Below are 110,780 nucleotides of genomic sequence, written 5' to 3' on the forward strand. Positions count from 1 at the left end.
TTGGCGGACATAATTGAAAGACAAGATGCTCGCCTGCACGGAGATGATTACCATGTGCCTCCAGTCCGCGAAACAGAAGCACCTGCTCAGTGCTCAGCAGCAGCAGCCGCTGCAGAGCGCCACAGTGCACGGGCTGCCCATATTTCATGACGTGAGTGCATATTATTATCTCACTCTAAATATAATCTTTTACAGTCAGTCTCTTCTGAACTGAAGCCTGAAGGGAACTGGTGCTTTCTTTTTATATATAAATATGAATTATGCAGACAATCATCCTAGATATTGTTGTCGTTGTGTCGTACGTGGGACTCGTGTGAGTGTGTGTGTGTGTGTGTGTGTGTGTGTGTGTGTGCGTGTGTGTGTGTGTGTGTGTGTGCGTGCGTGCGTGCGTGCTCGCACATGTACACTAGTATGTGACGAGTGAGTAGTGAAGGAACTTAAGACATCTGCCGCCCCTGCATGATAAAGTAAGTTCTCACAGCTGGACAGAATTTGGAAAGCAGATTTTGTCTGCTGCCCACCTACTTGCAAAAGACACACACGCACAGTCGTGCATGCACATTGCACACACACACACACACACACACACACACACACACACACACACACACACACGCACGCACGCACGCGCGCGCGCGCACACCGCACGCACACGCACACATGTCACCTCCCGTCTGTCCCAATATGAAGGCCTGAAGTAGAACTACAGTATAGTAGAACTAGTACAAACTATATAGTATAGTGTTTGGAGATTGGACCTGTGAGTCTAGTCCCCGAGGAGCAATTTACTTTGAACAGCAGTAAAATACAGTAAAACATACAACATAGACTTGCATACAGATACAGTGCACATATAAATACACATACTTTAAGGGGCACGGTGGCACAGTCGGTAGTGCCGTCGCCTCACAGCTAGAAGGTCCTGGGTTCGATTCCCGCTGGGGACGCTGGCGCTGGGGGGCGTGTTCCCTCCTCCGTGTCATCAGTGCCCATACCCGAGGCGGGGTTGGTGAAAGGGCCTTTCTCTAAACTGCCTCCCCCTGGCCAGCCGGGGCACCTGATGGAGGGGAAAGGAACTGGTCGGAATAACGTGTTCCTTCCACGCGCTACAAAGCAGCTTGGACTCCTCATGCATAGAAAGGAAGCATGAGGTCAGTCTGCTGCCCCCCCAGGTTGGCAGAGGAAGTGTAGCGCCCAGGATTACATTAGATAATTGACACTGGGTGAAAAAATGGGTTGCAAAATCGTGGGATAAAAAAATAAATACACATCCTTGATTAACAAGATTGGGAGTATAATAAAAACAACGGTCACCAGTCCTAGAGAATTACAGACTTTGGCTTTTCTAATGAGGTGGTTGATTTACAAGTAACTAGCTACCAGAAGAACGTACTGGTAGCTATAGTTACCATTCCATTGATGAATGGCACAGATACAACAACAAGTAATTTCATTGTTTGTTTTTTGGATGCAGGGTAGAATAGCGTTCTGCTCTGCAAGCAGCTAGTCTGTCCAATTTAAAACGAACGTCAATTGCTGATGGAATAAAGTACTTCATGTATCTGTTAATGACACTTCTAGGGTGCCAGAGAGAGCCTCCATCCCAAAAGGATAGTTACTCATCCATCAATGATCAGATCCTCATCCTCAGTGGTTCAGCGGCGCCCAAACGTTTGAGCTTGAGACCCAAAAGAGAAATAGCATGTCTCCCCGGCAAGGACGTGCAGAGTGTTGGAGAGGCAGGGGCTGAAATACCATAAGAGGGCACTTTTGGACAAAAATAGCTGATCTACGAGCTTGTAGATCAGCTATTTTCGGGGCGCAACCCAGCACTCTTTATCTACTGGAGATGCGGGTGGACGACTTGGATGGATTTCGAAACAAATTTGTTCAACACAAAATGCTGCATTCCAAGTTCAGGAGACTTCTGGTATGGCATGGAAAGGAAAGGAGTGGCGTTTTGCATTTCTTTCACCATAGTAAATGCTGCGTTCATGGTCTGGAGAGGGCAGTCTCTCAGTTGTTTTACAGAAGGGTAAAAGGGCAGGGGCTGAAGCCCCCTTTGATGTCTATGTGTGCACGTCCCTGCTCCCCGGGAACCTAAACTATACTGAAAATAGGCAAAATCTAAGCTCACGACGACACGTACAACAACCTTTTCTTTTAGATTTTATATTTTGAAAATCTTTTGAAATCATTTGAAAACATTCCTAGGAAATGAAAAAAAGGGATATTTACCTTTTAAAAAAATGGGGTCTGTTGTTAGTGTTGTATGAAATGTATGATAATGTCAGGAAAGACGTTGATATGGTATATATACACTGCTCTAGTTAGGTTAGTTCTGTTTGTATTCTCAAACTGGATTAGTTACTCTTACTCATCCATCAGCATAGCCTCTAGCTGCGTTAACGATGTGTCAGAGCCTCTTTGACTGTCTTCTCTCTGCTCCCTCTCATGCATTGCATAGGGTCCAATTATAAGGACATGTCATGTAGCATATTGTCACTGTACTAATGCACATATTCCACCATATACAGTAGATCCAGTAGCAAATACTGCCTGAGGCAGTCTGTGTGTGTGTGTGTGTGTGTGTGTGTGTGTGTGTGTGTGTGTGTGTGTGTGTGTGTGTGTGTGTGTGTGTGTGTGTGTGCATGGCAGTCTGCCTGACAATTTAGTTGTCAACCTTCTTGTGCTGCTTTTCCAGACACATTCAAAAGCAGTCACCTCCACCATCTACACGCACGCACACACACATGCACGCACGCACGCACGCACGCGCACACACACACACACACACACACACACACACACACACACACACACACACACACACACACACACACACACAGGCAACACCAAGAGAAGACAAATCAGCAGCAGTTATTCTGGAAAAGGTGTTTTTTTTTGGCGGACATAATTGAAAGACAAGATGCTCGCCTGCACGGAGATGATTACCATGTGCCTCCAGTCCGCGAAACAGAAGCACCTGCTCCGCGCTCAGCAGCAGCAGCCGCTGCAGAGCGCCACAGTGCACGGTCAAGTCAGAAAAAGTCCAATTATTTTCAAGCCAAGACACAATATTTTAGTGTATTTCTAGAAACAACAGACTATGTCCTGTCCACTGAAATCTCCTGTACATAAAATACCCTTTCCCAGGTCTTGATTCTGTACATGCATATTCCGTTACAATTTAGGCATTTAGCAGACGCTCAGAGCGATTTACAGTAAAGCAAGAACAAAAAACATGGTAATATCATCAAATAGATATTACATATTACAAATACATGTTTGTTTCTTAAGCCTAGTTCAGACCAAAGATTTGTAATGATACAAAATAATTTTAAGCCCGGTTTATACTATTTTACAAGCTCACAATGCATATTTGGTGTGCCACACCATCAGACATACAACGGAGCATAAATTAAACATTAACATTCTGAAGAAAAATCATAGCTGTTACCCTTTAACACATTCTGGGCGGGAAACCCTTTTGATGTTTTAAGCATTATGTTATTCTTTAGCTATTGAAAAATAGCAGATCTACAAGCATCATAGTGCAGCACCGAGTGCCGCGCTACGAGCTTGTAGGTCTGCTATTTTTGAAAAATCGTGAAAATGTGGCGCAAATATTTGAATATAGACGAATTCAGAAACGGGTCTCATGGTCGCAGCTTACGTATTTCCTGTAGGCGGAGCCGACATAGCTGCGGGGTAAATCCGCACATCTTCTACTACAGTGAACTGTAGAGTCTAGAGTGACTGATGTTAGTCTGCCTCAAACGTTACCTGCTTTTTACTAACACTAACATTACAAAGATGCCCAGAACATCGGGATGAAGCTGTGTAGTTTATGGCTGCTCCAACAGTAGTGGCAACATTCAACATTCTTTCTGTTTTATGAACACAAGGCTGCTGTACTTTATACCTCATACTTTAAATGCTTAGTATGAGGTATAAAGTACAGCAGCCTTGTGTTCATAAAACAGAAAGATTGGGTATTGGGTAAGACTGACGTTATGTATCTTTCAGGACCTTTCACTGTTTCGTCTCAACCATTACTCTATGGCTCTGCTCTCAGCCACCGCGGTGGATATTTTGACATTACAGGATTTAGAAGACATTTGTAGAATCGTCTAAGGTCTAAATGGGTTAAATTGCCTCACTGCTCATAAGCATCAGATATTTTTGTATAATATCTTTTGTTTTGGCGAAGGAAAAATAAGTCTTGCAGTTCCATGTGATATATTATGCGATCAGTAATACATGAGGAAATGCTATAGGAAGCCTTCCTATAGCATCTCCTTGTTTATTTTAGTGCATGCTATATTTATTGGAAAGAGTCCTTTCCAGAAACTGGGTTAGGTTTTTTAAAGATTGGCTTATGGGGAGACTGAAATGGCACCCGCTGGGCCAAAATTATTCTGCAGAGACAGCAAAATGTTGTTTTGTATTGAACTGTCCTGCCATAAGTCACACAGCTGTAAACTAAGATATGGAGTACATCTGCACACACTTTGAAAAATCACACTGAAGTGAGGGCACATGGGCGTCCACTATATTTATATTGGCCAAATGATGTCTCACGTTGTTAAAGGGAAACTTCACCCTTTTTGCAAAAAAATATATGTTAATGACATTTAGAAGATTTAGAACACTTTCCTGGGGGTCTTTATGTGTGTAATATTATGTGGTTTTAGATATTTTAGATTTTAGCAGTAAGCCCAGTGTCTCTGATGTCATGGACGGTCATCGACACTGGGCTCACTTACTTCCTGGACTACATGTTGTCTCAGTAAGACAGCCCTCCCCCTATCCACAAGGAGGAGCAGTGCACCGGAGCATTATGGGAATTGTAGTCCAGGAAGGAAGTGAGCCCAGAGTCGATGACATCAGAGACACTGGGCTCACTAGTAAATTCTAAAATATCTAAAAACCACATATTACACACATACTCTAAAGACCCCCAGGAAATGATATTTGTCAGGTGAAAGAAGCGCTGTTTTTTGTATTTAGTAACGAACGCTCTACTCAACCGGCCGGTCTCAATCATAACTTTACGTTACATAACATTGGGTGTCTCTAAAGATTTCTGTTACCTGTTTCCTGTTACCTGTTTCCTGTTCATGTGACCTGAGTAACCAATACATGACAGCAGCATGTGTGGCAGCCAATCAGGACTAGGTCCTTAGTATGACTCATGTATGTCTAGGTGCTGCCAGACTTACTAAAGAGCCGCGCACGTTCTCGGCTGTGCGCAGCTTCTTTTTCCGGGTTTTTAGACAGCTGGTGGGTGGAAATTAAGCTCCACCCCCGCGGACGACTTGCGCGACGGCCAGATTCCCGGAAACGCTCTCCTTTGCACAAGTCGTCCGCGGAGGTGGAGCTTAATTTCCATCCACCAGCTGTCTAAAAACTCGGAAAATAAGCTGCGGACAGCGTAAGATGTGCGCGGCTGTCGGCCGTTTTGCGCTTAGGTGTGGAAACACTGACTACCTGTCTTCTACATTTCATGAGCTTTCACTCGTCAGGTTTCACCTGACAAAAAGCCCATAGACTTTGCTGCCATATGACGTAATTTTCAAAAGCCATGCATGGAGTCCAAGGAAGGATGCGTTCGACAGATCACTGGTTCTCACCTTGGGGTCCAGCAGGAACCCCCAGAGGTCCTTCAGGGGATTCCATGGGGTCCCTGGCTGAATGACTGATAGTTAGGAACCAAAGAAACCTTTACACAGGTCTGTAACTCGGAGAGTACATGCAATTTGTACACTCTTAGCTTTAAATTATACGGGTTTTTACAGTGTACTGTTGATTGGGGGCCTTGAAGTATATTTACTACAAAGGAGAGAGACTGTATGGTACAGACATAATGTACTGTACCATAAAAACACTCAGGCAAAAATACGGAGAAGTTCTGCAGACAGATAGATGGATGAAGAAGCACAGGCAAGCAGATGAAAGTTCTTCCGGAGTTCCATTTATTTTCAGAGAGTACAAGACATCATTCACAGCCATGGGCCTAGGCCACCCGCCTCACGGCGTGTGAGCCACTGACTAACACATATAGACATTGCCTACTGCATACTAATATACTGGTGGGTATTTGAAATTAAAATGTTTGAGAATCACTGCACTATTATGACACTGCCAGCACTTTAATGAGAGCGGCTGAATACGTTATAGTTGTTGCCTCATGGCTTGATTGACCAGAATGCCCCGCCAAAAAGGGAAATAACAAATAATAAGCTTTGTCAGATGAGCCTTCTCCGCAGCCCACACAATATGTTAAGCTTCTTAGCTTGTATTGTTGAGATCGTAAAATTAATTTGGATCCAATTTTGAGAATCGCTGATCCATGATCCACCACTGTGGGTTGAATGTTATTGTCTCTAAAAGCTTAAGCTTTGCTAGTGAGTGACACATCATCATGAGATATCGATCCAGAGAATTACCGTAGAATGCCTTGCTCAGATAAAAAAATGCTGTAAATGATGCATTATTATCTCCTGACACCAGAGAGCCAAAAGTTACCTGTTACCTGTTTCCTGTGACCTGAGTAACCAATACATGACTGCAGCGTGTGTGGCGCGTGTGTTAAAGGCGTAGTGAAACGCCTATTTCTACCCTATAATGTTTTCAGATACATTTTTAGCGTGATGATTAAGTTGAAACCGAGTAATACACTCTCTGGATGTTATCTTGAATGGGAATAAAAACGGAAGATGTCTGTAATCAGTAGCAGCTGTGCAGCCTGTGCTGGACGGATGCGGAGATATGGGGAATTAAACTGGTGAGCTTCATTTTTATTGGCTTTTATCGATGTTGGCCTCGACACGTCATCACGCAGCACGTTTTCGTTTTCAGGAAGTAATAATTTATGGACTTTTGATATAAAAACACACAAAAATGAGAATTTTCACATTTTTTTTGGCATCCATTGTTAGGTATGCCCATATGATGACCATGGATATGGTCTAAAAGTGTGAAAAACGTATTTTTCATTTCACTACACCTTTAAGCTTCTTAGCTTGTATTGTTGAGATCGTAAAATTCATTTGGATCCAATTTTGAGAATCGCTGATCCATGATCCACCACTGGCGGGTTGAATTTTATTGTCTCTAAAAGCTTAAGCTTTGCTAGTGACACTTCATCATGAGATATCGATCCAGAGATAAATACTGCGCACACTAAAATGGCTCTGCCCACATTTCACTGCGACATGTTGTGACTCTGAGGTTGTACTCTTTTCAGTGCACAAAATAATGCACAACCAAGTATATAATTAGAAGACATAGGGCTCCATCTTGCGCCACCCTTATCCCTAAACTTATTTGCCATTTTTTACTATTTTGAAAATCATTTTAAAATAGTTCAACTAGCCGATCTACATCTACATGTTGTGAGCTTGTAGATCAGCTATTTGAACTATTTTAAAAGGTTTTTTAAAATAGTAAAAAATGGCAAATAAGTTTAGGGATACGGGTTAAGGGGTGGCGCAAGATACTGTATAGCCCATGGTCTAATTTCCGTTTGTTTGTGGATGAGTCCCTTGTTGCAGCATGAGACTGTACAGCCAGGTTGACGTACTCTACAAACATGCATGAGTTTCTTCCATGTGGAAGATAAGATAACAAGCGAAAGCCTTTACAAACCCCCTTTCTTAGTATATTGATCCAAGTAGCTGCAGTGTAGATTAGAAACAGGGAGAGGAATGTACTGTACAAGCTGCAGCAGCCCACGCTAATAGAGGATGAGGCCTTTAGTGTCTCAAAAAGGAGAAAGTTCAGGTCAGGAACAGGAACAATTCAGGTCAGGTCAGGAACAATTTGTGTTTGTGGTGAGGGTGGTCAAATCATTTCTTCCATTGTTCTTGTTCTCTCTCTCTCTCTCTCTCTCTCTAGACGTTGATTAGCATCTACATATACAGTAGAGTAGACCGTCTATATATAGACAGCTAAAAAAAAACGTTCATTTTTAGACCACTTATAACCCATTTTTAGATGGCCATTTAGACGTATTTTAGACGTCTAATAGCCTGCAAAATGCTCAGAAGAGGAGGAAAACAAACATTTCCATATGAAATTAATTATTGATCTGTGCATTAATAAAAAGGAAAATAAAATGACACTGTTGGCAGAGATAGTGGAGTGGATGAATGTTGTTCACAAGCTTCATAATTTACCGTAGAATGCCTTACCCAGATTAAAAAATCCCTGTGAAGATCCATCAGTATCAGTTAAGCCTCCGAGGTGAGTATACAGTATCTCACTGTCGCAACATCTGCCAACGTGACATCAGAATAGCAGCGCTCTGGGAAGCAGGAGGACTGACCTTTTCGGAGCTTGCTGTAAATGATGCATTATTATCTCCTGACACCAGAGAGCCAAAAGACGCAGACAGCTATGCCAGGGAGTGACTTTTAGCTCTACCTGTAATGGATTGTGATGTTTGGTAGGAGTCCAGATGAGCAAAAAAGTGTATACTGTGCCTAGGGAGAGAGAGAGGTATTGATGAAGATGGAATAATGACAAAGGACAGGAGTCAGGGAATCATTTGTGATTTAGTTGTATAAAGAGTTTGCTGCTCACACCGTTTTAAAAGCTTTTAAAACAGAGCGGACAAAAAATGAAATGTTTCGGCCTCACTGGCCTTCGTCAGGTATCTATCTAATTACCTGACGAAGGCCAGTGAGACCGAAACGTTGTATTTTTTGTCTGCTCTGTTTACTGATATACCATTAGCAGTTGGCATGCTAGTTTTACTCTTCTGGTCTCTTGTCTGGAGTGGACTGAATAATCAACTAGAAAGGTGCACTCAGTAGAGCACAAGGCATGCCATAGTAATACCTCTCTCAATCTTTCTCTCTGACTTTTAAGACAGCTCGCACTGTGAAAGAGTAGCATGGCATGTGATTACCAGTTAGTTGTACATCATCTCTACTATCTTTCTTCGTTCTCCTACCCGGCCGGTCTCACCCAAACACGGTGAAATAGCACGGAATTGCAATGCCGTACATAATAATAATAATAATAATATCTCAAACTTATATAGCGCTTTTCTGAGTACCCAAAGACGCTTTACATGGGGTGGCTTTACAGAGGTAACAACAAAATAAAACAACTTTATTAGAAAAAGGAAAAACACTAAAAGCTAAAAAAAACATTAAAAAGAAAGACAGTGAGAGGGGTTAGCTAGGGAAGGCAATGTTGAAGAGGTGGGTCTTGAGGGCGGTTTTGAAATTTTGGAGGGTGGGGGCATCTCTGAGTGCCTTAGGGAGGGCGTTCCACAGGGTTGGGGCAGCAAAGGCAAAAGCTCTGTCACCCCACGTACAGAGTTTGGTTTTGGGGACGTCGAGGAGGTTTGCGTCACCAGACCTGAGGGAGCGGGAGGGGGCATGACGTTTGAGGAGGTCACAGAGGTATGGGGGAGCCAGGTTGTTTAGTGCTTTGTAGGTGGTCAGGAGTGTTTTGAAGTGGATTCTTTGTTTAACCGGTAGCCAGTGAAGGTCACGGAGGACTGGTGTAATATGATCTCTGGAACGGGTATTGGTGAGTAGACGGGCGGCTGAGTTGTGAACATATTGCAGTTTATTGAGGACTTTGGAGGTGGTGCCGTAGAGGATACTGTTGCAGTAATCAAGGCGGGATGTGATGAAGCCGTGGATTAGTGTTTCAGCTGCGGAAAATTACAGAGAGGGTCGGAGACGGGCAATGTTCTTGAGGTGGAAGAAGGCGGTTTTGGTGACTTGGTTAACATGGGGGAGGAATGAAAGGGTGGGGTCAAAAATGATGCCAAGGTTGCGGATGCGGGTGGAGGGTGTAACAGTGGATCCGTCAATGTTTAATGAAAAATCTTGGGTGGAATTGGTGAGGGAGTTGGGACCGATGATAATGATTTCCGATTTATTGCAATTGAGTTTGAGAAAGTTATTTTGCATCCATGTTTTTATGTCTGTGAGGCAGGCAGTGAGAGTGGAGTGGGTGGTTGGGGTGATGGCTTTGGTGGAGAGGTACAGCTGTGTACTGCCTAGAAAACCCACAAATCCGTACATATGACACTGAAATCCTCCCCCTAGACAACGATGGAGGGGCGCCGTCTTCACCGAACTTGAGCCACAGGCCGAGCCGCAAGTTGCCGTGCCAAGCGTTGCAAAGTTTCCGACTCAGCCGTTCGTGTTGTAACCCAACATGGACAGAATGTCAAACCCAAACCCACCCAGCCACGGTGAAATAGCACTTCCGTACTAGTGAAAGCCACGCCTCCGTCCGTCGTGTAATAAGTACGGATTTTTGCGTTTTCTGTACAGAATTGCAATTCCGTGCTATTTCGTCATAATATGGGGTTGCTTTCTCATATGCATTTATTCAGCCTCAGACATGAATCTTGTTAATTGGGATCTTTGGGGTACGGTACATTGTCAAGTAGGCTACACGTTACTACAAATGTGGGCGTAAATATAGATATATATACACATATATACATATTTATTTAAAATCCTGCATTGCAAAACAGGGACTGATGGACACCCAAAAGAATACTTAGGACCAGCCCATCTGAAACTTAACTAATAACAGCAACAACAAGGAAACACAACTTTTCAGTTTGGGTGTTTGGGAGACAATGAGCTGCTGGCCACAGGTCCTCTTATATAGCCTGCAACTAATCAAGAACAGCTGACACAGGGTGTGGCAGCCAGAACTCTCCGGTGATTGACAGGTGAGGCACTTTAGACCAGCAGAGGTCAGCAAAGCCACAGGCACTACAACAGAACAAAGTAAAGACAAAATTTCACAAAACGGCAATTTTCATTGGCTCATAAAACCTTCATTTTTTCACTTAAGTACAAACGTACTATACATTCCCATGTCCGTGCAGGGAGACCCTGTTGTTGTTGTTGATGATGATGATGTGTGTCATGTGTCATGTGTATTTTGTTTATTAGAAAGAATACAAAACTAGAAACAAATCGCTGCAAGCAGCGATAAGACTGCATGCATGCAAAATGCATGCATTTTAATTGATTTTGATGCATTATAATTGATTTTCATATAATTCAAAATGGCGGGTGATCTAAAGGTCAGAGGTCAAAAGTAAGAGCACGTTACTTGTTCGGCACGAGGAGGCGCATATGTGTGTCAAGGTTTCATTGCTGACGGTCAAACGGTTCATGAGCTATGCGTGGTCAAAGTTTGCATTTTCAATATAGCGCCACCCTTTGGCCAATGGTTGTGGGCTTCGCATCCTCACCGTTTGGCATGGCCCTCTATCATATCTCCAAATTTCGCGAAAACCGACTGCACGGTTCAGCCAGAACTGCTATTTTTGGCAGAAGAAAAAAAACTACAAAAACAATAAAGGACCAAGTCCTTTCAGGACTGCTTGGTCCTTTAAAAAGAGCAATGGCTCGCACATATCTTTGTGCCAGCAAAATGAAACAAAAAACACATTTTATCCTGTATGCCAGTCTCCACACTGGGAATGACAATTTTCTTTAGGAGAAAGTGCTTTGGTCTTTCATCTCCTCTCTTAGTTAATTGGTCACTGGCACAGTGGCACTGCAGACCTGATGGTTTGGTTTCAGCCTCCATTTGCAGCAACAACATGACAGGCTGACAGCGTTGGCATATTGAATATAAGACTGTATTTGGAAAACGTTTGAATTATACCGACTTGAGAACAAATCATCCAATTCACCCTTTGTCAAGTCCCGCCCGTGGTTGTGCCCCACTTCGCACCCATTGATTGCCGTTTCGTGGTTGGACAAAAATCCTCTCTCCATCCACTACCATTGAAATAACATGTTTTTCAGTTGCTTCATATTGATATTCTGTGCACTCAATTCTTATTTTAAACTTGGTGTCAGTAAAAAGGAACATCACAGGTGCATCATGTTGTTTGTTTTTAGTTTTTTCCCCAAAAGATGTTTTAGCAAATTCAACATAAACAAGGCGGAAACAGGGCGGAACAAGGCAGAAAGAGCCTGCTGGTTAAGCTGCATTCATACTCCAGTTTGTGGTGATAGCTTATCACCGCGGTGTAGTTTTTTAAGGGTTAGAGAACTACAACATTACGCCATACGTGATAGGTGAAGGTGATAACTTATCACCTAAAACTGGAGTATGCATGAGCCAGTCAGTCAGGGACCAATCAGAAGGCTGACAAAGGGTGAATTCCAACAATTTTTACAATTTACAATTTAGGCATTTAGCAGACACGCTTTATCCAAATCGACTTGCAGTAAACAAGGTAATATAGTGTAGTAGTGCCTCAGTGATCTAGGATCATAGGTAAACCAAGAACCTAGCATCAGTCTAAGTAAAAAAATAGTATTAATCTGTACATTGAAACTATACATAGCATGCCAGGTCAAAAAACAAAAAAACAAGAAATGATCACACAGTGATATTTGTCAGGTGAAAGAAGCGCTGCAGGTTTCTTTATTTAGTAACGAACGCTCCTCTCACCCGGCCGGTCTCAATCATAACATTGCGTTACATAACATTGCGTGTCTCTAAAGATTTCTGTTACCAGCTTCCTGTTACCTGTTTCCTGGTCATGTGACCTGAGTAACCAATACATGATGACAGCAGTGCGTGTTGCAGCCAATCGTGACTAGGTCCTCAGTATGACTCATGTATGACTAGGGCTTCTACATTTCATGAGCTTTCACTGGTCAGGTTTCACCTGACAAAAAACATGCTATCTCTGCTGTCGGGAGGAAACCTCATAACTCCAAAATGTTCATTTTTCAGGAAATGAAAAATATAAAGTTTTCAGGAAATTAAGAAAACCTTGTATTTTTTAAAACAAAGCAATACAGCCTCATCAAAGTTGGTGTTGTAACTTTATATATTGTCAATTACTTCCATGAGAGGGGGAGAGGTGGTGGAGTTAGTTGCTTTAGCAGACATTTTGAGGGTCCAATGTAGTTAAGAGGTTTTGTCCAAAGCACTTTTTACTACGTTCCATTGGTTCAAAAACCTCAAAAATGGAGTTATGAGGTTTCCTCCCGACAGCAACGAGTTTATGCTAGCTCTCACATAAACAAAGGGGGTGAAAACATTGATCTTCTGACAGACATACAAATGCAGCAATGGCCTATAGGATATAAATGACCTGTCCTCCATATCCATAACATAACGAGTGGGGCTGCACACATAGGCAGACACTGCAAGGTACCAACCAGCACATCGGGAGCAATTTGGGGTTCAGTGTCTTGCCCAAGGACACTTCGACATGTAGACAGGAGGAGCCGGGATTCGAACCGCCGACCCATGGATCATTGGACGACCTGCTCTACCTCCTGAGCCACAGTCGCCCTGTGTGTGTGTGTGTGTGTGTGTGTGTGTGTGTGTGTGTGTGTGTGTGTGTGTGTGTGTGTGTGTGTGTGTGTGTGTGTGTGTGTGTGTGTGTGTGTGTGTGTGTGTGTGTGTGTGTGTGTGTGTGTGTGTGTGTGTGTGTGTGTGTGTGTGTGTGTGTGTGTGTGTGTGTGTCAGTGTGTGTGTGTGTGTGTGTTTACATGGCTGTCATGTTGGAAACAGCAGTAAATCAAGCGGGGCGCAGCCGTGCAGCTGCATGGTGCTCAGAGGGTTTGATTAGGCATCGGGTCTGTTATAGAGCGGAGCGGTCATTATCAAGAAATAACTCACCGCTGAATTCAGCGATTGACCAATCAGAATCAAGCATTCAACCAAGCCATGTAATAAAGAATAGATACTGTACATGGCTGAATGCATTATACTGGATGCTTTTGCTGAGAATCATTTAGCTTTGATTTATTGTTACATACCTGCTACAGTCTAGTTCAGGGCTAATTGCTCTGTGAGCATTAACATCATAATTACAGTATATGACTCTGCATGAGGAAAAGTATTCTTGTATTATAATTAAATTGTTTTATAGTTCAAGTTTCTAATGACTTTTTTTTTATATTAATTGCCATGATTTTAATTACCTGGACCTGCTTATTGCCCTGAGATAATCAATGATATCTTGCCTACAACCCCCGAAACCAATCTTCTCTCACTTTTCTTTCCCCTCCAGATTTTTCGCAGAGCAGACAAAAATGGTAAGTACAATGACATGACATGCTTGTTGATGATGAATCTGTCACGCCTGTCACGGTGTGACAGGTGTGTGTGCGCGTGCGTGCGTGGTGTTGTACTGTCTATGATGCCACCATATGAGACTAGTCCTGAGCACCGTTGTGTGAACGAATATGGCTATTAGAGATGCTGCTGAGTGACATTCTTGCTGTATTATGATTCCAAGACATGTATGTCATAGGCTTGTGATTGTAACATAATTGCCCCCATAATGTTTGTGCCCTTGTGCATTTCCCTTTGTGTGGACATAAATACATTCTTAAAATGTGTGTGTGTGTGTGTGTGTGTGTGCGTGCGTGCGTGCGTGCGTGCGTGCGTGCGTGCGTGCGCCTCATACAAATAATAGCTGGGCAGAGCAAGATAACGTGTTTCCATAATAAACAGCTTCCAAATGCTGCTCCTCTTCTCTCTCCATGATCCAACAAGCTCCTCTGCTAATTGTCTCCACATGGGGAGAGAGTATGTTTTGCACTCCGTCCGTCAGTCCGTCCGTCCGTGTGTGTGTGTGTGTGTGTCCGTCCGTCTGTGAAAAGCTAATCTCCGGCACCGTTAACCCGGTCGATGTCAAATTTTCCACACACACTCCCTGGATGCCAACGATGAACCTCTGCTCCAGAATTTCCAGAACGGCCTGTTATAGCGCCACCAGGAGGCCGCTTTGTGCAAAACAACCTACAGATTTTGTCCAAACATCACGCAAATTGTTACACAGTCTCTCTACAGCCATTCAACGAAACCGGTCTTTCAGATTTCTCAGACTCCATCCTGATTGGCTAAGATTGGCTTCCAAAGTTTGCAGGAGTGCTCAGTTTCAAACAAAATGCTGCAAATCATGGACACATCGTGTGATTTCCGTGAAATTGTGCACGCACATTCCCACTAGGCCGAGGAAGAAATGCCACGTGAACATTTTCAACTCAGCCTCATGGTGGCGCTATAACTTGCCGAAAAGTGTTTTTACCTCTAACTGCACGGATCTGTGGATAACTTTGTATGCCAACTCCCTAGAGGCCAAGGAAAAACCTTTGCCTGGAATTTTTCACATCTGCTCTTTATAGTGCCACCAGGAGGCCGACATATGTAAAACACATTTTCTAATATTACTCCTTCAGATTTTATCCAAATTTCACGCAAATCGGTACACATGCACTCCATAGTCATGTGATCAAGACGCGTTTGTTTGATTTCTCATAATCCACCTTCATTGCCTACGATTGGCTTCTAAACCTTTCAGGAGTAGCCCGCTTTGTACCCGTTTTGTACAAATTGCCACAATTACTCAACGCAGCGTCCGATTGTGGTGAAACTGTGCATGCATATTCCCACTAGGCTGAGGAAGAAATGCCACTTGACAGTTTTCAAATCAGCCTCATGGTGGCGCTACAACAGGCCAAGCCGCGTCACACACACACACACACACACACACACACACACACACACACACACACACACACACACACACACACACACACACAACATCCTCCTGGTGGAGACCTGTGCCCAGAAGGGCACTTTTTCTAGTTTAATATGATGCTGTACTGTACTGTACTGTACTGTACTGTACTGTACTGTACTGTACTGTACTGTACTGTACTGGAAAAATACAAAGTTTGTGGCACTCCATCTTTAACTTAAGTTACTTTGGAGATTTTGCTTTGAAGATTTTGCCGGCAGCCACTGAAAGGCAAGAGCTGTCAAGATGTTTGGTGTCAAGGTGGTTATGACGTAGCCTGTGAGGATCCAGCCTGATTTTTCCTTCACTTTGTTACTACTGAGTAGTGAAGTGACAGAAACATAATAATAATCCAATGTATCCAGGCTGGATCCCCTGTAGCTGCTACCATGGCCCACTGATGGCAGTTTGGCACCTGATTATTTAATTTGATATTGCATTGAGATAAGTGGTTCCCCTGTCACAGGGCATTTTCAACCACAGCAGCAGCTGAGGGAATGCATGGTAAGAGTCATTTATGAACTGCGGTGGTGGAAACAATTGTTTTACTTAAGTAAAAGTACCAATACTGCAATGTAGAACTACGTTGTTACAAGTAAAAGTACGGAATTGAAAATGTACTTGAGTAAAAGTACAAAAGTATTGGCATCAAAATGTACTTAAAGTACTAAAAGTAAAAGTACTCATATTGCAGAATGTCCCATTTCACAAGCTCCTCTTTGTCCATAGTTTAGACAAAGAGGAGCTGATTGAGGTGAAAATGAATTGTGTCCGTAACTTACTTTTAATAGGATACTATAATATAAGATAATATAAGATAAGATATGATATGATATGGTTATACAAATTGCACACCTGTACCTTGTGAAGTAATGATGGGATTAGTTTTAGAAAGTTTATATGAGCCAATAAAGCCTCCGACCAAAAACAGGTCCCAAACATTTCCATCACAGAGCTGGTATAGATCAGCTATTTTAGTTATATTGTTGACCATTCTTGGAAACATTTATAATATTTACGAAATAAATTCTAATAAAATTAATTCTAAATAAAATTGTCACATACAAATACTGTACTTTCTTTTTTTTTGAATGATAACTAACTGCTATTATGCGTAATCAGTCTGACAGCCAACTTTGCGTTTTTGAAAACTATGTAGGCTAGGATATATACACCCACCACAGTTCATCAGTGGTGGAAAGTAACTTAGTACTTTTACTAACTAAGTACAGTACTATCAAGCAATTTTGAGGTATTTGTACTTTACTTGAGTATTTCCAATTTCCAGTACTTGTACTTCTACTCCACTACATCTCAGAGCCAAAATGTTTACTTTTACACCACTACAAGTATTTGAAAAAGTTACTAGTTACTTTGGCGATTTTAATTTTACATACATTAACCACTCCAACCCTATACATTAGACTATTTGAAAATAGCCGATCTACAAGCTCACAATGATAGATCGGCTATTTTCAAAAGATTTTGTACACATTTTGAACTTGTGAAATGGGACATTCTGCAATATGAGTACTTTTACTTTTAGTACTTTAAGTACATTTTGATGCCAATACTTTTGTACTTTTACTCAAGTACATTTTCAATTCCGTACTTTTACTTGTAACAACGTAGTTCTACATTGCAGTATTGGTACTTTTACTTACTTACTAAAACAATTGAGTACTTTTTTCCACCACCGCAGTTCATAAATGACTCTTACCATATACATTCCCTCAGCTGCTGCTGTGGTTGAAAATGCCCTGTAACAGGGGAACCACTTATCTCAATGCAATATCAAATTAAATAATCAGGTGCCAAACTGCCATCAGCGGGCCATGGTAGCAGCTACAGGGGATCCAGCCTGGATACATTGGATTATTATTATGTTTCTGTCACTTCACTACTCAGTAGTAACAAAGTGAAGAAAAAATAATAATTCTCGGAACGTAGTGAATCAGGCTGGATCCTCACAGGCTACGTCATAACAGCTCTTGCCTTTCAGTGGCTGCCGGCAAAATCTTCAAAGCAAAATCTTCAAAGTAACTAGTAGTTAAAGATGGAGTGCCAGTTTTTCATGTGTCTATGAGGTGACAGTACTTCATTAGACACTCTGGAGTCGTTTTTATGTGCAATGGTGTATTAACTTTGTATTTAGGGTTTCTTCCTGGAGGCTGAACCCTTGACAGTCAAACGGGCCAATGAAATAAACAGTAGTATAGTGACATCACACTATTAGCCCCTCCCCTAACCCCTCCCCCTTTATCAAACAACTACAGCTGTGGGTGCGGCTTCAGTTCAGGTGGCTCACCACCCATCACCACCCACCAGGCAAACCAGGCATACTTAATGAACTGGTAGGCGTGTCCACATAAAAGCATGATTTTAACAAATACTGTACACTTTTTGGAAGTTCTTCCACCTCATATTATAATAATACCTGATGATCATGTTTTAGGGTGGAAAAAATCGTGGCACTCCATCTTTAAAGTTTCCAAATAATTGTAGTGGTAAAAGTAAAATTATTGAAAATTGGAAATACTCACGTAGAAAAATAATGAAAAAATCTAAATTGTACTTAAGTACAGTACTTGAGTAAATGCACTTACTGTATTACTTACTTTACACCACTGCCACAGAGGGTGTCAAGTGAAGCGAGTGAGAGGTACTGTTAATTATTAGCCTACAGTAATAAACTCCACAGGGATAATCATGCAGCATATATCAAGTAAAGAAAAGAGAGACTATAGTATAAACATATCAGAGTATGTCCTCTCCCGAGGAATATTGTTGTATAATAGTACAGTAGATAGATGAGATGGAGCTCAGCACTAATAAGCTGTTGTGATGTACAGAGAAGGATATATACAGTGTTACAGTATAATATGAACACCAGGGTACACTCTGGGTGAAGAAAACATGAAAAATAGATGTGTCCTATGAAACATAGATAAAAGCTGTGATACCATATTTATTAATTCACTTTCTTTCGCGGATGGAGGTCGTGTACAAAAGATAAATGCAAGTTACCATTTGAACCAGGGGGTTCTCAAAGTGGGGTCCAGGCAGAGCCAGCCCGACGTACAGGTAAAACAGTTTTCTGCTTAGGGAGCCAGCGTGCGTGCGTGCGTGCGTGCGTGCGTGCGTGCGTGCGTGCGTGCGTGCGTGCGTGCGTGCGTGCGTGCGTGCGTGCGTGCGTGTGCTTAGATACAATCCTGTTATGACTCACTATATCTGTCTCTTCGGCTTACAATATTGTATGGTAATACATGTGTATACAAGCCCTTCCTTGGATTGAGATTGTACATTTGGTGAAAATATGAGTTCACAATGTGTCACAATCCAACATGCTGTGAGCTTGTAGATAAGCTATTTGTGTAGAGCTTTTTCGTTGGCGAAAGGGCCTTTCTGTGTGCATGTTCTCCCCGTGTCCCCTAGGGTAGGTACCCTCACAAAAAACATGCAGTAATCCTGGTCTCTAAAGTTTAGAGACCAGGATTACTGCATGTTTTTTGGTTGGGAAACACTGCTCTAAACTGCCTCCCCCTGGTCAGCCAGAGCGCCTGATGGAGGGGAATGGAACTGGTTGGAATAACATGTTCTTTCCGTACGCTATATGTCCTACCGGGGGAAACTTCCCCCTGTCAGGTGATAAGAAGCGGCCTGCTCATTCCTCAGGCATTGAAGGAGGCATGAGTTCAGTCCGGGGCTCTCCCCAGGTTGGCAGAAGGAGAGTAGCGCTCAGGATTACAGCTTAGGCATTGGCACCAGGTGAAAAAAAATGGGTTACAAAATTGTGGGATCAAATTTTAGAGGAAAAAAAGAGAGAGCTTTTAGATTTGACGAAAACATTTGTTAGAGGTAAACACAATAAAAAGAAAGAGGAAGAAAAAAGGAAGGGACAAATATAGACCCCTGCGGGACCCCGGTTAGCAAAGTGCATAGGGTGATTAAAGGACCCTAGACCAGGGGTTCTCAACGTTTTTGGCCGGGGACCCCCGGAAATGCTTTGGCAACGTCTCGGGACCCCCACCCTGCCCCCTCCCAACCCCCAATATAAATTGACTGCTACAATAACCTTAATAATAATACACCATAAATAAATACTGAAACCATATATAATCATTTGGGAAGGTGTATGCATGTACTATGTGTACCATGTAAACTCTTAATTTTCGATTTTCCATCCATTTAGTTGGGAAAAAAATAAAATAAAATAAACTTTTTTTTTTTTTTTTTTTTTTTTTTTGGGGACCCCCCAAAATAATTTGGCGACCCCCCGAGGGGTCGCGACCCACGGGTTGAGAACCCCTGCCCTAGACGATCATGCAAATGGCTTCATTTTTTAGATGTCTGGGACAAGATGGCCAGCATTGTAATACTGTATACTGTACTTTCTGAACGGGAACCCCTTTTGGTGTTTTAAGCATTATGTTCTACTTTAGCTATCTAAAAATAGCAGACCTACAAGCTCATAGCGCGGCACTGAGTGCCGCGCTATGAGCTTGTAGGTCTGCTATTTTTGAATAATCTTTGAATATATATATTCTTTCAGAGCGAACGTTTTAAGTCAAATCTTCTTGCTTCTGGTGAGGAGGTCCCTGGAAGAATATATTTTCAAATGGGGGTTGGCGGCCAATTACATATATTTTTGGGGGTCCTTGACATGAAAATGTTGACATAGAAACATAGGGTTTTTCAGAAAACTGTCAGGATGTAGAATCTTTTCTCAGGTCTAAATGGGTTAAGCAATCTCCAAAATGGTAAAGATAATGACTACCTCCAAAACAAAGGGCGCCGGCCGGACAGCCAATGAGCATGCACCGCCAGAACTATCTGCTGCACGTGAAAAATGTCAGATAAAGCTTAGTCTCTCGAGACAGACTGTTGACTCCGTCAATAAAAAGGGCACTGTTTTTCCCTTCTTTTTGAGTGGTGTAAACCACTCCTACGACTGGCTTTGTTAGTTTACGTGTCTGTCTGTCTGTCTGTCTGTCTGTCTGTCTGTCTGTCTGTTCGTACCAAAAAATTTGCATGGTTGCTACGGTCACTCAGTTCACACAGGTGTGATTTCATTACGTCAGACATTACGTCAGACCACAGCTGATCAGGCTATATAAGACCTTCACACCACTCAGTACACACGGGTGTGATTTCTGAGTGGTGTAAACCACTCCTACAACTGGCTTTGTTAGTTTACGTGTCTGTCTGTCCGTCTGTTCGTACCAAAAAATGAGCATGGTTGATGCTGATTGGTTGATGCTGATTTAATTACGTCAGACCACAGCTGATCAGTCTATATAAGACCTTACACCACTCAGTTCACACAGGTGTGATTTTTTTTTAACGATGGGTTCTCAGATTGGATAAACAAGACGCTGACGGGCCCTGAGTAAACAACAGCTGAGCGAGCATGAAGAGAGGTAGTGAACTAAGTATATATAGGACACAAAGTGGGACACACTCTTCATATCTCTCCCAATAGGTCAGTCCCTTTGCTGCCCGAGAAGAATCTCAGTTCTTCTAAGTGGTTTATAAATTCCCAAGGACTAGCTCACAAAGGCTTCAGAAGGTCTTAGAATTACTGAGAGCATCCAGTCCAATCTCCTCACAGTGGGCTCTCAGGCTCTTCGTGAAAGCCTGGCTGAGCACTATGTCGTCTATGCTTTTAAACTTTACTGATGCTGGTATATTCTTAGTATGTTTCAGCCTCATAGCCTAATAATGGACATTGTTAGTGCGTGCGTGCGTGCGTGCGTGCGTGCGTGCGTGTGGCCTAGTTCTATGTTTGGACTTCAATTTCGGATACCTGGTTGCTTGCTTCTCTCGCTGAATCTGGCAACACGCACGGCTGCACATTAGCTGAGTTTATGTTGTGGTCCATATAGACTCCATACCTCACAGGCAGCTACTAGGAGACACTGGGGATGGTTTATGTTGTGGTCCATAGACTCCATACCTCAGTCCTCACAGGCAGCTAGAGGAGACAGGGGATGGTTTATGTTGTGGTCCATACAGACTCCATACCTCACAGGCAGCTATAGAGGAGACACTGGGGATGGTTTTCAGGGTCCAAACATCCAAGAGAATTTTCCCAACACCATTCCCTGCTCTGACACACGGTGCCTAAACTGCTGTGTTGTGTAAGCTATCTTAATCATTGCAGTCAGCCTCAGCCCGGAGCATCTCTGGGGAAGAACAGATAGTATTATTCTTAATCGACAAAGTGTCGTGTAGTGTGCAATTGTTGTTATATTTTGTTATTGTATTGCTATTCTTGCTGCAATGTTGAGGAGCTGTACACCAAAGAATGTTACTCTCGCAGTATATGGGATGTAACGATAAATAAGACACTTGAAGTTTTCTTCTATGTTTTTGAGACCACGTACTGCTCCTGCAGTTAACCCAAAACAAAGGACGAAGAAAGGCGCAATAGTTTCCCTCATGCTTTAATTTTCAGACTCAGAGAAATGTGCATTTTTGTGACAGTCAAACATCCCCTTCTGGTCAACTGTGTGAAAGGTTAATCTGTACCTACTTCCCCCCAATTGTTGTGCAAATTCATTCAGAACTGCATGCTCCAGACATACTGGAGATGGATTGCACAGGTAGACAGGCAGACAGGCAGGCAGGCAGGCAGGCAGGCAGACAGACAGGCAGACAGGCAGGCAGGCAGACAGGCAGACAGGCATACTGGGAGGGAGGGAGGACAATATAACATCAATGGTGGAGGTAACAAGAGAGCAACCATTTATGAAAAAACACACAGAAATAGACAGGCGTGTCTCCTGAGATGGACGCAGGGAGAAATCTATCAGGCTTCTATAGAACTATACTGGAAGTAGTTGAAGTTACAGTCGTGAACACAATAATGTCTCACAAATAGCAGGCAGCATGATAACAATAACTTTTCACGATGTACATCAATGCAATAGATTGATCAATTAAGCACACTGAGAGGCCCAGACTAACGTGTTCTTTTTTGGTTGTCCGCAGCGCTTTTCATGAATAATAAGGTTAACCCAGATCCGTCAGTCAAAGCAAAGCAAAACTCCCAGAAGTCATCATTAGTCCCCTCCAAGGAGACCAAGGAAGGGCAAAAATTCAACTGGTGGTCAGCTTGACACCTTCAACATGGGACAAGGCTTTCCAAATGCATGCCTCTGAGGGGATAGCCTGGGAGGCATAGCATTTTCGGGTTTCTGAACCGATCGTGAGCGGAAAGAACATACGTCATCTTGTAGTCACTGGTTTATAGTCATCAGACCGGAACCTCCTTCCGCGACCAGAATTACCCAATTATCAATTCAAGGGCATCATCATTTTAGGGCGTACCCGATAAAAGCATTGATGCGGCGTATGAATCCGACAAGTTTCTTCAAGTACAGTGAGGCCATCGATATTGTCCTTTTCTTTTTTCTGAGGTTTGCGTGATCTGCGCAAAAGGACAGTTAACCCATTTTGGGCGGGAACCCCTTTTGGTGTTTTAAACATTATGTTATAATTTAGCTATTGAAAAATGCAGATCTACAAGCTCATAGCGCGCCACCGAGTGGCGCGCTACGAGCTTGTAGGTCTGCTATTTTTGAAAAATCGTGAAAATATTTATTTCAGAAAATTGGAGGATTTAGAAGGATTTTTTAAAATTTTGAGGTCAGGCCTAAATGGGTCAAATGATAAGGGACAATATCGGTGGCACCCAACTGTACCAACTCGTAGCGACTGGCGAGACTACAAACTAACAGGGGGGGACAAAAAACACAGAAACGCTGAAAAACCGGAACCACCTTTAGTTTTTCTTTCTGGTCTAAAACCATGCCTAGATTGGGTCGGATCACGATACGATACAATACGACAGGGGTTCTCAACCCGTGGGTCGCGACCCCTCGGGGGGTCGCCAAATTATTTTAGGGGGTCCCCAAATTATAATCATTTTTTTCCCCACTATTTTTCAAAAATAGCAGACCTACAAGCTCGTGGCGCGCTATGAGCTTGTAGATCTGCTATTTTTCAATAGCCAAAAACGTTGAGAACCCCTGCAATACGATACAACTTTATTGTCAGCTTGCACTGAAATTTGTTTTGCGTCCATGACGTCACCATTCAAGAAACAGACAAGACATAGACAATACATTACAAAATGGTAGACATTACAGGACAAAAATCACAGAAACAATCAGGAACAAGAACATATCCACTATACGGTTTTGGTTTAAAAAAAGAGTTCTTTAGTCTGTTTTTCTTAAATGTAGGGACTCTAAACCGCCTCATGGAAGGCAACAGTTGATATTCATCATTTAAAACATGTAAGGGGTCAGAAGAGATACTCTTCGCCAGTCTAAGCATGCTCTTGGTCTGGGCCTCTTTAAAGGAACGTAACACACGGCCGATTTTGGAACACAGACCAGGCTTTCCTCCGAGGTGGAAAGTCTGGTGACGAGAGGTTACTGAGGGGATGGTTTCTGCTCTGTGGAACAACCAATGCAGGAAGCTACAGGAAGGAACACGAGCCGAGCATCAGCCCAGCACTCAAAATATGCATTCAGTGCTGTGTTGTTTTTGATTTTAGTTTTAGTTATAGTTTCTTAAATAGTTTTAATTTAGTTTCAGTCACATTTTAGTCACCTGGAATGTTTTAGTGTTAGTCTAGTTTTAGTCGACTAAATCTACAGTTGATTTAGTCGACTAAAATGTATTTTGGTGGGCCTTAATTGAGGCCATCGTAATGACGTTTTTACACTTGCTGAAAATAGCCGATCTACAAGCTTGTAGATTTGCTATTTTCAGCACGCAACCAAGTGTAAAATGACTCATATATGGATCTCTTGTCCACTAGTCCCTTCCTAACATTTTAGTCTAGTTTTTATTTGATTGTCAGTATATTTAGTCTTAGTTTTAGTCATCATAGCTTAGTTTTCAGTTAGTTTCCATTTAGTTTTCGTCAGTGAAAAAATGTAGTCGACGAACATTGTTCGTTTTAGTCGACGAAATCAACACACAGATACAGTGCTGCATGAAAATAGCTTTATAGACTATCTCTGTGAACAAGGTTTTTATCTAATTGTAAAAGTCTGGCTGTCGCCAGACTTTTATTTAGGAGGTAAATTCTGCTTTCTGTAGCAAAGAAATTTAAAGATGGAGTGCCACGATTTCTTTCCACCCTAAAACATGATCATCAGGTATTATTACAATATAAGGGGGAAGAACTTTTTCCAAAAAGTGTACAGTATTTGTTAAAATCATGCTTTTATGTGGACACGCCCACCAGTTCATTAAGTATGCCTGGTTTGCCTGGTGGGTGGTGATGGGTGGTGATCCACCTGAACTGAAGGGGGAGGGGTTAGGGGAGGGGATGATAGTGTGGTGTCACTATATTACTGTTTATTTCATTGGCCCGTTTGACTGTCAAGGGTTCAGTTTCCAGGAAGAAACCCTAAATACAAAGTTAATACACCATTGCACATAAAAACAACTCCAGGGTGTCTAATGAAGTACTGTCACCTCATAGACATAGACTCATGAAAAGCTGGAAAAATATAAAAATTGTGGCACTCCATCTTTAAGGAGCCCTTCCGTTTCACTTTTTATCAATGTTCTCTAACCAGTGGCGTGCACAGATAGACACTTTTTTACAGTGAGTGTATAGTGTACACTGTACAATATGTGGACCATGGTGACATTGATCAATTCTTGATAAAAAGCTTCTAATATATTATTTAGGCCGCAAAATCTATAAATCTCACACTATTAAGGCAACAGGCCGGTTCCACGCGCTCCACAAGGTGCCCTTTTTTCACTTGAGCACCTGCCCCTCTAAATGTCTGTGCACGCCACTGTCTCTAACAGGCTCATGTTAATTTTATACTTCTGACGAAAATATCCAAAATACAATAATAAAATAAAATAATAATAATAATAAAACTTTATTTGTATAGCACCTTTCATGACATGAAATGCAGCTCAAAGTGCTTTAAACAAAAAAGAAAAGAAACAATACAGTGAGGACATGAATATTTTTTTTTTTAAAAGACAAATAAATCAATTAAAAGCAAGGGTGTAGAAGTGGGTCTTGAGCTGAGCTTTAAAAATGTCTACAGAGGCTGCCTGTCGAAGGTACAGTGGGAGTTTGTTCCACGCCGTCGGCCCGTAGAAGCAAAAAGCTGCTTCCCCGTATTTTTTAGTTGCCATTTTTTTAGGCAAAGCGAGCAGGCCAGCAGTGGAAGACCTTAGGGGCGGTTTGGGACATATTTCGGCAGGCAGTCATGTAGGTAGGAAGGTGCGAGACCATTGAGAGCTTTATAAACAAGTAAAAGAATTTTAAAATCAATCCTAAAAACAACCGGAAGCCAGTGCAATGAGGCCAAGACTGGAGTAATATGTTCTCTCATCTTAGTTCTAGTTAAGACTCTAGCTGCTGCATTTTGGACAAGTTGTAATCTGTCAGTTGTTTTCTTAGGCAATCCAGAAAAAAGTGCATTGCAGTAATCAAGCCGAGAAAAAACAAAGGCGTGGATTAGCGTTTTTGCATCGTCCAGTGACAAATAGGCTCTGATTCGTGCAATATTTCTAAGATGAAAAAAGGCAATCTTGGTAACATGATTAATGTGTGAATTAAAATTCAATTCAGAATCAATAATGATCCCCAAGTTCTTTACTGTGTCGTATCTGATGGAACCACATTTCATCAATATAAGCCATAATGCTATATTCGCAATAATTAGACTAGATACATTTGGTTATTGTGCTAATGTCATGGTTCATGAGAGTGGAGCCACACTGTCTGGTCAGAATAGTTTAGTCTCTGAGAAGCAAACACACAGAAGTTCTCATGAAGTACCCTGGGGCTAAGCCTTTGTTCTATACTGTTTGAAGCTTGGTCTTAGGTGTGAATCAAAACACACAGTGAGACGGCCATCTGCTAACCAAATGCCATTTGTTGAGATGTATGTAAATCTTGACTCCACCTCTGAATTCAATTCTGTACTATATCTTGTCATGTTGGCAATGTAAAGTCATCAGTATTGGGCTGGCCGCTCCGGTGGTCAGTACTATAGGGGCCCTGGGCTCCATGCTCAGGGTCTAAGGGGAAGCTCTGTTCTCTGTTGTATTTGTACTTCTGCAATAAATACTACTCTGAGGGATTCCAGTTCACCCCTCTGCCTGCCTCTCTTCGATCTGATGACTACAGTTTGCTTTAGTCTAGAGTGTTCATTTATCTCTCTACTTTAGTGAGTTTAGGGTTAGTTGGGAGTGAAAATACACGACATAAGTGGTGCCGAAACCCGGGATCTTTGGCGTTTCCAGCGCCAGGCAGAAGAGAACCGGCGGGGGCTTTTGGACAATTTCAGTCTGATTTCGGCAACCGGTGGTTAGTTTGATTTTTCGGCGAAACGGCGTTCATCTACAGCGGGAAGAAGTGGTCTTCTCTTCGGCGAGAGTGGAGGACAACGGCGCAAACGGTGCACTCCGAATCTCTGGTGTGGACGGCGACCTGGACTCGGCGACGGACAGGAGGGAGAGGCCCTCTACAGCGCGTCGACGGGGACCTGCGTCTCTTCACGTCTCGGCGGGGAGCAGCGGGTCTCCAACCCGGTGGAGGCGATCGATCTGCACGGCCTTCACCGAGCAGCGGACCGAGGGAGTTCGTCGGCGGACCGTGCACCGGGAGAAGGGAGCGATCAGCGCATGGCTCAATTCGTCAGCGGAGGTGGTCGCAGACGGCGATCACTGTTCATTTCATTCTTCAGGAACGGCGGATCTGCAAGCTCGTTTTGCGGCGTATCTTTGTTTCGATGGGGCCTGTAGCTACACGAGCGTTCGTCTTTTTCTTTCCAGTCATTTATGTGATATTTCATATTCATATAATGTCTGGAAGGGGGGAGAATGGTGCTGTGTTGGATGGGACAATGGAAGCAGAGCGACGGCGGTGCGAGAGAAGTTTGCAACTTTCATGCAGCCTGTTTGACCAAGCATGGCTGAAGGGAGGAGGTGGGTAGAATTCATTTCGAAATGGACAAGAGGACAGTGTCAAACAGCGGCCGTGTAGTGTACAGTGTACTGATCACACATTGTGCACGACACAGGCCGAAAAAGGACACACTCCGGCGGCGCGTTGAGGAACTGCAGCCTTGTTGCCCGTGCGTGATGACTGATGGACATTGGGTTATGTATTGTTGTGAAAGTGATTTTTAATTGCATACTAGGCAAATTGGACAGCCGAGAAAAATATATTGCAGTGTAGTATAGGATGTTATTTCGCTTTATAGTGGTGTCTAGTATTTAATGTGTTGATTAGCGTCACGTTTGTACTAATCATTTTCACTGTTTAGGATTCTTTATTTGTCAGGATAGTGATTAAATTACAGGGCAATTGGCAGCCGTTTAGTGCCGACAGTGTTTAAAGAGGGTTTAATTTGACTCTTTGTGGTTCTCTAGGGCTTAAAATGCGATTTTCTTTGTTTGTGCGCATAGTACGAGCTGAGATGTGGTCTTTGTTTTGTCGAAAGTTGACGAAGTGACGGCAGTTTTCATGTGGGTCTCCAAGAAGAGGGGTCCATGTGATGTGTTCATTGTTCTGTAACATTTTTAGCCATAAGAGTTTGAAATAACGCAAAGAGAATTCTCCACTGATACGAAATTGTATTTGTAACTTACTGTAATGGAAATCATTTATGACGAGTTGTGTAATCTTGAATGTGTTGATTAGTAATCAATCAACATTTCAGATTAGATTTTAATAGAACACTAAAAGATTCTACTTATGCTGAACCGAAATTTAGTTATGTGTAAAGTATGTAATGATAATTGCCTGAAGAAGTTATGTAACCTTGATTCCGTTTGTCTCTGTAACCATTTGAATTCTAATGTAATTGTTTGTTTGTCTTAGGCCTATTTGTTGTTTTTTATTTTTATCTTTTCTCAAGTGTCAAGGGAGGAGGTCCAAATGTGGTTCCTTTTCTTTTGTGATAAACGTGTAGTACGTTTATCAAGGGAGGAATGTCGTATCTGATGGAACCACATTTCATCAATATAAGCCATAATGCTATATTCGCAATAATTAGACTAGATACATTTGGTTATTGTGCTAATGTCATGGTTCATGAGAGTGGAGCCACACTGTCTGGTCAGAATAGTTTAGTCTCTGAGAAGCAAACACACAGAAGTTCTCATGAAGTACCCTGGGGCTAAGCCTTTGTTCTATACTGTTTGAAGCTTGGTCTTAGGTGTGAATCAAAACACACAGTGAGACGGCCATCTGCTAACCAAATGCCATTTGTTGAGATGTATGTAAATCTTGACTCCACCTCTGAATTAAATTCTGTACTATATCTTGTCATGTTGGCAATGTAAAGTCATCAGTATTGGGCTGGCCGCTCCGGTGGTCAGTACTATAGGGGCCCTGGGCTCCATGCTCAGGGTCTAAGGGGAAGCTCTGTTTTTTGTTGTATTTGTACTTCTGCAATAAATACTACTCTGAGGGATTCCAGTTCACCCCTCTGCCTGTTTCTCTTCGATCTGATGACTACAGTTTGCTTTAGTCTAGAGTGTTCATTTATCTCTCTACTTTAGTGAGTTTAGGGTTAGTTGGGAGTGAAAATACACAACAACTGTACTGTTACTTTCTACAGTCAGGTTGCCAAGTCTGCTTATTATCGATTATTTCTGCTCACTAGAACCGATTATGAGAACTTCTGTCTTATCCTCATTTAGCTTGAGAAACAGCGGGTCTAAGGCACAAAGATCATCTGGAGCTACAGAAATATATAGTTGGGTAACATCAGCATAGAAATGAAAATTGACTACGTGATTGGTAATGAGTTCTCCCAATGGCAGTATGTACAGGGAGAATAACAGAGGACCAAGAATCGAACCCTGTGGAATACCAGAACCGATGTTGTGTTTGTCTGAGTCAAACTCAGCGAGATTGACAAAATAGCTTCTGTTTGTTAGGTAGGAGGAAAACCAGGACAGGGCCGTGCCAGACAGGCCTATCCAGTGCTCCAGACGCTGTATTAAAATTGAATGGTCAATCGTGTCAAATGCAGCCGTTAGATCTAGAAGTAAAAGAACATGTTTCTTGTCAGCAGACACCCTAAGATCATTAATTACCTTTACAAGTGCTGTTTCTGTGCTGTGGCCTTTCCTAAAGCCCGATTGGAATTTGTTATGCACATTGTTGTTCTGTAGAAACACATCCAATTGATGAAAGATGCATTTTTCTAAAACCTTGCCCAGAAAGGGCAGATTAGAAATGGGTCGATAGTTACCCAGCACAGAGGGATCAAGATTGTGTTTCTTGAGTAAGGGCCTAACTACAGCCGTCTTCAGTGAGTCTGGAAAGACGCCTGATTGTAGAGAGCTGTTTACAATTTTTAGGATATCTCCAATCACACTGTCTAAAACCTCTTTGAGAAAGGTGGTGGGAATTGTGTCCAATGAACAAGAGGATGATGTCATCTGAGATATGTTTTTTCGGAGTTCGTCTTCATCAATTGTGCAGAAAGACAGTAGGCTCCCCCTGGAGAGATCAACCCTGGCACCATTAGCTGCTGTTTGAGGGCTTGAGCTAGCAGCAGCACCATTCATAATATCAGCTCTAATGTTACAAATTTTGTTATCAAAAACAAGCTCACAGCAACGTCACAGATGCAACGTGCCACGACACCGCCGTGTGGCACACAACGCGGCTAAATAAGTCATGGCAGTGGGCACGGAGATGGTGCTAGTTAAAAAGGGAAATTAAATAGTTTTTCTTTGTCAAATAGCATGGAATGTGTTGAACTTGATAGTCAATTTGGTATAGCTCGATACAGCTGCTCATTAGCCTTTCACTGTGAATGTGAGGAGGCAGAAAGAGAGGCGAGCAATAGAGAGATCAGAGAAGAGAGGTGAGAAAGGCTTGCGAATAGAAAGCAGAGAAATTGGTCTGCGGCAGTGGCTTGTCTTGCTGCTGCCCTCCCTCCGCAATCACATCACGTATTCAGCTCAGCTAGGGGCCTGACGGACCGGTCGAGGCTCCAGCTAACAGATGGTCTTCAAAGTTACCTTTGGAGTTTCAAATCAGCCAACAGGAACTCTCCCCCGGCATATTAAATTGCCCTCATTGTGATATCATGTCATCTAGCCAGGAGTTCTATTTGGACTGATATGTGACCAGGTCTAGCAAAATGGTCCTCATCTCGCCTATAATGAAAAGGCAGAAAATCTAAAATAAACTTGATTTTTTTTTTGTGATTTTCGTTTTTTTCATATTAACACAGTTTGAATGTTGAAGAAGGTTTTCATTCCAACAGATTATTGATTTGGGCAAATTAAATGTATACATTTATAAGTCAAAGTAGGCTAGCCAGCTCTAGGTGTTGACATGAAGGGGATTTTCTCAGCTTTGGGTAAAACAGCACAATCATTTTAAAATGGTCATATCTCCTTCAAATATTTTCCAATTTCATTGAATGATACATCATATGAAAGCTTACATTCTGTACTTTAATAATCTGTAAAAAACTGAAAAATTACTCTGGTCGAGATGAGGGCCTATTTGCCAGACCCGGTCACATATGCATGGCAGGGCTATTATATTATCACACAGGCTCTTATGAGATGTTTTTCTAGAGAGAGTTGTGTGGGCTATACTGTATATGCACAGCAGCAGAAGTAATTGGGCCGCTTTCCTTTTATTTCCTTCACAGGTTTTATCAATGTTGCAGTGTTGATTTTGTCGACTAAAACTAGTGGACAAGAGATCCAGTATAATTCATTTTACACTTGGTTGCAGGCTGAAAATAGCTGAGATCTACAAGCTCACAACGCGTCACTTGTAGATCGGCTATTTTCAGCAAGTGTACAAACAGTCATTACGACGGCATCAAGGCCTGCCAAAATACATTTTAGTCGACTAAATCAACTGTAGATTTAGTCGAATAGTTAAAATGACCAGTCTACAAGCTCACAACGTGTCAATGTAGAGGCTAGCTGAACTATTCAAAAATGTTTTTCGAAATAGTCAAAAGAGGCAAAGAAGTTTAGCGATAAGGGGTTTAGCGGTGATGAAAACGGAGCCATATGACTAAAACTAAAAATCTAAATTTGCTGCCAAAAACAACACTGATACCTCTCTCTTTACTCCATTTTCCCCTCTACTCCGAGAATCACAATGACAAACACGTGTGTCATTGTGATTGTACTTGAAGCTATTATAGCTACTCTTATTGTTATTAAGCAACATAATAACATTTCCATTGTAGCCAATAATCCTCATGCAGCACTTGGGTCCAGCAGACTGCAGATGCTGACTAATCTGTAAAATTTCTAGCAGTGGACAGATTGATAGTAGACAGTCTTGGAACAGACACTTCCCCACACATCACCTTAAACAACCAGGCAATTCATTTCCGCTATTGATTTTCCTGTCCACTGCAATTTTGTACTTATTTTGTACTACAGTAACTCATTATGCAGAAGAAAAAATGATTCTGACCAAAACAGTCAAAAGCTGCAACGTTTTGCCTTTTCAATGTACCAATTGTATATTTAGAGCACAGTATAATGCAATACTGTGATTGTGATATAATGCAATACTGTGATCGTGATATAGGGCAGGGTTGGGTGGAATGCAGTACACACACACACACGCACGCACACACTCATATCCTGCTGTCTTTTAAACATGTGATATTTTAATTGAATTTCAGATGATGGCAAGCTGTCATTTGACGAGTTCAATGCGTACTTTGCTGATGGCATCCTGACTACAGACGAGCTACAGGAGCTGTTCTTCTCCATCGACGGACGACAGAACAAGTAGGTGGCAAAGATGGTCTGATTGAACCATGCAAATGGTTCATATTAAAATCATTTGTTTCCCATTGTTTGCAGGCAAAGAGTTTCAATTAAATATGATAATAATGTCAAAACAAAATGCTTTACAAGCTTATACAAATGTATAAAAACAATTGATGTACACAGTAGCAAAGCGTATGCATTTAAATTCACTTGACATTGAATAAATGCATAAAACATACAGTCAACATTTAACACATTTAATACAACTCATCTCATATTGAACAAAAAAAAAACATTTTTTTAAACGTGATTTCTTGCATTAAGTCTGATCTCCTCAGGCAGATACTAAAGCTCTGTCACTCTTGTTATGTTTTCAATCTGATTCTCAGAATGAGCAATAGATTTCTCCACGAGTATCCCAGCCTCCTGGGGCTGTTGGGGTGTGAAACGATCCATAATATTTTTGGGGAGCAGAGACTGCTTCTGGGTTTGAAGGTACGATAATTAAAATATGAAAATCAATCCTGAACTTAATTGGCTGGACTGCTGAAGGGAGTATGTACGTTGGGGATAACACTACGGGTGTAGCAGAAGCTGTTGTACTTTGGACAGTCATTACGACGGCATCATTGCCAGCCAAAATACATTTTAGTCGACTAAATCAACTGTAGATTTAGTCGACTAAAATCTTATGATATTTAGTCGACTAAAACTAGACTAACACTAAAACATTCCAGGTGACTAAAATGTGACTGAAACTACAGTAAATGAAAACTATTCAAGAGACTATAAAACTAAAATCAAAATTTGCTGCCAAAAAAAACACTGTACCGGAGTAGCCGTTTTATTTTTACAGCAATCTGACTTTACTATAACCAGTAACCAGGGGTCACCAACATGTCCGTACAAACGTGTCCGTGGCAAAAGACTTGGTCATACCCGACACAGAGACACAAAAGGACTGACCACGTACCTCTAGCACAATTTAATGAAGTTCTGCAGTTGCAGCACTAGGATTATGTGAACACTTATTCCTCCCCTCTGGACATAGAGGCACGCTTCAAATACTGCAATCTGAAAAATCATCCAGAGGCTGAAGAAGTAATTGGTCTGTCTGGTTTCCTTTTGTCCAAACGTCTGTTGCCTTTTGTCAGCGGGGACTTTATATTCATGGAGCACTTAAAAGCCTAGTTTCATCTGTTGAGACAGTCTGGAACAGCATTGTGCATCTATCTACAAGATGGTTGAATTATATTTTTGTTTGTCAAAGTTGTCTTTATAGTTTTCTCAGGTGAAATAATGAATTTACTGTGTATTTGTGCACACCCTGCATCCACACACACACACCTTTATACACACACATACACACACATGCATGTGCATGTGCATGTGCATGTGCATGTGCATGTGCATGTGCATGTGCATGTGCGTGCACGTGTGTGGTATCGTGTCGTCTCGGAGGAGCAGGAGAAAGGAACAAAGGAAAAACGTGTGATGGTAATCTCATGACATTCCGCATTTATTTGGTAAACACAAATAGTCAGGTCGTAACAAAACAGCGTATAAAAAGGTACACGCAGTTGACTGTCTCTACACCAGCCTCCGTCCCAAAATGAGACTAGTCGATCAGCCCTGAATGAAAACGTCAGAGGCATTATATACACACAAGAATTGCTTTCCCCAGAAGTCCCTCCCCTCACCGGAGCATGAACACTTCCTGACTTTTAACCAATGAGGTCTGAGCCAGGCTTTCGGTTAGAGGCGGGCGTTCTAGACAAAAGCATGTCAACATAGTAATAACCTTTTAACGGAGCAAGAAATACAGTCCTAAAAATACATTTGTTCCAATGGTGAAATGAGAATACAATAAAACCGTAGCTAAACATAATGAAAGTATATAAAACTGAACTGACTATATTTAAGAAATGAATGAACTCGGTACATAAAACTATATTCCTGAAATACCCTATGTTAAGAGTACATTTTAGATTAGTACTAAATGCACTCTAATAGTTTAGTAACCAGTCTATGTATTAGTTTCCTAGCGTTTATCTTTATTCTATAATGACAGAAGAGTGTTTTAAGACATTTTAAGCAAGTAAATATTGAAACCTTAACTCAGTTTAAGAAAGACAAAAGTCTCTCTCTCTCCCAAATTGTCACTGGAGAATTCTAGATTCACACCACAGGAGACCAAGCTTCAAAGGGGTTCAGAACAAAAGGATTTGCATTCTACCCTTGTGAGGTGTTGCTCAGACATTGACAATAGCCCCTTTTGGTCTCGCTCGTTGTAAGTGTAAACATGCTTTACTTATGGTAATGAAATCTGAGTCGTCCAGTCTACTGAAATCTCCACACTGCCTAAGAGAAACCTTTGTAGCTATGATATATGCTTATATGATTCATAATACACCACACGTGCATGTGCATGTGCATGTGCATGTGCATGTGCATGTGCATGTGCATGTGCATGTGCATGTGCACACGCACACGCACACGCACGCACGCACACACACACACACACACACACACACACACACACACACACACACACACACACACACACACACACACACACACACACACACACACAGAGGAGGACATTAAAATGTATCAAACTCACAATAAACAACGTATCCCCATTGAGAATACAGAGCTTTCTGTAAAAGCAGAACGAGCCATCAATCAGTAATAGTATTGAGGACATGGCGTGTAGACGTGGACATTTTTGCGAGTTTTCTAATTACTCAAGTCATTAGCCAGCTTTAATTGGTGCCTCTTCATTTGACAGAGTATAGACCTAAATGACCAGTAAAATCCATTAACCTAGCCACAGGGGAACCCTCTTAAAGGGGGGCACATTTATGGTGTGATCATCTATCTTCGCAGCCCCAAGCAGTCATCGATCCTTCCAAAGTCTGGCACATATTTAGTAAGCATTTAATTTGAATGTTGTTGGATTTGATTTGATCTAAACCGGAATGAGTGGCCGGGGTTCGAATCCACCGCGGGGCATCCTGGCAGCATTCTGGCTTTGTCGAGCGTCTATACCATAGAGTTATAAAGGATAGAGTGAGGACCGGGAGCGACAGCCCCGCCCCCCTGCTCTTCATTTCAATGGAAGTTGCTTACCCAGCAAGCCAAATGACGTCATGATAGCGTTATGATGACTTATGTTGGTTGAAATCAGGTGATATTCTGGACCAGATCTGACCAGTCTTGGTTTGACTTGATCTAGCCCCAATAGAGACGATACTAATTCGTTCAGGACCGTGCTTGCTGGGTAGTGGCGTTTTGAAGCACCCGGAAGACTGCCGGAAGTACCGTTATAACTCAATGGCTCGAGCGAGCGGAGGTTGAGAGCGGACCTCAAATTTGGAGGTCAGAGTTGACACACATGATGTCACTGAACGTCCGTCCACCTCCATGGACGTGATGCAGTTCCACTTTTGGCCAGTAGGGCAGTGGCAGCTTCAACGTTGGAGAGCCGTTCCGGGGGCTTGGTATACCAGTGGATTTCAACCAGTGGTCCTTGAGGTGGTTCCAGGTGGTCCTGGACCCTTATTAGAACAAAAACATAATGGGCCTTGATATGAAAAAGGTTGAAAACCACTGGTCTATGCGAACACAACTGTGTCGTGTTCGGAGGCGGGAATAAGCCCCGGCCGGGAGGGGGATATTTGGTCATTGCACGTATACTGTACTCCTACGGGCTGGAGTGTTGGCTACACCTGGAGTGTTGGCTACACCTGGAGTGTTGGCTACACGTGGAGTGTTGGCTACACGTGGAGTGTTGGCTACACCTGGAGTGTTGGCTACACCTGGAGTGTTGGCTACACGTGGAGTGTTGGCTACACCTGGAGTGTTGGCTACACGTGGAGTGTTGGCTACACCTGGAGTGTTGGCTACACCTGGAGTGTTGGCTACACCTGGAGTGGCTACACCTGGAGTGTTGGCTACACCTGGAGTGTTGGCTACACGTGGAGTGTTGGCTACACGTGGAGTGTTGGCTACACCTGGAGTGTTGGCTACACATGGAGTGTTGGCTACACGTGGAGTGTTGGCTACACCTGGAGTGTTGGCTACACCTGGAGTGTTGGCTACACCTGGAGTGGCTACACCTGGAGTGTTGGCTACACCTGGAGTGTTGGCTACACCTGGAGTGTTAGCTACACCTGGAGTGTTGGCTACACATGGAGTGTTGGCTACACCTGGAGTGTTGGCTACACCTGGAGTGTTGGCTACACGTGGAGTGTTGGCTACACCTGGAGTGTTGGCTACACGTGGAGTGTTGGCTACACCTGTCCTGGGGTGTTGGCTACACCTGGGGTGTTGGCTACACCTGGAGTGTTGGCTACACCTGGAGTGTTGGCTACACCTGTCCTGGAGTGTTGGCTACACCTGTCCTGGAGTGTTGGCTACACCTGGGGTGTTGGCTACACCGGAGTGTTGTCCGTGTATTGGCCGCAGCAATGGATTTGTCACATGGATTGACCAAACACGTTTTTGTTTGATGGCTGTGTTCTGACCCCCAACCCCCCCCCCCCCCCCCCCCCCCCATCAAACAAAACATTTTCGTCAAACCATGTGACTTCCATTGGAAATGCATTGGAGCGTCCATTAAACACGGACAAGACCCAAGACAGGTGTCTTTTAGGTGTGAATGAGGCCTTAACAGCCTGTTACAAAAGCAATAATACAAAAACTAATGGACTTTTAATGAGGATCAGGAAACTGTTATTGGGCCAGTAATACACAACCGTCCTTGATTGCATTCATTGGCTTAACTCAGAGATAGTTACTAATGTCTACTTTAGGTTTGAATACCAAGTTCCTTGGCCTGATAATTAAAATTCTAGCCACACAGCTCTGAACCTTTCTAGCCCACATTGGACATGAACATGAGCGGCACATCTTTGAATTTCGCTGGACTCAATTAACTTCCCCTTCTGCCTCCCCCTGTGCTCTTCCCTGCAGCAACCTAGACACTGACAAGCTTTCAGGTGAGTGGGGTAATTGCTTTGTCTTGTTTGCATGTCTCTATTCCTTAGTTTATGGAAGGAGGTAGGGCCCGCACACCATTCTTTTGGTAAAGAATTTCTTTATTGAATAAATCGACAACGTTTCGATCTTGACAGATCTTCGTCAGGTCAGTATACAGATGCACACATTTTCATCACTTTTATCTAGTTCCCTCAGATCAAGTCCCTCCCCTCGTTATGTGCCACCCCCACAAAACTCAGGTGAGTCTCATTACTCATGAGGAGTCAGAATTGTGACAAAGTATACAAAATATACTTATATATACCATTTACATAGAATACATCATAATATTAAAAACATTACTTAAAAACATTGTTTCACTCTAGTTGAGACTCCAGTACCACATTATATCATGAGTGTGGACATAGAACAATTGAACATAAACACCATAAGTACAGAATAACTAGTAAGGGTCCATTTGGATATAGGAGGGTTCATATATGTCCCTCTAGTGGTGACTCAGGATGCAGATACACAGAAGCAACTCACTTGGGTACTTTTTCCATGGTATAGGAGCATAGACTTTTATTTTTCTCAGAGGCTCTTTTTAAGATTCACTGTTACTGAATACCTCTTTGGAGGGTACAGCTTACATTCAATGGAATGAGGGAATAAGGCATGGGCTAGAAGCTACAGAGAATGTCTCATTTCATTGTCTTGATTTAGACCTTTTGGAGACATGGTTTGTAGTGTATGTATATGTATATAATAACTTTCACGTCTAAGTAGGAGGTTGTCTACATTGCCCCCCCTTCGTGGAGTCTTGACATGTTCTATTCCAATATACCTCAGGGAGGAAACATTGTGCTGTGCTTCTGCAAAGTGTACAGCTACTGGGTTGCGCTGATCTTTCATGCGTATGTTGCTTCTGTGTTCTGCAATTCTGGTCTTCAAACATCTGGTTGTCTTCCCTATGTCGGCAAGACCACAAGGACACAAGATTAGATAAACGACATTCTTTTGGTTACATGAGATAAACCCTCTAAGTTTCATCTTTTCCCCTGTCTGTGGGTGATTGTAAGTAGTACACTTTGTAGTAAAGTTGCACTGGGTGCAGGAACCACAGCGATAGTTGCCATCAGGCATATCTAAAAAGGTTCCTTTTGTTACTGGGGGTAGGTCAGATTTCACCAACATGTTTCTAATGTTTGGGGGACGTTTATACACTACTTTTGGAGTGTTCTTAAAAACATTGCACAGTTGTGGATCTGTGTTTACTATGTGCCAGTGATCTTTTATGATCTTCTCAAACTCTTTCCCCATGGGAGAGTATTGTAGAAAACAGCAAGTGCTGGTATCAGTAGGTGCTACCTGTTTTTTTACCAGACATTCTTCCTGTGTCATATTTTTGTATTTGTCTCTAGCTGCCATTACCCACTGTTCAGGATACTCTTTTTGTCGGAATCTTTTATCTAGTTCATCCGCTTGTTTTATAAAGTCTGGTGTATTACTGCAGACCCTGCGGATTCGACTGTATTGACTGATGGGTAAACTTTTCTTTAAATGTGTGGGATGGAATGAATCAGCATGCAAATATGAACAGCAAACCCCTTGCCATCTCTTTTGATGAGTATGTCTAGAAAGTTCATTTCCTGTGGGTGGCACATAACGAGGGGAGGGACTCGATCTGAGGGAACTAGATAAAAGTGATGAAAATGTGTGCATCTGTATACTGACCTGACGAAGATCTGTCAAGATCGAAACGTTGTCGATTTATTCAATAAAGTAATTCTTTACCAAAAGAATGGTGTGCGGGCCCTACCTCCTTCCATGATTGCATTATTGGCCCTGCACCCACTGTCGAGGTGCGTGTGAATAGGTATGCTCTATTCCTTAGTTTACACATCACATTAATATGAAACCTTGGTTCTTTTTATTTATTTTCTTATTTAATGGGTAGACAATGGGTTTGTCATAAAAAATATCACCTCCTCCATCGCCCACGAGAAAGCTGCGCAACCTTCCCCACCATTGACACCATGATTCACCTGCATCCATCATCTTTTATCGTTTGAGTGTACACATTTTGAGCAGTGGTGGTAAGTAACTAAGTACAATGTTTAGGTATTTGTACTTTACTTGAGTATTTCCAATTTTCAATACTTTTGCTTTTACTACCACTACATCTCAGAGGCAAAGGGTATTTGAAAACTTTAGTAACTGTTACTAGTCAGTGATTTGGATTATCATTCAGGGATAAATTACAGTTATTTGGATTATCATTACAACATGCCCTACACTAACTAGTAACTAACCACTTCAACCCATACATTCCGGCTATTAGAAAATAGCCCACCTGCTATTTTCAAAATGTGTTTTGTATTTGAAAACGTGTGATGGGACATTCTGCATAATGAGCAAGTAAAAGTAAATGTACTCAAGTAAATGTTGAATTCCTGGGCTTTAACTTGTATTTCTATATTGCAGTATTGATACTTTTACTTAAGTACTTTTTTTTTTCTCCCATCACTGACCTGAATAAAGGGAAATATCCAGGCCTGTATAAACACAGGAGCTACCCAGAATAAAAACCATGCATAATTTATTGAATGGCAATGGCATCTCAATTCTGCGCTGCAGTCCATCTTCATCCCATCATCACAGAGTCCAAGCTTTCACATGCACTTCACTCACTCTTCACCCACCCCTTTTTCCCCTCACTGTAGTTTTTTCCCCCCCTTTTTACCCCCTCTATGATGATTTCCTGTTTTTGGCGTAGTGTATATTTGTACGTCTCTAAATGTTATGATGAATTGAACATGGTGGACCCTCTTGTAAACAAGTGTAATGCTTTATTGGGTCGTCCACTCACAGTTGACATTTTTTGTATTGAGTTGTGCTTGAAATGTACTGTAATTCTGCAAACTGTTAATAAATACTTCAATCAATCAATCAATCTGTAGGTCAATGCTGAGCCGCTGCGGTGATAATGTAAGCTAGTTAGGGATGCGCCGGAAGGGAAATTATTGGCCGAAACCGAATATCGGAAACAATTGGCCGAATACCGAATATCGGAAACAGTTGGCCGAATACCGAATATCGGAAACAGTTGGCTGAATAGCGAATATCAGATTATGATTAGTAGGCCTATTATATATCTTTTCTTATTTTTTATTTTTTTTAACCATTTTTTGTACCATAAACATTGCTGTCATAGCCGCATATTTGTCGGTTCTTTGACTATTCGGTTTCGGCCTCTAAAATCAACGGAACCGAATATGCATAATTATTATTTTTTTGCCACCATTCGGCTGAATCGTTTCTGTGGCCGAATATTCGGTGCATATCCCTAAAGACTGTTGTTGAGACAGATATACGGGGACTGGGCAAATGTGCAAAATCGATATGGATAACATAATGGAATCTAAGATGCATGCAGGGGGGATTCAATTAAAAAAAGAGTACAGCTGCATTTTCCCCACCTATATACTGTGTCAAATTGATACAGCTTTGTGATGATGACTGTCATCACAAAGTGTTATATTTATAACACTATATTTAACCAAAGCTGTTTTGACACTTCTGTCCTTTTCTGATGTTTCATCATATCTTGGGATGATTCCTGTGAGATTAATTGAAATTCACTCTATTTATCTGATGTCTTAGCAGCCTAGGATTGTTTTCTTAACCCTTAAAAGATCAAATAACTCTTATGATCAGGTTTATCCTTTGATGGGAATCTGTATGCCAAGTACAAAGGATTGGTGTTGTGAGAATGGACTATTTTATATGTGATATTTATTATATTTATAATATGCAGTGGTGGAAAGGAACTAAGTACATTTACTTAAGTACTGTAATTAAGTATACTTTTGAGGTATTTGTACATGCGTATTTCCAATTTCCAATACTTTTACTTCTACTCCACTACATCTCAGAGACAAATATTGTACTTTTTACTCCACTACAATTATTTGAAAACCTTAGCTACTAGTTACCTTGTAGCTAAACATGTATTAACCACCTCAGCCCTATATATACATTTCGGCCATTATCTACAAGGCCCATTATTGTCTCCACCAGGCCGAAGGCATGGGGAGAGAGTATGTTTTGCACTCCGTCCGTCCGTCCGTGTGTCCGTGTCCGTGTCCGTGTCCGTGTCCGTGTGTGTGTGTCTGTCCGTCCGTCCGTCCGTCTGTGAACAGCTAATCTCCGGCACCGTTAACCTGGTCGATGTCAAATTTTGCACACACACTCCCTGGATGCCAACGATGAACCTCTGCCCCAGAATTTCCAGAACGGCCTGTTATAGCGCCACCAGGAGGCCGCTTTGTGCAAAACAAGTTTTTGGACAGTACACCTACAGATTTTGTCCAAACATCACGCAAATTGGTACACGTTTTTGGACAGTACACCTACAGATTTTGTCCAAACATCACGCAAATTGGTACACAGTCTCTCTAGAACCATTCAACGAAACGGGTCTTTCAGATTTCTCAGACTCCATCCTGATTGACTAAGATTGGCTTCTAAAGTTCGCAGCAGTGCTCAGTTTCAAACAAAATGCTGCAAATCATGAACACATCGTGTGATTTCTGTGAAATTCCCACTAGGCCGAGGAAGAAATGCCACGTGAACATTTTCAACTCAGCCTCATGGTGGCGCTATAACTCACCGAAAAGTGTTTTACCTCTAACTGCACGGATCTGTGGATAACTTTGTATGCCAACTCCCTAGAGGCCAAGGAAAAACCTTTGACTGGAATTTTTCACATCTGCTCTTTATAGCGCCACCAGGAGGCCGACATATGTAAAACCCATTTTCTAATATTACTCCTTCAGATTTTATCCAAATTTCACGCAAATCGGTACACATGCTCTCCATAGTCATGTGATCAAGACGCGTTTTTTGATTTCTCATAATCCACCTTCATTGCCTACGATTGGCTTCTAAACCTTTCAGGAGTAGCCCGCTTTGTACCCGTTTTGTACAAATTGCCACAACTACTCAACGCAGCGTCCGATTGCGGTGAAACTGTGCATGCATATTCCCACTAGGCTGAGGAAGAAATGCCACTTGACAGTTTTCAAATCATCCTCATGGTGGCGCTACAACAGGCCAAGCCGCGTCACACACACACACACACACACACACACACACACACACACACAAAACATGATTATATTACTCCTAAACATTTTGCCAAACATCACACACACTCCTATCCTCCTGGTGGAGACCTGTGCCCAGAAGGGCACTTTTTCTAGTTCATTCTGCATTTGAACCACAGACCACCATGAGATGTATAGCCTCTCAGACCCAAAACGAAAGAATATTTTGTTGCCGTTGGCACACAATTCCAAGCTGTTGGCAAACGATCAAAATAACAATTATTCTACATTCTCTAAGTGTGTGTAGACTTCTTGTGAATTAAGTAATGCAGATGTTTAACAATAAAATGTAACTCTCGAGAACGTAAAATTAAACTCTTGAAATCTCAAGAGTTAAAGAAAGGGTCCATTTGGTTACCAACTCGCTATCATTTGTGACTAAATTTGACTGAGGGACTGCCATTGGATGTTTTTGAATTTTCGGAATCATAGCTTCAAATTGACATATTGGTTGTTCAGTTTGACCCACCAGTTTTGGAGATATGGCTTATAGAGTAATGTCTTGCAGAAAACAGCGAGTTGAGAAAACAGGCTTGAAAGGTTCACTTCTGTGGTCTCTAACATTACACCTAGCTACATGTTTAAGCATTTATTTCATATTTACATTTCAGCTCTGACACTTATTTCAGACATGCTCTGTATGTGAAGAGTCTGCCTGTGCTATAAACTAATTTTTCTCCTCTGGTGAAAAGCTGGAATTTGCGCGATGGCAGTCTCTCAGTCAAATCTGGTCACATTTAGCTGGGGACCACCTGGAACCCCCTCAAGGACCACTGGTGGACAGCATTGTGATGAGTGTATTGACCAGTGGTGGAAAAAGTACTCAATTGTTTTACTTAAGTAAAAGTACCAATACTGCAATTTAGAACTACTTCGTTATACGGAATTTAAAATGTATCAGCATCACAATGTACATATAGTACTATAGGTAAACGTACTCATATTGCAGAATGTCCCATTTCACAAGTTAAAAATGTGTACAAAATCTATTGAAAATAGCTGATCGGCTATTTTCAAATTGACAAAATGTAGATGGTTGAAGTGGTTAATGAAATGCAGTGGAGTAGAAGTAAAAGTACTGGAAATTGGAAATACTCGAGTAAAGTACAAATACCTCAAAATTGTACTTAAGTACAGTACTTAAATAAAAGTACTTTCCATCACTGGTATTGACTGACTGGGCTCTCTCTCTATGTCTCCTGCCAGATTACTTCTCTCAGCACCTGGGGGAGTACGTGAATGTCCTCTCAGCTCTAGAGAGCCTCAATATTTCCATCTTAAAGGCAATGGATAAAACCAAAGAGGTGAGCTTTCCTGAGCATGTGTATCGTGTTACGTACACAGTATGTAACTTCAGTTCTCGTCCCCAAGGTCAAGGTCATGTAGTCAGCGCAGCAGATATAGGCTTTTTAGAAGTCCTTAATAACGCGATCCTGCATCCTGCTCCACACACGCACGCACGCACACACGCACACACGCACGCACACTGAAGTATACTTCAGTATACAGTATACTTCAGTATACTTCAGTATACAGTATACTTCAGTATACTTCAGTTGTTCAGTATACAGTATACTTCAGTATACTTCAGTATACTTCAGTATACTTCACCCTTTCATTCCTCCCCCATGTTAACCAAGTCACCAAAACCGCCTTCTTCCACCTCAAGAACAATGCCCGTCTCCGACCCTCTCTGTCATTTTCCGCAGCTGAAACACTAATCCACGCCTTCATCACACCCCGCCTTGATTACTGCAACAGTATCCTCTACGGCACCACCTCCAAAGTCCTCAATAAACTGCAATATGTCCAGAACTCAGCCGCCCGTCTACTCACCAATACCCGTTTCAGAGATCATATTACACCAGTCCTCCGTGACCTTCACTGGCTACCGGTTAAACAAAGAATCCACTTCAAAACACTCCTGACCACCTACAAAGCACTAAACAACCTGGCTCCCCCTTACCTCTGTGACCTCCTCAAACGTCATGTCCCCTCCCGCTCCCTCAGGTCTGGTGACGCAAACCTCCTCGACGTCCCAAAAACCAAACTCCGTACGTGGGGGGACAGAGCTTTTGCCTTTGCTGCCCCAACCCTGTGGAATGCCCTCCCTAAGGCACTCAGAGATGCCCCCACCCTCCAAACTTTCAAAACCGCCCTCAAGACCCACCTCTTCAATATTGCCTTCCCTAGCTAACCCTTCTCACTGTCTTTCTTTTTAATGTTTTTAGCTTTTAGTGTTTTTCCTTTTTTCTAATAAAGTTGTTTTTATTTTGTTGTTACCTCTGTAAGCCCCCCCCCCATGTAAAGCGTCTTTGGGTACTCAGAAAAGCGCTATATAAGTTTGAGATATTATTATTATTAATATTAGTATACTTCAGTATACTTCAGTATACTGTATACTTTACTTCAGCACACTTTCTTGCCAAGAATATTTATATCAAGTCAATAACATAGAGACGTCTGCTAAATAATTATGCCTCCGGTCTTAATTAGAGCACCTTGTCCTGTGTTCTGGCTCTCGGTGTGCTTTCAGAACGGGGTGTGGGGGGGGGGGGGTGGTTGGGGGGGGGGAGAAATCCACCGAGAGTTGTTGCAATTTCAGCAGCAGATGCAGCTGGTTCCGGGCCGTTAATCCCACGGCGGCTGTCAGCAGCATATATATACAGGCTGGTTGTCACACTAAAGGTGTGACGAAGAGACAGGAACCCCTTTTGGTGTTTTACTAAGCATTATGTTATACTTTAGCTATTGTTAACATGCATAGACATTATTAGTATTATTTATTATCGTGGAAGCTCCTCTCGGACTGCTTCATTATATTATAATTGGTGATGGAGGCGACTGCAGTAGTTGAAAAGAAATCCACGTTGGGAGATTTGGATCTGCCGAGCAAGAAGAGAGTGTTCAATTACAGTATGCCAATTCATTTCCGCCAGGCACTTATTTCCAAAGCGTTTTGTTTGTCTGAGGGATGTGTGTGTGTGTGTGTGCGTGTGTGTGTGTGTGTGTGTGACACACACACACACTGTGTGTGAGTGCGTGTGAGTGCGTGTGAGTGCGTGTGCGTGCACGTGTGTGTGTGTGTGTGTGTGTGTGTGTGTGTGTGTGTGTGTGTGTGTGTGTGTGTGTGTGTGTGTGTGTGTGTGTGTGTGTGTGTGTGTGTGTGCGTGTTCGTGTTCGTGTGTGTGGCTGTGAGTGCGTGCCAGTGTGCAAAATTGTGTCTCTGCATAGTTGTATGTCTGTCTGTCTGTCTGTCTGTCCGTCTGTCCTAACAGACTGACAATGACATCTCGCCGTCTCTCTCTCTCTCTCTCTCTCTCTCTCTCTCTCTCTGTGTGTTAATCTCTCTCTCCCTCTCAGGAGTACCAGGGTTCCAGTGTGCTGGGCCAGTTTGTGACTCGCTTCATGCTGCGCGAGACGTCCAGCCAGCTGCTGTCCCTGCAGAGGTCCCTGCAGTGTGCCATGGAGGCCGTGGAGGAGCAGAGCAGCCCCGCAAAGTCAGTACCTCCATGTACCATACCACTGAGTCTAGAACCTCCATGTACCATACCACTGAGTCTAGAGCAAAGTCAGTACCTCTATGTACCATACCACTGAGTCTAGAACCTCCATGTACCATACCACTGAGTCTAGAACCTCCATGTACCATACCACTGAGTCTAGAACCTCCATGTACCATACCACTGAGTCTAGAGCAAAGTCAGTACCTCTATGTACCATACCACTGAGTCTAGAGCAAAGTCAGTACCTCTATGTACCATACCACTGAGTCTAGAACCTCCATGTACCATACCACTGAGTCTAGAACCTCCATGTACCATACCACTGAGTCTAGAGCAAAGTCAGTACCTCTATGTACCATACCACTGAGTCTAGAGCAAAGTCAGTACCTCTATGTACCATACCACTGAGTCTAGAACCTCCATGTACCATACCGCTGTGTCTATAGCAAAGTCAGTACCTCTATGTACCATACCACTGAGTCTAGAACCTCCATGTACCATACCGCTGAGTCTATAGCAAAGTCAGTACCTCCATGTACCATACCACTGAGTCTAGAACCTCCATGTACCATACCGCTGAGTCTATAGCAAAGTCAGTACCTCCATGTACCATACCACTGAGTCTAGAACCTCCATGTACCATACCACTGAGTCTAGAACCTCCATGTACCATACCACTGAGTCTATAGCAAAGTCAGTATCTCTATGTACCATACCACTGAGTCTAGAACAAAGTCAGTACCTCCATGTACCATCTATGTCATAGTCATTATGACTCCATCAAGGCCCGCCAAAATACATTTTAGTCGACTAAATCACCTGTAGATTTAGTCGACTAAAATCTTATGATATTTAGTCGACTAAAACTAGACCAGCAAAGACAGGAGATAATTGGTGGGCACAGTGCTTTAAAGTAAAAGCAGAGACCTGGTCTGGGCCTGCTGCTTTCCTGCTGTTTTGTTTAAGGAGGAGGGTTCTTACCTCTTGCTCACTAACTACAAAGGGAGGGAGGGTAGTTTGTTCTATACTAACTGCTGCTGCACTGGGATGGACATCTCTGGGCATGTCGAATCTACAATAGAATTCGTTCAATCTATCAGGGAGGAGGGGGTCATCATCTGGGGCTCGGCGGCTGCCTTTATACCCTGTGATGGTCTGCATCCCTTGCCAAACACCCTTGGTGTCATTGGCACGTAGCTTGGCTTGCAGACTGTCATTATATTTGGCTTTAGCTTTTTTCACAGCATGCTCTTAAAGGCTTCGTTTTTCTTTGAGCAGAGGGTTTTAACCTCTTTACTGAACCAAGGTTTGTTATTGCTAAAAACAGTAACAGTCTTAGATGGGATACAGAGAGACTCAGAGAACTTTATGTAGGAGGTAACTGTGTCAGTATACTCATCCAGGTCAACGCATGCATCTTGAAAAACAGGTTAAATCAAGGCAGGCACTCAGGCTATCAGCAGCCTGAGGGGACCATTGTCTTACAGTCTTAAGGTGGCCTTACACTAGCCGATAATCGGGCATTTGAAATCTGACAGCACCACACACTACAGGATAATCGGAGCGGGGCCGAGCAAATATCAAACATTCTTGATGTTGATCGGGCCGATCGCGCGCGGGGGGTGCCCGATTGAGTCGGGCACCCCCCGAGCGTCAAAAATGCCCGATTATCGGCTAGTGTAAGGCCACCTTTGGTGCAATGTTTGCAGGTCTTCAGCTGCTGACGATACTGGGGGATCAGTAAGATAGAGTTATTGTCCGACAGACCAAGGGGGGCATGCACCACGGCATGAAACGCGTGGGGTATGGTGCTGTAGCACTGGTCAAGAGTTTTCTCACCTCTAGTGGCAGTGTGGATCTGTTGTTTATACCGCGGAAGCCAGACTAAAACTAAAACACATTCCAGGTGACTAAAATGTGACTAAAACTGAATGAAAACTATTCAAGAGACCTATGACTAAAACTAAAATCAAAATGTGCTGCCAAAAACAACACTGACCATGTACTGTACCACTGAGTCTAGAGTCTAGAACAAAGTCAGACACCGGGCACGGCGCTCCTTCGGGTCCTTGAAGATGCTCGCGACGGGTTTGAAGTCGATCGGTCGGAAATACGCGACTATAACCTCCTATAACACGTTCATAGTAGGATTGGTTGGCGTCAAATATTATGTAAAAATCACACCTGTGTGAAGTGAGGGACGCTCTTATCACCGTACATCATCCATTCATTGTCATTGTCAATCTTAGGACAAAAATAGCCGATTTGCTCGTCCACATAGGACGTAAATTATCTGTTCATTGTAAATGGGAATTTAATGTTTGTGTAAGACGCTGTACAGTTGGAGGTCATCGATATTGTCCTTTTCTTTTTGCTGAGGTTTGCGTTATCTGCGCAAAAGGACAGTTAACCCATTTTGGGCGGGAACCCCTTTTGGTGTTTTAAACATTATGTTATAATTTAGCTATTGAAAAATAGCAGATCTACAAGCTCATAGCGCGCCACTGAGTGGCGCGCTACGAGCTTGTAGGTCTGCTATTTTTGAAAAATCGTGAAAATATTTATTTCAGAAAACTGGAGGATTTAGAAGGATTTTTTTAAATGTTGAGGTCAGGCCTAAATGGGTCAAATGATAATGGACAATATCGGTGGCACCCAACTGTATGTCCTTCCCTGCTAAGCCACGGAGCATGGAGTTTGGATTGTTGAGTAAGTGTGGCATGATGCGTCGCAGCTCAGCAGAGTTATCCTCTGTCTCGCTCCCTCTGGGACCCACCCTGCTATTATTGGAGATAATAGAGAGATTATTGCCACGGTGAATTATTGAGAGGGGACCGGGGGAGGCAGAGAGGGGCCAGATGGAGACCGAGAGAGAGAGAGACGGATCCACAGGTAACGAAGGCATAGAAACAGAGACTATGACTCGGTCTGCTGTGTTACTATAACAAATAGTGGTAGTAAGAACATTCAAAAGAAAAGCGGCGCAGCGTAAGAGAGAATAAAGCTCTTAAACAACTCTTTAGTTTATACTGTATAATTTGCTCTCCCACAGCGCAGGGAGAGCGAAAAGGAGACAGGTCTGTGTGCGTGCGTGCGTGCGTGCGTGCGTGCGTGCGTGCGTGCGTGCGTGCGTGCGTGCGTGCGTGCGAGAGGAAAGAGTATAACATCGGTCAACTTAAATGATAGCTCTTTTCATTGGTATGCTACAAAGCCCTTCACAACCGAGCCAATTAAAGAGAGGTCGGTATGAGTCTGAAAGAGACAATTCAATGGAGAGTTGGAGCGAGAGAGAGAGAGAGAGAGAGAGAGAGAGAGAGAGAATGGAAGTTAATAACATCAGAGAAAATAGAAATGGATCGTAATGAGAATGAGTAAGAAAGAGGAATGAGAAGAAATGAAGACGTTATTTGACAGAGAACACTGTAAGGTCCTGTGTGTTCATTTAACTCTGAGAATGAAAATAAATACATAAATGGGCCTATACTGTACAAAGCACAAGCCTCCATGTTTTCACTGTCAGACTTAATTAGTCATTAGTTAAGGGCAACCAGACTATAGTTATTGTCACACTTTATTGTTCTTCTTCCGGAGTAACCTACCTAACTTCCGCTGTGATTGGCCGAGCTTTGCATAACGTTTGTAGTAGCTAATTGGCTGTTGTTGGTTACGTAACCAATCTATGTCTTACAATCGTTTAAGACCAAACTATTCAAGCGTTATAGAAATTTTCAAATTAGGGAATTAGGGAACACAATGTTTGTGTTCACGCAATGTTTGTGTTTACGACAAACACTCAAAGCTGGACATAGGCCCTCAAAAATATAGCTGCAAGCTATATTTATAAACAAGACGGGGTCAAGCCCAAAAAGAAAAAAGCTATACGCAACACAATCACACCCGTGTGAAGTGAGGGGCGCTGCTATCATCGTACATCATCATGACGTAAAATAGACACTATGTCTATTTACTCAGACACATATGACGTAAATTCTCCATTCATTGTCGATGGGGATTTAATGTTTGTGTAAGACGAAAATCTACACTAATAGCTGAATATAGGAGCCCCTCAAACAATCACACCCGTGTGAAGTGAGGGGCGCTCTTATCATCGTACATCATCATCATGCTAGGGTTACTGTGCGTGCGTGCGTGTGTGTGTGTGTGCGTGCGTGTGTGTGTGTGCAGGGGTTGGGTCCTCGCCTGCAGTAGGCTATGGTTTATGCCACAGTGGCCTTTTGGCACCAGGCATGTCTCAGCATGAGTACCTCCCAAGTAATACACTCCCTGTGGACTGTCAGCAGGAGGCTGAACGCACACACACACACACACACACGCACGCACACACACACACACACACACACACACACACACGCACACACACACACACACACACACACACACACACACACACGCACACGCGCACACACACATACACACACACACACACACACACACACACACACACACACACACACACACACACACACACACACACACACACACACACATACACACACGCGCGCGCACACGCACGCACACGCACACACACACACACACACACAAAGCGTATATATACATTTTGAACGAACACACTTGTAATAATACAAATAGTGAGTGTACTGCATATTATCACCTCTGAATCAATGTATTTCACACCCCCCCCTCCCCAGTGACAGTCCATGTAATTCCCCAGACTCTCCATGCCTACCACATTAATTAATTGAGTTAATCGGCCATAAGAATAAATTAGTTTTCCGCTCATTAGTTTTTTAATTTGGCATTATCTTCTGTGTTCATTCCCAAACTTTTTCAGAGGAAAACCCAAAAGACAGATTTGACGTCTCCCCGGGAGACCCAAACTTACCAGAAAGGGATTACGAATGAATCACTAAAGCACTATTTTATAGTTAAAATAGCCGATCTAATTTATTGCACAGGCGACAGCACACAAACTGTGTTATGGTATACCAAGAGATGCCAGACATACAGTTGGAGGCCATCGATATTGTCCTTTTCTTTTTGCTGAGGTTTGCGTGATCTGCGCAAAAGGACAGTTAACCCATTTTGGGCGGGAACCCCTTTTGGTGTTTTAAACTGTTATAATTTAGCTATTGGAAAATAGCAGATCTACAAGCTCATAGCGCGCCACCGAGTGGCGCGCTACGAGCTTGTAGGTCTGCTATTTTTGAAAAATTGTGAAAATATTTATTTCAGAAAACTGGAGGATTTAGAAGGATTTTTTTAAATTTTGAGGTCAGGCCTAAATGGGTCAAATGATAAGGGACAATATCGGTGGCACCCAACTGTACCTCTGACATGGTGTTGCCTATACTCTTACCCTTTGAGATCTGCCCAAGAGGAAATCCAAAAATCCATGTAATTAGTTTTCATTACAGTTTAAACTGCTCTGTCAGCCTGCTGCACAAGACAAACATGCAACGAGGCCTTGTGCAACCCTCCAGATGCATTACGCAGACTGTTTAAAAGTGTCGCAGTGGCATTGTCTGTCCCTCTTGCAGAGCGATAAGCAAATCATGAGTGGGTGGTTTCCAGGATCTGCTACATGAGTTGATAAAGTGGGTTTTGGTAATCCTCTGAAGTGATTTAGCTGTATAGTACCAAATGGGGCTGAAATTGCAGGCCTATAGTCATTAGGAGAAGATGGATGGGGCGACGTTGGGAAGGTGGACCATGTTTGATTGTCTTCCATAGTGATGGGACCACCTGGGTATCCAGTAAGCATTGAAAGAGGGATTCAACTAATCCTACTAAGTTGGGCCGATCAGTGTTTCAACACCCTGATATCCAGTGGTGTAAAGTAACTAAGTACTGTACTCAAGTACTGTACTTAAGTACAATTCTGAGGTATTTGTACTTTACTTGAGTATTTCCAATTTCCAATACTTTTACTTCTACTCCACCACAGTACATCTCAGAGGAAAATATCGTACTTTTACTCCACTACATTTATTTGAAAACTTTAGTTGCTAGTTACTTTGATTATTATTACAAAACACACAGTAGGCCTATAACCACTTCAGCCCTACAGTTGGAGGCCATCGATATTGTCCTTTTCTTTTTGCTGAGGTTTGCGTGATCTGCGCAAAAGGACAGTTAACCCATTTTGGGCGGGAACCCCTTTTGGTGTTTTAAACATTGTTATAATTTAGCTATTGAAAAATAGCAGATCTACAAGCTCATAGCGCGCCACCGAGTGGCGCGCTACGAGCTTGTAGATCTGCTATTTTTGAAAAATCGTGAAAATATTTATTTCAGAAAACTGGAGGATTTAGAAGGATTTTTTAAAATGTTGAGGTCAGGCCTAAATGGGTCAAATGATAAGGGACAATATCGGTGGCACCCAACTGTATGTACATTTGAAAATAGCCGATCTACAAGTTCACAATGCGTCGCAGAGCTTGTACTGTAGATGCAATTTTCAAAATATTGGTATACATTTGAAAACTTGAAATGAGACATTCTGCACAATGAGTACTTTCTACTTTTGGTACAATATATATTGACTTTTATGTCAATACTTTTGTACTTTTTCAAGTACATTTTGAATCCCGGACTTTTACTTGTAACGGAGTAGTTCTACATTGCAGTTTTGAGACTTTTACTTACGTAGAACAATTTTTCCACCACTGCTGACATCGATGTCATCGCCGTGGGCCCTGCCCCGGGCTCTTTCATGTGTTAGTGTTCTGCTCTCAAACACACACTTGCACCAACAACTCTTCCTCGATAATGATGAGCGAGCCTGTGTGTGCTTTCCATCCCGGGCAATTATGATAGCAGTCTCTTGCCAAAACAGCAATGTTTATCGCCGACCCCTGTCTTGAAGCAGTGAAAAATGTGTTCAGATTGTTGGCTGAAGAGAGGCTGCAAGCTCTCAGGACAGGGGGGTATTTGATGTTGTTGTTGGTGTTTGTGTTTATGCCAGCCCATGCAAGTCCTAGCTCCTGTACCTGCTTTCTTTCCTGCAGGCTATTTAAACAAAAACAGTTTTTCTAGTTATCATTACCTGGCTACATGTAGTGTAGTAGTCACCCACAGCTTGTTGTTTGGACACACATTAACACCTTAAGGGCCCGGGCCTATTTAATCCATTAATAAAATGTGCCCATCGTTTATAGCCCGGACAACTTTTACCGACGGACCGGATGTTGTTGTGAATGTGTGTGTAATTAGCCACGCCACTATAGAGTCGATCGACAACAACGGGAGGTAAGAATAAATCTATCGCGACTAGCGACCGCCTGGACCGCGGAGGGCCGTCAAACACAGGATCTTTTTTTTAATAATTAGGCGGGATGATTTAGATTGCGAGTTATTAACGTTTTAAGATTTCCGTTGTCGTCGGCTAAACAGGCAGGGAACATTTTCGATGACGTGTCACTGTTGTGCAACACGAGGATTGCGCAACAAGCGCATCTAGGCTGTGGAGCGATGCGATCCGTTTTCATATCACTAATTTGACGGAGATTAATCAATCTCCGTCTAGGGCACATGACCGTGACCTTGAACTTGATGGTGATTTACGTCATGGGCCTTTAAACTGTTAACTGCTGTGCTGCTTCTGGCGACTGAATTGCTCCCGCAGGTCCATTTATCTAAATCCACGTATAGAACAGGTATATTTTTTTGAGTGGCGAAACCACTCCTAGACAGCTATGTGTGTGGCTGTGTCCCTGTGTCCCTGCGGGTCTGTCCCTGTGTCCCTGTGTCCCTGCGGGTCTGTCCCTGTGTCCCTGTGTCCGAGCACGGAAATAGCGTTATAGTGTTTGTTCACCACCAAGTGTCACTGTTGCACAGCCTAACACACAGACACAGACACGCACAGGCCAGGGAGGATGGCTTGGTACAGTACAGTACAGTACAGTACAGTACAGTACAGTACAGTACAGTACAGTACAGTACAGTACAGTACAGTACAGCACCACTCACTTCAAACCGGTCAGATTTTTTTGTAAGGAGATGCCACAGTAAACCTTCTAAGCGTTCCATCCCCCTCCACACTGTGAGGCAAACTACATGCAGCCAAAGGTTTAACGCCTGGCACGTTCACACCACATGTCAACGTGATGTGGTCTGATGATAAGGCATCTATATGAAATGTAGTGCCTTATCAGTATTTACTTTTTGATAGAAAAATATATAAATGTCTGTGAGACACAGGACCTCACAGGGGAAGGGGCACAGGGACACAATATCAGAATGATGGATCCTATTCCTCACCACTGTTGTTTTGCACCACCTGTCATTTTATCATGACACACACGTCCCCTCCTCACTCTGTGCCCAATAATCTCTCAGCAGCTCTCCTTGCACGTGCTAGTAAATCCGTCTGGGCAAATATCATAAATAGCAGATGTACAAGCTTGTGTATCTGCTATTTTTGAATAGCCAAAGCGAAAATCTAAAATGATTTTAATGGGTTTATGTGTAGTGTGCAAATGTGCAGTGATAAACAAATTCAAGTTCAAGTTCAGCACAGTCCCATTAACTCAAATCCCAAGTCATTAACTATGCATGGTTTGTAGAAACAATTATATATATACTCGGATACACCGTGTAGCCAGCTGGACGCCACGGTTTGTCCCTCCATCTGCTCTCCCTCAGTCAATCTGCCAATTTTCCTCCTCCCATCCGTCTTTTTGGGTCCTATTTTTGGGAAGGCACACACATTGCTGCACATAAGTATGGCATGCAGCTAGTGGACGGCCAAATTGACAATTTCCCAAATTACAGTGGTGTGTCTTTCCCCCGGCTTGTGTGTGCTTGACATTTTTTGGGCTACCCGCCGTGTACTGGTGTGGGAGGAGAGGTGCAGTCAGTGGTGGGGTGTGTTTGCAAACCAGCAGCGAACTGCAATTTCAGTGCCCAGCATCCATCCATCCTTCCGCTGCCCGCCTGCTTGGACCAGGTCTACTGCAGGCATATATCGAGGCGTGTGCTTTTGTCCATTGCTATTTTCATCAATTTAGTTGGTGGAGGCACTAGGGGCAGGGCTGTAACTATCGAATCAGCCCGATCTCACCCAAACACTGTGAAAAATAGCACGGATTGGCAATTCCGTACACGCCTAGAAATCCCCACAATCTGTACATAATTATACTTATAGAGGCCGTATATTTTCTGTTCACTTTTCAAAATATATTACCTTCAAAAACTGTGAGCACAAATAATCCGACGCACGTATAGTATCAGGTTTGACGCTTTACTTGATGTAAAGGGAAAAAATACAGGTGATACAAAATGTCGTAGTGAGGTTACAAGGTGTGTTAGAACAAATATCCCTCTGCTTCAACTGCACTGCTTCTGACAAGCTCAAAATGAACAGGAGAGATATTTAGACATCAAAGAAAAAGAGCACCAATCACAAACATTCAATCAAGAACTGTCCAATCTAACACAAGGCAGTTATAGCAGTACACTGCTGCACATAATTATCATGAGATCAAACACTGCTGCATAGAATTGGCATAATCAAGCAATCAAGGTCATCATGACATAGCCTCATAAAGTGGCTCTTACAATACTACTATACTGTTTTGACCGTGACAAAGGTGTGGCTTTCACTAGTATCGTAAGTACGGAATTGCCAATCCGTGCTACTTCACCGTGTTATTTGGGTGAAGTCGGGTTTGACATTATTTACGATTCTGTGCTATTGGGTTTCAACTCGGACGGGGTTGAGTCGGCTCTGCCGACCTTCTCAACGTTCGGTACGGCAACTTGCACGCTTTAGCACGCTCTGTGGTGTCTTGTGGCTCAAGTTCAGTAGAGACGGCCCAGGTTTGTATGTACAGAAATGCCAATCCGTGCTTTTCACCGTGTTTGGGTGAGACCGGGTTGATCGAATTAACATGAACGTTTTCAATTCATTTTAATAACCAGCTATGTCGAATACTCTGAATTCACCAGTTATGAGCCCTATATTATAATAATTAATAACATAAATATAGTGAAAGAAATAGTGAACATAGCCATTGTTAGTTATTGTACATAATAGCTTAAAAATCGATTAACTGTTGCACCCCTACCTAGGTGGCACACCCAGATAAGACGTCTTCAAAGTCACACGTACAAGTCCGCTTTCTATTTCACTGACAACTAGCTATTCTGTTTCACTGACTCTACACAACACGGACAAGTATGCACAGCACAGATATACATTGTCAGGATGTTTTTCAAGTAGATAATACTTGAAAAAATTATTTTGTAGTTACATAAATACATAATACAATATAATATTACATAATACATAAATAATTACTGCTGCCTGGAACTCCGGGGCCGCTTTCGGTACGTTTGACTTTATTAAGACGTCCGTCCACACAGTTTATGTCATGGTGACTTTGGGCTTCTGATTTTAGTCTTGCGTGGCCATCTGCCTGAGGTGCTGATTCACTGTTGGTGACTCTGCACCTCCCACCTCGGCTCCCACACAAGGTCACCATCACTTTGCTCTTGGGAGAAATTACATTTTGTCTCTGCCAGGCAGAAACCTTTTACCTCCATGTTTCAACTTTGTATAGGCATTTTTCGTAAATGAATTGCCTTCAATACCTACAGTCGTACAAGAGCGATGCAAAAGAGTAGCAAACATTGCAGCGCTTGTATGACTCAATCCACCTATAACACATTCACTTATTGCAAATTGCATTCAGCTTAGTCAAAACCCTCTTGATACTGCACTACAGGCAGTGGTGGCAAGTAACTAAGTACATTTACTTAAGTACTTTAGAAGTCTATACTTTAGTACAATTGTGAGGTATTTGTACTTTATGTCAGGAATGAGTTTGAGCTCAATGCAGTTAATGCAGTGATTTTTGTTGTGAGTGTCATGGCCGCCCCCAATGCATTTCCAATGGAGGTCACATGGTCTGTTGTATGGCTTTCAGCTGTGTTTCGACTGCGCCCCTCCCCCTCATACAACACAATGTTGTGTCAAACCATGTGACTCCCATTGGAAATGCATTGGGGCGGCCATGACACTACCCAACGAGCATAGAGCATTGCATTAACCGTGTGAGCTCAGCCTAAGGCTGAGCTCACATGGTTAATGTGGTTAATGTGAGGGGGAGGGGCGCAGTCGAAACACAGCTGAAAGCCATACAACAGACCATGTGACCTCCATTGGAAATACATTGGGGGGCGGCCATGACACTCACAACACAAATCACTGCATTAACCGTGTGAGCTCAGCCTTAGGCTTGCTTGCTTGCTTGCTCTCGTACACTGAGGACGCTTCGCTCCGCTGCTCTCGCCTATGCTTGCATTCTTCAACTGATATCAATGTTTTATTTTTCTTTGAGAAACTACAAGTGGATCCTCGATACTTGTAAACCGATGGGACTGTATTTCTTCTATAGATCGAAGCTTTTGCCATACTGCAAAATACTCTTTTTTTTACCTCCAGTGACTGGGTACGTGGCACATAGCTATAGCTAACTAGCACTGGATACTTGGCAAATAGCCAGCACCGCGATGCTCCCTGTCATTTCTTCAAAGGACTTTCAAAAACTGCTTCAAAAGATTGCAGTGCTGGAAGCGGAATTACACTATTTAAAAGTTAATTTGGAAGTAAAACAACAACATGGGAATCAGGAGAACCGCGCGCAGGATAAGACATTCGCCTGGAGTTCTCTCGGCGCAAGGCCAAAGGACATGAAAGGACGAAAAACTGGGGGTGTTTTCCCCCCCGTTATATCCACTGTGATTACAAACAGAGAGAACGGCTTACAGGACTTGAAAGGACGACTAACTGGAAGAGCTCGGAGCCCCGATAAGACCAGCTGGCCTACGCTCCCAGCCCGACTCAGAGCCTCGTCCACCCCCCTTCAAAAATGGAAAACTGTGAAAGGCAGATCAAAAATCATATCTCCCCAAATGGAGAATGTGCAGGTGGCTAACAGATTCAGCCCACTGCTCCAGATGGATGACAGAGATATCGCCACACCGAGCAGGGTAAGAACCAACAACACAGAAAATTAAAGGCGAGCTAATGGAGACCAAATGAATGAATTCCTGATTGTTGGTGATCAGGCTGTGAAATATGTTAAAAGTAACAAAAAGAGAAAAGCAAAAGTTCTATGCTTTCCCAAAGACACAGTCTCTGATTTGAATGACAGAATCTCTGATGTTGTTGCTGCACACCCTATGGTGAAAACACTGATACTGCACATCGGTACACGTGATACAGAAAAACAACAGTCAGAAATCCTAAAAAACGATTTCAGAGCCCTATTCCACACCCTCAGCTCCCTAGATTTAGACGTGTGGATCAGCGGGCCACTACCTCCGATGACGGGTTGTGAGCGTTTTAGCAGACTGTATGCACTCAGCAAATGGCTCTCAACGGCATGCACAGAAGAATCATTCAATTTCATTGACAATTTCAATTTTTTCTTTGACCGAAGGCACCTCTTTGTAGACGGAATACACCTAAACAAGCTGGGGGTTAAATTATTCTTCAGCAACTTGTTCCACAACATAGAGTCAAGAGATAGCGCCCTAGCCAAAACAGATAATATTGTGGCGGCGGGTGCCAAGCTTCTCCCCCTCGCCAAGGATGTTCTCAAAACAAGGAATATCACAGATAGTGAACCCACAGCTCCTCCTGGTGGAGAAGTAAAATCAAGTGAACACACAGCTCCTGCTGATGTGTTCTGGACTGATGCAGAAGAGTGGTCCTCCTCTGATGGAGAAGAGGAACCCACATAGTGCATCCCCCCTGGTATCTGTGCATCTGCTGTGACTTCATAGAGCGTGATGCATGGTCCCCTGGTGATGCATGGCCCCCTGAAAAACTCACAGAGCGTGAAGTCACAGCGCCCCCTGGTGGAGAAAAACGCACAGAGCGTGAAGTCACAGCGCCCCCTGGTGGAGAAAAACGCACTGAGCGTTAAGTCACAGCGCCCCTGGTGGAAAAAAACGCACAGAGCGTGAAGTCACAGCGCCCCCTAGTGGAGAAAAACGCACAGAGCGTAAAGTCACAGCGCCCCCCTGGTGGAGAAAAACGCACAGAGCGTAAAGTCACAGCGCCCCCTGGTGGAGAAAAACGCACAGAGCGTGAAGTCACAGCGCCCCCTGGTGGAGAAAAACGCACTGAGCGTTAAGTCACAGTGGCCCTGGTGGAAAAAAACGCACAGAGCGTGAAGTCACAGCGCCCCCTGGTGGAGAAAAACGAGAAAAAGATACTGAGGCCGCCGAGAGGTCCATCAATGACAGTCGAATGGAGGAATTTCAAACTCCTTCACCAATACATCTCCTCAAATTCACTCCGGGCATGATGGACCTGATAAACGTTGGAGTAAGGCTGACCCCCCTTACCAGACGGCCAGCCCCACAGCCCCAAAAATGCTATCATGGGGAGAGGTACCATGGCCAGAGTTAATCCCACGTGATTATATGCCACGCCCATATAGCCTAGAAAATACATTTGATCACTGATATGAACAGGGTCCATTATGCGTAGCAACAAACATGTATGGACCCCTTGCTTCTAGAAAGCCTGGTGTTTCAATCACCGTACAGGTTGAGGTTCACAACATTTCCACTGTTATTTCAAATAGATTGTCCAAGACAAGGAGTAGCCTGAAGAGAGAATGCTGCTTGGTTAATGTACCTCACAGGCATCACAGTCCCCAAAAATCGGATAACAAGCTAAACCTTGCCTTGTTTAACATCAGGTCATTAACAAATAAGTCCTCCTCTGTAAATTATATCATATGTAAAGAGAAGCTAGATATTATCTTTCTAACAGAGACATGGCTTGGCTCGGATGGAGCTGTTCTCCTAGCGCCAGCCTGTCCCGCAAACTACAGTTTCATCCACTCTGTTTGCGAGGCTAATCAAGGCTCTGACTCTCGGCAGCTTTTCATCCTTTGAATACCAGGCCACAATACTGCAGGGTCAGTCCTCTATCCCAATGATCAGCATTTATCGTCCTCCAAAGTGCAGCAAAGCTGTATTTCTAACAGAAATATCAGAACTTTTATCTATCTGTTCCACTAACTATGACAGAACTCTTATCTCAGGTGGTCTTAATCTTCACCTGAACGATGCTTCAAATGCGGTGGCTCTGGGTTTCTTAGAGTTATTATAACATGTTGTTGGGCCTACACATAAACAGGGGCACACTCTGGACCTGGTGATTTCTAGAGGTCTGAACATCACTGTTGAAAGGACTATTGAAATGCCTGAGCTATCAGACCACTATTTGCTGTGTTTTAATATGACTGTCTCTGATCTAGAGAAAAACATCACTGAATATACTATAAAAAAGCGTTTTTTTTAGCTCATCTGCAACCAACGAGTTCTCTCGTCACCCTGTCCGATACTCCCCCAGTGAATGATATGGTCCAAATGTTTAATCTTAAACTAGAGTCAGCTCTTGACATAGTGGCTCCTATGAAAACTAAAAAGAAACAGAACACCAGAGTAACACCCTGGATAAATGAGCATACACGTTCACTGAAGCAAGATTGTCGTAGAGCTGAGCGAGCTTGGAGAAAAAACAAACTCACCATCCACCTAGAGATTCTTAAAAAGTCAACAGTCGCCTATAACAAAGCCCTGCGTCTGGCAAGGCAGGCTTATTTCTCTGGCATTATTAATGAGAACAAGAAAAATGCCAGAGTCTTATTCTCTACCATTGAACGACTTTTAACCCCCCCCCAGTCCTACAAGCAGTCGTTCCCGGCTTCTAAAGCTAAGTGTAATGAGTTTGCATGCTTTTTTGATAACAAAATTTGTAACATTAGAGCTGATATTATGAATGGTGCTGCTGCTAGCTCAAGCCCTCAAACAGCAGCTAATGGTGCCAGGGTTGATCTCTCCAGGGGGAGCCTATTGTCTTTCTGCACAATTGATGAAGACGAACTCCGAAAAACCATATCTCAGATGACATCATCCTCCTGTTCATTGGACACAATTCCCACCACCTTTCTCAAAGAGGTTTTAGACAGTGTGATTGGAGATATCCTAAAAATTGTAAACAGCTCTCTACAATCAGGCGTCTTTCCAGACTCACTGAAGACGGCTGTAGTTAGGCCCTTACTCAAGAAACACAATCTTGATTTAGAAAAATGCATCTTTCATCAATTGGATGTGTTTCTACAGAACAACAATGTGCATAACAAATTCCAATCTGGCTTTAGGAAAGGCCACAGCACAGAAACAGCACTTGTAAAAGTAATTAATGATCTTAGGGTGTCTGCTGACAAGAAACATGTTTCCGTTCTTTTACTTCTAGATCTAACGGCTGCATTTGACACGATTGACCATTCAATTTTAATACAGCGTCTGGAGCACTGGATAGGCCTGTCTGGCACGGCCCTGTCCTGGTTTTCCTCCTACCTTAACGGGAGGACGAATAAGTGACGCCGTTTGGGAGGAGGAGGCGACGCGCGGCCGTCGGAGGCCCCCCTGGGGGGCGGCTCCAAGCCGACCGCAGCAACTGCGAAGGAACGGGCTGCGATGCGATTATTGTTTCTTAATAAAAATAAAAATAAACTCTGCCTAGTGCGAGGCCTCGCATGCGCGAGGCCCTGTGCGACCGCACCATTCGCACTACCCTTAAAGCGGCCCTGGGTCTACGGACCAACAAGACCACACTGCAAACAAAGGGCTTAAATAGACAGGGGTAACAGGACACAGGTGAACTCAAAATACAATCAAACACAGGATAGGCTAACAGGCAAACAGAACACAGGTGACTAGATACAATAATCAGGTAGGTAAGACAGAAAAGGAAACACTAACAAGTGGAGGCAGGAAGGCACAGAACAAAACTACAAAATAAGACACAACCAAAACAACAACAGAGTAGACAGTAAACCAAAACCAAACACCACAAGTCCAAAAGCTAATAAGGACTGAAATAAGTGTTCAAAGGCAACACTGATAACAAGCGCTTCCTTTCTTAACATTCAAGGCATTACATAATAATAATAATAATGAATTGCATTTTTATAGCGCTTTTCTATGCACTACGTGCTTACTCAAAGCACTTACAATGGTTCATTCATTCATACATTGGGAGAATGAACCAGAACTAACCAGAAAATGGCCATGCCACATAATAGTTCAGGGTTTGGAGCCATATAGTCACGGTTCAAATACAATGACAGAGGAGCGGGGGGGTGTGACACTTTACTTGAGTTCTAATAGTTTTACTTCACATCTCGGATCCAAACATTGTACTTTTACTTCACTGCATTTATTTGTAGATTTGGATGTATTACATAGATGTCTTGCCTGGCAGATATTTTGGCCTATACAGATTCCGGTCATGAGCTTGCAGATCTGCTATTTTCAAAAGATTGTTTTATACTTTGAAAACTTTAAATGGGACATTTTGATACTTTTACAAAAATGTGAGTACCTTTTCCACCACTGGCTACTACAGACCTGTATTCTCCTATCCAGAAATCTCCGTCATCATGTTCGCCTGCCACGCTGTCGACTGTGCTTCAAAATAGGGCCCTTCCTCCTCTGTTCATCTCTTTCTGTCTGTCTCTCTCCATGCCTTGCCTTCCTTCCTTCACAACTCGATTTGATTCCACATTTCCATTGCCTTACTACTTAATACTGCCTGTGTCCTGTGTCATCCCCCCCCCCCTCTCTCTTTTTTTCTCTTGACATTTACTCATCTCTCCGGGCCTCAAACTGCCACCGCTGCCACTCTGCGGCATAGCAGGAGAGAGGTGGAGGCACCCGAGCTGACAGCACTACAAAGGAACGACAAGCCCTGTGGCCGCAAGGCCCACAGGGCCTGTCTGTCGCCATCAGATCCCTGCTCAGGCGCACTGACGACAGGTAACACACACACACACACACACACACACACACACACACACACACACACACACACACACACACACACACACACACACACACACACACACACACACACAAATATTATACCCATTTAGAACGTACAACGTCATAACTTATCATCAACACGTCCTATAACGCATTTTCATTGATATCAAACGAGAGAAAAATATTCTGAATGATTTTCTTTTTTTGGAGGGGGAGTTGGCCTCCAACTCCTTAGTCTTCGCGCACACGCATTGTCGTTCACTTCCCTGTATACGGATCAGAAAGAAAGGCTCGGCGTGTGTAATCTAAGGAGCTCTCTGTGCGGTTTTGACCAGATGGATATACTAAGCTCTTCATTTCTGACTTCAACATGCCTCTCGTTCAAAATATGAAGCGAGCGATCATCAGCGACTTATATCGTAATCTTAGCGAGGTAAGAGGGGGCGACTGTGGCTAAAGAGGTAGAGCAGGTCTTCCAATGATCCATGGGTTGGTGGTTCGAATCCCGGCTCCTCCTGGCTACATGTCGAAGTGTCCTTGGGCAAGACACTGAACCCCAAATTGCTCCCGATGTGCTGGTTGGTACCTTGAATGGCTTCCACCGCAATCGGTGTATGCATGTGTGTGTGAATGGGTGAATGTAATGCACAATCTATGTAAAGCGCCTTGGATAAAGGCGCTATATAAATGCACCATTTACCATTTAAGCAAGCAAAACTATGTCTCACGGTTTTGGTCGGGAACGGAAGGGAGGGGGCTTTACAGAGTAAAAGTGGCCATATCTTCCCGGCACCCCGAGCTTCTATTTTGAAAGATTGTGTTAATGGTATTTCTGCTGTTATCGTATCACATGTTGTGGACCGTCATACTGTATAGTCGTGGTTATACTGTGTGTTTTTCTTTAACCATTTTCAACCTGTATTTTGTTTGGACATGTAATTATAGGCCGATAAAAATTATCAAACCTTTTTCAACCATTTTTCAAATATATAAAGGGCAACAAAAGTCTTATGCACACCTGATATGCTCTGAGACGGGTGTGTAGGCAGGGCTCAATGTATTCAGAAAAAATCACACCCGTGTGAACTGAGTGGTGTAAGGTCTTATATAGACTGATCAGCTGTGGTCTGACGTAATGAAATCACACCCGTGTGAACTGGGTGACCATAGCAACCGTGCTAATTTTTTTAGCACAGACAGACAGACTAACAAAGCCAGTTGTAGGAGTGGTTTACACCACTCAAAAATGCACAGGCATCAGATGGTAAATGGTAAATGGTGCATTTATATAGCGCCTTTATCCAAGGCGCTTTACATAGATTGTGCATTACATTCACCCATTCACACACACATTCATACACCGATGGCGGCGGAAGCCATGCAAGGTACCAACCAGCACATCGGGAGCAATTTGGGGTTCAGTGTCTTGCCCAAGGACACTTCGACATGTAGACAGGAGGAGCCGGGATTCGAACCGCCGACCCATGGATCATTGGATGACCTGCTCTGCCTCTTGAGCCACAGTCGCCCCACAGGCATCAGATGCACAGGCATCTGATGCCTGAAGAAGGTCTTTGACCGAAACGTTGCCTAAATAAAGTATTCGTATTGCAAGTGCAGACCTTAGTATAATAGAGACGGCACCCGGAGGAAACCCTGAGGCGAAATGGACATAGTGGCCGAATGTGGTATTGCAGCGCTGGGCCAAACTGGTCCGTTGACTATCATTGCGCACGTTCATGATGACACGTAAATGCTGTTTCATACGTGAGCGCGTGCAATGATAGTCAACGGCCAGCGCGTTCATGTGTTTGGCCCAATCAATCCCAGGATGCACTCTGTTCCTACCCGGAAGGAGGAGTGAAATCGCCTCATGCGCTTTTGAGCAACTTAATGCAAGTGGATGGGAGGAGAAATCCGGTGCCGTCTCTATTAATGTATACTATAAGGTGCGGACGTTGTGCGGGTCTTTGTGGGTCTTTGCAGGTCTTTGTCGTAACAGATTGTAATAATAGTAATAATAATAAAAATACCTTTGTGCATACCCAGGTGTGAACGGTGAGACCTGGTGCTCTCAGATCAACAGGCTGCAGCAGCTGCTGGACAAGCTGGAGTGTCAGGTACTAAAACATTCACATCACAGGAAATGGGATTAATAATCATGTTGTTGGTTATACAGTCAATAATAAGTCATACCCGGCGAGAAGTGATTGTGGTTCTTTTCTTGTGAGGCACATCAGGAGTGGAGAAAACCCAATCAACAATTCTATTGACTAAGTTAAATTGTCTAAGTCAAACTGACACAGACTGTCAGTGTTATAATGGATTTTAAGAATCAGTTTTTACTTTAGGTTCCCAAGATTACAGGTGTAAAGCAAGGAGTAGGCCTACATAGAGTTTGTCTCAAGTCAACATTGGAATAGGAAAATAGAGAGAACACAGAATAAAAACAACTGGGACTTGGAGTCAAGTCGATATAGAAATTCCCAGCATACATAAGGTACACGAATAAATGTTACAAGGTGCATATAAAACCATGTGGAATGGAAAGATGGCACCGTGGCCGGCAGAATGCTTCTTGTGCCGGTGGTGGAACATCTGCCATGTGAGCAAAAGACAGACAGAAAAAGGAGCACAATCACAGAATGGAGAGCAACGCCGCGGTACATTCTGTAAGGCTTGGATCAGGCTTACGGAGGCAGAGCTTCATTCACCTCTCTCCGCTTTCCCTCACCTTTTCCGTCACGCTCTCTGGCTTCCCAATTCTGCTTGTCTCGATCATTCCACTAGTCTCTCTCTCTCTCCCCCTCTCTCTCCCCCCTCTCTCTCTCTCTCTCTCTCTCTCTCTCTCTCTCTCTCTCTCTCTCTCTCTCTCTCTCCTACATTAGCCCCCTTCCTAACACACACTCCACGCAAGGCCAGTGCTTCACTCCCTTTTCAATCTCTCTTGCACCTGTTATTGTCTCATCCCAAGGGAGAGAGAGAGAGTGTGTGTGTGTGTGTGTGTGTGTGTGTGTGTGTGTGTGTGTGTGTGTGTGTGTGGTGGTGGTGGTGGTGGGGATATCAAATCAAATCATCGCCTAGTGTAATGGTATGTAGTGCAGTGCTATATCCATTGACAAATCTCTCCCACACAGTACAATAACCTTTACATCTGACATTTTGCACAGGCCTACTCATAATTCGTGGAAAGTAGAGGACACGGGGTTGAAAATGATAAATAATGGAATGGATGTGCTGCTGCCATATGCCTATATAGTTCAAAACACAGCACATTTGCATCCAGCACAGCCTTGTGAAATATATTAGACCAAAAAGATCTGGCATCCCTGTTTTGGGCAAAAAGGTGAAATATCTTTTTTTAAAACAAATAAAGGAAAACAAAATCACGCTCGTCTGAAGTGAGCGCAGCCTTTCATCATAATGATGATGTCCGATGATGTCAATAACATGATGTCCAATCAGATGAGCACATTCCGTGCTCAAACGGACAGACAGACATTCCGTGATCAAACGGCCAGACAGACATTCCGTGCTCAAACGGACAGACAGACATTCCGTGCTCAGACTACTCGGTCTGTTTTTTGTTATGTCATGCATTGTGGTAGCAGCACTGATGTGTAATTTCTTTCCCAACTCGTAAAAGAGATTTCTGTCTCAATGTGTTTTTTACTGGTTAAATAAAAATCACCTCTTCATTTCAGAGTCCGAAGTTGGAGCCACTGAAAGAAGACTCACTGGCCAGCACATACAAGTCTGTGAGTCATCGTGAGATATTTGTACTGCATTACGCATATATTATTAGGAATATTAGGAATATTGCATTGTCATTTTGCAGTTACTTATAGGGCCAACCAATCTTTTATCAGAGGCATGCATAGCTAGTAGCTATTAGCTACATAATCAGCGCAATAGTACATAGTGAAATTTGAAGTTTGTTTAATTTAATTCTGAGAGTGGACTGCTGTACTGTACGTGCAAACCCGCAAAACCTGAAATGATGTCTGAACATTTAAAAGTTAAAACATATTCACACTTGTCTCTATAGGACAATATAGACAACAACGCAAACTTATGTACCGTATACTATCCCGCTCCCCCCAGCTAGACAGTTAAGGGTTGCTTGGCAACAGAAAAAAATATTTTGTGTGAAATTGCATAGCAATACATCCTGCTGAAACACCGAACACTTTCGAGACATCTTGATGGAATACCACCATCAAGGTCAAGCTGTATTTTGAGAACATTGCATCACAAGTGCTGAAATATTCCTAGAGACTACATCACAGCCATCATCTCTCTCACTATACACACACTCCCAGTTGCATACTCATTTAGAATGGAACATTATAGTTAGAAGCTAGAGCCTTGCACGGCAGTTGGATAATAATGCATGTGTAAGTGCATAAACAGCCCCGCAGTGAAGTAATTGCAGTTCCCCCATGCTTATGAGGCATTATGCAAGCTTGTGAGCAAACAAACAGACCTGTTGTTTTCCATGTTAAACATAAAGTACAGCACTGTAGTGTATTGTAAATGGTAAATGGTGCATTTATATAGCGCCTTTATCCAAGGCGCTTTACATAGATTGTGCATTACATTCACCCATTACATTCACCCATTCATACACCGATGGCAGCGGAAACCATGCAAGGCACCAACTAACACATCGGGAGCAATTAGGGGTTCAGTGTCTTGCTCAAGGACACTTCGACAGTAACTCTGGGGGAGCCCGGGTTCGAACTGGCAACCTTGCGGTTCCCATCCAGGCACTCTACCCCTGAGCCACCGCGTATTTTAGTCCCCATTCGATCAACTGATATTCAGTTAATTTATTGGAAAAATGAAGAAATGAAAAGCGCTTGAAAGCAGCATGGTCACTCATCATCGAGTCCATTATGCCAGGGGTTCTCAACCCGTGGGTCGCGACCCCTCGGGGGGTCGCCAAATTATTTTAGGGGGTCCCCAAATTATTTTCCAAAAAAAAAATAGCAGACCTACAAGCTCATAGCGCGCCACTCGGTGGCGCGCTATGAGCTTGTAGATCTGCTATTTTTCAATAGCTAAATTATAACAATGCTTAAAACACCAAAAGGGGTTCCCGCCCAAAATGGTTTAAGGTTATTGTAGCAGTATTGGGGGGTTATTGTAGCAGTATTGGGGGTCGGGAGGGGGCGGGGCGGGGGTCCCGAGACATTGCCAAAGCATTTCCGGGGGTCCCCGGCCAAAAACGTTGAGAACCCTTGCATTATGCCAGGGGTTCTCAACGTTTTTGGCTGGGGACCCCGGAAATGCTTTGGCCATGTCTCGCGACCCCCGCCCCACCCCGCCCCGCCCCCAATACAAACTGACTGCAAAAATAACCTTAATTATAGAGAAAATATCATAAATGAATACTGAAACCAGATATAATCATTAAGGAAGGTTTATGCATGTACTATGTGTACTATGGAAATTCTTCATTTCCATTTTCCAGCCATTCAGTTGGAAAATGGCTTTTTTTCTTTTTTTTCCTCAGTGGTCCTTGAGGGGGTTCCAGGGAGCCCCCAGCAACGTTGGTTAATATAGAAATCACTTTAATCCACTTTAACCCTATATTTTATACATCAGCTACTTGCATTGTTCCCGAGTAGGCATGCAGTTGCCCAACGGACACCGGCCTAATGTCTGAAATAACAAGACATACGTTAAAAAAAACACTGTATATTATGGACAGCTTTTTCTTTCTTTTTTTTTTTCACTTAATTTTTATTGATGAAAAGACGAAAAAAAAAAAGAACAAAAAGAGGAAGACAAAAACAAAAAACAAAAGACAAAGCTGCATTTTTCATATTACAAGATACATTCATTGAAATCCTATTGCATTATCGCTAGGCTGAGAGAAGAGATCCCACTTTTCCCACTTTTTGTAGAACTTATCCTCTTGTAGTCTAAGTATGAATGTTAGTTTTTCCATAACATACAGTTCCTCAGTAATGTCCATCCAATGTACTTTCGTTGGTGGGTCCTGTTGGTACCAGCGTCGTGTGATCGCTTTCTTACTTGTTGCTAAGAGGATGTTGATTAAATATTTATCATGTATTAGAAACTCTTCAGGGATATTTCCCAGCAATAAGAAGGAACAAGTCAGAGGTATCTCAAAACACAGAATGGTCTCCAAGGTGGAGTGGATATCCTGCCAGTATTTCTGAATTTTAGGACAAGTCCAGAATATATGAGCGTGGCCCGCTCCCTTGTGGCCACACTGTCTCCAGCATGGCTGTTCTGTTTTCAATTGTCTTGACTTCATTTTAGGTGTAATAAAGAATCTCATTAGGTTCTTCCAACAGAATTCTCTCCACATTCTTGAGTTGGTGGACGTAATTTGTGTTTTGCACATATTTACCCATTCCTCTGTAGTGATGGTAATCTCCAACTCTTTTTCCCAATTAGTTTGAATGTATTCTGTGGAGTTGGCCATAGCTGAAACCAAGGCATTGTATACACTAGACACTACTCTTTTGGACTCATGATTATGCCTGAATAAAAACCTGTATGACTATGAGATCGTTTGAGGCCACCGGCTCGGAAGCTTTCACCTCCCCCATGAAGTACTCTCGTACTTGAAGGTATCTAAAAAAAATCCTTGTTATCTATACACATACACCTATTTTTCAATTGTTCCAAATTCAAAAACACATTGCCATTCATGGCAGTACAGTAAGAGGAAAAACCATACCGAGCCCATCGCCTGAAAGTTTGATCATACACACCAGGCTTAAAATCTGGATTGTAAGCGGGCCACCTCAACACCCTGATTGTCCTCTCCATTCTGAACTGTTTCACGACTTTGAACCAGATATTTAAAGTAAATATTGTGAATGGGTCTAAGATATCATAGTAGGACTTAGCCTGATCTTTATTCCCAATTAAAGTCTGAATAGGGATGTTGATTGAATTAATTTCCAAAGCTTTCCATTTTGCCTCGCATTCATCATCACACCAACATATTAAATGTCTTAATTGAGACGCATAATAGTAATCCCTCAGGTTAGGAAGGGATAGTCCCCCTCTTTCTTTAGGGAGTTGTACAGTTTGGAATCTGATTCTCGTTTTTTTTCCGTTCCAGATAAATCTAGATATCATTTTGTCCCATTCACAAAACTGTTTGACAGGCACCTCCACTGGTAGAGACTGAAAGAAATATAATATCCTAGGTACAACATTCATCTTGACTGCTTCTATTCTAGAACTTAAGTCCAAGGGTGACAGAGACCATCTCTCTATATCTTTTTTAATTTGTGTGATTATGGGTTGATAATTTGCTTCATAGAGTTTAGATAGGTCCTTAGTCAACCTTATTCCCAGATATTTAATTGATTTCGAGTTCCAATTGAAAGGGTAACGCTCTTTTGTTTCTTCTGAGGGCTTGTAATTATAAGGGAGTATCTGTGTTTTATCCACATTGAGTTCATAGCCTGAGAACCGACCATACATTTCCAAGGAGCTCATCCATCCAGATTTTTTAAATAAATTAATAAATCATCTGCATATAATTATGGACAGCTTTAAACATACATGAGGTAAAAAATAGGAAAATGTGGGAGGGAATTATTTAACCTACGATATAAACTAACTGTTATATAATAGGGTTAGACTTGTACCAGTAGGGATGTGAATGGAAAAAGTTAAAACTAAGGCACTCCATAAATTGACCTGAATGCAGTTGTATTCTCAGAGTTGCAGTGCATTAGTCTTGGAGAAGTACAGTTGGGTGCCACCGATATTGTCCCTTATCATTTGACCCATTTAGGCCTGACCTCCTTCTAAATCCTCCAGTTTTCTGAAATAAATATTTTCACGATTTTTCAAAAATAGCAGACCTACAAGCTCGTAGCGCGCCACTCGGTGGCGCGCTATGAGCTTGTAGATCTGCTATTTTCCAATAGCTAAATTATAACATGTTTAAAACACCAAAAGGGGTTCCCGCCCAAAATGGGTTAACTGTCCTTTTGCGCAGATCACGCAAAACTCAGCAAAAAGAAAAGGACAATATCGATGGCCTCCAACTGTATGAAGGCCTTAGCAGCTGCTAAAGATAAGTCTGTGACTCAGCATTAAGACTCAGCAGCAGTAACTATAGGAGAAGACGACTCACTTTTTATTTTTTTACTGCATGCGCCAATCCAACGGCAATCACATTTGACATTGTTGCATCTGTCAAACGTGTCAAAGATCGTGCCAGTCTAGAGACAAATTCTGCATGAAAGAATTCCTTTCATTCGAGATAGATACATTAGAGTACAAAGAAAGGGACGATGATGCAGAATATAAATGCATAAATGCACACTTCTAAAATCTGTCACTTCAGAGGTATCATGGCAACGCAGTTATTTTGGTGCAGATAAAGTTTCGACACGTATGGCTCTATTTTGGGGGGAAAACAGTCGACACTGGTGTGAAGTGCAGTCAACAGTCAGTGGGCCGTGGTAGATGATGACAGATGGATTTGGTATTTTATGGATTGATTGATTGAAATATGTATTAACAGTTTGCAGAATTCCAGTACATTTCAAGCACAACTCAATACAAAAAACTGTTGACTGTGAGTGGACTACCCAATAAAGCATTACACTAGTTTTTCAAGAGGGACCACCTTGTTCAATTCATCAAAACATGTACACATTTATATATATATATATATATATATATATATATATATATATATATATATAGCCAAAGAACAGAACAGGAATTAATCATAAAGAAGGGAAAAAGGGAAAAGAAACATATACAGTGAGGGGGAAAAGGGGTGGGCAGTGGGGGGGATTCAGATTTTACGGGGGCCAGTTTTGAATTGCAGTCGTCCTTAGGTGCCCTTTGAGAGCGGTTTTGAAGGAGTCAAGGGATGGGAAGGGATTACTGTTGTAATTGTATAGGCCTACTCTACTACAGTGGTTCAATCTGTGGGTGTACACTACAGACAGGAACGTGTGACTAAATAACTACATTTGTTGCCAGGTGAAAATCTGGCAATCAACAGCCCCTAGCCCCTATAGACAGTGACTTAGTCATGATTGGCTGCCCCTAAGCCAATGGGCGCCTGACCCCATACTCTGAAACGCCAACCAGTCATGACAGTCTGAACCAGTGGTTCCCAAGGCGGGGTCCGGGGACCCCCAGGGGTCCTTGAGGGAGTTCCAGGGGGTCCCCATCTAACTGATAGTTAGGAATCAAATGGACCCTTATGGGTCTGTAACTCTGAGAGTGTACAAATGGAACCAAATGGACACAAACGGGTCCATTTGGTTCCATTTGTACACTCTCAGAGTTAAATTAACATTGATTTTACAATATAAATTGGGGGTCCCAGAGATAGAAATGCCATTAAATGGGGGGTCCGTCCGTATACTAATGCATGTCAAACTGGGGGTCCTTGAAATTAAACGGGTTGAGAATCACTGCTAGAGCCGTAAAAACCTTCTCTCATGGGGGTCCCTGGCGTATCTTTTCAAATGGGGGTCCGCGGGCTGATTAGTGTTAATTTGGGGGTCCGACATAAGTACATCGTAAACGAACGAAAACAACGGCCGCGAGGTTGTGACAGAGAAACATACATGTAAATAATAATACTAATAATTAAAATAAAAAAGGGGGAGCTAAGGGGTGGACAGATGCACAATGGAGACAGTGCAGTTAATGATACTCGTGTCATTGTTACAATTTTCTAAAACAGTTTTGGACATGCAAGGTTTCCACCACCCGTCGGCGACGACGATATATTGTACGTCAGCTGGTGCAGTGTTGCAGGTGGATTCAATCACGAGCAATCAAATGATCACTTTTCATTTCCTTTGAGAGCTGGTAATCTCCACACCGTCTTGGAAGCAAAGACTCGGGAGCTGAATATCTCCCAACAGCACAGGGGGGTGGGGGGGTGCACGGGGGGGGGGGATGCATGCAGTCATCCACAACACATCAGCCTCACACTATAGGCAGCCAAGAGAAGATGATGCACATTCTCTCTGGAGGAAATAAATGCATTTAATATGTATGACGCTCATGGTCCTCTGAGAAGCATTTCTCAGTTGAACCCCGTTCCCATGAACCCAATTCATAATCTCCCAGATAAACAACGTTGGTGGACAAAAATGACCTCATCAAGTCCTTACTTAGCAGACATCTGCTCTGCAGGCTCCAATTTGGGTCTGCTCAGACCATACAAAATGTTTTTATGAAAAATGGTTAGTTTACATAAAAATAGTCTATAGTCAAAGCCCCCATGCATGGCTGTTTGGTAGTAGTGGTCTAGTGGAAATATTTCTTGATATTCAATACTTCTACTCCACTACATCTCAGAGCCACATATAGGCTATTGTATACTTTTTACTCCACTACATTTGTTTGACAGCTTTAGTTACTAGTGTCAGTGTGATAATATTAATCTAACTATAAATGCACCAAGTCTCTGTGTGTATACGTACGTCTGACTGTACGTCTGTAATCCACGTAACTGGAGAACCGTTCGCCCCACCGACTTCAAATGACACACCACTGCAGGGGGTGCAGTGGCCGGTGCATGTCGAGTCGGGTCGGACCCACGGTTGTCCAGAACCGCCTCCAAAAAGGCCTCTGCCCGGGCTCTGGAAAGGGCACTCCATATTTGGGCATGCCTGACACAGAACTCCATAAGTCTCTGTGTGTGTGTGTGTGTGTGTGTGTGTGTGTGTGTGTGCGTGCGTGCGTGCGCGCGCGCGTGCGTGCGTGCGTGCGTGCGTGCATGTACTGTTGTAATTCACAAAACTCGAGAACCGTTCGCCACCACCAACTTCAAATTCGACACGCGTTCTACACCACCACATGTCCACAGATGGCATGAGGTGTTGTCATCTGGCGTGACTGTAGACAGATGTGTGATTAGCATGAGGGTCGGGGGTTGTTTGTACACATGCACGGTTGTTATCAGGCATGCAAACTTCCGCAAAGCATGTTTGTGGTGATTTTAGAGTTGTCTGGGTGGGCCCTCCATGCACTATACTACATTGTGCCAAAAATAGCAGTTGGCACTCCGTCTATGTTGCCCTTGGTCCAAGCAGGCGGGCAGCGGACAGTGCAAAACGTGGTCTTTGATGACCCCCAAAAATGCAGTGCTCTGCTGATTTGCAAACCTAGTATTGCACACAGGGACGTGCACACATAGACATCAACGTGGGCTTCAGCCCCTGCCCTTTTACCTGCCTGTAAAACAACTGCCCTTTCCAGACCACGAATGCAGCATTTACTATGGTGGTGATGGTGAAAGAAATGGAAATTACTCTCCTTTCCATGCCATGCCGGAAGGCAGCATTCAGGAGAATTGCTTTTTTCCCGAAGTCTCCTGAACTTGAACACAGAATTTTGCGTTGAACAAATTTGTTTAGAAATCCATGTCGTACACACCGCATCTCCACTAGCTAAAGAGTGCTGGGTTGCTCCCCGACAATAGCTGATCTACAAGCTTGTAGATCAGCTATTTTCAATATTTTTGTCCAAAAGTGCCCTCTTACGGGATTTCAGCCCCTGCCTCTCTAACACTCTTGAACGTCCCTGATTGCACACCTCTCCTCCTCCCCACACACCACCATGGCAACATGCATACGTAGGTGAAGGAAAGCACGTAGGCGAGGGAAAAACACGCCACTCATAACCATATGAAATCTTAGATAGCGTTCCTATTCTGGCCGTAAAGAATGCTGACCATATTCGGCCAAACACGTGGTGAGCTATTTCTTGTATAATGTATAATTGTATAATGTATAATTTCTTGTATAATCTAGTTGTATAATGGCTATTTCAGCTTTGGTGTAGACTAGAGGGAAAAAGAGTAGGGACTAAATACAGTTTAGATAGACCCTTGGGGGACCCCCGTCAACGAGGTACAGTGTATAGCGTTAGAAGTGGTTAAGTGCTGCCCAGTGTTGATTTCGTCGACTAAAACTATAACGAAAAGTGTTCGTCGACTACCTTTTTTCACTGAGGAAAACTAAGTAAAAACGAAATATACACTATAAGCTATGATGACTAAGACTAAATATACTGACAATTTCGTCAACAAATAAAAACTAGAAAATGTTAGGAAGGGACTAGTGGACAAGAGATCCGGCATAAGTAAAAGACACAACTAATTTTACACTTGGTTGCATGCTGAAAATAGGCGATCTACAAGCAACGCAAAGCGTTGTGAGCTTGTAGATCGCCTATTTTCAGAAAGTGTAAAATCAGCCATTACAAATACATTTTAGTCGACTAAATCGACTGTAGAATTAGTCGACTAAAACTAGACACGACAGGTGACTAAAACTAAATGAAAACTATTCAAAAGACCATGGCTAAAACAACATTGATCAACACTGCTTCTGTCTGGTCTTTCTGGGTGCCCACCAGAACATCCTGCTGGTCCAGAGGCAGATGACCGTGGCAGAGGAACACCTGGAAGACTTCCGGAATGTTCTGAAGAGCTACAGCGACGCCACCAACGACCACTCCGACAACCTGCAGTGAGTGGAACGCTTAAAACATATCTCAAAGTGTCCTTGGGCAAAGACACTGAACCCTTACATCGGTGTGAGCTTAATACTTTCAGCGCCATTGCCGTTGATTAAAGTCAATTGAAGCCTAATTTTGATACTGACGCTTAACGCCATTGCCGTTGATTAATGGCAATTGCGCTTTTATAGTGCATTCGATCAATCGAGCCATAATGCTACTTACGTTAGCCGGTTAGCTAGCTATGTTGTTAGCACAACACTAACAATAGATCGTCCATCTTAGATCGTCGTCGCCATAATAATCCATTCTATCCATTTCTTTCAATAAGCCTATCTCACAGAATTTCCCCGCCCCCCTTAATACGCCCCCTTTCGGGGTTAGTGGTGATAGCGTGACGTCACTCCATAGACGCTACATGTTAACAGAGGTCATTTAAGAAGTCTACAACTTTTGTTTTCTCAAGGTAAGGTTTGTTCTATCTGTTCGAGCTGATTTACCATCTTGTTTGCTTCATAATAATATTGGTCTGTCACATTTTTACATTAGAAAATGTACTTAGATTCTCCAGAGAAAAAAACGTGTAAATGCTAATGTTAAAGACACCACTATTTACCGGAAGTGGGCGTGGAAAGCGGGCTGTGAGATAGGCCTATCGCCTGTATCTCCTATTTCTTGTCCCAGATGACATTTTGGTCAAAACAGCGTTTCTTTGACGGCACAGAGCCGGCGATGAGGAGCCCCCAAGTGCACTGGCATGGACCCATATTGTAAACAACAGTTGAACGGGACCTGTTAAACTTCCTAGGATAAGCTCCCTACCGGAAGTCTGGAAATGTGGCTTTTCAAAATAAGAGCTCAAATGAAACAAATGCTGGCGTGAATTAGATCCTAATTTGTCAATAAATGCTAGCGCTGTAAGGGTTAATTGCCACCATTGGTGTGTGAATGTGGGAAGTGAGGACGCTGGCGTCGACTGTTCGCCGCTTCACCTCCCAATGTATGACTGAATGAACCATTGTAAAGCGCTTTGAGCACTTGGAAAAGCGCTATAAAAATGCAATTCATCATTCATCATCTCCATGCATGTAAGTATAGAGCACCGAAGTCTGACGTCAATATCGGTAGAGGGCGCTAAGTCCACGGGTTCATGTACTTTTTATTTGCATTGTAATCCCCATGGGGGGGGGGCATGTTATTCTCCAAAGAGAAAAACTTCCGCGAACCAGGGGAAACCAGGGGATGAGCGAGTGGCGTCAGGACTTCGGCGCTCTATAGGTTTTATAGTATTGGTCGGATAATGTTTTTTGGTGTGTTAAAGAAGTGTAGAATGAGACTGACAGGGTTGTTCCTTTTTTATTTGGGCTTATAAGGCTCACCCATACTAGGCGCTCATAGTCTATCACCTAAACGGTGGTTTAGATACTAGGCGCTCATAGTCTATCACCTAAACAGTGGTTTAGATACTAGGCGCTCATAGTCTATCACCTAAACAGTGGTTTAGATACTAGGCGCTCATAGTCTATCACCTAAACAATGGTTTAGATACTAGGCGTTCATAGTCCATCACCTAAACAATGGTTTAGATACTAGGCGCTCATAGTCCATCACCTAAACAATGGTTTAGATACTAGGCGCTCATAGTCTATCACCTAAACAGTGGTTTAGATACTAGGCGCTCATAGTCTATCACCTAAACAGTGGTTTAGATACTAGGCGCTCATAGTCTATCACCTAAACGGTGGTTTAGATACTAGGCGCTCATAGTCTATCACCTAAACAATGGTTTAGATACTAGGCGCTCATAGTCCATCACCTAAACAATGGTTTAGATACTAGGCGCTCATAGTCCATCACCTAAACAATGGTTTAGATACTAGGCGCTCATAGTCCATCACCTAAACAATGGTTTAGATACTAGGCGCTCATAGTCCATCACCTAAACAATGGTTTAGATACTAGGCGCTCATAGTCTATCACCTAAACAGTGGTTTAGATACTAGGCGCTCATAGTCTATCACCTAAACAGTGGTTTAGATACTAGGCGCTCATAGTCTATCACCTAAACGGTGGTTTAGATACTAGGCGCTCATAGTCTATCACCTAAACAATGGTTTAGATACTAGGCGCTCATAGTCCATCACCTAAACAATGGTTTAGATACTAGGCGCTCATAGTCCATCACCTAAACAATGGTTTAGATACTAGGCGCTCATAGTCCATCACCTAAACAATGGTTTAGATACTAGGCGCTCATAGTCCATCACCTAAACAATGGTTTAGATACTAGGCGTTCATAGTCCATCACCTAAACAGTGGTTTAGATACTAGGCGCTCATAGTCTATCACCTAAACGGTGGTTTAGATACTAGGCGCTCATAGTCTATCACCTAAACGGTGGTTTAGATACTAGGCGCTCATAGTCTATCACCTAAACGGTGGTTTAGATACTAGCCGCTCATAGTCCATCACCTAAACAATGGTTTTGATACTAGGCGTTCATAAATTCTTTGGTGTTGTTTACCCTTTACCCTCTCTCTCTCTCTCTCTTCCTCTCTCTCTTCCTCCCTCTCTCTCTCTCTCTTCCTCCCTCTCTCTCTCTCTCTCTCTCTCTGTCCTCCCCGGTGCTCCTTCCTTCAGGGTGTCAGTTCAGAAGCTCCCAGGGAAGTCGTGCTACATTATGTATGAGTTCTGGCAAGACCGCCTCTCCTGGATGAGGTGGGTACGGTGTGTGCGTGCGTGCGTGTGTATGTGTGTGTGTGTGTGTGTGTGTGTGTGTGTGTGTGTGTGTGTGTGTGTGTGTGTGTGTGTGTGTGTGTGTGTGTGTGTGTGTGTGACAGTCAGATACTGGCTGTGCTTCTGAGCTTGTTGGTGGAAGCGTCCCCTGTTACTGAGGAGGAACAGATGGCCCATCTCTTATGTTGCAGGAACACACATGTAAGCGCTCTCTCTCTCTCTCTCTCTCTCTCTCTCTCTCTCTCTCTCTCTCTCTCTCTCTCTCTTTCTCTTATCCAGTCTGTCACACTCTCTGGGCCCGATTAAGCAGGTGAAATCTAATTACATATCATATTACAGTTTTTAAGACGTGGAGGCGTGGGCAATGTCATATTACAATTATGGGCCTGGTAAGAAGCGCTTTCGTCATGGGAGTGTTTTAGGGAGTTTTGAGGCTTACCCAATGAACATGTCCGTACTATTCTCTTTACGAGTCAGCTGATGTCCTCATACGGAATGCGCCCTTTTCTGCAAGTGGTATTACATTTCTGCAGACTGGCACCATAGACATGACATGACTTTGTCACATTTGGGTTAATTATTCCTATTGCACTGCATGCTGTCACCTTTATGCCTCAAAAGAACAGATCCACAAGCTGTCACAGCCATGATGTGCATAGCTTGTAGGCCTATGTCTCTATTTTGTTAAGTAACTTGCAGTGTTAATTGGAAAGTCATTACAGCGGCGGCGGCGCAGCCATATGCTAATGGAGGGAGATATACGCACATCATCACTTCATTTGTTTCTGTTCTAAGCATGAAAAACAGCTGTAAAAATCTTTATTCTAGTTCATTTGATTCATAAATGAATAACTAAGCCTTTGAAATGGCACCTACCTATACCTTTCAGATCGGAATGGAACTGCGAGTAGATACGCAGCATTGGCTGGCAAATTGGCAATCCATGCGTAATGTTCCCAGAATCGTCTAACCCCCGAACATACAAGTTAGTTTGATATTGTTTAATTCGATAAAAATAGAACCATATACCATACAGCGAATGAAAGCAAGATTCCTAAGGAATATGGGGATTTTTACATTTTAAAAAACGGTTGAGAAATGAGAGAACCATGAGTATTTATAATATCAAAAATTATAATAATAATATGAAAGACAAACTGTGCTGACAAGCTGTGAAGAGCACACCATCCCGACAAGGAGGAAATATAGCCTATAGTGCATGCACGTATATGCACTGTTGCACACACGCTCTTTATTTGTTTCTATTGAAAAACACCAGTAAAATAACTTTATTTCATTCGAGTCTTGCTGCGGCCCCAATGTTATGGTCTTCGCTCGTAGCATTTTATTGAAGAAGAATTGAGTCGGGTGTGATACAGCGTATGAAAGCAAACTTCCCAATGATTATGGAGATGTTTTAATTTTTAAAAAAGGTTGAGAAATTAGCGATATATGACCCTTAACAATCTCAACGTTTGAACAGAAAGCCAGAAAGCCAGAAAGCTCGCTGTTGCCATGTCTCATAGAAACAAGTAAATAGGTCTATAAACATACTCCCAAAAGAATCGCATATAACAGGGGTCAGCAACCTATTTTAAATGAAGTGCCATGTTTTTATTTTCTAGATAGTGAGTCTGCCATATCAAGATTCATTTTAATGACACCACCATTAAAATTTCAAGCATATTTTGATTGTCCACAAATATAAAGTTCTTCCTTCTTTTTACATATTTTCTTGCACATTGTTATAATGATCATTATAAATATATATCCCCCTGCAGTCAGAGTTCATAGTTTTAATGAATGAATGTGATGCATTGTGAGCTGGTAGATCTGCTATTTTCAAAAGTAATCTTTGAAAAAAGTGACAATTGTGGAATATTTTTGAAAAATGTTATTGAAACATTTAAAAACACAAATCTGTCATGGGGGTCACTGGCTTAGTTGGGCAAATGCATTCATCTGGGGGTCCTTGACATGGGAATGTCGCTGTGTGAGGATCACTGGTTTAAACAACATTAGGAGAAAAGCCCAAATAAGCACTTTAGAAACAAGAAAAGCAACCACAACTACCAATATTTACAAGCAACTTTACAGAAAAAGAAGCCGCTTACAGACATGGCAACACTCTCAAGTGTAAAATCAAACAGTGCCTTTTGCATTTAAGAGGTGGTCAGACGCAGGTGGAAACGGTATGCGCTGAGGGTTTTTAGGTCAAGGGGCTTAATAGCAAATAGCGCAAAGCGAAAATAATTAACATATGGACACTCCCCCAATGCTAAAATATTCAGGAACGTGGTATTCCATATGAGTGAGCGTTCACCACGGCTTCCATAATACGAAAAGGCGCAGAGCGAGGCCAAAATCTGTATTACCGCATGGGTTTTTCGACTTGCTTAATCGGGCCCTCTATCTCTCCCGCTCTTTTGCGCACCACCACAACTACATGCATTGTGTGCTTGTGGATTGGCTATTTTCAGTGAAGGAAGTTACTTAAGTACATTTACTTAAGTACTGTACTTAAGTACAATGTTGAGGTATTTGTGCTTTACTTGAGTATTTACAATTTCCAATACTTTTACTTCTACTCCACTACATCTTAAATATTGTACTTTTTTTCTTTCTTCTTTTTTTATCCCATATTAACTTGGACTGAGTTGGTACTAAAGCAGTCATCACTGCTTTAGTACCACACGCTGTACACACGCACTCTGTACACACGCACTCTGTACACACGCACTCTGTACACACACACTCTGTACACACGCACTCTGTACACACGCACTCTGTACACACGCACTCTGTACACACGCACTCTGTACACACGCACTCTGTACACACGCACTCTGCCTAGGGTGACGTGAGGTTAAAGAGGGGGGTGGGGGTCTTTTTCACAGACATTCAGCCAAGATCACGTTTGTTGTTTAAAAACTGGTGTGAAATGACTGTTTGACAGCTGTCAACCTGCCGCCGCCATCTTCACATGTGTGTGGCAGCTCCGCCCACAAAGGTTATCGTACGTTATGTTAAAACAATGAAAATGAGGAGGAGGAGGTGCGTGGGTGGGTGCGTGTGATAATAATTCGTCACACTATCACTGTTTATTTCATTGGCACGTTTGACGGTCAAGGTTTCAGCCTCCAGGAAGAAACCCTAAATACAAAGGGAAGACATATTCACATAAAAACCACACCAGGGGTCTAAGGAAGTACTGTCACCTCATAGAGACATGGAAAACTAAAAAAAAAACGTGGCACTCCATCTCTAGTGCACCGTTGCACTACACACGGTGAAACCGTGCGAAACGCTTGGGAAATCACGAGTCCCCGTGACTGTGAGACAAAAATTTGCTACATTCACGATACGCACAAATGAAGCCATTACACCACCTTTGGTGAATGACACGTGAGATTGAGCGTACAGATTGCACACACTCATTTACACACTTCATTTACACCTGGTCGTGAATTTCCTTGGTGAATCTGGCCCATGGTGTTTACATCCAAGCCATTCGGTTGGAAATTGAATGGATTAAGCAAGGGATAATGTCTGGCTGGGTGGTCATTATTGATAATTAATACAACAGGTCGTTTCGAGGAAGCAATCTGATTGGTTGAAACAGCTTTCTAGCCGTGCTTTAACCACGATAAACCACTTCTGCGATGCCTTAATTTCGGAACTCGCCCGCACAGGCGTGCATAATGACGATAAAGAACGCCCTCTTGTGTAATATTGCTTAAATAAATCACAGACAGTGTCAGGATGTATTTGAATTAGGACCCAAATGCGAGGAAGTCAGAATCTTGAAGTGGATGTTTATTTCCAGGAGAGCAACACCATCAAACAAAGACTTGGAAACTCAGGTTTACACGACGATAATACAACAAAGAACACAACCAAACACAGGGCTTAAATAGGCAACAAGATTAACAGGACACAGGTGAACTCAAATCAAATCAACACAAGGATTGGCTGGGGAAAACAAGACACAGGTGAAACAACACAAGGATTGGCTGGGGAAAACAAGACACAGGTGAAACAAAGAACCACAAATCAGGGAAGGTGATACAAAGCAGGAAACAACTACAATGGAAAACAGGAAATGCAAAGCATCACTTCAAAATAAGATTCAAGAACACCATAGCATTAATTCAGAGTAAGTTTCAAGAACAACAAAAACAACACACGGAAGGCAGATCCTGACAGACTGGACTCTGGAGGGAAAATAGCAGTAAATGTAAATAGCAGTAATCACGGTGAGATCAAATAAGTGCCTTTACACTAGCACTCTAGAGGCAGTGGTGAAAAGGCATACATTCCTCTACCCATTTAATTAAAAATATTTCCAATGTTTCTCCCATGATAACTGCCACCGCTCCGTGACGGTGACACCAAGCTAATTTGCCTCTTGATCTAGCTTTCTAAATATCAGTGGCATGTTTTGCTACATTCAAAACAAAGTCAAATAGCACAAGTTCAATTGCAGTTCAGATTCAAATGTAACTCATTTATATTATTTACATGGTTATTTGATTCTGTAAATGGAGAATACTACACTAATCCAAGGTTGAGGTTGGTAAATATTGGAAAGAGAACACAGAGAAGAAAGGAAGATATTTTTGACTGTGTATGCTGTCTGATTTCTGGTTCCTTGCATCTCTCTCACAGTACATCGTGTTATAATTTTATTGGTCTGTTTTTGTCTTTCATATTTCTCCCTGTGTACATGCCGCACACATCAGTCCTCTATGAAAGGGCCATTTGAAGTATTATTTCTGTACTATCTATTACACTAGAGAGATGTTATAGGGATATGAACTTCATGGTTATTGGACTAAAAGTGATATAGCCTCGCACATCTATACCTTAATAGGCTGGGTGCTGGATCAAACAAAGTAAATATTTTACTTAATAATTGTGGTAACGTTTGAAGGTCTGAGGAAGGGCTTCGGCCCAAAACGTTACCACATTTGAGTAAAATATATTTATGTCTGGGAGCAGAAATTGGTATGCAGACTTTTATTCTTGATAGGGAACTGTTGCAAACACATGCCCAACAAAGGTTCCCCTGCACAATTAAACCAGGGTATTTTCCAATGAGCCTACTCATTGCCCTATGTTGCCTATTCAGACCTATATTCATACTCCACTTTTAGGTGATAAGTTGACCACTGAAAACTACGACATGACGTCACGCCGGCCCACGGTGATATAGCGACTCGCCAAACTCACCCAAACACATCTCTATGTTTTTTACTAACCACTGTTTCGGTGGTCACCTAATCCAGTGGTTCCCAAAGTGGGGTCCGGGGACCCCCAGGGGTACTTGAGGGGGTTCCAGGGGGTCCCCAGCTAAATGATAGTTAGGAACCAAGTGGACCCTTATGGGTCTGTAACTCAGAGAGTGTACAAATAGAACCAAATGGACCCGTTAGGGTCCATTTGGTTAAATTAACTGGGGTCCCAGAGATAGAAATGCCGTAGAAATCTTGGCATATATTTTCAAATAGGCTGGCTGATTAGTATCATTTTGGGGGTCCTTGACATGAAAAAGTTTGGGAACCACTGGAGTATGAATAGGCCTTATGAGGGATACCAAACGAGAGTCAGTAATGCACCATTTCACATAACATACAGTACAGTACATAACCCGCAGAAAGTTGGGTGGTATAGCCACCAGCCACAGTGTGTCCACCGAGGAGAGCGAGTGCTGTCTAAGCAGTTTATATAGCCCAAGGCTGTTCAGAGTACAGCTGTCAGCACCTCTCAGTGAAACCACAGATTTTGAGCTGATTGAGGCGTTAAATTGGCACGTTACCTCCCTTCAATAAGCAATATACTGCCGCTGTGCTGGGGAGTTTCTGCCCAGACCTCTGCTGAGTCTGCTGGAATATGGGCCCTTAGGCCATAGTGACCCAGCTCCACCATAGATATTTAAAATACAAGAAGAAACTAGAAATGCACTCTGTCGAGGTGCCAACTTGCGCCTTGCGCACAAGTAGGCCATACATGGCCTACTTTAAGGTTGCTCAAGCTTACAATCGTGCGCTGAAACTTCTTTGTGATAAACGAGGACCCATTGTGTCTTCCTCCCTGTAGTTACTTGCAGTCCAACACCAGTAAAGACTTCCAGCGCTGCGTCATCGACATGCTGGAGGATCCAGAAGTGGTATCTACCATGCTGCTTCCAGGTGTGTATGGTGTGTGATGGTGATACTGTGTGGGCCTGTTTCAGACACATGCATGCATTTCTACAGAGTATGGTCCTCATTCACAAAGGAGAAATACGCCAGAGTGTAACAGAAGCGTAAAGGTCATGCGTATAGATAGCGGAAAATCCGTCCGATCACGCTACGGTTAAGTCCCGTGTTATTCAGGGAACCAGGTGTAATCACTTAATTTGTGCGGATCGGCGAGTCTATCATTTCCGCATTTTTTTCCAAGCGATTCGCCTGGTGTCGCCTGGTTTGATGGAACATCCACGACCATATAAGGCAACAGGAAATATCGAAATACGTCATCATAGACTGCACAGAGGATTCCCAAGTTTTAAATTATATACAACAGCCGCGATGAGCTTGTAGAGCAGTTAATTTTGACAGGCGGGTCTCTGCACTGACAGATCTTCAAGCAAACAGCGCGAGTTATATGTATATAATAATTATAAACGAAACTTGCCAACTTGGCACGCATTGCTTCACTCCTTGTTAAATGTCAGAACGTTAATAAGTTAACTGATGTTACAGTTACTTTCACATAATGAGAAAGAAGTGAATTTGTACTGTTCACCACACGACCAAATGCTATATTAAAACTCGGCAATGATAAAAGGCCCTATTGATTAGTCTACTGCGGTGATTGATTCCCTGCCCTGATTTGGAAAGCAAATATGGACATGCATGGACACAGGACATATTTTCTTTCTTTTTTTTCTTGTGGGATTTGGACTTAAGGCTATATTTCATCCGATCCAACTACGTTGTATGTTTCCTCAGCTGCAGGTAAGAGTTGGCTATTCTGTGTGTGGCGTCCGCATGTGATCAATATACATTATTATAGATTAATGCTACGACGCAAATGGAGGCAGATAGGTGCTTGCAGCAAAGGCATTTAGGCCTACGTGAAACTTTAATTGGCTGAGTCTCTGTCAACATGCTGATCAGCGAGTTACAGTGGTAATAATAATCATCATCAACAGCCTTTCTTGTCTGTCTGTCCGTCATGTTTGTGAACAAGCGCGAGTGGAGGTGAGCTGGCTTAAAACTATGATATGACTGGCCGACTTTCAAACACACTGATGCCATTCATTCAAATAGGCTAATGTGGTCTTCTATTTTTTATATAGGGCTAATTCCCCCCCCCCCCCACACACACACACACACCGACAGTCAGACTGACTCAAAGGAGCTCCGTAACAAAACAATTTCAATAGGCCTATACTTCAGACATTACTACACTAAACAACGTTGGATTCGTACAGTGCAGAATGCAGATAAGTGTTATTATAATTGTGAGTTTGTTTTTTAACATGCAGCGCAAGTCCGCGAGAGCCGATCTACAAGCTCACAACGCGTTGCACTGCGAGTAGAAAGCTGTCAAGTGAGCAGCGCAATCGCGCATGCTAGAAATATCCTAATAAATAAATAAAAAGGTGTCGGGCTTGCAGGGGCAGTTTCTTTTAATTGATTCAGCATGAAGACTAAAGCCTTCTGAATAAATCTACGCAAGCCGTACACGACCATGAGAGATGGCGCAGCTTTTAGCAGAGTTTCCGACCAAACAACGTCACCGTCAAGTTCACGTTCAAGTTCATGAATTCCCACGTAATGTGGGAATCCACGTAAATGCCTGTCCGCTCACGCTCCGCTCACGTAACATCACTTTATGAGCGTAAACGCCGTTGTGAATGAGGACCTATATGTGTAACGCCCGGGATTCGATCTCGGGTCACCCGTGTGAAAGTCCCAACAAAAAGGGATATCCTATATGGACCGGGAAAGATACTAGAGTTTTGAGGCCATCAGGCTGAGGCTCTGAGCTTAGAGTATATATGAATAGAGACGGCACCGGATTTCTCCTCCCATCCACTTGCATTAAGTTGCTCAAAAGCGCATGAGGCGATTTCACTCCTCCTTCCGGGTAGGAACAGAGTGCATTCTGGGATTGATTGGGCCAAACTCATGAACGCGCTGGCCGTTGACTATCATTGGACTGAAACAGCGTTCCCGTGTCATCATGAACGCGCGCAATGATAGTCAACGGACCAGCGCGTTCATGCGTTTGGCCCAGCGCTGCAATACTAAATTCGGCCACTATGTCCATTTCGCCTCAGGGTTTCCTCCGGGTGCCGTCTCTATTCATATATACTCTAAGGCTCTGAGCCACACTGCTCAGTGGAGTGTGGCTCTGAGCCACACTCCACTTATTTGTGTGTTTGCACTATTATGTATCTATGTATACTGTAAAGCAGCATTTTTATAACTTTCACGCCAGAGCCCCTGTTATGGGAATAGGCACATTTTTTTCAAAGACAATGAATTTTAATAGGAATTAAATGGTAAAAAGCGGCCAAATACATATCATTTTGGGAGTCCTTGACATGAAAAGGTTTGAGCACCACTGACATAGAAACGGGTTTTTCAGAAAACTGTTAGGATTTTATAAAGACATTTGTAGAATCTGTTCTCAGGTCTAAATGGGTTCATCTCTGTCCCTCTTTCTCTGTTTTTTCCCTTTATTCGGTCCCTTGTTTTTCCACCCAATCCTTTTCTTGTCATCCTTCTCTTCCTCCCCTGTCTCTGTCCATCCATCTTCCCCTCCCTCTTTTCTCCTCTTCCCTCTGTTCCTCTGTTCCTGCAGCCTCCTGGTGGATCATGACTAACCACTAACGAGTGAATTCCGCGCACCACATGCACCGCCACCCACGCACACGCACACACAACACACACACACACACACACACACACACACACACACACACACACACACACACACACACACACACACACACACAGACAAACAGACAAACAGACACTGACCGCGACACTCCGAAGCATGCCTGAACAGAAAGAAAAGCAAATGTGCGCGCACACTCTCATACTGTGACATGCCGCCACACGTAGACACACACGCATACACACACTCGCGCGCACACACACACACACACACACACACAGTCACAAACACACACAAGCACATACACGCACGCACGCACGCGCACACACACACACACACAGCAACACACACACCGACACTGCGACACACATAATATACAAGATGAAGAAAATTGCTGAAGGCTTCAAAGAGCTGTGAAAGCGACAGGACACAAGACATGGTATGGCACGATGTACGTGGCACTCTCCTCCAGCTGCATACTTTTAATGTCTCACAGTCTAGTTGGAATACTCATTATTGTTGATGTTAACATCAAAAGAGAGATACACAACATCGTTGGATGGTTGCACATAATATCGCATCTATTTAACATGAAAGTGACTCCTGAGTCCTGATCCGCTGATTTTAGATGCGAAAGCTGCAGTGCATGACTTCTTGCTCCCTCTGTGTCTTTTCCTGAACAGCACAACACTAGAGAGAGAGAGAGAGAGAGAGAGAGAGAGAGGGAGAGAGGGAGAGGGAGAGGGATAGAGAGAGGGAGAGAGAGAGGGAGAGAGAGAGAGAGAGAGGGAGAGGGAGAGGGAGAGGGAGAGGGATAGAGAGAGGGAGAGAGAGAGGGAGAGAGAGAGAGAGAGAGAGAGAGAGAGAGGGAGAGGGAGAGGGATAGAGAGAGGGAGAGAGAGAGAGAGGGATAGAGAGAGAGAGAGAGAGAGAGAGAGGGAGAGGGATAGAGAGAGAGCAAAGCAAACAAAAACAAAGTGTTGCCAGTGGGGGCTTAAACCTTAAACATGCATGCTGGTCAACTGTGGGCTTTTAAGAATAGTTAGTTTGCATTCTGGCTGCACGCAGTCTTCTTACTTTATTTACCCAAGTGATGTGCATAGAATGCAAATATGTTTAAACTGTATATCATCAAGTGTTTTTTTTAATCAAATCCGGCTCTTGCTATGAAATCAACTCCCGGCATATTGGTTGTTGCTGTATATCTGCTAGGCCAGGGACAGCGGGGGTAAGGCGAGCCATTGGGTAAAATGAGCCTATCCAATGATTCAAGGAATCCAAAAACCAGTGGTGGAAAAAAGTACTCAATAAGGGCCTGTCTCGGCCCCACCCCTCTCCCATTGTTTATATTGTGTTTAGGATCCAAGATCGCCGCAGCACCAGGAGGGAGTGGGGCGGAGGTGAGCGGGCGGGGTCGACATATGCCCTTACTGGGCTGCATTCAAGACACTTGCCTTGTGCCTGACACCTGACTTGTGTCTGAACACAAACAAAATGTTTGGTCAAACCATATGGGCTTCCAATGGAAATGCATTGGAGCGGCCATTAAACATAGACACAAGACAAACGCAAGACAGGTGTCTTGAATTTGTGAATGCAGCCCAGTAAGGGCATATGTCGACCCCACCCGCTCACCTCCGCCCCACCCCCTCCTGGTGCTGTGGCCATCTTGGAAACTAAACACAATATAAACAATGGGAGAAGGGTGGGGCCGAGAAAGGCCCTACTAAAAGTATCAATACAGCGATACAGAACTACTCCGTTACAAGTAAAAGTCTGGAATTCAAAATGTATTTGAGTAGAAGTACATAAGTATTGGCTTCAAAATGTACTTAAAGTACTAAAAGTAAAAAAGTACTCACTATGCAGAATGTCCCATTTCAAGTTTTCAAATTAATACAAAAATATTTTCAAAATAGCAGTTCTACAAGATCACAATGCAACGCATTGTGAGCTTGTAGGTCGGCTATTTTCAAATGGCTGAAATGTATAATAGGGCTGAAGTGTTTAATGTATGTTTTGTAATAATAAAAGTAACAGTAACTAAAGTTTTTAAATACATGTAGTGGAGTAAAAGTACAATATTTTCCTCCAAGATGTAGTGGAGTAAAATCAAATTATTGGAAATTGGAAATGCCCAAGTAAAGTACAATTACCTCAAAATTGTACTTAAGTACAGTACTTAAGTACAGTACATGTACTTAGTTACTTTCCACCACTGGCCAAAACAATATGCAGTACCAATTACAGGTTGATCCTAACTACAGCAGCCCTTGTGATGGCCTGGATCATTGTGTATAGTGAATGAACTACTGTACAATCAAAAAATTTTGTTTTAATTTGTTTTCATTTTTTGCTGTTTTAATTTGTTTTTTAAATGTGAACTGATTTTATTGAGCTCCTGATTTGAATGATTCCTGTGTCTGAGGCGGAGTAGATTATTTTAAGGTGGCATCACACATCAAGTACTGTAGTGTTTATTGTATAGTTACAACTTGAGGTTATAGATCAGATATTTGTTCTGCCTGGCTTTGTGCATTATCTTTTGTCCAGATTGTGGCTATATGGAGTAAGACGAGAAACAGGGTTTTGGGGCAAGTTGACCTATATTAAATCAAAGAGAAAAAATAAATACAGTATATATATTTCTTATAGAATAATTATACTACAAATGGCTTTCTAATTTAATACAGTACATATAATGTATAAAGAGATAGAAAAGCTGCGTTTTTTCGTAGATCGATACAAAATCGAACATACAAGATTACCTTTTTAAGTTTTTTTGCATGATCAACTTACTTGAGTTGTGCCAAAGGAACACTTTCTGTCAGCGATCATCAGTAAATTGTGAACTACGTTATGTAGGCAAAAATGTTCATTTTCTTCTGGGGCGCACAAAAACCTGAAGTATTGTATTGTTTCGTTATTGTATTGAAAGTTGTATTTTTTCTGGCTGTGAATCATGTAAAATGTAAAAAGTGTGACATACTGTATTATTAGTGATGAATAGTTTATGTTAGTTACTATGGAAGATAAACCATAACACCGTCTGGTCATCTGGACATGAACAGAATAAAGACTGCAGGAGAGTTTCCTCCATCTGTACATAATATACAATTCACAAAGATGTTTCTGTTGTGCTTTGGTTTGGTTAGTGGTATAATTCCCACCAAATATAAACAATGATGAGCAACTTCAATAAAAAGTCTTCAAATGATTGAATGTATACTTCCGTCTATTTTCCTCTAGTGCAGAAATAAATAACCTTTGGGTTCAGCAGCATCGCTCTGCTGGCTTACACTTGTGTCAATGCAGTAAAGGTCTGAGTGAGGCCTTACACTTGTGTCTTGCTGTGAGAAATCCTTTGTGAGATAATGTCATGTCTCTCTGGAAAAATCAGTATAGTAGCAAAAGAGGCTGAACAAACAGCCGAAAAGACACGCACATCCAATTACCTGTGTAGGCTGTGTAGACCACCTTTAATTACCTGTGTAGGCTGTGTAGACCACCTTTAATTACCTTTAATTACCTGTGTAGGCTGTGTAGACCACCTTTAATTACCTTTAATTACCTGTGTAGGCTGTGTAGACCACCTTTAATTACCTTTAATTACCTGTGTAGGCTGTGTAGACCACCTTTAATTACCTTTAATTACCTGTGTAGGCTGTGTAGACCACCTTTAATTACCTTTAATTACCTGTGTAGGCTGTGTAGACCACCTTTAATTACCTTTAATTACCTGTGTAGGCTGTGTAGACCACCTTTAATTACCTGTGTAGGCTGGGTAGACCACCTTTAATTACCTGTGTAGGCTGGGTAGACCACCTTTAATTAAAGTAAAGAAATTATTGGGAGCTGAAATTGGTGTACGGACTTTTTTATTCTTCTTATTCTGAAAAATCAGATCAGTTCAGACTCTGAACTGAGTGGTGCTGTATGCGTGTGTGTGTGTGTGTGTGTGTGTGTGTGTGTGTGTGTGTGTGTGTGTGTGTGTGCGTGCGTGCGTGCGTGCGTGCGTGCGTGCGTGCGTGCGTGCGTGCGTGCGTGCGTGCGTGCGTGCGTGCGTGCGTGCGTGCGTGCGTGCTCCTGTTCGTGTCCTTGGAAAACTCCAGGATGATAGCCTCACAATTAAGGCGTGGTTTGAAGGGGTTAACTGTACATTGAAAGGGTCCGTTTGCACACAAACTGTCAAATGAAATTAAATATGCTAATAGCACATTAAAGTGTACTGTTCATGGAGACTCTTGCCTGTGGCAATTTTTCTCCTGATACTCTGGAGCATGCCATGGCTGTTGGGGCATTAACATTTATTTTTTACTCATTTTGTTCTATGTCCACATTGAAACTTTCTCGCCTAATGTAAATGCAGTTATACGGTTACCAATCTTAACATATTTGGTATAATAATGTAAGGTATAATGAATTAATTAAGAATATTCAACCATGGTGCCCGAGAGGCATCCTAACCAGATGCCCGAACCACCTAAGCTGGCTCCTTTACAGGCGAAGGAGCAGCGGCTCTACTCCGAGTCTCTCCCGCATGACTGAACTTCTCACCCTATCTCTAAGTGAGAAATATATGGAAATATAAATTATTAATATACTAAAGCCTACAATTATGTTAATTATAATTCCATCCGTTTCGGTACCAGCAGGAAGTGACTATAAAAGACCCTAAAGTCAAAGGCATATCTATTAGAACAACCCTTTCATTACACCTCATACTGCGCACCAAGGCCACAGTGTTGTTGTGTGTCCAGATTGTATAACCACAGCAGGGATATCTGTTGATCCCTTTTCTTCTGAGAATGTGAAGGTTTTCTTTTTTTCCCTCTGCTGCTGTACAGAGTGCTAGTGAAATGCAAATGTCAAATCTCTGTGGAATAGCAACGTTTGTGCATTATTCCGTTAGACCGTAGCCGCTGGCATAAGGAGTATAGAGCTGGGCCAACAGTCTTGGGACTGTCTGCCGGTTGTTCTTGTAACGATGCCGTTTGTTTCATTCTATTCCAATACTGTAGCGAACCAAACAAGGCCGACATGTTTGAAGTGTGTTCTCTCTAAGCCTATCATTCCTCTGCAAGGAGCAGCAAAGCACACTTTGGTACAACTTAAGCTGGGAGAGTCAAGAAACAAGAAGTTGGAAAGTAACAAACTTATTACTAATATTACCTTTTTTATTGCCTTTTTCCAGTAACTGGTAATATAACCACATTTTGAGTGATTATATTACATTTACTATTTTCCAAAAGTAACATACGTTACTTTTGGAAAATAAATCTAATATATGTGACACTTTTGGGGACAAAAGATGCAATTACTGAGTGAGGACAAATCTATGGCTTCCCTGAAGACCCTGGCAGCTCTCCCTTGGTGTTGTCTCTTTGATGTCCCAAGTCAACTGAGCAATTCCCCCTCAACATTTCCAGCCTCCCTTATATACCAGGTGAGACCCACCCACAATGATTAGTAATTGGACAATCTGCTCAAACAAGGTAAACCATGACCCATGAGTTAGATAGTAACACGCTTATTTTCATGAGCGTGTTACTATTTTCATGAGCGTGTTACTATTTTCATTGGGAGTTGCTTTGCAGGCTGCTGATCCAGTCTAGATCTAGACTCTAGAGCGGATATGGAAATGATGCGCACTTGTCTGTACGTGCGAATTATCGAAAGCGGAAGAGCGGGCCATAAACCGCCCAGAACAAATTGGGTGGTGTGACACTTTTGAGGTCAAAAGATGCAATTACTGGGAGTGAGGAAAAATCTATGCCTTCCCTGAAGACCCTGGCAGCTCTCCCTTGGTGTTGTCTCTTTGCTGTCCCAAGTCAACTGAACAATTCCCCCTCAACATTTCCAGCCTCCCTTATATACCAGGTGAGACCCACCCACAATGATTAGTAATTGGACAATCTGCTCAAACAAGGTAAACCATGACCCATGAGTTAGACTAACTATACAATTACACATTTCCTTAATAGACTGAATGTTTTCCAAGGCATCAAATAAATCACAACACAATTATAATAGAATTAGGCAACACAGATAAGAGTATATGATGCTACACATAGCCGGTTACACCTCCAAGGAGCTTGATGACAGTCAATTAATGGAAGCAGCTGTGCAGTGTCATTTTCACTTTTACATTGTGGAGTCGTCTAGTGTCTATAGGGCACGGGTTACCCCGTGACAATCATTATAACAATGTGAAAGAAAATATTTAAAAATAAGGGAAAAGCTTATATTCATGGACAATCAAAATATGTTGGAATTTTTGATGTGGTACGTGTCATTAAAATGAATGTTGACATGGCACACTGACTAGAAAATAAAAACGTGGCACTTGATTTCTAAACGTTTGCAGACCCCTGCCCTATAGGCCTCGCTGAGGAACTTTCGGCTGCCTCTCCGCCGTCTCCGGTTCATCACCCAGTCTCGGTCCGTGAAGAGCCAATCAACTGGGTTCTCTCTTCTCTGTGGCCTTTGTCCTTCCTTGATTAAGAAAATGGCCCCATGGCCCTGGGTGTATAGGCTGTCCTTGATCCCCAGGCTGATTGCCTCAGCAATGGATTTGAAGACCATTGAGGGTCACGCCTCCATTGACACCGTGATCCTCACATCTTCACAAATGTGTTCATAAAAGGTGTCTACTATCACCTATACATTTGTTCCAACCCAACTCCCTTGTGACAACTGCTGATAGATAGTTGGGGTACCATTAACAACAAGGCAACATTTTCCAAATTTCATTATGCTTTAAGTAGCATGTGTGGCATGTCAAACTAGGGAGTTTTCATGATTCTGAATCCATTGCAAGCATTAGTTTTGCACGAAAAACACTCCTTCGGCTAAAAACGGTAAAAAGCTATGGCCGAATTTAGCCCAAAGAGTGTTTTTCATGCTAAACTAATGCTTGGAATGGATTCAGAATCATGAAAACGTATAAAGTAAAGTATACACCATCCTATTCCCTACACAACACACTTTTTAAAGCTGTTATAAGCAATAATATGTCAACAATTGTAATGACTTTTTTTTTGTATTCAGACATCCAGCAATGGGTAGAACGCTCCCAAAAAATGTAGTCTCTGTGACACATCTAGGGGCCGCAATCTGCATTCAAAGATTTTTCTAGAAGCTTTGTCATTGGTCGATTTGCCTGTCTACTTCCTGATTGGTTAGTCATTGCGGACAAAGCTTCTAGGAACATCTTTGAATGCAGATTGCGGCCCCTAGTTGTGTCACAGAGACTACTTTTTGGGGGAGAGCGTTCTACCCATTGCTGGCTGTCTGAATACCAAAATAAATAAATAAAGTCATTACATTTTTTACATAATATTGCTTATAGCAGCTTTAACACTGGAAAACCTGTTTCTACCTGGCAGGGCCTGTTGGGAGGGGCAGTCTATAATAGCTTTATGTTATAGGCAACTGGCTGTGTGGCTGATCATTGTTGAAACACATGCATGACTTTGCCAATCACTCCCTCTCCTCTCCCTGCTGCAGTGCAAACAGCCAGCAATGTGCCACTATCTCATTTAAAACACAGCAATGTGCCACTATCTCATTTAATTTCCTGACAAACTCGACCTGCAAACACGGGCTTTTCCATTATCCTACATCCAGTGATGTGCATGAATGTGCAAGCATTTCATTTGTACTGAATTGATGCACTTTGATCAAATGACACATATATATGTATAGGGCTAACTGAACTGAAGTAGGCCTATAGTTACAAGCCAAAATCATTGGCAACCAAATCATACACCATTTGGTTGCAACCAAATGGTGTATTTATTTAGCCTGGTTAGAATTTATTCACCATAGATAGACAATACAAAACAGGACAAGCACATCGCATACAGTACATCACTTCACCCTCAACAGACCACAGGCAACTGGCAAGTGCCACTAGCTAATAGCCAGCCTGGACTATATTTCCATTAGAAGGGTGTATTCTAAATCTAGCATTAATTAATTAATTAATAAATAGAGCACAATAAATAGCAGGCCTACATAAATAAACATACAATACATCAATATCCACAAGTATATTAAAAGTCTCCATGAATTACTACACAACATACTGTAGGCCTAATTACAATAACTGTATACTACAACAACAATTATCAACTATAGGCCTATCATGTGTGTTGTAAACTACTAAACGTAGATGGCCTTCAGTGACTAGATTTGGTGAAGAGGGGAAAACAGAAGTGACCAAATACAGACCCACCTGGGCGATGTTCAATGTTGTTCTTTGTCTGGCATGCCAGACACATCTCCAATGATGGTATATCAATTATCCATTCAGCTCTGTTTGGTGATGTTTAAAAGGGATACATTAATGTATGTTTTTATCCCGGTGAAGGTCCCTATGTGACTGAAAAGTCGATGAATTAAGCAGAGAAAAGTGTGTGGGAGAATTAATGCATTGTTGTGTGAATGTAAGGAATTTACTCCCAGCACCACAAACTGACAGGGTGCATGTGTGTGTGTGCATGTTTAATGGCCTTACTGAAGTGTATCTCATTCTATTTTAATCTCATCTCATGTTGATCTCTCGTTGCTTAAAATGCAAATTCTGTTTCGGGACAGGCTTTTGTGGCTGAAGAAATGGTCCTTCATTGAAAATGGTTGGCTGTTTTTTAGCGGATTCACCATTGTTTTTGTATTGACAGGAATTGACAAAAAGCTACTGTACAGCACAGAGCCCAGCGGGTGGTTCTTCTGGCATTAACCTGGCAGCCTGGACCCAGCAATTAGATAGAGTTTGCTGTATTTTGTACACAAATAGCCAGACATACTGTGCTATTATCAGGCTGGGGAGACGGAGGATGCTTCTGATGCCATATGGTGGAGTGGGAGGCGGCGGTGCATGGGCGTTGTGACTGACCATTGTGTCAACAGAAAGGAAGGGGATGCAGAGGGAGGTTTAGGGGAAAGAAAATTAGATTACTGCGGTATGTTTGGTCTCAGCAATGACCAGGACTTTCAGCTGGACAGTGGGAGGATTGATTGATTGATTGATTGAAATATTTATTAACAGTTTCAACATTTCAAGCACAACTCAATACAAAGACTGTTAACTGTGAGTGGACGACCCAATAAAGCATTACACTTGTTTACAAGAGGGTCCACCTTGTTCAATTCATCAAAACATTTAGAGACGGGGGGACTGAGAAGGGGAAAAAAGCATGACTGAGCCTACTTGGATGGGGGTTTGGGAGGTGATGGAGCTGAATCCTCACAATCACTCTCGTGTATAAAGCTTTCTTCAAGATGGAGTGCCGTAAGTGATTTTTGTACTTTTTCTGTTTTGATGTTTCGTCTCGGCAATGACCCAGGACTTGAATCTGGACAGTGAACAACTAGAGGGGGGAGGAGGGCAAAAGCATGACTGAGATGAGGGTTTTGGGAGGTGATGAATAAGCTGAATCCTCACGATTCATGTGTATTCACTCTCATGTATAAAACCTTCTGCAGGTAACAGGTCTTACCGTCTTACGACCATGGGTCTATATAGCTAAATGAGAAGATGGAATATAGGTAGGGACCGTAGGGTTAATCTTCTTTTTTCCTGGGATGAGGTGACTTGCTGAGAGTGATGTGTGACAGGTGTGTGTGAGCTGAGGGAGTGGCAGAGGGGTGAGTGAGTGAATAGAGACACACGGGACTACAAATTTCACGCCCCCAAATGAGACAGCGGCCCCACTTCTGGTCCGTTAGAACGGTGTACTGCAGGCCAGCCCATAGAAGTCCATTGAAATTCAACTGTAGTTAGCCTACCTTTAAAATAATACCAAATGAACTGAAGACTATATTGATTTGAATAAAAATATGTTTCCAAATGTATGAAGTGTCTTTGTCAACATTGTTGTTTTCTCAATAGAGGATGTATTTCACATTGAATTTACCACTTGAATGAGTTACCCATAACGTTAACAGAGCAGATGGGAGAACCAGAAAGTAGGTGGTGACTCGGTTCCTGAGCAGGTGTTTGGTCTCTGGCTGGTGGAGGAGGATAAAAGGCCAGCTCTGTTCAACGCCAGGTGTCCTCTCGTCACTCCCGTGTGGAGCTGCCAGCAACCCACTTCTCACATTGCTGAATCCCTCAGCTCCTCTACTGACTTGGCACAGTGCACTAGACAGAGGGGCACTGATAAACTGTCATTTTTGACAGCAAATGCTGGTTTAAATATTATAAAATGAACACTGCTGATAAACACCTCAGCATTCAAGAGTCTTCAAAAGATCAGATGTCGATCAAATATCTGTTGATGATTTGGTGCTATTTTCTATGCTATGTTGATGTTGTTGAACTGAATACATTGCATGTGATCACAATGAAAACAGGGTTTGGGTGCATTTTGGACTAATCAAGTAATCAATCAATTCAGTCAGTCAGTCAGTCAGAAGTCTCATTATGACATGATTTACTCTCGATGTGCAGTTGAGAAACTGAAGCACAATACTTTTACTCCATATGACACTGCTATCTGTAAGTGACCAAATATACTGTTGAATATGACATAATATGAGTCCTTGATATTCATTGACACAAGCTGGGCCAAAATGTAATGGAGCTGCAGTGCCACCTCCTGGTGAAAAGTGACATTACGAGTGGATATTTGATCAATTCAGACTTTTGGACATGGTTCTTTAAACCTCTTAACAGTGGTTCCCAAACTTTTTCATGCCAAGGACCCCCACAATGATACTCATTATCCTGCGGACCCCCAATTGAAGAGATAATGCCAGGGACCCCCATAAGAGAAGATTTGTACGGCTCTAGCAGTGATTTTCAAACCATTTTCATTTCAAGGGCCCCCAGTTTGACCTGAATTAGGCTACGGTCCCCCATTTAATGGCATTTCTATCTCGGGGACCCCCCAATTTATATTGTAAAATCAAAGTTAATTTAACTCTGGGAGTGTACAAATGGAACCAAATGGACCCATCAGGGTCCATTTGTCTGAGTTACAGACCCATAAGGGTCCATTTGGTTCCTAATTATCTTTTAGCTGGGTACCCCCTGGAACTCTCTCAAGGACACCTAGGGGACCCCTGGTATACAGCACATTTAGTGAACGGAATACAGTGCATTATAGGCCTACATGGCTGCATTTACAAGACATCCGCAACATTTGTTCTGTGCTGAAAGGAGACTCATAAATGCTTCATACTTGAAGCCCAAACTCCAAAGCAGGCTCTTGCATCACCGAGAGACAATAAACAACGTGCTGCATTAAAGAGGAAATCATGAAAACAATACAATAAAATGATAGACTCAAATGCTCTACAAAATTCACTGGGGTCAGCAGCACCTCTTGTGTGGCAATTTGCAATTGCTTAGCAACAAGGAAGCTTTTATCCATACGACGGAGTGCACAAAATGATCCATTTCTGTATTATTATTATTATTATTATTATTTACATAGCTTTCGCTATTGTCTGGACACATTTTAGAAAATAAAAATACTGGAATTGTGTCTCATCATTTTAAAGCAATATACTGCACAATATACTTCCCAAAGCGTTAACAGAAGCAGCTCCTTGTTATTCAGTTATCAGATGGGACTGTGGTTATTATTATATAGATTAATATCCAGTGCTTTCATAGAATCTTCAAATTCCAATCTTGGCTTCAGTTTCAAAGTTCATTTACTTTACATGCTTGCGCGTGAATTTCGTGAAACAAGAAAATCGTGCTTGGGACCCACAGTGTGCAATAATATATTATTGATATATCAATACATAAATAAACTAGAAAAAGTGCCCTTCTGGGCACAGGTCTCCACCAGGAGGATAGGACTGTGTGAGATGTTTGGCAAAATGTTTAGGAGTAATATAAATAAGTAATATGTTTGCCTTTGATGGCAATTGGATGATTTGAGGCATTTTGTTCCAAAAATGTGTTTTGCAAAAATCAACCTGTTGGTGGCGCTATAACAGGCCAATGTGAAAAGGGTGGGATATATTCCTCAGCCTAGTAAGAAAATGTGTGAAAGATTTGACGTAAATTGCATGCTGCGTTCATGATTTGAGGCTTTTGTTCAAAACGGGCAATCTTGCAAACTGTGAAAGCCAATTATAGCCAATTAGGATGGAATATGAAATATCGGACAGATCCGACTTGAGCACATGACCATAGAGATACTGTGTAACGATTTATGAGATTTTTGGACAGAATCTGGAGGAGTAATATCCAAAAATGTGTTTTACAAAATTCGGCCTCCTGGTGGCGCTATAAAAGGCAGATGTGGAAAATGCAGGTCAAAGGTTTGTCCTTGGCCTCTAGGGAGTGTGCATGCAACGTTTCACGCAGATCGGTGCAGTTTTAGGTAAACAATGTGAAAAGCTGCCTGATGGTGGCGCTATAACAGGCCGTTCTGGAAAATGCGGGGCAGAGGTTCATCGTTGGCATCCAGGGAGTGTGTGTGCAAAGTTTGGCATCGACCGGGTTAACGGTGCCGGAGATTAGCTGGTAACGGACGGACGGAAGGACACACGGACACACACACGGACGGAGTGCAAAACATACTCTCTCCCCATGCCTTCGGCCTTGGGAGACAATAAGCATTAAAGTCCTAGTGCAGTGAATTAAAGTTAAGCATTTTACTGTGTGTGAATGTCCACTCCACCACACAGATCAGTCTCTTTCGTCAACAGCAGCTGCAGCATTATTTCTGAGATGGTACACCGCAACTGCACAGAACTATTCTACGCAGTGGTGGAAAAAGTACTCAATTGTATTACTTAAGTAAAAGTATCAATACTCCTATGTAGAACTACTCCGTTACAGGTAAAAGTCCGGAATTCAAGAGGTACTCAAGTTTTAAAAAAAAGTACCAAAAGTAGAAAGTACTCATTGAAGAAATCATATCATATGTCATATTGCGACGCATTGTGAGCTTGTAGATCTGCTATTTTCAATTGGCCGAAAAGTATAGGGCCAGGGTGTGTTTTGTAATATCAAAATCTACAAAGTAAATATCTAGTAACTAAAGTTTTCAAATAATTGTAGTGGAGTACAAGTACAATATTTGCCTCTGAAATGTAGTGGAGTAGAAGTAAAAGTATTGAAAATTGAAATACTCAAGTGAAGTACAAATGCCTCAAAACTTTACTTAACTACAGTACTTAAGTAAATGTACTTAGTTGCTTTCCACCAACTAAATGGTAAATGGTGCATGTATATGGCGCCTTTATCCAAGGCGCTTTACATAGATTGGGTGAACCCATTCACACACACATGGCGGCAGAAACCATGCAAGGCACCAACCAGCACATCAGGAGCAATTTGGGGTTCAGTGTCTTGCTCAAGGACACCTCTGGGGGAGCCCGGGTTCGAACTAGCAATCTTGCGGTTACCATCCAGCCACTCTACCCCTGAGCCACCGCCGCCCCAACTGATTCTACGTTAACCATATACTGTGCGACAAATCAAAAGAAAACAAGACATGTTCTGGAGTAATTCTATTTCTTTATTTGTCATCTTCATGTCAAGATTATCATTTCACGTGAAAGTTGATGTCTCATGAACAAAAAGATGTGTTTAAAAGAGGACGAGAAAACAATATGTGGCTCACAAAATAAAGGCATTCTCTTTGATAATATTCTTTACAATGACATCTTACAAAAGGACAATGAAAGGAACGGTCAATACGGCATACACAGAGTATGGTAAATCAAAACTCATCGCTAGACGTCTGACCTTAACCCCTAACCGTAACAATGAAAGAACAGACTGTATATATATATATATATATATATATATACACACATTTTAAACCTCCTGAGATTCTTAATGGGGACAGAGTCACTGCAAGGCCGGCACCACCAGTACGGATTTTTGCCTGTATTTAAATGCACATAAAGTGACATAAATTTGTGGTGTGTGTGTGCGTGTGTGTGTGTGTGTGTGTGTGTGTGTGTGTGTGTGTGTGTGTGTGTGTGTGTGTGTGTGTGATTCCATTGGGAGTAGAGAAAAGGGTTTTTTTTCCCTCGTTTAGTTAGCATTACCAAGTGTGGTGTTCTTCTGATGCAAATAATAATTGCCACCAGTCGGTGAAGCCAGATAAAGAACATCGTGGGCATGTGAACTTGCTTCGTAGTAGCGCAGGGCCTGGAGTGAATTCCCGACGCCGGCCTGTAACCATAGAAATGAGCATCAAACTGCAAAGCAACAAAAGATCGTAACTAGGGATACACCGATGAATCGGCCGCATATTTGCCGGTGAATATCGATATCGGCAAATAAAACCGACAACCTGTGATTCTGTGATTCTGACAATCGGATATAAACAAGACAAAACAGGGAGCAGAGATCCTATTAGGTGCATTATTGTGAAAGCAGACACGGTGTTGGATTAGCGTATATAGTATATTTATATATATATCTCATGTTCACAACGACATAACGGCTACAGGCGATGGCACGGGCACTCTTTTTCTTCGACGATCCAAAAGCTTTGGTGATGCGAAAACAGCTTCGATAACAGCTGAAACACTTTGTTGTAATATTGCTCTCTGACAAAAGTAAAATCTTATGCTCTACGTTATTCACTGACGACACGCATTCCACACAATCCTGACGAGAACTTGGCGAGCGAGGATATTTAGACGGACACGATAGAACGGCAGAGAGAGAGAGAGAAGGGCTGTTCAAAGCAGTCCTCTTTTGTGGATTCCTATGGTACAGAGAGAGAGTACATTTTGCTTTATGGCTGGTACTAACCACCCCCATTCCTCTCTTAACTTTGTACACAAAAACAAACTGGAAAGTAGCAAAGTACAGAGGGGGTGCATCGAAAAAAGAAAAAAAAAGCTCTCCTAATCATTGCTTTTCCTCCATTGTGCCCTCTTTTCTCAACTGCCTTACTTAAAGAAAAGTGTCTGAGATCAATTGTCACTTCTTTGTGAGTTGTTGTTTTTTTTCCCCTTTCCAGATTCAAGATTTGAGTTTTCCTTTTTTTCTTTTCTTTTTTGGACGAAGACAAACATGTTTCCATCTGTTCGGGAGATCTGTTCGACCAAATGGATGCATTCAAAAACCACTCCTGTTTCTTTGCCAAAGCCCAAAGTCCCAGTTGACATATCACTCAAGCAGCCGCCCATAATCTGTCCTTTTATTAACTGCCAAACCAAAAGAGAGGGGGAAGAAGGGAAAAAAAGAAAATAAAAATAAATTGCGGAACACAATTCGGAATCTGTTATCCCGATTCAGCCCCACAAATGGTTTCCTTCTGCTGCTGATCTCGATTCAGTTTGATGCATTTCCCTCGTAGGATCAGAGGTTAGAATCCGGGGGGGGGGGGGGGGGGGGGTTACCCTCTAATCCCAGACTTTGCATGGCGGCGTGTTCCGGTCCCTGAACTATCCCTTTAGTGTCCGTTGGTCTCAGCTGTCGAGGCGGCGGGGGTGGAGGGGGTTGAGGAACGGGATGCCACCGCCGGCTTATTCTCCCCACCGCCGCCGGGGCTGGAGACGGAGGAGGGCACGCCGTCCGAGACCTTATTGTTGGCCCCTACCGGGCCGCCAACCGGGGAGACCCTAGCTGCGGCTGCGGCTGCTGCTGCGGCTGCTGCTGCCCTGGCTGCCGTTATGGCCGACACGGGTTTGGGCTGCGTCTGGAGGCCCGGGCTGCAGATGAGGTGGTGTCTCTCCCAGTCTTTGTGCTGGCAAAAGGAGCCGCAGTAGCGCGCCGCGTTGCAGCCGCTGCACGTCTCGCTGGCCTTGCGCCCGCAGTTCCAGCAGCACTGGATGGGGAAAAGAAGAAGATATTGGGAACAGTGTTGATTTCGTGGACTAAAACTAAACAATTTTTTTCACTGACGAAAACTAAATGGAAACTAAATAAAAACTAAGCTATGATGACTAAAATTAAGTTGACGATTTCGTCAACAAATCTTATGATATTTAGTCGACTAAAACTAGACTAACACTAAAACATTCCAGGTGACTAAAATGTGACTAAAACTAAATTAAAACTATTCAAAACTATTCAAATTTTGCTGCCAAAAACAACACTGTATGGGAAGGTGGGAGATGTGTCACTCCCAGTTTGCCACTGCAATGGGAGGTACAGTAATCATTCAATGGATGATTATAGATTTTGCACTATATCTTGTGCCACCCCTTACCCCTTATCCCTAAACTTATTTGCCATTTTTTACTATTTTTAAAACATTTTAAAATAGTACAAATAGCCGATCTACAAGCTCACAACGTGTCGATGTAGATCGGCTAGTTGAACTATTTTTAAATGTTTTAAAATAGTAAAAAATGGCAAATAAGTTTAGGGATAAGGGGTGGCGCAAGATGGAGCCCAGAGTGTCTAAACTAGCTTGGTGTCTGTTCGCCTCAGGTGTATGTCGTTGGGCAGAAAATTACATATTTCAACTATTTTTGTTGCTTTTCTTTTGTAAAGTAATGTCGTACTTTGTCGTACGATAGCGTCACGCACATTTACGAGCCGATCTACAAGCTTAACGTGTCGCCATTCTGAACTTGTAATCTGCTTTTTTATGTGTGTCATTCTTGTTTTTTTCCATTTCATGAAAAGTATAAGGTTTCGAACGGACATACTGCCTGACAATGACGATGTTGACTCCACATCATTTCATCAGGAGCCGTTTTGAATAAAAGTCTTAAAAAAAATTAAATGTAGGATGCCGAGTGTTTATGCCTATTTCTTTTACAGTAAGTGTATTGCACCATCTCCAACAACACAAGCAGCATCCTCACCTCGCTGGAGTCCTCCTGTTCATTGATGACCATGATGGCGTCCTCCTGGGCTTTCCTCTTGGCGTCGGCCAGGGTCTTCTCCATCTTGGCCCTCTCCGAGGCGATCATCTCGAAGGCCTTCTGCTCCGCCTCCGCCACGGCCTTCTGGACCTCGTCCATGGCCTGGCGCTTCACCTCGTTCACCGCTTCTTCTGTCGGGTCAGAGAGAGGGAACGTATTAAAGAGAGTTCCTGAACAACGACTCGAATAGCAATGGTTACTATCGTAAATATATGTCTCTGCTGTCGAGAAGAAACCACCTAACTCCAAAATGTTCACTTTTCAGAAAATGAAAAATATACATTTTTCAGGGAATGAAGAAAAACATATATTTTGAAAACAAAGCAATAGTGCCTCATCAAAGTTGGTGTTGTGACTTTATTATATTGTCAATTACTTGCATGAGAGGGGGAGAGGTGGTGCTGTTAGCTGCTTTAGCAGACAGTTTGAAGGTCCAATTGAGTTAAGGGGTTTTGTCCGAAGCACTTTTTACTACTTTGTGTTGGTTAGCCAACACGTAAAGGGTGTTCAATAGCACTGATTTAGGGGGGAAAAATGGAGTTAGGTGGTTTCCTCCCGACAGCAACGATATCACAGCACCTTAAATATATTAAAATAAACTAAGTTATTGTTATATTGTGTACGAACCAGCTTTCCTCCAGATCTCGTCTGGCACGTATGCCGAGCCTGGCCGTGGAGTGAAGTCTCGGGGGACCTGTGGATCTGTGGGAAGACAGAGGAGGGAAAGAAGGAGGGGTCTATTAGCACCTGCTAAAGAAGGAGGGGTCTATTAGCACCTGCTACAGCTCAGCTCCAACACTAAAGAACTGCAGAGTACTGACTGTCATTCTGACCATGTCACATCGCACAGCTTTTTCGGATTTTTACTAGCAGCAGTTTTCCAAAAAAAAACGCGTCCAGTCTGCAAGGACCTTAAAACTATATATGTTAATGACGTTTAGAAGATTTAGAACACTTTCCTGGGGGTCTTTGTGTGTGTAATATGTGGTTTTAGATATTTTAGATTTTAGCAGTGAGCCCAGTGTCTCTGATGTCATGGACACTGGGCTCACTTCCTTCCTGGACTACAATTCCCATAATGCTTTGGTGCACAGCTCCTCGTGGATAGGGGGAGGGCTGTCTTACTGAGACAACATGTAGTCACAAATATGAACTGAATAGCCTGCCGCACACCGCATGAGCTTGTAGATCTGCTATTTTCGCTACTTCTGAAACCACTATTCACTTCGAAGGCCAGGTTCAGAGTGGTTTAAGAGGGCAACTCTGCAAAACTTCCGATGGGATTTGAGGAGCAGCCAATTCCTTCTTCTCTATCCACCTTCACTCTACACAAAAACTGCATCCTAAATGTATGTACACCGCTACCGACCACCACCACCACCACCAAACTGCATCCTAAATGTATGTACACCGCTACCGACCACCACCACCACCAAACTGCATCCTATATGTATGTACACCGCTACCGACCACCACCACCACCACCAAACTGCATCCTAAATGTATGTACACCGCTACCGACCACCACCACCACCACCAAACTGCATCCTAAATGTATGTACACCGCTACCGACCACCACCACCACCACCAAACTGCATCCTAAATGTATGTACACCGCTACCGACCACCACCACCACCAAACTGCATCCTAAATGTATGTACACCGCTACCGACCACCACCACCACCAAACTGCATCCTATATGTATGTACACCGCTACCGACCACCACCACCACCAAACTGCATCCTAAATGTATGTACACCGCTACCGACCACCACCACCACCAAACTGCATCCTAAATGTATGTACACCGCTACCGACCACCACCACCACCAAACTGCATCCTAAATGTATGTACACCGCTACCGACCACCACCACCACCACCAAACTGCATCCTATATGTATGTACACCGCTACCGACCACCACCACCACCAAACTGCATCCTATACACCGCTACCGACCACCACCACCACCACCAAACTGCATCCTATATGTATGTACACCGCTACCGACCACCACCACCACCACCAAACTGCATCCTAAATGTATGTACACCGCTACCGACCACCACCACCACCACCAAACTGCATCCTAAATGTATGTACACCGCTACCGACCACCACCACCACCACCAAACTGCATCCTATATGTATGTACACCGCTACCGACCACCACCACCACCACCAAACTGCATCCTAAATGTATGTACACCGCTACCGACCACCACCACCACCAAACTGCATCCTATATGTATGTACACCGCTACCGACCACCACCAAACTGCATCCTATATGTATGTACACCGCTACCGACCACCACCACCACCACCAAACTGCATCCTAAATGTATGTACACCGCTACCGACCACCACCACCACCACCAAACTGCATCCTAAATGTATGTACACCGCTACCGACCACCACCACCACCACCAAACTGCATCCTATATGTATGTACACCGCTACCGACCACCACCACCACCAAACTGCATCCTAAATGTATGTACACCGCTACCGACCACCACCACTAAACTGCATCCTAAATGTATGTACACCGCTACCGACCACCACCACCACCAAACTGCATCCTAAATGTATGTACACCGCTACCGACCACCACCACCACCACCAAACTGCATCCTATATGTATGTACACCGCTACCGACCACCACCACCACCACCAAACTGCATCCTAAATGTATGTACACCGCTACCGACCACCACCACCACCACCAAACTGCATCCTATATGTATGTACACCGCTACCGACCACCACCACCACCAAACTGCATCCTAAATGTATGTACACCGCTACCGACCACCACCACCACCACCAAACTGCATCCTATATGTATGTACACCGCTACCGACCACCACCACCACCACCAAACTGCATCCTATATGTATGTACACCGCTACCGACCACCACCACCACCACCAAACTGCATCCTAAATGTATGTACACCGCTACCGACCACCACCACCACCACCAAACTGCATCCTATATGTATGTACACCGCTACCGACCACCACCACCACCACCAAACTGCATCCTATATGTATGTACACCGCTACCGACCACCACCACCACCACCAAACTGCATCCTATATGTATGTACACCGCTACCGACCACCACCACCACCAAACTGCATCCTATATGTATGTACACCGCTACCGACCACCACCACCACCAAACTGCATCCTATATGTATGTACACCGCTACCGACCACCACCACCACCAAACTGCATCCTATATGTATGTACACCGCTACCGACCACCACCACCACCAAACTGCATCCTATATGTATGTACACCGCTACCGACCACCACCAACACCACCAAACTGCATCCTATATGTATGTACACCGCTACCGACTACCACCACCACCAAACTGCATCCTATATGTATGTACACCACCACCACTACCCTCCTCACTCAGCCCAGGGATAGCCAGGCTGGCCTGTAAGCTCCATCTAAGCCCAGGCAAGCAGAAAGCGCAGGCCTCCCATCTGAGGGGACCAGATGGCCGCTCTGGACAAAAATGGCCAGCTTTTTGGGTCTCGGAGCCCTGCAGGGCGGCTATCTGTGAGGCCGATCTGGCCGTGGGACGTTTCTGGCACCTGGTCTGTAGCTCTGGCACCAGCGTGGGGGTGAGCAGAACAGCCAGGGCTGGCACTCTTAACCCGTTTAGACCCGAGGACGCATGTGTGCCGCCTTACAGCTAGCTTTGGCCACTTTAACTATTATTTTTAAACTTTAGCTGTTGAAAAAATAGCAGATCTACAAGGTCATAGCCTGTTGACCTTGTAGATCTGCTATTTAATTTATTTATTTTATCGTGAAAATGTGTGCAAATCTTTGACGCTAACATTTTTAACGTTTTTAACTCATATCTTTGCTTCTGGCAAGGTCCCTGAAACAACATATTTTGAGATGGGGGTTTACAGATAATTCTGGGGGTCCTTGAAATAGTTTGAGAAGCACTGACATATAGAAACATAGGGTTTTCCAGAAAACTGTCGTGATTTTAGAAGACATTTGTAGAATCTGGTGCTCAGGTCTCAATGGTTTAAGAGAACACTGAGCCTGTTCCACACAGCCAGATCGAGGGAACTGGCTAACTGCTGAGAAGAAGCCTGCGAATGCCCCATGTGACCAGTGGTGAGGAAAAAAACATACTCACATTTATTTTTTTACTTATTTAACCCATTCTAGGCGGGAACCCCTGTTGGCGTTTTAAGCATTATGTCATACTTTAGCTATTGAAAAATAGCAGACCTACAAGCTCATAGCGCAGCACCGAGTGCCGCGCTATGAGCTTGTAGATCTGCTATTTTTTTTAAATCGTGAAAATGTGGCGCAAATATATATTATTTCAGAGCGAACATTTTTAACTCAAATCTTTGAATATATATTCCTTCAGAGCGAACGTTTTTTTCTTTGCATCTGGAGGGTCCCTGGAACAACATATTTTCAGATGGGGGGTCGGCGGCCAATTTCATATAATTCTGGGGGTCCTTGACATGGAATATTGAGAACCACTGACATAGAAACATGGGTTTTTCATAAAACTGTCAGGATTTAGAAGACATTTTGTAGAATCGTCCTCAAGGCCTAAATGGGTTAAAAGTATCAATACTGCAATGTAGAACTGCTCCGTTACAGGTACAGGTAGATGGCCGGGGCAACACAGTACAAAAGTATTGGTTTTGGTACTTGAAGTAGCAAAAGTAAAAGTACTCATTATGCAGAATGTCCCATTTCAAGTTTTCAAATGCTTACAAATATTTTGAAAATAGCAGATATACAAGCTCACAATGCGTCGCATTGTGGGGCCAAGATGAAGTGGTTAATGTAAGCTGTTTAGTAATAATCAAAATCTACAAAGTAACTAGTAACTAAAGTTTTCAAATTAAACTTGAGTAAAAGTACAATATTTTCAATATATCGGGAATTGGAAATACTCAAGTAAAGTGAAAATACCTCAACATTGTACTTTCCACCACATGTGACTGAGCTATGATGGAGGTGTAATCCTCGCTCTGACCACTAGAGGACGCCAAGGTGTAAAAGAAACAGATGCAAGGCAATGTTTGTTTGTTTTGGGTTTTTTTCAGGAGAAAGTATTAGCAATTCCTTCTGCTTTTGCGAGGTATTTAAATGGTCATCTGTGGAATTGACGACACTTATATGCCGCTGTCGGTTGCATTTTACAGCAGACTTGAGAATCTGCGATGAACAATTCATTTTCCTGCTGTGGTACTTTCTCCAGTGACACTTATTCCTTAACGATCCATCTTTAAAAGCTCTGGCCTTCTCTCATGAAAACATTAAAAAGTCAGTCATCTACCAAAAGACTCAACTGGGACACATAATATGTTTTTAGCAGACAAGCAACACAGCAGTGGTGTAAAGTCACTAAGTATGTTTACTTAAGTACTGTACTTAAGTACAATTTTGAGGTACTGTATTTGTACCTTACTTGAGTATTTCCAATTTCCAGTACATCTCAGAGGCAAACATTGTACTTTTACTCCACTAGTCTACATGTATGTAACCTCAGTAACTCCGGACTTTGTACTCGTAACGTATAGTTCTACATTGCAGTATCGATACCTTTGCTCAAGTACAAAATGTGAGTACTTTTTCCACCACTGGTAAGATTGTTAGATAGCATTTCATGTAGACATAGCACTCTATAGTGTATACTATACGCATAGTGTCATTATATAGATATCCCACTGTTAACCCCATGAACGCCCGGGGGTATTTAGGACCAGCCATTTGCAGCTACGGAGCACATTTCAAGGTGCACCAGGCGCCATCTTGGATGTAGCTGAAGTAGCTAGATGTAGCCAAAACACCCCCGAGGCGATCGACAACAACGGGAGGTATGATTATTTTGAACGAGAGGCATGTTGAAGTCAGAAATGAAGCGCTTAGTATATCCATCAGATCAAAACTCCGGAAAATTCGTCTGGCTGTGGCTCGCTGTTAAAACGTACTGTAAGTTGTAAATTGTAAAAGTGCTCACCGGAGTCCTGCTGGGAGTGAGGACTGCTGTGCGTCTTGGAGAACGGCGCCGCCAGGGAGGCGGAGCCTCCTGCCTTGCCACGCGGGTCCACGCCCCCGGCGTCCTGCTCGCTGGAGCGCCGCCGCCAGTAGTTGAGCTCCTCGCGGTCCGACTCCTGGCAGCGCCGCAGCACGCTGACCGACCGCCGCGTCTTCTCCACCATGTCCACGATGCAGTTCAACACCTGACCAGGGTAGAGAGGGGGGGTGCCGGTGAGGGAGGAGTGTCGACCAAAAAAGGCCTATTCGTATAGTCCAAAGATATGATATGAGTTAAAAACATTAGTTGTGAAAGAATATATATATATATAAAGATTTCCACGTTTTTTCAAAAATCTACAAACTTGTAGCGTGGCACTTGGTTCCGCGCTACGAGCTTGTTGATCTGCTACTTTTCAACAGCTAAAGTTTAAAATAACGGTTAAAGTGGTTAAAAGCTAAGGTGACAGACAGCTCTCAATGGGTTAATTTCAATCACCCTCCGGTGGGAAGGAATCTCACGGGATATAGCAAGGAGGAAAAAATCCCACCGTATTCCCAACAATTTCGTGCTTATTTTTATTTCTACTTGTTTTACGGAGCAATTTCAGCGGTCCAGTTTTTAGAAAGCTCTCGATATCCTATCCTAATATTAGCAGAACCATTACCAGCAAACTGATCCGTGCGCCTGACTAACGTGATCCAGATGCAGAGCACCCCCCATACACCCCCCCCCCCCCCTGCCTCCAATACCCTTAAAACAAGCTACAACAGTCCACTTTCTTCAGGGGCGAGCGAGTGAAAGGCAACCAGCCAGCCAGCCATTAAGTGGCGGTTGGGGCTCGTCAAAACGGAGAGGATAGACTCACATGGTCCAGATGCCGCCATTCGTCTGCCCACTCTCTGTCCGTCAGCCTGTGGTCCACGGGCTCCTCGCGGTAG

General features: G+C 42.9%; 2 protein-coding genes across 4 annotated transcripts in view; one reads left to right on the forward strand and one right to left on the reverse strand.

The window, feature by feature from the left end:
- Window positions 1–2,929: 2,929 nt before the first annotated feature.
- Window positions 2,930–87,014, forward strand: necab3 (N-terminal EF-hand calcium binding protein 3; the record flags this gene model as incomplete). Its single annotated transcript, XM_079510417.1, has 13 exons — window positions 2,930–3,040; window positions 14,045–14,069; window positions 32,248–32,356; window positions 37,316–37,341; window positions 43,699–43,796; window positions 45,856–45,992; window positions 62,710–62,828; window positions 64,884–64,954; window positions 66,539–66,592; window positions 75,237–75,349; window positions 77,979–78,056; window positions 84,174–84,265; window positions 86,934–87,014. The coding sequence occupies 13 exons, from the start codon at window positions 2,930–2,932 to the stop codon at window positions 86,960–86,962; spliced, it is 1,062 nt and encodes a 353-aa protein (XP_079366543.1). The 3' UTR covers window positions 86,963–87,014.
- A 13,432-nt stretch (window positions 87,015–100,446) lies between these two features.
- cbfa2t2 (CBFA2/RUNX1 partner transcriptional co-repressor 2) overlaps window positions 100,447–110,780 on the reverse strand; it is a 49,937-nt gene continuing 39,603 nt past the window's right edge. For 2 of the 3 annotated variants that reach the window (XM_079509202.1, XM_079509203.1), the window contains exons 7-11: window positions 110,708–110,780; window positions 109,822–110,101; window positions 104,409–104,483; window positions 103,722–103,912; window positions 100,447–102,733 (exon numbers count right to left, since the gene is read on the reverse strand). The exon at window positions 110,708–110,780 is cut by the window's right edge and continues 13 nt beyond it. In XM_079509202.1, coding sequence (XP_079365328.1) covers window positions 102,359–102,733; window positions 103,722–103,912; window positions 104,409–104,483; window positions 109,822–110,101; window positions 110,708–110,780 — 994 coding nt within the window. In that variant the 3' untranslated portion in view covers window positions 100,447–102,358. The remainder of the gene's footprint in view (window positions 102,734–103,721; window positions 103,913–104,408; window positions 104,484–109,821; window positions 110,102–110,707) is intronic. The other variant, XM_079509204.1, reaches the window with a different exon arrangement.

Source organism: Electrona antarctica (genome assembly GCF_951216825.1).
Source record: "Electrona antarctica genome assembly, chromosome: 9".
NCBI lineage: Eukaryota > Metazoa > Chordata > Actinopteri > Myctophiformes > Myctophidae > Electrona > Electrona antarctica.